The sequence below is a fragment of the Leptodactylus fuscus genome, chromosome 7 (genome assembly GCF_031893055.1).
Source record: "Leptodactylus fuscus isolate aLepFus1 chromosome 7, aLepFus1.hap2, whole genome shotgun sequence".
Lineage (NCBI taxonomy): Eukaryota > Metazoa > Chordata > Amphibia > Anura > Leptodactylidae > Leptodactylus > Leptodactylus fuscus.
In genome coordinates, this window is record NC_134271.1 from 48494246 (window position 1) to 48638424 (window position 144179).

The window sequence follows — 144179 nt, forward strand, 5'->3', positions numbered from 1 at the left end:
GACATGATGAACTATGTACTACTGGATTTAGGCCTCTCATTATGTGGTGGGAAATTTACAAAACAAACTTTGTATGCCGATGGACTGGAGTTCAAATGTTAATGGGAAGGCAGCGTGCACACTTCATTACATCTAGTTAGAGAACACAGCGCAACGTGTTTTCATTATTCAACATCATGTATTCTACAACCTTAGGAATTTCTGGACCATTGATGTTCTGTTAATTACTTCTGACAATGACAATTTTGAGTTGTATAGCAAGAACATGAAAAGATGGCATTGTGCATATGACAAAGACTAGAAACTCTTCCCAAAATCATAATGTGCCCTTTGATTGACCCATTTACTGGTGCCATCATATATCTCAGTACAATTCTGTTGGCAGTTGGATGATTAGGGCTTGCCCCAATGACCTACATTCCATTATGAAATCATAAATCAGTAATGTAGCATTCCCAAATCTGCTTGTTGCAAGGATGAAAAATTTCTTAGGAAGTTTTTGTATTTTTGGGCCTCAGTTGCTTAAAGACTTTCTCAGCTGCCATTATTTAATAATTATTTTTCTATAAGAGTGGAATAAGGAAAATTACCTTAATAATTTTTGTAGATGTAAAAAAGCAATTTATTGCATCCAAAACCTCGTTATGCTTAGTTCTCAGCATTACAGATAATCACGGATCCCAATTTTGATATTTTATTCTGTTTGACTGAAATAATTGAAATTATAAGTTTCCCTTGTTATGGGTGGGTGTGTATAGTTTGTTTAGTTTTTGGAGATTTGTTGGAGGTAGTCAGACTTGACGGGGTTAATTCAATCTTCTAGAGCCATTTCTTAACATATTAGTTTAGAATCAATCCAAGCTCCTATTTTTAATCAAAACAGTATTCAGAATATGATTCCTAAAGATTATATTTTGCTAGATTTGCAATACATATCTGGTCTGTATGACAGATTGCATTCGCACTTGAGCTGCCTGGATAATCTAAAGTCAGTTGACCTTTAATAAAGGGGAGGAAAATGCCATCCTTAAAAGAGGCACAGCAGGTCACCTTAATATGCTTCTATCCTTAAAAATACACCAAGGAGTTTAAGCATTGCTTTAATCATTTCTGAAAAATAATCTGCAAGGAACAAACAGATATGTGTCTATATTAAATATGAATGTAATCTTTGTGTTTCACTCATGTTGTCTTGGGCAAACACAGATGGCAAAAGCCGGGGCTACAAATTACATTTTAGATAGATACAAATAAAAACACTGAAGTTCCATTTCATTACCTTATTAGCCTGGGTATAGGAACTTGTTATTCTCATTTAACATATGAAAGTCAGTGTTAAATTGTGTGTAAGTAATAAGACAAGTGGGGACAATTCACTTTAAGGAGGACTTGTCTGCTTTCCTGACATGTCTGTTCTAGTAAATACACACATCCCCCATAAAATGGCAATTCTGGTCTGCATTGTGTGGTCCTTCTGATCCCTGGAAATGGAGAAACAAATCAACAAATTGTGAATGCGGGAAGTCTAGGGTATACTCAGGGGTGTGACTAGCAAAGACTGGGCCCCCGTAGCAAACTGTTGACTTGCCCCCTCTTTCCTGGGCCCTACATACCCACACAGTATAAAGCCCCATCTACACACACTATAATGTCCCAAAGTGGCCTCAAGACAGTATAATGTCCCATAGTGGCCCTTACACACAGCATAGTGTCCAATAGTGGCCTCTCCACACAGTATTATGTCCCATAGTAGCCCCTCCTCACAGTATAATGTCCCAGAATATCACCTTCTCACAATGTAATGTCCCATAGCGGCCTCTTCTCACAGTATATTGTTCCATAGAAGCCTCAATACATTATAATGTCATACAGCTTCCCATTCACACAGTATTATGTCATATATTGGCCCCTCCACACAGTATTCTGTCATATAGTGGCCCCTCAACACAGTATTATGCCCCATAGTGGCCCCTCCACACAGTATTATGTCCCATAGTGGCCCCTGCACACAGTATTATCCCCAATAGTGGCCCCTGCACACAGTATTATGCCCCATAGTGGCCCCTCCACACAGTATTATGTCCCATAGTGGCCACTGCACACAGTATTATGCCCCATAGTGGCCCCTGCACACAGTATTATGTCCCATAGTGGCCCCTGCACACAGTATTATCCCCAATAGTGGCCCTTGCACACATTATTATGCCCAATAGTGGCCCCTCCACACAGTATTATGTCCCATAGTGGACCCTGCACACAGTATTATCCCCAATAGTGGCCCTTGCACACAGTGTTATGTCCCATAGTGGCCCCTGCACACAGTATTATCCCCCATAGTGGCCCCTCCACACAGTATTATCCCCCATAGTGGCCCCTCCACACAGTATTATCCCCCATAGTGGCCCCTGCACACAGTATTATGTCCCATAGTGGCCCCTCCACACAGTATTATCCCCAATAGTGGCCCCTCCACACAGTATTATGTCGTATAGTGGCCCTTCCACACAGCATTATAGTGGCCCCTCCAAACAGTATTTTGCAAATATTGCAAACATTTTGGTTGCTCTAGAATTTTTATTTTATGTGTTTTGGGAGACATTCTGTGAGTTGTGGAGTTGCGAATATATATGAAAACAGACAGTTCAGGAGTGCAGACCAGATAAAATATACGTTTCTGAGCAATAAGTGCTGTTACTGTTGGTGCCTGATATGCCACTTAGACTCTATACTGTCACGTGGGCAGTATCAGGCAGGAGCAGACACTACCCACCTGGCAGTACAGAGTCTAAATAGTATATCATGGACCAAAAGTAACAGCACTTATTGCTCAGGAATGGTGGGGAGTAACTGCATCAGAATCAGCAGAACAATGCTAACTTATAATGGAAAGAGCTTGTCTTGAGGTGGTTAATAGGAGTGGATTACGCAGAAGGCAGAAGTATGCTGTTTCCGTGGCATAAGACCTGGCATTAGCCTGAGGCTAAGCCTGGGCTACAGCTAAAAATCACAGTGGAAATGCATTGCTACATGGGGCCTTAGCCTAAAGGGGTTTTCTAGTCCCAAAAGGATTTTTCCTATTGATGACCTGTCCACGTGCAGCTGCACCTATTCCCTGTATAGTTGTGCTTCTGGAGATATTGCTTCAATAGGGGCCACTCCACACACTCCCTGTCCGCTATGACTCCAAGTAACTGCTGAAACAACCTATCTGTGTCTGGGTCTTGGATGCCCACAGTTCACTTAATGATGTACTATCTTGTGTATAGCATGAGTATAAAAAAAATCTCATTCACTGTACTGTTACTGTAAAATGCATCGGCTTTGACGGTTTCTTACAAGGGATTTTTCATTACTATTTTCAAAGTTGCCTAATTTTTTTATTTTTTATTTTACACGGCTTGGAGCTGTAAAAAATGTTTTCAAAAGTGTCCGTCCCCAGTCTTGAAAATTCAACCCAGTAAGACTCCCGATTGTTAGTATACGGTCTTGATATGTATTTATAGACTACAATATGGCATGGACAGGGTAACTAGTGTGTACTGTTTGCAGTCATACTGCTCAGTATTTTTGTGACTATTAATAATGCAGGTTTGGCTTAAAGCACATACATGATAATGTGATTGCTAAAAGGATAAAATATGCTGTAAACTATAGAAGTAAGTCAGATGTTACTGTAGTTGTCTTACAACAAAGGAGCACATAAAAGCTATTCATTAATGTTAATAATTAGAAGAGTGCACTGTGTGAAATACCCTGCGGTGCGGCAGCTGTGGATACACTCTACGTAACCGCGTGATAGATCAGTGTTGTCACTTATGTGATCAATGTGATTGAGGACATAGTGTAATCGTTCATGTCATACAGGATGTTGTAGCTCATCTGTAATGTTATGTTCCAAATGTTTACAATGTCAATTAATATCTCAAGCATTATGATATGATATTAAACATTACACGGTCCTCAAACCATTGCTAAACAATTTTGGCAATGTGGCAGATGAATAACCTACTAAAAGAGGCACTTCCATTAGGGAACACTGTTACAATAATGGGGAGTATGTGGACGGTAACAATGTTAGGTCAGTGCCAAAGTAACATCAGGCCTGAGTGATGCACAAATGCACAATATCCACATGATGTTAAGGAAAATGTGATTCGTCACACTAGACCATCTTTTTCCATTGCTCCATGGTTCAAGTTGTAACACATTCCTGTTGTAGGTACTTTTGGCACTCTGACCAGTTTGCTGCTTTGTAGCCCAACAGGCAACAAACTGCTCTAACACATTGCTATCATAACCATCAAAAATCCCTTTAGTGGGATTGGACTAGATGGGTAAGTCTTTGCTTCCCATGTTTATCTTTGAGCCTAGTGTGCCCATGACCCTGTTGCCGATTCTTCATTCTTTGTCTTGCCTTGAAGAACCTTTGGTTGATACAACTTATTTCATGTGATCACTTTTTTTTGGCTGCTAGGCATGTGCAGTCGGCTCTGCTCAAGGCCCAATAGCAGAACCAATTGCGCATGCCTAAAAGATTGAAACCCAGGACAGAAGAAGATGCAGAGAGAGACCATTCCTGAAGAAGATGGAGGCGGAGCTGGAGATTTCTCTCGCAACATTGGGGATTCCCCCAGTGCTGTTTGAGCACTGGGGACTGCCCCATGCTGCGCGAGAACTCATTTGCATACGGATGAAAACCAGGATTTCTACCAAACGACGGCGTGGAGAAGACATCTAAAGGTAGGAGAAGAATAGCCTTTCTTAAGGCTATTCTTACGTATGATTGAGAAAAAAAATGATTTTAATGATAGAATACCTTTAAGGGAAAATGGGATGCTGGTACAAGTGGGGAGTATGTAAAGTATACAGGGGCTGGACAGGCTGCCTGATCTAAAACTGTAAGAGGCTGTAAGCTAATATTGTGCACCTCACATTATCATGTGACTAGTACATTGTATAAACCTTATCTGTGTGCATCCACCCTCCTCCCCCATATATTGCATATATATGATTTGGGCCTGTCTGCATGAGTGAGTTGAGCAGTCAGTATTGTAATGGAACTGTAGTGTAGGAGAGTCAGGCCAAAAGAGGTTAGAAGAAGGTCTCAAGCATATGAGGAATGCCTCAAGGTTGCCAAAAAAGAGGAGAGGGAAGGTGAGTACAACTGTTATTATACTGTTATACCTCCACTTATTATAACTATTATTATTCAATTATTATACTCTGGGATTAGAAGATTTTTGGCCCGCACATCTCTATTTATGTGCTGTGATAATCTAAGGTCTTGGCGGGCAAGTCTTTAAGATTCAGGAATATTTTGGACTAGTTGAACTTTACAAGAGGCTGTTTCAGATCAATTGCACTCCGTCCCCGTTGATGCAACTTGAAGAACAATTTTGATACTACACAGTGGCGTAACAAGTGTCTTGTGGGCCCAGGTGTAAATTTTCATCCAAAGCACCGGAGAGATCACTGAGCCCAGGAGAGGCGGATATAAGTATTTATTATTTTAAGTCACCTCCCCTGGGCTAGTATGTATTGCGGTCAGGGAACAGGCTTTCCCCAACTGCTGTCATAGACGTATGGGGCCCCGGCCATCTTCAGGTGGCTCTGGGCCCAGTACCTTGCTATGCCTGGTTGCGGTCACACTCCCTGCGACCATGATTGTTATATCCCTGATACTACAAGCTAGCAAATATTTCATGCCCAGGAAAATACTCATTCATCTGCTGGGCTCTCATTCAGTTTATATGTGGCACTGCAGAATCCCAGAGTGCTCATGTTTTTATTGTTTGTTTTTTGATTCTCTGGGTTGTGTTTGTATGTCTTGTCTTCTATGTTGTATGTTCTATGTTATTGTTTGCAATTTATCACATGATGTGTTCCCTGTAAGTTCCCCTGTGATTCAAAAATCCACACTTGGTACAGCCCTGGCCTATTCCAGGCCACTGGGCGGGGTCTGGGAGACTTAGGTCTCCTAAGGGAACTGTTAGAGCTCAGTCTAGTCCAGCAGTTGGTAGTAGTAGAGACAGTGTGTGTCAGGGCTGAGGCCTAACAATTTCCTAAACAGCACTTAGGAGAGAGATTCAGCCCAAGACTCAACCATAGACAGCCCTGAGCTAAGGAGTTCAGCTGTCTAAAGATTGGCAGTGGAGTTCCGTGACAGGAGGAGATGGCCCAGTACCTTAAACAAGGTAACCAAAAACAAGTCAGGACTACCCTGCACTTCAGCCCCTAGTATCTACTGCAGGGGGAGGTGGAGGAGAGGAGTTATAGTTGGAGTGCAGTTTATCCTGAGAACTTTAACATCCCTGGGCACCCTCCTAAGACCAAAACTGGGGAGTTCAGCACTGGAGAACCTCAACCTCCATTTCTAAGCTTCTTGTTGTTTCACCTGTTCAGTTTCTGAGTAAAGTGACACCCTATTTCACCTGCACATCAGAACCCTTCTGACTTCCATCACACCGACTCAGAGTAGAAAGATCCTCTCTCTAACTTGAAGCACTCCAGGGGAACACTACTGCCATCAATATCAGGTGATGCTGCAGGACCCCCTTCAGCAGTTTCTGGCAGGTGACACCTGCATCTGGATTAGATGGAGGAACGAGGCTGTCTTCAAGGTTTACATCTTCTGGCTCTCTGTCAGGCGATCGTTCCCAGTCTACTGGGTTGGTCGGAGGCTGCCACCATTCTTTGTCTTCGTCTTCAAAGCTTCAAAGCACAAGACAAAACAATGAACTTCTATATGGAAATCCTTTATCTTCATGGACCATTAACATAGCCACATAGCCTATTCTTTATGGAATTATCTGGCTTCAAAGAGATGTGCCTATTCACCCCCTAATAACCAAACTAGTACTCACTGTAAAATCACATTTCTTTAAATATTTTTGGTGGCTCGGTAACACAATCTAAGAAAGGACTTCCCTCCTTTTTGCTTTCTTTCAAGTCTATTTCACTTTAAAAAATTTTAAAAAAAATCTTTTCCGGGAGGTGGGGGAAGAGGGGAATGTAATCAGATTGCCCATGGTCAATAGGACAAATAAAATCCCATACAGTATATAACAATGGTGTCTTATTAGTACATGTCAACACTATATTTCCCTTCTCTTGTTTTCTCTTTGGTTAACCAGTATGAGACATGATGAACTATGTACTACTGGATTTAGGCCTCTCATTATGTGGTGGGAAATTTACAAAACAAACTTTGTATGCCGATGGACTGGAGTTCAAATGTTAATGGGAAGGCAGCGTGCACACTTCATTACATCTAGTTAGAGAACACAGCGCAACGTGTTTTCATTATTCAACATCATGCTCAGTGGGGACACCTACAAAGGCAGGAATGCTCTCAGCTTTGCTTTCGGTCAGTCTTGCCTCAGAATAACAGGGCTTTAGCATATTTTGGTGGAGAATGCGAGTACGGTCCCCTTGCTAATTTTTCACTACAATGTAGGGTTCTATTTCCCAGCGCTCACTCAATTTATGTTGTGGACGCTTCTCAGCGACTAGAACCTTGTCCATTCCATTCCATTGCAATGGAACCTCTTGTGCAGGTTTTGTGGTGGGTGTGTCTTTTCTTGTAGTCGCTTGGTGACAATGCGGTGTACAGTCTCCAGTCGTCTGCCATGGCAGTCTACCCAGGAGCCCACACTCTGACTTTCACTATCCGCAGGGGGAGTCAGGTTCAATTCCTCGATGCCCCTCCTGGTTCTTCCAAACAACAAAACATATGGGGCATAGCCGGTGGTAGAGTGAACGTAATTATTGTAAATCCACACCAATTCTGCTACATAATTGGGCCAGTGGCTCTTATGATCGTCTTCTAATGTGAATAGCATCTGTAATAGAGTCCGGTTGAACCGCTCTCAGGCTCCGTTTCCTTGTGGATGGTAAGGAGTGGTTTTTGATCTTTGCATGCTGTAGATTCTCTGCAGCTCCCTCATCACACTGCCCTGAAAGCAGGCCCCTTGATCAGAGTGTATTCGTTTGGGACAGCCATATACTTGGATGAAGTTTTCACTGATGGCTTGCACAGCTGATTCATTTGATCTTTGGTGGGTGGGTTTCTACTGTCCGGAGAAGTTGGGGACAGTATACTATCCTTTGCAGCCATTGGTATGTCTTATCCAGTCCAAAGTGGGCCCCCTTCTCATGAGCTTCTTGAACCAGAGGTAATGCCATTTTCTGCAGTATCACCACCTGCCATCAGTCCTCTAGCTCAGCCACTAAGTACACTTTCCGATACAGCAGCCCCTCTTGCATAGACAACTTCTCCCACTGGCTCAGAATCTGGAGGGTCTTGTGCATTAATTCTTCCCGTAACTTCTTGCTTGGTTAAGTCACCTATTCCCTTACCCTGATTAACTCTGGGTTGGAAGACTGTACTTTGATCCATTCTTCTATGGATTGGCCCAGTAACCATGAAGATGTTCCTGTTGTTATTTCCAAAATCCGAGCCTCTACAACCTTTGAGGTGAACATGCGGAAATCTGGAATGTCATCTTCTTCCAGTTGTTCATCTATTTCCCCCACAGAAATTTCTGACGTGACTCGAGAGAGTACATCAGCATCTTGGTTTTCATGTTTTGAGCGGTACTGTACATCGTAGTAGTACTTAGATAAACGTGCTATCCACCTTTGCTCCATGGCCCCTAACTTAGCAGTGGCGATGTGCACCAGGGGGTAGTTGTCCGTGTATACTTCAATCTGGGCTCCTGTGAGGTACTCAGCAAATCTTTCAGTGATTGCTCACACTAATGCCAGCAGTTCCAAGCGAAAAGAGCTGTAATTCGCGGAATTACGCTCTGTTTCTCATAACGTACGGCTGCTGTAGGCAATTATACATTAACGCCCTCTTGTACTTGTGACAGTACTGCGCCTAGTTCATAAAGGCATGTGTCGGTGTATAACCGGAAGGGAAGATTGCATATGCAAAGATAGGGGCGCTGGTCAAGGCTTCTTTTATTTTGCCCATAGTTTCCGCTTGTCAAGGTCACCAGTTGATCCTTTGTGTTTTTGGCCCTCTCGCAGTCCCTCTGCGTAATTCGTGCAAGGGTTCTTCCAACTTCACAGTGCTTGATAAAGCGGCGGTAATGACCTGCTAGCCCAAGAAATGCACAAACTTCCATCAATGTGGTCAGCGTGGGCCATTGTTGCACTGCTCTCACTTTGTCATCTGAAGGTTGTATTCCGGCTTCAGACACTTTGTGCCCCAGATATTCGATTTCTCTCTGAAAGATTTGACACTTCTTGGGCTTGAGTTTAAGCCCATGTCCCCGCAGGCATCAGAACACTGGGCCTAACTGGTCTAGATGTTGTGTAAAGCTTGCAGAATACACCACAATGTCATCCAGGTAAATCAAGGTAGCTTCAAAGTTCATGTCTCCTAGACAGTTTCCATGAGGCACTTAAAGGTCCCCGGGGTATTACTCAGTCCAAACGGCATTCGGTTGAACTCAAAGAGCCCCATGGGCACAATGAATGCAGTCTTGGCTTTGTCTTTCTCTGCTACAGGGACCTGCCAATACCCACTGGCCAAGTGCAGAGCAGAGAAGTAACAGGCTTTTCCCAAGGCAGTCAATGACTCTTCTATACGGGGAGCGGGTAAGAAGATTGTGCAACTGTTCAGTTTGCGGTTAATTGACACAAAAACGAGTAGACCCATCCATTTTCTTAACCAGCATGATCGGGGCAGCCCAGGGGCTCTGACTTTCTCATATTACCCCGCTCTTCAGCATCTGCGCAAGCAATTCCTTTACTTCTTGATAGTACTTTGGGGATACCTGTCGATATCTCTCTCTGCTGGAGGAGCCCCCCGGTGGGTATCTCATATTGAATTTTATGGGTACAACCGAAGTCCTCCTCGTGTCAAAAGAATGTGGCCTGATTTTCCCAGATCAAATTTTCTATAGTTTTGGCCTCTACAGGAGTAAAGGGTGTGAGGTCTGCTCCCATCTTTTCTAGGATAATGCGCTGTTCCACTGCTTAGTAAAATTCTCTTTCTTCGAGGGATACGGACAAGGCCCAGGTTTCTCCCTCTATTGGTTTCAGCTCAATTGTTTCAGTACTTGCTACTTCTTCAGGTGCCAAGTAAACATGTCCCAAGACGACACCCAGTGTGAGCGTGAGGGCTTGATCACTTGTAGTCACACACCGCAAGGAGACTCTTCCATCTCTCACCGTGGCTAAAGTTCATGCCACCAATGGATCAACTCTATACTCTTCGGGGAATGTGGGCTCCACCAAGACTTCTATACCATCTAGCTTCTGGTGCACCCCATCTTTGTCACTTTTACTTTTTGGTCACATTATTCAGGCTATTTATTATTTATTTGCCATTGCCTGTCTTAATCAGATTAGCATCTGTCTTTGCTTTAACTAGTTTTTATTTCACCTTGGTCACATGCTAATTATGTAATGTATTATGATATCCATGGTTGCATGTAATATTTTATTCTGCCACTTGCTCTGTTTTGTTCACATGAATTGTCATGTGACTATGGTCACCATGGCATCCCATACTCAAGTGAGAGACGTGCGGCGCTCGTGCGCTGCCCTCGCGAGACCCGGTCATGTGCCTCTACGTCCACATGACTGGCAGTCATGTCCCCGTCAGTAGGAACAATGTGACGTGTGATGATTCATTGCATAAACCTTCAGCTTATATGTTTATCATTTATTATTCTCTTTTCAATATTCATGGCTGATTTCTGGTCTTATTCATTGAAAGACATATGTGTTCTTACTTAGCATCATTTTTGAGCCATTCTTGAGGGGTATTTTCTGTATTGTCATTTGGTTTTGTGTATTCATTTATATATTTTGAGCTATTTATTATACTATTTATTACACAAGACCTGTTACCTTTTTGGTCTCCTGGTGTCATTTGTGTTCTCAGCCACTCTGCTGGATTAAATTTTAATTTATAATTAATAAATATTATAATATTTTATTAAGATCTGTATATGTTTTTCTTGGGCCAATTTTTGTTGTAGGTTGTGGTGTTTGTTCTATTGTTTATTGGCCTTTGGTCATGCGAGGAAATTTTGGTGTTTGTTGTGTTATACAAGCTGACACAAGGCAGGAATAGTGAAGTCTCTCAGGGTCCTTGTTTATCAAAGGAAAGTCCTTAGTGGGCACAGCAACCTGCAGCAGGTCCTCTCAGCATGACGCGTCCCATTCTGATGCAGCTTCCTGTGTTCACATGCTTTTCCTCCCTGGAACATACTATTTTTCCCAGAGCTGTAGGGGGGTTCTTTTGTGTATAGCTTTGCCCTGCAATTTAGTCTTTCGGCAGTAGATGACAGCAGAAGATCAGACAATTGACACAGTTATTCCATAAGCCCCTTACATAAGTTTCGACATCTCAATGTTGAAATTACTGTCTGGGAGTTACACTGTGATAAGGAAAGCTTTTAGAACTTTTATCATTACATTTATCAATAAAATATAACTCTTTATAGTGATGATAGTCAAGTCAAAGAGACTTTCCATTCACATTGTGCTAGCAGAACTTACTTCCCTGCCAGCCTCTACCATCACCTATTTCCTGGATATGTGCTCTGTCTCAGCAGGGAGCCTAGCTAGAGATAACACAAGAAATTTACAGCTCTCTACTATACTAAACTACTGGGTAATTTACACATGGACCAGGAGTCCAGAAAATAAGCCATGCTGGTTATACAACCATATGAACCCTAATTTTTGTTGAAAAACTATATAAATGTGTAGCCCCTGTGAAATAGGAAAGCATTATTCATAAAAACAAAATTTACATTTAAAAAATTTTTTTTTATAATATTCTTCTACTTCTAGCAGAAAAAAATATTCAACTTATTTACCAAATAAGACTAGTTATTTAAAGCCTTATGTGCCCTTAAAAAAACAATGTAAAAATAGTTGAGATACTGTATGCAAAGACATTAAAAACATACTGCATTGTCAAGCAATGCATATAAAAGTGCCAAATTTGGCTTGGGCTGTGGGGCATCAATGATGCTTGGTCCTGAAAGGGTTAAAGTGGTTTTCTGGGCTTTCAATATAGGTGACCTATCATTGATTCATAGGTCATCGATATCAGATCAGCTGTATCCAGCACTGGCACTGGAGCTATACAGTGAACAAGCTGGAAGCAGATGACTCTTTATGCTGAGTACTGGCTGTTCTAGATTAGTGCCATTCAGTTTCCATTAACGAGGCTGACTCTCATCTATCCTAAGGATAGGGAACCAGAATTAGCTGAAGAACTAAGTTTCCTAAGAAAGTGACACTCAACTGAGGTGCCTGCTCTCTCTCCGAGCGGATTGATTGGCCAGACGTGCAGAGAAAGAACTGTGTACAGTGAGAGACATGCAACTGGGACCTCACGGGGAGGGGGGGTGAGCATGGATATATAGGGGTAGGTTGATCCATGGCAGATATGCACAGGACTGGGATTCAAAATATATCCTGAAGAGCCTTGGAGATTGCACTGGAGCCTGTGTGAGTTGAGCAGTGAGTACTTACATAGAGCACTGTTCACCTAATAACAGCAAAGTGAATTTGCATCCCTTGTTCAACAAGTATCTTAGTTCTAGTATACCTCGATCCTCTTATCTCCTGGCGGCCTTTACAGAGTTCCATTACTCATCAGGTCATTGACTACTGTGATACTGTTCTGTTGCAATTTTTTATCTTTTCAATCTATGCAAAGTGGTGACCATGAAAAGTTCCTTGCCATGATACTGTGCACTATTTGAGCAGGTTAGTGGTGCAGTGTAGTTGCATGAAAGGAACCAACAACAAGAATACTGGAACTAAAACTTTACTATGCTTGATACTGGAGCAAAGGACAAAACATTGCATATATTGTGTCAAAACACATCAAAACAAAAACTTCAAGCTACCAAAGTTTTCACAAGACGACAGAAAACATTAGTGTCTTCACAAGCAATGCTTGCACTCGCAGACTCAGGTATTTCAGGTGTTGCTTTCCAGAGTATCAAGGACCAGGAAAAGTATGTTAGTATGAACTGACAAACTCTTCAGAAAAGAGGCAAGAACTCTCTTTCTTACAGCAATCCTTACTTCGCCATACACTCAATGTCACATTGTTGTTAGCACAGGGTTATACCACAGGCCACGATAAGTAACTCCCCCGATGGTACAATACCTAGGATCAGCTTTTTCCACTTGTTTCTGCAAAACAAGACAGCAACCAAAGCATCACAATGGTTTAAAGTATTAGAAAATTGTTCATATATCAGTCAGTAAAATGAGCAGAAAACCTTGTTAAATAGGCGCTATCTTGTGTAGGGGCACAGTATATGGCCATCAATGATCACCTACCTAAGGCTGCTAACTTGAGACAATGGCCTTCATCTATCTACTCTGCTAGAAGTAACAGCGCTTATGAACACCCTCAGCCTAATACTTGGTAGCACAACCTTTAGACAAAATAACTGCGAACAACCGCTTCCGGTAACCATCAATGAGTTTCTTACAAGGCTCTGCTGGAATTTTAGACCATTCTTCTTTGGCAAACTGCTCCAGGTCCCTGAGATGTGATGGGGGCCTTCTCCAAACTGCAATTTTGAGATCTCTCCACAGGTGTTCTATGGGATTCAGGTCTGGACTCATTGCTGGCCACTTTAGAAGTCTCCAGTGCTTTCTCTCAAACCTTTTTCTAGTGCTTTTTGAAGTGTGTTTTGGGTCATTGTCCTGCTGGAAGACCCATGACCTCTGAGGGAGACCCAGCTTTCTCACAGTGGGCCCTACATTATGCTGCAAAATATGTTGGTAGTCTTCAGACTTCATAATGCCATTCACACGGTCAAGCAGTCCAGTGCCAGAGGCAGCAAAGCAACCTCAAAACATCAGAGACCCTCCGCCATGTCTGACTGTAGGGACCGTGTTCTTTTCTTTGAAGGCCTCTATTTTTTTCCCCCTGTAAACTCTATGTTGATGCCTTTTCCCAAAAAGCTCTACTTTTGTCTCATCTGACCAGAGAACATTCTTCCAAAACGTTTTTGGCTTTCTCAGGTAAGTTTTGGCAAACTGCAGCCTGGCTTTTTTATGTCTCTGGGTAAGAAGTGGGGTCTTCCTGGGTATCCTACCATACAGTCCCTTTTCATTCAGACGCCGACGGATAGTACGGGTTGACACAGTTGTACCCTCGGACTGCAGGGCAGCTTGAACTTGTTTGGATGTTAGTTGAGGTTCTTTATCCACCATCCGCACAATCTTGCGTTGAAATCTTTCATCAATTTTTCTTTTCCGTCCACATCTAGGGAGGTTAGCTACAGTGCCATGGGCTTTAAACTTCTTGATGACGCTGCGCACGGTAGACACAGGAACATTCAGGTCTTTGGAGATGGACTTGTAGCCTTGAGATTGCTCCTGCTTCCTCACAATTTTGCTTCTCAAGTCCTCAGACAGTTCTTTGGTCTTCTTTCTTTTCTTCATGCTCAATGTGGTACACACAAGGACACAGGACAGAGGTTGAGTCAACTTTAATCCATTTTAACTGGCTGCAAGTGTGATTTAGTTATTGCCACCACCTGTTAGGTTCCTCCGGTAAGTAACAGATGCTGTTAATTAAACAAATTAGAAAAGCATCACATGATTTTTCAAACAGTGCCAATACTTTTGTCCACCCCCTTTTTTATGTTTGGTGTGGAATTATATCCAATTTGGCTTTTTGACAATTCTTTTTGTGGTTTTCCATTGAAGACAAATTAAATGAAGATAATAATACCAAAGAATTTGTGATTGCAATCATTTTCTGGAAGAAACTGAGTATTATCTGACAGAATTGCTGGGGTGCCAATACTTTTGACGAACACTGTAAGACACATAATGTAAACACATATACGCATATTTTACCCAAGAATATATACTTACCTTTGGCTGAATTGCTGGGTGCACAGGACATGGAGGAAACTCCTGTGCAGCTCTGCCTGGCAGTGGAGTAAGCTGTGACATCGCAAGAGACTTTTCCCCTCACACTCCAATGCTGAGGGGGAGGGGCGGCACAGCAAGCTGATGTGTGCAGGAAAGCTTTTACAAACAGCGATCGGCAGCCCCTGCAAACGGCAGTGATTTATCTGCTGCCGATCTAGTCCTGATGGAAGAGAACGTATGGGGCCCCTGAGGATATTTGCCCCTCCCCCTCCTAACGCAGACCCTGGATAGATGCCGAATTTCAAAAAGACCTTTGATGACATCATCACTGACATCATCAAAGGTGCTTTAACTTTAATATTGTTTAGGTAAAAAATAAAAAAAAAAGTCCCGTGGCTGCCGCCTCTCCCAAACTGCCGCCCTGAGGCGGCTGCCTCACGTCGCATCATTAGAGGTGCAGCCCTGACCAGCATGCAAATATTCAGCTGTGCTAACTACTGAGCCACCATGCAGCCCATAACCTAAAATTTTATCCTGTGCAGAGGTATTCACAAAATTCACATAACGTAAAATAACATACAGCAGTGTGTCTATAGGTTGTAGAAGTACCAGTCATTGTCAGGGCTGTCTTCCGCATTGGTATTATAAGTAGCACACCATAAGTGGGGTGTTTTTTTGCATTAGACCCCAGGAATTTCAAGTTACTTTGTACTGTCAGTAAAAAATAATATTAATACATCATGTTCTGTATACACTTCACTAAGTACTGTATCATGAAGTGTCTCCATTCGTAAATACCGCCATCTAGTGAGGTTCATATATATGACATGCTCTGGTTGGCTAATTCTTGAACATATCTTGTATAAGATCACCACCTAGTGGTCAGTTTGTATAATACAACATGTACCTAAAACAGTGGTAGTCCAGTGGAAGTTATCTCAATCGCATCCACATGCTGCAAACTGACCAGCAATGCAGGTAACATCCTTGCAATGAATTTATTAATCTCCGATTTTATACTATAATTTATTATCATTTTTGATAAATGCATAAAGGATAACAAAAGAGAATTTACCACAGCCAAAAAAAGACCCTTAGAAATGGGAAGCCTGAGGGTGAGTTAACATGTAGAAATATTCCATTCATCTGAAGTTGCTTGTAATAAACCTATTTTCCTGTTGCAGAAACAACCCCGATATGTACAGTACAGATTTTTAGTAGCAGAATTTTCCAGGTGTACATTTCGCCTTATACTTTTCCTCTTTTATCCAGTGCATCAAAAGCTACATGTATGGATGATGGTAATATGGTTTTCAATATGGCTGTAACCACACTCCACCCAAGCCAACGTCCCACTACACTGGCTGGCCATCATGTTAACCACTATTCAGACACTGTCACCTGAAAGTTCCCTGGATTTCTCCTTAGGTGGAGAAAGGATACATCTGCCCCTGACTTTTCATTGTGGTCTCCTTTTTACTCAGGAGTGTAGCTAGGAAAGGGAAACTGAGACATTTTCCTCAGGTACTAGTTGTCAGGAAGGAGGCGGCAACAAGTCACCTTTATATATTTAGATACATAGTTAGGGCACTAAACTGAACCTTTGCTCCTGTTGAATCAATGTCTAGCTACAGCTCTGCTTTACCGCAACAGATGTTAGGAGTACAGCAGGTCTTCAATAGACTCAGCAGACACTGAAGTAGTGGGGTAACCATGCAATTCTCCAGGAAGCATGCTACTGATGTCACCCATCACCACAGAACACTTACTCCGCTCACCAAGTATACACTAGAGGTGTAGAGTTTTCTGAACCAACCTATGTCATCGCGACTGTGTCCCTATCTTCTCTGCAAGCTTTCCAGTCATCTTAGGCTAGGTTCACATCTGCACTCGATGTCCATTCGGGGATTCCATCCTTCATTCCGCTTGAAAAAATTTTCAGGTGGAAACCCATTATAATCTAAGGGGTCTATAGATAGCAGGCATGTCAAACGTGCGGCCCGTGGGCCACATGCGGCCCTTTACAGGCATATCTGCGGCCCGCACAAAAGTCTCAAACTTTGTCTCTAAACTGCGGGCCGCAGATGTATAAAACTCACGATCAGCACTTCCGGTCTCCCTGCCCCCTCCACTCCGCCCCCTTCTCCCCACACGCTGGGTGACGTGGCCACGTAATCAGGCCCACACCCGACGTGTGCCTGTGTCCTACGCGGTCTCACAAGACCGCTGCGCAGGCTGAAGAGTAGAAGCAGGTAAGCTTCTGCAGAAGAAATTGTGATTTTTCAAGTATTTAACCCCTATCCTACGGATATCCTAAGGCTCTCCTCCCATAGGAAGGAATGTCCACACGTTAGAGAATGTGCCAGGTGTATGGTCTGATTGTAAGGCTGGGTTCACATTAGCGTTGGCCTCTCCATTGTTTGGGTGAGCTATATATATTACATTTTTACCTTTCATCAGTATAATCCATATCCTAACCCATTACATAAATGTAAAGGGTTCATCACCCTCCCAACCCCATTGTACTTGCCATGGCTACCTCCTCTTCTTCTAAGTGCCAGGGCCCCACTAACGTGCAATAGTGCCTGGGATGTTGGCACACAATATTTACCCAACTTCTCTTGCTTCCGTTCTGGAGATGAGCCATGACATCACTTCTAGAAGTGAAGACCAGGCAGTGGGGGAGGCCTGCAGTGCAGAGTCAGCATTTCTTCCACTTAAGCCAGATTCAAGAAGAGGAGGAGACAGTAAAAACAGGTAAGCATGATGGGGTTTAGGGGTGGGTGCTAGTAGTGGGTGGGCGGGCTAGGGAGACCGGGAGAGGGTGTGAGAAGGAGGGGGGGGGATCAAAGCATTATGGTAGTTGTAGGCTAGAAGTAAAGAAAGCTACCCATAAATGCTGAAGATGTCAGGAGCTCCCAGAGAAAGCCAAAAGTCACTCAAAACACTGCTACAGGTACTTGGCTGCACTTATTAACCCACTAATAGCACTAACAGACCTTTTTTTTAAAAAAAAAAAAAAAAAAAAAAGATAATAATTTTTGCTCGAAAAACCCCTTTAAGGCTGAGACCCCAGGCTGCGGAAACACAGCTTTTTTGGTTGCAGATTTTGCTGCTTTTTTTTTTTTTTTTTTTTTTTTTTAGCCAAAGCCAGGAGTGGATTGAGCAGAATGTAGAAGTATAAGAACTTCCTATATATTTCCCATTACTTTTGTATCCATTCTTGACTTTGGCTCAAAAAAAGCTGCAAAATCTGCAACAAAAAAAGCTTTATTTCACAACATGGGGCCTCAGCCTCAGACTGGTGTCAGAATACACTGGTTTATTGCAGCTTATGGTCTGCAGAGCTACAGAATTGCCCATGATATAGATGCATATAGGAGGTCACTTTGTAATATAAAGTCAAGTGTGTGTTTTACTTGGACATCTTGGGTCCTGGCATTCAAGTGGATGTTATTTTCACATGATCCACACTATCTAAATTCATTGAGTGGCACATGCTGGATCGTCTGTATGTGCAGCATATGGTGAATGCAGCAATGGGGTAGTTAACAATGAGAGGGAGAACAATGACAACTTACATATCATGGTCACTTTTTGGAGATAGTCCAGCTTTTCCTGCTGGCAGGCTAGGTACACTGATGGTGTGCCACAAATTTTTATTGAAATTCTGTAAATTGTCACACTTTAGTGCCACATAGTTCTCCCCTACAGGGATCATTTTTGGTGGCTTTTATCTATACTCAATTTTTTATTACATTACAACTGGCAGGCATACTGATGGTCTCTCTACAACAATTTTTTCTTGAAATTCTGTATCTTGGCACTTCTTGGTGCCACATGGTTTACCATAAAGGGATCATTCCTATACTATATGTGTAGTTACTTTTGAGTTGGCAGACATACTGATGGTGTATCACACATTTTTGGTGTTTGTTTTTTTTTTACACTCAATTTTTTGTATTGTCTCACATTGTAAGCAGAGCTTACATGGGCCCCAATCTTTCCAATAGTTAAACCTAAATACTCATACTTATTCTATGTGTTTCTAATGAGCCACTAGATATTGTAAGCTATGTTAATTCAGTTCATTGTAAGCTAATACACAGTAGGAGGATGTTTTAATGGTGGTAGTGCTCCCCTTTACATACCAAGACCTGATGTAGTTCCACATTTGGTACATTTGCCCCTGCTGTGCAGGGAAGTGATAACAGGGGATGAGCAAACTGATTTGGATCAAACTGGATTTGACCCAAATTTTCCAAAGACTTTGGGTTCAACACAAAATCAAAAGATTTGGAGTTCATGACTCACAAAACACTATTATTCTTTGGGGCCTGAGACCCCAGAGTATAATAAGTGGAGGACAAAGGAAGGTGAATGAATATAACAAACAGTTCTACTCACCTCCCCTGGGCATCCTCACAGTGTCCAGCTTCCCCGACTTCCCATTTCAGACTCTGGTTAATGTCACACACCCAGGGTCACCACAGAGGCCCTATCACCTATTTCATGATGTCTGCACACCCCATGTGTCTGCATTTGATGTCAGCCAAGGACTGTAAGAGACTGGTAGAGGATGCTAGTTGCTGTGAGTATATGAAGAAGAGGTGAGGCAAGGTGAGTATAACTGCTTGCTATTTTTACTCACATTCTTTGGGACTCCATTTATTATTCTCTGGGATCTGAGAAGATACCAGGGTATCGGTAACTTCTGGTAACGAACCAGAAGTCTTAACCTCATAAATCACTTAAAGGGCTTTTAGGACAAGAATTTTTTTTTTAAAGGGTCTGATAGTGGGTTAATAAGTGCACCAAAATACCTTTAGCAGTGTTTAGAGTGATTTCTGGCTTTCTCTGGGAGCTCCTGGTATCCTCTGCATTTGTTTACAACTACCATACATTGCAGTTCACTCAGATACCCCCTCTCACTTCCTCCCTTGTAACCCCCCTCCCCTCAGTTCCTAGCTAGCCCAAGGATTACTAATCCTATCTACCTACCTGGCTACCTAATTCAGTTCCTCAACCCCCTCTCCACCCCATCATACTTTCCTGTCTTCTCATCCTGGAGATGAATTTTGTACCGCTCTTCTGCCGGAACCTGGGATTTGGAACTGGCGCCTGTGCAATAGGCAATAGAATACCAGTAGAAGCCACGCATGCACAATAGAATGCTGTTTCTTTTTACATGGAAACGCCGAAACGGAACGTCACCAGGAAATCAGTAAATATGCCTGGGGCAGTCACATGAGTGCCCTAGATATATGGTTAAAAATGAAATAAAGGGAGTAAATTAGGCAGGGGGGAGGGGCTTTAGTTTAGTGTTAAAGTTTTAATTTATCTTGGACAACCCCACAAAGGTTCAGCCATCTCTAGTAATAACACATCCTAATAGAGAAAACCAGGCAGCGCTCAGCTTCAGAAGTTTGACACTTGACCTTTAAAGTGCGCGGAGTAGGACGCACAAATAACAACTGAGTTACTGATTTAAAGGGGTTGTCCCGTTATGGACGCTTATCCCCTATCCACAGGACAGTGGATAAGTGTCTCTGATCACTGGGGTCCTGCTCACTGGGTGCGACCAAAAGGATGGGACACGGGACCAAAAGTTCCCATATGGCCACCCTGTGAATAGAGCAATAGTGCATTTTGCGTGATTGGCGCTCCATTCACTTCTATGAGGCAGCAGGGACTGTAACCTCCGTCAGGGCCTACAGGCCCATAAGAGTTAGTGGAGTTCCAGTCAAGCAGGCACACTGGTGTCCCATTCACTAGGAATCCTTAGGGGGACTTGTGCCCCCAGCAATCGGACACATATCCCCTGTGCACTTCAATGAAGATTATGTAGAGTAAGGTCTTCCTCCAACCTGTTCTCCCTGAACCCAGCACTATAGTGATCATCACCACCTGTGAGACCACCATCTAGTGGACCAGGGGTGAACCCTGTAAGGAACCTAAACCTTTGCTTCAGCTATCTATAATAATTGGGTTATGGCTGTGCTTGAACATTGCATGAAGTTTCAATGTTTGGATAATACTTGGGGAATCTTTAAGACAGAAATGTTCATACTCTGTTGTCATCTTACCCCTAGCGAAGGTCTGAATGCCGCTCAGTGGTAATCTTTCTATGATGTCACAGTGTGATGCCTAGAGAAGATCTAAGTGCTTGTGTGTGACCGATAGTCTTTCTATGGTATTCTTTAAATCCCTATATCATAGATCATCAATATGTAAGTCCTAGAAAATCCCTTTAATGTTATCTAATCATTACTTTTCCATTATTAGAGAACAGAAAGGCGACAGACAGTGGACATCCCATCATCCCATCATGATCACATAGAAGACATTCACTGAGGTCCAATGTTAACATATGTGAATCCATTAGATTTATTGGATGCAGGATTTATAAATTGACTACAGACAATGACAATCACTGTATGAAAAAGATATAAGACTAAAATATATCATAACATAAGATATTTGCTATAAACATGTTCCTGTTTTGGTAAGGAATCGCTTGTAAAGAGATAATATATGACATTTCCTGGCATCATTCCTACAAAAGATTTACTAATATCTGGCAGCAAACAATAATTTCAGTTATGTTGCATAGCAAATGTATATAGAAAATGATCTTATAAGGGAATTGTTGGGACGTTGGAATCATGGCAAAAATAAAATTCAGTGTTTAATACAGAAAAAGGCACAAATTTAGTGGATAAGTATATCAGAACATAAAAAGATATGGGCGAGCGGATGGAATCTACTTTCACATGTTAACACTTTAGGCTCTGTTCACTTTGCATTTTGCCTAAATGTTTGGAGCAGACACTGGGTCAATCCTCTGATGTGCTGTATGTGCTCAAGATAAAGAACCAAATGGTGTATGCCATTGCCATACAGGCTACTGTATGGCAATGGCATACACCATACGAGGTATACATCTATTATATGATAGACGTGTATCTGGTGCACACATCGAAAGTGCAAATGTACATATGGCATGAACATAGCCTAAGATGTTCTAAGATGTGAGATGTTCTTAATGTGGCACATATATTATGGTTCTACGCCTTTTTCGTAGCATAAAAAATATTTGGTTCAAGAGCCATTTTTATGCCGGTCCTTGCCTGAAAGGAGAAATGGTGGGGATGGGGCCATTGGCCCTGTTGGATTTATTCTCATTTATGCCAGTTTTTTGTTATGAATGATTCCTGAAATGTACGCCAGCAAGAAGTTGGTTTAGATTTCAGTACAGGAGCAGGCACACACCCGATTTATGACAAGGCTCATCATGAATCAAGCGCATTCGCTGCCAGAGCAGAATTTATCATGACCTGCGTACCAACCACCAGTCTTGATAAATCTCCCTATAAGTCACAAATCTCTCTAGAAAAACATACTGAGATATGAATTACAACTGGTACAAAGGAACTGTGTTGCAACCAATCACATTTCAGCTCTCATTTATCAAAGGGGCTTTAGAAAATGAAAGATGAAATCCAATTGGCTGCCATAGGCAACTGTTCCACTTTTAAACATACATCAGTTTTAGTCCATATCCCTAACTGCTTATAGTGTACAGGCAAAATTATCCTGAAAAATATTGTCCTTAAATTTACAAGCATCGCATATTACTCTTTATCGTTATTGCATGTCCAGTAGTGTCTACTGAATGCTCAGTTTTGCTTATTGAACGGTCATGCAAAATAGGCAGCTGCTATACAATTCCTAATAATAGTCCATTATATATGTATAGATAATTTAACATTTGATGTTTAGCAATATAAATTAATGGCTTGTACTATGTTAGCTCATAAAACATGACTCTATTGCATACAACATGAGGTACAAAACATATCACATAAAGAAAATATTTTGCAAAAAAAATATTTTATATAGCTACAATGGGCATGATTTATCAAAAGTAGTGTAAAAAAAAAAGGCACAGTAGTTGCCTAGAGCAACCAATGAAATCTCCACTGGAACTTTGGAACGGAATTCTAATTGGTTTCAATGCCATTGGCAACTACTCCGATTATTCTTTGCATTACTTTAAAAAATTCCTCCCCATTGAAGAGTTTGCCAAAATGTATGTAAAATTCGCTGACCCGGTTGCCTATTGCAACCAACCAGGTTACTGCTTAAACCAACTTTGACCCCTGAAACAATTTAGGTAGAATCTGATTGTTTGCTATGGGCAACTATTTTACCTTTGCCTTGCACTACTCTTGATAAATCTCACACAATTGGGACATTTATGAAACAGTCTAAAAGAAAAACCATTTTTGTCCATAACAACCCATTACATCGTAACTTTTACTTTCTATTCTTACTTAAAATCTGTAATCTCTGCTGTGATTGGTTGCTATTGGTTGAGTTTTTCTTCTAGACAGTTGTCATAGATCTCAATGTGTTTAGCTTTGTTTCGTTAAAGCATTTACTGGAGACTACAAATAGATGACCAGTCCATCAAAATCAGATTTGTAAAGATCAGACTCCCAGCACCTCTGCTGATCAGCTAATGGCAGCTCAGGTCCATTTACATTTGATGGGACTGAGCTGCCATACCATATACAGATACTGTACCAAAAGCAGAGCTGTGACAATATTAGCGGTCCCATTAATCTGATATTGGTGGTCTGTCCACTGGATAAGTCATTAATATTGTAGATCCAGAAACAAACTGTAATTCATTAAAAATTATCTGTCAATCCGTCAATAGAATGTGCCTATTTCAAGGGAACACATCACATGGAAATGTGCATTCATTATATTATACCGCAAAACGAGCTGCACAGACTGATATATAATTTGTGTTATTTATCTGTTGAAATGACTGATCTGTCTAGGTTGAAAAGTCAAGTCGGCAGTCCTATGTGGGACTGACACTTATCTCTGTATGCACAGGCATAGAGGGGCAGTTATCAGTCAATGATAGGTCTGTGTCCTGTGACTTCTCAACATGGGGCAGAGATTTCAATGGTCAGATCTCATGTTATCCTGAATCCTTTCCCACAAATCTATATATCAGTCTGCTCAGCTAATCCTGCTCTATAACATACTGCCCAAAGCTTGGATAGTGATATTCACATGGAAGGTTCCCTTAAAGGGCAAAATATCATAGGCATATGTCCACTCTATTATTAGCCCAAAAGGCACATCATTTATTGTCTTGATAAGATAACAGTACCTACCAGGTAATATAAAGGACTTACAGTCATGGTGTATTAATGAGGGAAATGACCCCCACCCACCATTGAAGCTATAAGAGATGGAGCAGTAGCAGCTGTTACTGGGCCCTGAACCTGGAGGGGGCCCAAAGATGCCTCATAAAATATGCCAACATTCTAAATGACAAATGGTAGGTAGGGGCCCCTTACAGATTACAGAGCTTCAAGTTAAACCTATGTCCCCACTTCCTATTGCCACTGTGTAACCCATACAGGTGGCAGCCATAACTCGCTGAGGCAGAGGGGGGGAGCCAGTCCTTTATATTTCTTCTTAGGTGCTATTAGCCAAAATGCACAATCATTTTTGGGCTGTTTGAGTAATAGTATAGCAGACCTATCCTTATTGTTTGGTTTTATTGGATTTGGGATGTCTACCTTGCATCAACCATTCCCATTCAGACAGCACACAGAGGTAGTTTTTTCTGTTTTTTAATGTGAATGTGAAACACCCGCACATTTACTTGTTAGAACACTTTTCCATCCATTCCAGCAAACACGTTACCGTACCAGTAACATCGAATTGTTGAGAACATTTGAATGAACATTTTGCAATAAAAAAAACTAAGTAAAGTTGGCATTGAAGTCTCATAGGAAGTGGTATGCTTCTCCTAGGCTGTATGGATTGAAATTTGGATAGCCAAACCAAGGTTGTCCCAGAGTCTCTTCATTCTTCAACATCAATTTCCTATCCTATAGTCAGCCAATGTCGAAGCTGCACGAAAGGACACGCAATTTATTAGTCTGGAAGAATAAATAGTTTATCCTTGATTTATATATAGTATGGAGGGTTGAGTGATCGGGATCGGAAAAGATCGGATCCCGATCAGCGATCGAGTAAATTTCACGATCGCGATCGTGTTCCGATCCTGCCTAGAAAAGATCAGAAATGGAATTCCGATAGCTGGTTGATTTTTTAATCACTACATAGCGTGAAGTCCAAAAATTGTAGCCTTCAATTTTTGGACTCCACACTGTGTAGTGAATAGAATCGTTTTTAAAATCCGATTTTTGAACAATAAAAAATCCCATTGACTTGCATTAGGATCGGGATTGGGTTTGGATGGAAAATGATCGGAAATCGGATTTTAAAAACGATCCTGAAATCTCAAGATCGGCTCAACCCTAATAGTATGACGTATGATGAATGGCATTATGGAATTCTGAGAGATGGTTCTACAATGATAAATTCTTACTGACACATATATACAGTGTATAGTTATCATACGCAGTGTATTAGTGTCTCTAGCATCATCTTTTGGCTTTTACAGGGTTCCGTACTGTCCATTTCCACATGGAACTATGACTCGAGAAAGGTTCTAGTTTTGGAACCAAAACTTCACACATGGAATAAATCAAGTCTGGTTGCATTTACTGAATGGAGTGCTGCCTTCTTTTTTGATACAAAAATAATACTAAGAAAAGTATGATAATAAATGACATAAATTAATGTTTTTTCATCACCTCACTTTCCCCCAAAAAAAGTAATAAAAAGCAATCAAAAAGTTGTACATAGTAGAAAATGGTGCCAATAAAAACTATAAATTGCTCCACAAAAAAAGAGCCTTGTCACGAAAAAAGTTGTGGGTAATAGAATATGATATCCCCAGGCAATTGGTTATTTTCTCACTTTATTTAGTGAAAGTGATAAAACATACCAGTATACCAAACCAATATAAATGCGATATTGCTGTAATTGTAATGGCCTTTTGAAATAAAAATAAAATGACATAATGATTTTTTTTTTCAGACAGACCCTCCAAAAATCTTAAAGGGGTTGTCCCATCACAAGGATCCTATCCATACTGCTTGTTAATGTGGATGTAAGACTTTTCCTAAATACACTGCTTCAGAAAAACTGCTTTGTTTGTCCACTATCTTACTTTATTCAATTCTTTGTGGCCAGAGCCCTGACTTAGCTGCTCATGAGTCAAGTGATGTATCTGCTGCTCTCAGGGGGGAGGGAGGAGGGGCTAAGTGCACGGGAGCCAGCCTGTGTTTCTAGCTATTCCTGTGTCTACACCACGTGACCTAGGTCCCTGATCTCAGATAGAGGAGAGGAGCTGCTTTCATTTCTTCTGTTCTCCCAGTTATCAGGTTAGCTAATTCAATTGTGTTCATTATGGCAGAGACAGGCCGTCTCTGTATGTAACACAGAATGGAGTTGCTGCTGCCTGTACTTCATAGTCCAATATGGGCGGGCGGAGCTACACGTAAATTTGGGGGCGGAGCTAAACGGCAGGTTGCATGTGAAACCCCGCCCACCAAATGATGTAAGAAACCAGGAAGAAAGAAGATTTTACAGGAGTGAAGACTGGTGAGTATGCGGCGTGGGATACCCCTTTAATGCAAGCTAATGAAAATATTATGTATAGGCAAAAATAGTGCAACTATAAAAAAAATTCTGAGCTTATATGCCCCAACTACCCTGCTTGCTTAAAGAGGACCTTTCATCACTTGGGGCACATGCAGTTTTATATACCGCTAGAAAGCTATATTTCTCCTTCCCTTAGACAATGAATGGCGCAGTGGTGTGTATGTGTGACAACTACTCCATTCCATCTCCTCCAAAATTGAGCTTTTGTGGGTGCCAGCAGCCAGACCCCTGATTATTAATCATTAAAATATCACCTATCACATGGCTAAAGGATTTCATGGGCCAACCCCTTTTACTATTTTACTTATTCATTGCAATCCATTTTAGCTTCTGTTCCAGTCTATCACTTCACTTAATGCCAAAAGATTGTAAGCTCTAAGTAAGTAAATGAACCTACCTTAAACTGCCTGATATCTCCTTGAGCAACAAGATGATATTCATTTTCTGGGGTGATACAGTATGCAAGTCTCTAAAATATTAAGAAACATATTCACATATAATATCATATATTGATATAATATATACAACATACAGATTGTAGCAGAGTTAACCCAAATTACTGCAATTGGTTAAGCTGCTGTGCCTGATTTTTAGTTTTATTTTGTTTGTTTTTTTCCAAATGAATCCATTTCCCATACATTGATAGTTATTGATTTCCTGCTTTCCTGTATTTTCCTTTAGGATATATTTGTCATTCTTTATAGAGGTTAAATGTGAGTTGAAACCCAATGCTGGTTGTTGATATTTTTACCCAACTGTTAAACAAACTTTGCATAAATCAATAATACAGTGTGTGTACATGGAGTATGACACTATTTCAAGCTATTATGTGGCTTCTATTTAGCATTATTCTGGATTTTTCCCCTCTTCAAGCCTTATCTGTAGTTTATATTTCGGTCTCAGATGAATAGTGACTACTGCCATTCTGTGCACACAATAAGTACAGTGGAACCTTCTACATTACTGTCTATTATGAATTTATGGCCATACTGTCTATTTCAGTAATCTAGTTTCTGTTACTTTATCCATTTAATAAGCTTGGTTCTCATGCTTGACTCTATGTGGTAAGGTTGGGCTGTATACTATAGCAAAAAGTTGAGAGACAGCTTCCGTTGGGATGTATCCCCGATTTTTGGTAACAATAACATATATTGAGGGACATTTTCCACAAATCAGCACTACAAGTGTTGCCTAAACCTGTGATAAACATACGTTCACATCTGGTTTCTCAATTCCCCCATAGTATAGCAGAATGGCCACCTTTGGTCTGGCTACCATTGGTCTGTTTTCTGTACGTGATGTTTGTGTGCACTATGCATGAAATAGTGGTCAGTGGGGATCCAACACCCATCACCCCCATTGATCAGTTATTCTCTGTTCAACTGATATTGATGACCTAGCCATAAAAACCCAAGACAGGATTGAAGCTCACAGGGATGTCATATTACGGATCATATCAGAAGTCTGCTGACAGGTTCAGTCAGCAGGAGCTCAGTTAGAGAGGAAAGACACGGACACAAACAGAGGCTGCTAGACTTGAATAGCAAGTTTCTATCTAACCTTAAGTGCTTTATTCACATCAGCACAGGCTAGTGCGTTTCTATATGTCCTATATGATCCTGCTGCTTCTTCTGTGTGAGAGAGTTATGGTAAACTTAAATAAGCATATTCTCTTCTACTTACTTTCTGTGTGTTGTCTGTGGCAGATATCATACCATCTAATCTCTGTTCAACAAATCAAGTAGAACTGAGAATTATGGATAGAGCATGCAAAGGGGAAAATGCTAAAAAAAATGTAAGGCATATAATGGCCAAAAGTAACATTATTTCTCATTGTACTGTTGATTTGATCAAAATCTGTTAAAAAGTTAGATATGCTTTAAATGAAACATAATATAAACTCTTTTATGTGCAGGGAAGTAACTTTAGACTTACCTTTTTAAAAGACCCCTTCACTGTTAGGAATTTGTAGATAAAATAGAGAGGCACTAATATCATGGACGACAGAGCAATGAGCCATCCAGTCTGATTAGCCCATGACGGAAACTTGTAATCATCATATTCCAAAGGGTTGTAGGTCACGATACTAGCAATCACAACAAACTTCCAGAAGAGAAAAAAAGAAAGAAAAAAAAGTGTTATTTTGACTCCAAATACTTGAAATATTTACACTGAATTAGTTAATATGGTAGCTCCCTTCAATTTCATATTCACTAAACTAGTATGTATGGCAATTCATGTATTATTGAGCTTTCATTGCAAGTGCATGTTTCAACTCTGATGGTAACACTCACTTCCACCAATCTTAGTAGTGGTCATATGTAGAGATGAGCGAGTAGTATTCAATCGAATACTACGGTATTCGAAATACTCATACTCGATCGAGTACCACTCGCTATTCGAATGGAAAAGTTTGATGCAGAACCAGCATTGATTGGCCGATTGCTATACAGTCGGCCGAACAACGCTGGTTCTTCTCCTACCTTTAGAAGTCTTCTTCGTGCAGCTTCCCCGCGGCGTCTTCTGGCTCTGAATTCACTCTGCCAGGCATCGGGCCTGGGCAGAGCCGACTGCGCATGTCCGCTTGTAGTGCTTTTTCACTGTTTCACCTCCCATAAAAATTTGGATAGGAAGTGATCAAAGCAAATGACATTCCCCAATCTGGTATAAAAATGTACATCTGGCACCATAAAAATATGCCTTAAACAACCCCATATACTTCATTTTTTTAAGTGTTAAAACAACTGTATAACGTTGGTATCCCTGGAATTGTACCGACTCATAGAATACAGGTGACATATCAGTTTGGCTGCATAGTGATCAATGTTAAAACAAAGCCTGTAAGAAAGTCCCACAAGTGCAGTTTTTCTCAATCACATTTGGAATTTTTTTCCATCTTCCCAGTAAATTGCACAAGATATTAAATGGTATAATTACAAAGTACAATTTGTCCCGTAAAAACTAAGCCTTAATTTGGCTCTGTGAATGGAAACACTTATGGAGATTGGAATGAGCCATTCATTTAACACTGTACAGGTTTACAGCCAGACCAGAATGTTTCCATTCAGTAACAGGATGCAGAGATTTTAAAAAATTAGGAGAATCTGAAACACAAATTGCCATTGCCAATATTGCCAACACACTCGATTTACTATATGTGAATCTCTTCACTTGTTATTAACAGACATAAATACAACATAATATAAAGCTTATACCTTAACATTAAAGAATAGAACTAGATGATAACATTTTATTCATAAACTGACCAATCAATTTCTGCAAAAACTTAAATAAAAAATCACAAGGAAAAAAAAACCCACTAGTGTGAACCTACATTGGGAACACAATTTTGCAGTGTATTGTCTTTAACCTATAACTATTATTTGTGGAAGGCCAGTGGGTTAAAAGTTACAATACTGAGTGAATGTTAGAATATTTAGCTTTAGGCTAACTCAGTCTTGCACTGCTATGGAGCAAAATATCTGAATTATTTTGAAAAAAAAAAAAGTCAAAGGTTAGCCTGCAGGAAGTGGTAAGAAATCCTTCCATATCACAAATGCTAAATCGATTCTGGCAGGTTGACCATTTGCTGCAGTATAAGAGGGCACTTGCTAGCTGAGGTTACAGACAGAACGGTAATGTGATTTTTTTTTCTTTAAACCTGTGAAAGATCTGGACAGTTAAATGTTAAAATTATTATTTTCCCATTGCAAAAGAACGTAAGCAGATTATCCCTGTGAATTTTGCAATGGAAAATCTCTGTCCCATCAAAAATGCTTTAAAAGAGAACTCTTACATAGAACTTAAAGAGGAGATCTCATGTCCTCTGACATCAATTTATGAATTCACACTGTCAGCATTTCTAGTATGCATCCCGGTGCCACAGATATCCGTGCGGTTAGATTGGGCACCCATATCCCTTCACTGTCAGAAGGGCGGGCCTCAGCGTCATCACTGGGCTGTGAGGAATGCTCCCCCCGATAGTACAAGCCTATGGAAGAGTACTATAGAATACCGCCAATTTTATTGGACATAAAAGGTTCTCTTTTACACAAAGAATCTACATTGCAGTGTTTTGGGAGTTTTTTTGGTTGCATTTTTTGTAGCGTTTTTTTTTGTGCCAAAATCAGAGATGACTTGAAAAGGAATGGAAAGGAAGCACTTAGATATTTCCCTGCTGGTAAAACCAATCCTAAATTTGGCTAAAAAAAATATGCAGAAAAATCTGCATCTAAAAATGCTGCGTTTCCACAACATGGGGTCTTAGCCTAAAGAGGATCCCCTCAGCCAAGCGGGGCAGTCCCACATTTTGGGTACTGTGACACTGTTTCAGGCGGCAAAAGGGTGATTTCAATTCTGTGTCAATAGGATAGAGGTTGAGTACAATAGTGGAGCATGTACGGTAGTTATCAACCTCATGCTCCATTATTCAGTCCTAGGTAGAGATGAGCGAGTAGTACTCGATTGAGTAGGTGTTCGATCGAATACTATGGTATTCGAAATACTCGTACTCGATCGAGTACTACTAGCTGTTCGAAGTCAAGATTCGATGCAGAACCAGCGTTGATTGGCAGAATGCTATACATTGCCAATCAACGCTGGTTCTTCTCTTACCTTTAGAAGTCTTCTCCCTGCGCAGCGTCCCGCGTCCTCTTCCGGCTCTGAATTCATCTTCCAGGCATCGGGCCTGGGCAGAGCCGACTGCGCATGTCCACTTGTAGTGCGGGTATGCGCAGTCGGCTCTGCCCAGGCCCAATGCCTAGCAGAGTGAATTCAAGGCCGGAAGAGGACGCGGGGACGCTGCGCAGGGAGAAGCATCCAGCCTGGGGGCCACACGGTGGTTCAGTGGTTAGCACTGCAGCCTTGCAGCGCTGGAGTCCTGGTGTTCAAATCCCGCCAAGGGCATAAAACCATCTGCAAGGAGTTTGTATGTTCTCCCCGTGTTTGCATGTATCTCCATCCCATATTCCAAAAAGACATAATGATAGGGAAAAATATACATTGTGAGCTCTATGTGGGGCTCACAATCTACATTTAAAAAAAAAAAAAAAGAATCCAGCCCGACCCTCACTCGTGGACTTGGTAAGTAGAATTTGATCGAATGTTGCGTACCCCTGAAATGAGCATTTCCCCCCATAGACTTTAATGGGGTTTGAAACCCATTCGAACAGTGTGCGGCTGTTCGAATCGGATTTCGAACCCCAAACATTTTAGTGTTCGCTCATCTCTAGTCCAAGGCTGATAATGTCTGTGGCAGGGAAGCACAATGAGCACCAAGCAGTACACTTTACAGCCAGAGCCGTGGGAGCGTGGTTCGGTGAGTATTCTTTATTTTTTATGTTACAATGGGGACTGAGGGGGTAGGGGAAATTAAATGATGGGGGTCAAAAAGTTTGCACAGGGACCCCCATTATCAGTAGATACAGATAAAAGTCACTACAAAAATGTCAAAACACTTTTATAACATTCTTCTTTATCTAAAATGTTTTCACCAAAAAAAAAAAAAGGAAGAAAGGGAGAAATAATCAGTATGAGACTAGTATGAGTTTACATATTGTACTAACCAGAAGAAAAGCAGGGCTGACAAATTTCCAGCATAGCCTCCAGTATAGACCAGGCTTAAAACCAAGCATTCTGTAAATGTCATCACTAAATCGGTCCACACCTAAATAGAAAACATGTCATGATCATAAAGTGAATTATGGAAGAAGACTAACATGGTACCATAAAACAGAAATGGATATATTTGGTTATGGCTCTGTTCACACTTGTGGGAACTAGTTGAAATTTCAACTATAATTTAACTATAGATTATAATAAATGAATCATGCCACAGCAGCCCTTCCCATCTTCACCCACACTCCTACCACTTTTCTTCAAGAAAGTGGCACCGTTTTTAGAGCAAAATGGCATATGCCAAGAATTGTATCCCTTCTATTACAGACTTCTGGTGCATGGTCAGTAGAAAATCTGCCCCAAAGGACGAATAATGACCCAAATGATCATATAGGGAAACTAGCTACTAAAGCTACAAGCAGAGGTTTATGTTGTAGACCTACTAACCAGACCTATTGGTTATTATTAATATGAACATTAATAATAATGTATACATGTTCTGCTGGAGCTGCTGGGACCTAGAGGGCTACAGCAAGTTATAATATATTATATTATAATATTCTATATTCATCCTCTAGCTGGGGCTAATGTATATCTATTATGACTTTAAGGGGTGCACAAAAAATTGTAAATTTATAAATAAATAAAAAGACAAAAAATAAAGGAAAATTAAAGAAAATAATGTCATTACCATGCCCACATTACAGGCTCTAGCCCCGTGGCCAGTGAGACAAAACTATGCATCACCTACATAAAAATGACTATAATAGAGAGGAAAAACAAAACTATTACTACTTTTAATATTTTTTTTTTATAGAACACATAAAAAAAGTGAAAACAGACATGCTTCCCCTTCGTATTATTTACATATTCCTGACATTGAAAAAAACAAGCAAAATAGACGAATGTATCACCGAAAAAGACATAATAAGAAATGATGTTATAGCTGTCACCCAACAATATGTCAACTCACGAAGGGGTTAAAGGAAGAAATTCTGGGATGTTTATTTTATTTGTGCATTTTCTAAGTTAAATTATTTTGGAAGCTGTACTGAAATATTCAGTTCAAGTATATTACAAAAAAAAAAAAAAAAATCCTATCTTCTCACAATCTTCTAGGTGGTATTCTATGCAAGAAAGTTAGTAACAAAATTGTATGAGGCTCAAAAAAGCTTACATTGATAGACCCTTGTTGTATTATAGGCCTATTTTGAGACCCATTTTTGACAAACACATTGAAGAGAATTCATCAATCCCTCTACATCTGGCCTCAAGGGATCAGGGTGGGCCAGGGAGGGAACACCTTGGCACGCCAGATTCATTGTAACTTTATAATGGAAATCTATGTTATTCCTAACTGTAATAGATTTCTATTCTGGCACCAGCCTCTTCATAAATCTCTCGTCCCTACACCAGTTCGGTGTACAATAATTTCATTGAAACCACCCAAAAATTGTAATGAATAGTCTTCTGGAAGGATGTTCCTCACAAAGAAGCGTATAAGGGAATGCAAATGTTGTCTAGTTTAGAGGTTGGCATCTCAAAAAGTTAACATTGTAAGCAATTTCACTGTATATTACATACATACAAGATGATATACTTGTAGATACATATATGGACATTTCCCACAAACACATAAAATATATGTCTGCTCTAGATTAATCAGTATGTGTTTGCCAATACAAGAGGTACCATGTTAAATCTTGAGAAAACATGACAAGGGCATGAATTCCCGCCTATAGCTCCAAGAAAGTTTGGCCATGTTTTTGGGTTTATATTAAGATAATATAATCCTTTGGGGGTAATGTGGGGGTAAAGTAGAATAAAGGAGTTCCTTATACTTTGCAGATTTGTTACATTTTTGTGCACAGAAGAGAAGAAACTAGGAATATACTGTACCATAAAACCAAGACACTCCAATGGCCTCAATTAGAACAGCAAACAAAATGGATGTCCCTGCAGCAAATGTATCCAGAAGAGTCAGTACATAGATCCCACCCTGAAATTATAGAAATTATATGTTATACAAATATACTTACTGTACAATATGGAGACATAATATATGTTGCAGATAGAGCATGCATGGCTAGCAATTTTTGTGAAAGTTTGAAATAAAGCAATTTCATCTTGACATTATATAATATTTATACTTACACAGTTAATATGTTAAAAAAGAGCATGTAGGGGAGCTAATATTGGGACACACTTTTGAACAGTACCCTGGATTTCAGTTTACTGTATACCACCATTCAGTACGTTGAATAATTTAATCCAATAGAATATCTTCAGAGCTTTATTACTTACATTAGTTATACACAGCAAAGCAAAGAGGAACGTAATAACTGCAACTAGGAAAGTAAAGAGTTTCCGGTGTCTTTTCAGGATAGCGATATCATCTGCTAAGCCAGTGATCACTGCCTCCATCCCGCCCATCTGCACACCAATAAAAAGGATATATCTAATAAGTAACACCTAATCACTTGTTGAATTATTAATATAAAAACAGATAAGACATAAAAAGGAACTTTTCACAATAATACTCACAGCACTATCAATGCCAAGTGTAATCAACATAATAAAAAATACTACAGCCCAAACTGTTGATCCGCGAAGGGTGGAAATAGCTTCTGGATATATAATAAACACAAGTCCAGGCCCTTAAAAAAATAGAAAAAATTAAAATACAATTTCACGACATGCTAGTAAAGTTGAGTTACATGAATCATTGTGTGTAGGAGGAGCAAAGCAGAGACTTTCTAATGTAAAAATATTGAATAGAGAAAATTACCTCTCAATTATACCTACGTCGGCTTCTCTATAGGTATAAAGGAAGCAAAATTTGGCAGAGGAAACCTCTGAGGACTTTCTGTGAAAAGTGTTGTCATGTTTTTTTTCGTTTTTGAATGTAGATTGTGAGCCCCACATAGAGCTCACAATGTACATTTCTTTCCCTATTAGTATGTCTTTGGAATATGGGATGGAAATCCATGCAAACACAGGGAGAACATACAAACTCCTTGCAGATGGGTTTTTTGCCCTTGGTGGGATTTAAACACCAGGACTCCAGCGCTGCAGTGCTAACCACTGAGCCACCGTGTGGGCCCTGTCATGTTTTTTTCTGTAGTGCATTTTGCAGTGGTCCACTTAGCCATAGCCTTTTAGATTCTCTTAGGCATTCATTGCCTTTAATTCCCTAATAATGCCTAATGTAAACAGGGGATGTAATGATGGAATGCATGATGGAAGGAGGGTATGAGTGATCATATACAGTATTTTATTAAAATTGAGAATGTTTTATATATATTTACAAACATTTCATTTCTTAGGTTTTTTTTAACTTTTTTACTTTTTAGTCTAGACCATGTGATCTTCTGAGATATGTATGTATATATATATATATATATATATATATATATATATACATATATATGAAATATAATCTTAATTTTAACACATCATGTGTTTCCCATTAAGTCATTTTCAGTTGAAACCACACGAGGGCAGTCAAGTTTAGGTTTTAGGACAGTTTTTCGACCTGTTTTCTATTATGAATGGGGATTAACAGATTATTACCAACTAGCTACGCATAACTACAAATTACAGGTTCCCATAGTAGAAATGTAGGTAGACCGCACTGTATGTGTTTACTGCTAGCTGTGAATCATACATCATACCATCTCAAGCATCCCAACGTAATAGAGGAACATAGCATGACTTGTTGTAACCTTGTTTGTCTATATCCGAACTACAGTTTATAAAGTGATACTATATGCAATATAGGATTATGGTTTTATTACATTCACAAGAATACTCACTTACCTATTATTTGTCCCATATCTATATTATACTAAGCAAAACCAGATACTAATACATGCTGTTTGTGTTTAATCTAATTTTATTGTTATTTTCTCATTGTTGATTTTTTATTTTATTTTTTGCACAATTAAGAGGGCATCCATCTTGTCTGAGCAGCTGTTCAGGACTATAGAGCTATGCTATACCGCTGCCATATAGATAGGAGCCCTGATATAAATATAGATAGGGGCCCGATATAAATTTGGCACTGTAGGAGGTTCACGCTAAGCCTCTGCCCTGAAATGCTCTGTAACCTGTGCTTTATTTAAAAAATATGTTTAAGATGAAAAACTTGATTTAAAGCCGCTTGCAGACGACCGTATGAATGGTAAATGTACTATCTGTTTTTTACCAGACAGCACACTAGAGATGAGCGTGTACTGTTCGGATCAGCCGATCCGAACAGCACGCTCGCATAGAAATGAATGGACGTAGCCGGCACGCGGTGGGTTAAGCGGCCGGCCGACGTCAAAGCGGAAGTACCAGGTGCATCCATTCATTTCTATGGAGTGTGCTGTTCAGATCGGCTGATCCGAACAGTACTCGCTCATCTCTACAGCACGCTAATCCATTGATTTCTATGGGCCCATAAACATGACTGTGAATTATACGGTTCCGTGTGAGGCCGACAGTCCAGGTCGCAAAATATGGAACTGGTCCTATTCCTGTCTGATTCTGCACTGCTTCTGAGGCTCTTATTCATTGAATGAAGGGGGTTGCAGCAGCATGGCCGGCCACCGTGGTGTGCCTGTGCCGTTCATTCACACCAGATTCGTGTGCAACCCAGCTTAGCAATAGGTTTGACAACACATTTCCTTTAACAGGGTATATTTGAGCTATAAACCAGATGAATTGAGTTCCAACCAATTATGACTCTCCTCTCGAAGCTTCGTACAACATAAATGGGGCTAAGTTGCTATACAAGACATGTTGTATTTTATCTGCCTTGACTTGATATTTAGCATTAAACCAGTTAGTAAATGGGATGTGACATTTGTAATGAAATCTTTTTGTTTTGTTACTATCATATTAGAACATTTATCACATGGTAGCAATCTAATACACTTACCTTCTGTGGCTACATCTTCAATTTTTACATTGTTTTTTTGAGCCATGTAACCCAATATTGAAAAGATAGCAAACCCAGAAATGAAACTTGTCACACAGTTCACAGTGCTTGTGAGTAGAGCATCCCTGTAATGAGATGTAAAGATTGATTATTGGAACGTTTCTATCACCTATCTTAGATTAGTAAATCGGGTGCTAGACAAAAAACACAAAAAAAAAGCTATGATAAATATGGTGGCTAGTTATATAACAGCATGATATTACTAGCACTGGACACTGGAGTATCCTACTTTGTTGCCCAGAATCTTCAGTGTCCGCTGGTTGGCTATAGACAGGTCACTTCACCTTGTTAGTCATTGTATAGTAGTATTGATCTGTTGGTGCATTGAGATATTATTCAGTCAATGTAAGGGAGTATTATTAACTATTTATTGGCACACTATGACACTATTATTTGGCAGTTTATAGCTGTAATATTTGGACACTGTATGCTTGAATTGCTATGACTGTAAAGCTCTCCATATAATTACCCCATACAGTACAATGTCCCCTTATGCCTCATATTGAGATCAGACATTGAGATAGTCAAGACCTATAAGTATTTGGGTGTGCTCCTTAATAATAAACTGGACTGGGCTGATCACCTGGATGAACTGTACAGAAATGGTCACAGCAGGTTCTATCTGCCCCGGAGGCAGAGGGCCTTTGGAGTCCAGGGGGTATTTCTTAGGGCGTTTTTCAACTCTCTAGTAGCATTAGCCATCTTGTTCCAAGTGGCCTACTAGGGGAGCAGCATACCGGCCAGGGACAGAAACAGACTTGACAGGCTGGATAGAAGGGACCCAGTACAGGTGGTGGGTGACCTTGCTCTGTGGTGAGCACCATGCTGGAAAACAACTCTCATCCCATGCATACATGGGACTGAGAGTCTGTTTCCAGCACTGCGACTGCTCACCACAGAGCAAGGTCACCCTACCACCTGTACTGGGTTCCCTTCTATTGGTTTGCAACACTGAGGCATCTGACTTTCTAATTACATCATGGGAGACAGATTTGCATATTCTTCCCATAGTCCCTTGCAAAGTGGAGTGCTAAAGGCTTAATAAGTCTCCACACACCTATATGGTGGTCTCTCCCCAAGGAGTGACGATACCCCCCTTACATTGCTGGTTTGTGAGACTATAGGCCAAATTTTTATTACCCTAACAAATCTTGTGTCGAGAACCCTGAAGATTTAAATTTATTGATGTACATTTATTACAAGTTATCCACATGACAAACACTTTATTTTCTATTGTATTTAAGCAGCAAAGCCGAGCTCCATTGATCAGTACTGTGCTATATATTTCACGCTAATATAAGCCACCCGTGCAAGATGTCCAAGGGTGCAGAGATTCGCCTAAATAACGGCAATGGTAAGAAGTTTCTGAAGTTACTTTTTAGCAATTCTGTTCATGTTAATATCCCATCTTTTTATATTTCATAAGAATTTTTTCAGCTTCATGGCTTTGGGTCTTGCAAAAGCAAGAGGGCTTTGATGTTTTTAGTGGATCGATACGATATGTGAGATTTTATTTCTTATCAGGTCATTTCGATACTCTTAGCAGAGGAAGCAGACTGAACTTACTATGTGACGTAGTAGACGTTAGTAATATAGAATAATGAGGAGTACAAATAAGGTCAGAAGAGGCAACTGCACAGACATCAATTTGTACTGTGAAAACTGTGGGAAAGTAGGCCATAAAATAGACCAAAAAGAATACTGATGTGCTTGTAGTACCTGCGGCAGTGCACTGAGAAAGCCGAGAAAGATTCCTCAAAGTACTGATGGTGCTATGTATGGATATAATGTTGTGGAAGATCAACAGTCATACAGGTTTATGGAACTCATAAAGAAGAAGCTGAAAAAGCTTAATGATCAAGTTCAGTCTGCAGGCAATAAAATACAGTCTAAAAACCAGAAATGATGCATAAAAACTAATCAGGTTCTTGGAATGCAATGTTATATTTCCAATACATCCCTCAAGCAACCAAAATAATTTCCATATACCTGAGTATCACCAGCTGGAGTTCACTCAAATCCTATTGACTACATTTTCTATGACATTCATTTTAATAAAAGACATGGCCTGAAGCAGAAAGGGAAACAGATCATGAACTTCTAATGTTCTTGCTCCAAATGAATTGCAGACTTCAAGATACTACAGTACATGGAGAATATACCCAGTGCTTTCAAAGGAAACAATAGAACCAGATTCAGAAGCTAGGCCTCTTGGATAAAATTAGATAAAATGGAGATGGCAGATCTCAACTTTTTAAAATACCTATCTAGTTTTGTTCTGAAAGTGCATGTTGTGTGTTCTCATGTGTATTGGTGTGCTGAGAAACAATAAAGTTGTTGGCGTGTTTATCTATTGCTTGTTTTGCTTTGTCTGACATGTAGACTTATGTGTCTCCCAGTTCAGAGCTTAGTACATGTGACCCAAGGCTCAGTAGTTAGGGGTAGGCACAAGATGGTGGCCTGGCTCGCCAACGTAACTTTTGTCTCCAAATGCTCCATGGATAACTACATGTAGCAGTGGAGGTGTCCAGCAGTTATTAGGTTTATGTCTTGGTTCTGCGAGCCTATGATCTGGTGACATGGGACAGCCTGTTAACCATATCTGCCACTAACTTGCATGCAGACGTGAAGGTGCTCTGGCACAGTCCAACTCCTTAATATAAAGCTTTTAGAGACCGAGTGCCCAAATTGCAACCCAAAACCCACTAATTTATCACAAAGTGCCAATACCGGCATTTAACCTAAATAATGTGCGGATCCACAATTGCAGACAATTACAGACTTGCAAAATACGGTCATGTGAATGGGGCTTTATAGAGCTTTCTGCTCCACTGTGACCCCCACACAGTCCAAACTGCATAACAGTGACCCCCACACAGTACAATTTGCTCCACAGTGGCCCCCACACAGTATAATCTGCTGCACAGTGGTCCCCACACATTACAATTTGTTCCACAGTGACCCCCACACAGTATAATCTGCTGCACAGTGGTCCCCACACATTACAATTTGCTCCACAGTGGCCCCCCCACAATATAATCTGTTCCACGGATGAGGGCCCAAAGAGAGGGCTCTGAGTGCCACCTCTGACACCCGTGCCATAGGTTTGCCATCACAGCTCTAGAGAATCCATGATGACATAGGTCTAAGGTATAGGGATGTTCCTAGGTTGTATTTCTGTCAAAGACCCCCTACAACCATTGTTCCTTGGTTATGTGTCAGTATATGCTCATACTAAAAACATCAATTATAGTAGAATTAGCATTTTGTAATGAAATAAGCACAGCAGTAATAGTTTCACCATATTTTTTAAAATTATTCTCACTTTGCACATTTTTTAATACCCTGTGCCTAAAACTTGTACAGTGCTGTATAGTTTTATAATACTTAAAAAAAAAACAAGTATTTTTGCATTTTTGCCACAACTTAATATAATTGTGCTAGATTGAGCATCCATGTGCCACCAGAGATAATGATTCTAAGGTCTTTCCCTCCATCTATGCAAAGCATGTGCTTAAAACTTTTAACTGCATTGTTACATTTCTTGAGATCACTATACTTATGACATCATCAGTTAGGTCTAATAAATGATAGGTATTTAGGAATCAACTTTTGGGGCCCAGTATTGTGTCAGAACCTGAGTCCTACTCTAGTGGTCAAGAAAGACCATACATTCATATGGTCCTAATTTATTTATTTATTTATTTTTGGTGCCATTATAGTCATTTTTATTATGCAAAGAACAAGAAATATTCCTGATGTTTCTTTAATATCTCACAATTTATTGTTATTATTATTATTATTATTAGTATTATTATTATTATTATGTATTTATTTATTTATTAAGGTTACGTATATACAGTAGCTTCATCATATTCCGCATTACTTTACAGATATTGTCAATCACTGTCCCATATAGGGATCAAACTCTATATTCCCTATCAGACCATCTTTAGAGTGTGGGAGAAAATTGGAGTACCCAGAGGAAACCCACACAAACACAGGGGGAACATCCAAACTCCTTGCAGATGTTGTCTTTGGTTCTCTTTGAACCCAGGACTCCAGCGCTGCAAGGCTAACCACTAAGCCACCATCTTTTACTATAACATACTGATCAATAGGTTAAATTGCCAAGAACTACGCCTGGAGCTAAAATACAATGTGCAAATTCATAAGCTTTACACAACAGATTCTACACAATAAAGCAAATAGTCTACATAAGCCGTTCATAAACCAAACAATTTCACAGCCACATGGGCACTATAGGTCTAGAGTTTTACAATAAAATCTATGTAATACGCAAATAATTAAGATCTTATTTTTCTGTCATTTATCTTGTATTTAGCCAAGCTTTTGGCTTGGAGCTTGAGAGGGGATACACATTGTATTCTGACTTTACGAGGACATTGTCCAGGGATTGTCCAGAACCTTTGAGCCTCCAGACTAATTAGAAGTTGTTCTTTGAACAACTGATTTAATGGTCTTCAATGTGTATTAAAACATTGAGTCCTTTCTTCTAATTCCTAGATGGAATGTCAAGTATCCAAACAGACCAAAGAATAAAAGGCAGCGCAATACCCCCAGGAGGCTCAAATACAAGGAAAGAATCATGGAAACAACTGTTAGATGAGAAATTAAGTGGACTCACTTGTTCATATTAGAATTTTACAGTCCAGCTGAACTTCAAATACATTGCAATCTACAGCTGTTTTTTGTGTAAGAGGTAAATCCTCTTAGCAACGTATTTACTTGCTTATGTAGTTTTCAGGACCTCTGCAGTCATACTGTCAGTAGATAAAAATCAGTCCTGGTCAAGTGATGATCACAACAGCTCAAGTGATGGACTCATGGGTGCAGGGCTGTAATATGGAAACATACGCAATGCTTGTATGAAGCCATGCATCTACTGTATGTACTCATTACTTAACAAGGACTATGTTTTATACTCTAGCAGTCAACCCTAAATGTTCTTTTGGATGACGACAAGCAGAAATCTTGAAAATCCTAATGGACTGATACAGAAAGTTTAATAGAAAATGACAACATTTGCTGAGACCAAATACTCCCTAAGGCTGAGGCCCTCGTTGCGGATATGCAGCTTTTTTCTTGCAGATTTTGCTGACCTGTTTTTGCCAAAACCAGGAGTGGATTGAGCAGAAAGGAGAAGTATAAGAACTTCATATTTACAGTTGTGCTCAAAAGTTTACATACCCTGGGAGATTTTTCAGTTTGTTGGCTTTTTTTCCAGAGAATATGAATGATAACACAAAAGCTTTATCTCCACTCATGGTTAGTGGTTGGTTGAAGCCATTTATTATAGCTGCCTCAAAGTGTAATATTTAGTTAAAACAACCCATTGTAAACATGTTTATGCCCATCAGAATTAAATCAAGATATTCAATCGCTTTATGTTCTATTTTGCCCCATTCATTGTTGTTTAGGTTGGATGTTAAAGCCTAGAAGGATTCCTGGGTTCCTTTCCAGACAAATAACAGATCGTCTATGAACCATCTGTAAAATATAATATTAGAGGACCGGGGTGGGAGTTTGATATGAACAGCTTCTCGTATCGACCCATAAAGAGATTGGCAAAGGAGGGGGCGAATTTTGTCCCCATAGTCATTCCTTTTACCTGTATGTAGATTTTTTTTTTTGAAAAGAGAATACGTTATGCGTTAATATGAATTCTATTCCGTCCAGGATGAAATCTTTTTGTTTGATGGGCATGGACTCATCTTTGTTCATAAAATGTACTACAGCTTCCAATTCCTTGGGATGGGCAATATTGCTTTATAAAGCTGTTACATCTAATGTATCCCAGTGGTTTTCCGATTCCCATTTTAGCGGTAGCACCTTCTCTATAAGGCTTACAGAATCTTTTAGATCTAATGGAAGCTTTACTACATATTTCTGAAGTTGAATGTCAATATATTCAGAGAGATTTCTTTTGATGGAAATAACCCGAGATAATGGGCTGTCCTGGTGGATCAATAGGATTTTTGTGGATCTTAGGGAGGTGGTAAAACAATGCCATAGATGGATTTTTGACTAGAATATAATCCTTCTCTTTTCTGGTGAGAATACCATTTTTGAATGCCTCTGTTATTATTTTAGCAAAGCTTGAATAGTGTTCCTCAGTGGGGTCCTTTTTAATTTCCAAATAATATGAATTATCTGATAAAATTCTGAGGGCTTCAGAAACATATGATCTTGGATAACTATACCCCCCTGTTATCCGCACTTCTAATTACTATCTCTTGGTTGTTTTTCTGAGCCAGGAGAGCTTTTCTTTCTTCATGTGTTATATTAGTTGGTGTATCTATTTCTTAATGTTAGTTTTCTGATGTTACTAATAAATAGAAGGTTTCAATGTGTGGTCCCTTATAGAGATGAGCGAACACTAAAATGTTCGAGGTTCGAAATTCGATTCGAACAGCCGCTCACTGTTCGAGTGTTCGAATGGGTTTCGAACCCCATTATAGTCTATGGGGAACATAAACTCGTTAAGGGGGAAACCCAAATTCGTGTCTGGAGGGTCACCAAGTCCACTATGACACCCCAGGAAATGATACCAACACCCTGGAATGACACTGGGACAGCAGGGGAAGCATGTCTGGGGGCATAAAAGTCACTTTATTTCATGGAAATCCCTGTCAGTTTGCGATTTTCGCAAGCTAACTTTTCCCCATAGAAATGCATTGGCCAGTGCTGATTGGCCAGAGTACGGAACTCGACCAATCAGCGCTGGCTCTGCTGGAGGAGGCGGAGTCTAAGATAGCTCCACACCAGTCTCCATTCAGGTCCGACCTTAGACTCCGCCTCCTCCGGCAGAGCCAGCGCTGATTGGCCGAAGGCTGGCCAATGCATTCCTATGCGAATGCAGACTTAGCAGTGCTGAGTCAGTTTTGCTCAACTACACATCTGATGCACACTCGGCACTGCTACATCAGATGTAGCAATCTGATGTAGCAGAGCCGAGGGTGCACTAGAACCCCTGTGCAAACTCAGTTCACGCTAATAGAATGCATTGGCCAGCGCTGATTGGCCAATGCATTCTATTAGCCCGATGAAGTAGAGCTGAATGTGTGTGCTAAGCACACACATTCAGCACTGCTTCATCAAGCCAATACAATGCATTAGCCAGTGCTGATTGGCCAGAGTACGGAATTCGGCCAATCAGCGCTGGCCAATGCATTCTATTAGCCCGATGAAGTAGAGCTGAATGTGTGTGCTAAGCACACACATTCAGCACTGCTTCATCAAGCCAATACAATGCATTAGCCAGTGCTGATTGGCCAGAGTACGGAATTCGGCCAATCAGCGCTGGCTCTGCTGGAGGAGGCGGAGTCTAAGGTCGCTCCACACCAGTCTCCATTCAGGTCCGACCTTAGACTCCGCCTCCTCCGGCAGAGCCAGCGCTGATTGGCCGAAGGCTGGCCAATGCATTCCTATGCGAATGCAGACTTAGCAGTGCTGAGTCAGTTTTGCTCAACTACACATCTGATGCACACTCGGCACTGCTACATCAGATGTAGCAATCTGATGTAGCAGAGCCGAGGGTGCACTAGAACCCCTGTGCAAACTCAGTTCACGCTAATAGAATGCATTGGCCAGCGCTGATTGGCCAATGCATTCTATTAGCCCGATGAAGTAGAGCTGAATGTGTGTGCTAAGCACACACATTCAGCACTGCTTCATCAAGCCAATACAATGCATTAGCCAGTGCTGATTGGCCAGAGTACGGAATTCGGCCAATCAGCGCTGGCCAATGCATTCTATTAGCCCGATGAAGTAGAGCTGAATGTGTGTGCTAAGCACACACATTCAGCACTGCTTCATCAAGCCAATACAATGCATTAGCCAGTGCTGATTGGCCAGAGTACGGAATTCGGCCAATCAGCGCTGGCTCTGCTGGAGGAGGCGGAGTCTAAGGTCGGACCTGAATGGAGACTGGTGTGGAGCGATCTTAGACTCCGCCTCCTCCAGCAGAGCCAGCGCTGATTGGCCGAATTCCGTACTCTGGCCAATCAGCACTGGCTAATGCATTGTATTGGCGTGATGAAGCAGTGCTGAATGTGTGTGCTTAGCACACACATTCAGCTCTACTTCATCGGGCTAATAGAATGCATTGGCCAGCGCTGATTGGCCGAATTCCGTACTCTGGCCAATCAGTGCTGGCCAATGCATTCTATTAGCTTGATGAAGCAGAGTGTGCACAAGGGTTCAAGCGCACCCTCGGCTCTGATGTAGCAGAGCCGAGGCTGCACAAGGGTTCAAGCGCACCCTCGGCTCTGATGTAGGAGAGCCGAGGGTGCACTTGAACCCTTGTGCAGCCTCGGCTCTGCTACATCAGAGCCGAGGGTGCGCTTGAACCCTTGTGCACACTCTGCTTCATCAAGCTAATAGAATGCATTGGCCAGCGCTGATTGGCCAATGTATTCTATTAGCCTGATGAAGTAGAGCTGAATGTGTGTGCTAAGCACACACATTCAGCTCTACTTCATCGGGCTAATAGAATGCATTGGCCAGCGCTGATTGGCCAGAGTACGGAACTCGACCAATCAGCGCTGGCTCTGCTGGAGGAGGCGGAGTCTAAGATCGCTCCACACCAGTCTCCATTCAGGTCCGACCTTAGACTCCGCCTCCTCCAGCAGAGCCAGCGCTGATTGGCCGAATTCCGTACTCTGGCCAATCAGCACTGGCTAATGCATTGTATTGGCGTGATGAAGCAGTGCTGAATGTGTGTGCTTAGCACACACATTCAGCTCTACTTCATCGGGCTAATAGAATGCATTGGCCAATCAGCGCTGGCCAATGCATTCTATTAGCGTGAACTGAGTTTGCACAGGGGTTCTAGTGCACCCTCGGCTCTGCTACATCAGATTGCTACATCTGATGTAGCAGTGCCGAGTGTGCATCAGATGTGTAGTTGAGCAAAACTGACTCAGCACTGCTAAGTCTCTGCATTCGCATAGGAATGCATTGGCCAGCCTTCGGCCAATCAGCGCTGGCTCTGCCGGAGGAGGCGGAGTCTAAGGTCGGACCTGAATGGAGACTGGTGTGGAGCGATCTTAGACTCCGCCTCCTCCAGCAGAGCCAGCGCTGATTGGTCGAGTTCCGTACTCTGGCCAATCAGCGCTGGCCAATGCATTCTATTAGCCCGATGAAGTAGAGCTGAATGTGTGTGCTTAGCACACACATTCAGCTCTACTTCATCAGGCTAATAGAATACATTGGCCAATCAGCGCTGGCCAATGCATTCTATTAGCTTGATGAAGCAGAGTGTGCACAAGGGTTCAAGCGCACCCTCGGCTCTGATGTAGCAGAGCTGAGGGTGCACAAGGGTTCAAGTGCACCCTCGGCTCTCCTACATCAGAGCCGAGGGTGCGCTTGAACCCTTGTACAGCCTCGGCTCTGCTACATCAGAGCCGAGGGTGCGCTTGAACCCTTGTGCACACTCTGCTTCATCAAGCTAATAGAATGCATTGGCCAGCACTGATTGGCCAGAGTACGGAATTCGGCCAATCAGCGCTGGCCAATGCATCCCTATGGGAAAAAGTTTATCTCACAAAAATCACAATTACACACCCGATAGAGCCCCAAAAAGTTATTTTTAATAACATTCCCCCCTAAATAAAGGTTATCCCTAGCTATCCCTGCCTGTACAGCTATCCCTGTCTCATAGTCACAAAGTTCACATTCTCATATGACCCGGATTTGAAATCCACTATTCGTCTAAAATGGAGGTCACCTGATTTCGGCAGCCAATGACTTTTTCCAATTTTTTTCAATGCCCCCAGTGTCGTAGTTCCTGTCCCACCTCCCCTGCGCTGTTATTGGTGCAAAAAAGGCGCCAGGGAAGGTGGGAGGGGAATCGAATTTTGGCGCACTTTACCACGTGGTGTTCGATTCGATTCGAACATGGCGAACACCCTGATATCCGATCGAACATGTGTTCGATAGAACACTGTTCGCTCATCTCTAGTCCCTTATGGTAAAAGGGGTAAAAATTGGATCTAGGCTTCAGGTCTGTGGTAATTGGTGGTACATCTCCTGTATTGGAAGTACTAGGGGGATTGTTGCAACCTTTCTCCATATTACTGTATATACTCAAGTATAAGCCTTTTTTGCAGCACAGTTTTTGTGCTGAAAAAGCCCCCCTTGACTTATACTCAAGTCAGCAAAAAAAATAATATATATTTTTTTTTGGGGGGGGGGAGATCTATGACCAGCCACAATATCAATATATAGAATCTCCCATAAAATAGTGGGGGAAAAAAAAAGCTTTAAAAAAAATAAAATTAAAAGTTCTAAATCCCTCCTTTCCCTAGAATAGACACAAAAGTAGAGAATGACTGTGAAACACAAACACATTAGGTATCCCTGTGTCTGACAGTGCCCGGTCTACTGAATATAGGGGATCTGCGGGGCTCCTGTTCCATCAGAAAGGGGTTAATAGGAGCACTGCAGATCCCCTATATTCAGCCAGGCTGAATTCCAAGTGGGGAAAAAAAAACAGTCCTCAAGCTCAGGGAAGGGGCAGACAGACAACCAAAACAGCCCCTCCCCTTTCCCATCACCCAGCAACTACTGCACCCAAAAACTCAGACTATTTTAATTTTGAAATTTTCCAGTAGCTGCTGCATTTCCCCCTAGGCTTATACTCGAGTCAATAACTGGTTTCCCAGTTTTTTGTGGTAAAATTAGGGGCCTCGGCTTATATTCAGGTCGGCTTATACTCAAGTATATACAGTATATTCCATCATTGTAAAGTGCCTAGTGAGGGTGAGTTTTCTGACAAATTTATTAAAACCAATTAACTATCCTGTCCCTATTATAAGAGAAGTGTGTGTTGGTATCCATTGAAATAAAGCTACGTATGTTATTCTAAACTCTTTGGAGTAAGCGCGGTGCCTCTTTGTTCCCGTCCTTCTTCTGTTGCCCACACAATATAATGGCAAATTTCTATATTTGGAGAAAAATAACTCATGCAAATGAGTCATTTGGTGCTCTGGGGAGGGGCCTTCAGCTATCTGAAGTGCTGCTCTTGCTCCTCAGACTTCTGCCATCTCTTTTCTGAACCACCCTGTACAGTGGGAGTTCATCCTCCTACTGCTGTGACATTATCCATCCTACCTGAGCCAAAGAGCGGTGCTTCCAGAAGCTGAAGGACCACCTCTAGTGCACCAACTGCGTCATTTGCAGACACCTAATAGAGGCATGCTGTTTATTAGTGTAATGTGTTCTGTAATGTAATGGTAGAAGTTGAATATCCTTGGGGAGGTGGTAAACTGCCTTTAAGCTCCCATTATATGTATAAACTCTATCTTGTTTCTGCATCTCTCGCTGGAGAGGGAAGAGGTGGCTGTTATAGCTATTATAGCCCTTATTCAAGCGCAAATCAATCTTTAAAATAAAACAACATGGAAGAACATATATATAAAATAATGTATGTACAACATGTTGCTGGACAGGTTATAGTGATAGGAGTTTGCATACGCTGTATGCATACATCCGAACATACACATAGGATAGGATAAAATTCACTTACAATACTATACAAAATATTGTGAGCAAATGGTAGGATAATAGTACGTCATAAAGTGAAGCAATACAGAAATCATACATCATAAATCTTAGTTTCAAAATCGTTAGTATTTTCGAAAAAAGAAATTACCCTTAGTATTAGAGTGTCACATAGCAATGAGGATATAGACAAACTCTTGCTAAGAATATATTACTAATACAGGTTACATATATCATATATATAAATAAATAAATATATATATATATATATATATATATATATATATCACAAAACACATATATGTATAGGGTGCTCACCAATGGGAAAAGGATTTGTCCCGTTCAATATAACTCCAAAGAAGCAGGCGGCACACCAAAATTGTGAAAAAAGTGAAGGAGGTTTATTGCCTCAGTATGAGGCAATAAACCTCCTTCACTTTTTCACAATTTTGGTGTGCCGCCTGCTTTTTTAGAGTTATATATACAAATATATACAAAACAAAATTGTATCAATATTGGCGTCAATAAGGAGTGCAACATGAAGGCTGAATGCCAGTTATTGTTTAAGTCAGCTGGCAGCTCATCAGAGTAACGGGTTTGTGGTATGCTGGCTGACCCATGCATGTACAATAGTGCGTGTGGGCAGCCTGTTGGAGCCTGACGCTGTTTCCTGCTCCTGAAACTATACACTGGTCCTTCAATAGACATCCCCTGCCCGGTGTAAGTCACACTATTGACCCACCATAGCAGGGTACGTTATTATTCTTGGTACATTTAAATGATTGTGCTTTGAATGGCTTTAAATGACTTAAACAATAACTGGCATTCAGCCTTCATGTCGCATTCCTTATTGACGCCAATATTGTTACAATTTTGTTTCGACACATTAGTAAACAGTAATGTTCCCTGCCTCATCTATTTATTGCATCCATTCATTGCACTAATGGGGCTGTTTGTGTGTATATATATGATATATGATATACAGTATGTGACCTATATTAGTAATAGAGTTTGCTATGTGACACTCTAATACTAAGGGTAATTTCTTTTTTCAAAAATACCAGTGAAAGATTTATGATTTATTATTTCTGTATTGTTTCACTTTGTGACGTACTATTATCCTACCATTTGAACCGTATAGTTGCTCACAATATTTTGTGAATTTTATCCATTTCCTATGTGTATGTTTGGATGTACGCAGACAACGTATGCAAACTCCTATCACTATAACTGTTTCAGCAACATGTTGTACATACATTCTTTTATATATATGTTCTTCCATGTTGTTTTATTGTAAAGATTGATTTGCACTTGAAAAAGGGCTATAATAGCCCGAAACACGTTGTGCTAATAAAGTTGTCCATAATATCCGTTTGGGTGAGTGCTATTCTTTGCCTGTCCTTCTTGGAGTCTGGTCCAATATTAAACATGGAGAAAGAGGAATTTTACAGAGTTTATAAATTATGTTTATACTATTAATATATGAAAAAGCAACAGTTTATTCACGTTTTAAGTATGAGGGCATGCAATTTACAATTTTACGGCATACCTGTAACAGTTGTTATCAAATTTGTTATAGCTGGCAAATGCAATAAGGACTCCAAATCCTGCTCCAAGTGAGTAAAATATTTGTGTTGCAGCGTCTATCCATACCTAAATGAAATACAAAGAAATATCTACTTATACGGTAGGGAGGAACTGGACACCCTTTGCGATAAATATATGCCCACCCAAAGAAAATGAACACCTCAGGGTATGTTCACACAGAGTTTTTTGCAGGTGGATTTTGACATGGAATCCGCCTCAAAAACGCCTACAAAAATGCCTCCCATTCATTTCAATGGGAGTCACTCAGTTTTTTCCACTAGAAAAAAAACATGACATGCTCTACTATCTTCACACGGCTTGAGACACCCTTCTGCCTAGGCCCATTCATTTGGGCCTAATGCTTTGCAACGACATCTCATCATGGCTAGCCACACAGAGAAGCTAATCAGCAGAAAAATTTTCCACTGTGTGAACATACCCTTAGACAAGGCTGTCAATAATGACCATGGCATCTAAGAGGTTTTGACTATTTGTTCCCCATCAACCCCCCCCACACACACACACCCGTCCCATGGTCGTCTAGTTTGATGTCCGTTTGACTACCACCAATAGTAGGAGATATTAAACGGTGGAATGGAGTGGTGATAACGTCCTAAATATGTAAGTCTCTCAGGAAAAGGCCTTAATATTTGACCTATACCTGACATAGACTCATTAGCCTTAGGCTGGGTTACTGGTCTTACTGGTTTTTGTTATTTGGTTCCATGAATCACCCACAACCCCCTCATGCTAGAGGACAGGCATGCATACAATCGGGCTGAGCTGATATTAGGACCTAATACACACTATCAGGGAATGCAGTTATCACTCCCTCCTATTGAAAACCCTCCACCCCACACACGCTCAATTGTCAGCACATTAGTAGATTATAAGCTCGGCCTGATGGTCCGTTTCACCAGACAAAAGCCGGTTCATCAGAGGCAATGCGAGCTATTTAAATAATGCCTGCAGTGTTGCATAGCATCAGTATGTGTTAGTAGCGTGTAGTCGCTCAGGTCGGCTGTAATGTATAGCCACAAAGCTAGAATTAAGGCATATCAGGAGACATTACAGGTCATCTTTAGAATAATAAATGGAGGCCAATGGGAGGTAAGTAAAAATAAAGTATTATATTAAGAGAAATTTTTTAAAAAATTTGATTCGGCAGCTTTGATCCGAATTAATTCGCGGTGAATCACGTAAAAAAAAACGCTATTTCCTGGCTGCTGAGAGCTTGTATAGTGGTTAGAACACTGTGCCTTGCAGTAACACGCATAGGGAGTCTGCTGTGGTTTTTAGTGATGTCCCGCTAGGGGACCTGATCCAACATTGCACTGATCGCTGGTTCAGCACTATAGACTGCAATACAGATGTATTGAATCTTTAGAGGAATAGGCTGACTTCCTCACTTCTGGACAGGATCAAATAGGTGCTGTTGCTACTTGCAGCCTGGGGTCACTGACCAGACTGGACTGTAGAAGATGCATATCTCACCGTGGGGGTTGCCAAGGGAGATATGTAGCATGGCGGAACCCCTTGGATGTCGCAGTCATGTTTGGCCATGGTATCCAAGGAGTGAAAACCCCCAATCAGAGCTGAGCTCCGACCAGGGATTATGAAGCAGGGTGTTGACTGTCAGTTCCAGTTAACATCTGCTCCTGATGCTGTGGGTGGTTGCGAAGAGGTTAAAGGTCTGTGACATCACAGGGCTGGCTGGCTGACTGGCTGCTTGTTGATTGGCTGTTCAAATGGCATTGTGGGTGATCCCATGTTCCCAGCGTTCCTTACCCTATGTCCTAACATGGGCCATTTTAGGCCACTTTAGGAAAAAATGTGATTTGTTTCCACGAAGTGAGGAAATCCGGATTTGATGCGAGTCAAATATTTCCTGAAATTCGAATCAAATTCCACTTCATCAGTTTCAATTTGCTCATCTCTAATTACATTCTCCTTGCCTTGCCTCTCCTGTGTGTCTGGTGGTCTCAAGGTATCCTCTTCAGGCCTCTTCCAGGCTCTGTCTGACCGCGGTCACTGCTAAGGCCGGTGATCGGGCCTCAGCAGTCACGTGGAAGCGCTTACATCATGATGCTCTGACCCAGTGTCATTACGCCAGCATGCCTCAGCTGACAACTGAGGCTTCAGCACAGTAACGTCACAACAAAAATCAACATGGGTGTTCCTGCTAAACGCAGCCCACTACTATAGGAAAACACATTTTGCTTCCATACCATGTGGGAGAGAAAAGCGGTGTCTTTTTTTTTTGTAATGTTTTTGAGTTACAAAATGTCTGGGTTTGCAATTAGAATATTTTAGTGTCAAAACATGTAAGAAATTCAACACAGCTTAGAATTAGAATATATTATCAATACAATAAAAATAATTTAGCAGATCACTTACCGTATATTCTCTCAGTCTGTTGAAATCTATATGAAGATATGAACTAATACCTTTGGAAGAGCCAGGTAGCGTTACTCCACGTATGAGGAGTACAAACAGCACCAGATATGGGAGTGTTGCCGTTATCCATACCACCTATATATAAAAGAGTTTTATCACCATTATTTTTTTGGCAACCGATGACAATTTGTAAAATACATTTAAAGGGATTCTACCATTAAAATCTTTTTTTTTTCTCGCTAACACATAGGAATAGCCTTAAGAAAGCTTTAGATGTCTTCTCCATGCCGCCATTCCGTAGAAATCCCGGTTTTTGCTGGTATGCAAATGAGCTCTCTCGCAGCACTGGGGGCGGTCCCCAGTGCTCAAACAGCACTGGAGGCATCCCCATTGCTGCGAGAGAACTCTCTGATGCCGCCTCCATCTTCTTCAGGAACGGGTGCTTAACGCGTCTTCTTCTGGGGGTTGGCTTCAGACTTCTAGGCCTAGGGCAAAGCCAACTGTGCATGCCCGCCGGGCACAAGAAAATGACCACTTACAATACTACTAGCCCCCATGACTAGTTACAATTCATTTGCATACGGAAAAAGACCTTTAGAACTTTGCTGTATCAGTCCAGTAATTCAGGGGCATGATAGTAAAATTTTAATTATACTTTGTCTCCTATGGCCTGTTTGGGATGCATAAAATATGTGACAGGTTCCCTTTAAGACTACATGTATCTTTACTAGAGATGAGCGAACACTGTTTGGATCAGCTGATCCGAACAGCACGCTCCCATAGAAATGAATGGAAGCACCTGGCACGCAGACTTTGCCGGCGGCCAGCCGCTTAACCCCCCGGTGCTATGGGAGCGTGCTGTGAGCGTGCTGTTCGGAACAGTGTTCGCTCATCTCTAATTTTTACTAGAATTAGGTGTATTTTTTTTTTTTTTTTTTTTTTGATAATTACACAGTTTTTGATTTTGGAACACATTTATTTTACACTAGCTGGTACCCGCGACTTCGTCTGCGGTGATTAAAGAAGTGGGTAAATACAGGCAGTAGTGTGTATAAGGTATGGGATATGAAATGTAACTTTGTATCTTGTTTTTGCTGTAATTCTGAGAATACATGAGACTTTTGTGTTGAATGTAATTTGTATTGCAGCTGCTGTACGGTGTTCTGAGAACATAGTGTGTTTGGGACAGAGGTATTACAAGTTAATATACTTTGATATACGACATTGTATGATTTGTTATTTTCCGCCAGTACATGTAAGTTGGGCACATGTAAGTTACATGTAAGTTACATGTAAGTGGGCACAGGATACTCTTGAGCAAGCTGCATAAAGTTGTCCATGTGAGAAGCATGCTGTGGCCAAATGCATTCCTGCTACTTTCAGCGTTTGTCCTTGGGATTTATTAATGGTCATTGTAAAAGCCAGCTTAAGGGGAAATTGTAGTCGTTTGAATTGAAATGGGAAATTATTTGGTATATTTGGAATGCGTGGGATTAACACACTGTCACCTTTAGCTGCTCCTGTAAAAATAGTGGCTTCAATGATATTTGTTTCTAGTTGTGTGACACGTAGCCTCGTGCCATTACACAATTGGGGTGCATTGAGATTACGCATGAGTAGAACAGGGACGCCAACCTTGAGTTCTAGTTTATGTGAAGGGATGCCGAGGAATTCTAAGGTGGGCAGTAAGGCAAATTGGTGACATTATTATCGACCGTTACGTGTTCGTGGTGTGTTGAAACGGTACATCGGTGACTTTGGCTCATAAAAAGCAAAATTTGCAACCAAAATGCTGTGTTAACGCAACGTGGTGCTTCAGCCTTAGGCCTCCTGCACACAAATGGCATGGATATGGTTTTCACTGACCTATAGATTAAAAATAAATTGACAGGGCTGCAAATACAGACAGGTGTAGGAAAGGTATAGGACATATATAGGACCTGCTCTATATTTTACAGCTCAATTTGTCCCGGACACACAGCCGCAAAAACAGGATCTATGTGTATGGGCCCATTGAAATGTACAGGACCATAGTTTTATCCACAATTGTAGATAAAAGTCTGGCCCTGTGCATGACAGTTTAGTAACTCCATGTGCCTCTTATTAATAACAATTAACCCCATCATGTCCCTCACATTAACCCTTGTATAAGAGTTACTGATATGTGAAAGACTTGGAGGCAATAATTAAGATCTTCATTATTGAGGTCTTTTCTTATTTCCCCCTATGGCTCACATATTAGTAACCTTTATATGAGGCACACAGGGGTTAATATGAGGGACATGATGGGGTTTATTCCTATTAATGTGAGGCACATTGAGTTACTAACACTAAACTAATAACCCCAAATGCCTGACATTAATGAGAATAGGAACTAAAGGAAGGGACCTCTGTGCTTTTTACTTGCACTTTGCTAGCAGCTTCCTCTCCTCCTCGGGGAACCTCTGCAGGATGCAGACGGCAAGAGCTATCACTATAGCAGGCAGAGACCTGAGTGATTAAGCTCCACCCCCTGGGATTCCTGCACCCCTCTCATTGGAGGGCAGTGAGAGAAGGGGAGTGTACTTATGCCTCAGCTCTAGCAGAGCACTGAAGGGACGCTCTGACTTCATTTAACTCTTGCAGGTCCTGTGCTGCTGGCGTGCCAGTGAAATATGGCAGGAGTACCACTCTTGGCACGTGTGCCAGGGGTTGCTGACCTCTGCTGTAGAGGGTAATATGAATTTTGTGGCTTGCTATGGTCCAAAGTGTGTGAGATTGCAGAGATAGTGATGTGAGTTTGGGTTTTGTGGGGGTCCTGGGAAAAATGTATGTGCACTATTGTGCCGAAAAGTAGCCTATTGCGCAATCCAGTATAGTAACTATGTTTGTGGAAAATTTCAGCCAAATCGGTGGAGCGGGTTTTGCGTGATTGAGGAACAAACATCCAAACATCCAAACACACAAACCCACAAACATCCAAACTCACAAACTTTCACCTTTTAATATTAATAGGATGTTTTCTCCAGCAGCCAATTGCAACCTAGCAGAATCATGGCAAACTGTCTAAGGTGGTGGAGTCCACCACCTTTCAAAATTATGGGCTTAGATGGGAGATTTAGAAATTGAATGTACCTCATATGCTGCATATGATCCAGCGGAGGTGGTATCATGAAATTATGTTCATAAAATCACCCCCTATTATTATTCAGAGAGCATATTTACCATTTATCCTATTAGGTGCTGCGGTCAATGCTTGACTGTAGCACCTAGGAGGTTTTACAGAAAAAAGTAAAAATAGGCAATTTTTCCCATCTTAAATAAAAATGAAAACAACAATTAGTATCATCACATCCAAAATGACCCATAAAATACAATTAGTACATTAATTATTCTATGTCATAGATGTTTAAATAAACTAAACTTCAATGCCTTATTTGATGTTTTCTGTTAATCTCACTTTTTGCTAAAGGGCCACAATTGACTTAAGGCACCGGGGGTATATTTTCTTGAGTCTTAAATTCAAAAGCTGCAATTTTGATGTTACCATTAGAGGGTTAAAAAGGTTTTGCAGGCTAAATATTTGATGACCCTATCTTAGGAAATATTATCAATTAAAAAGTCCTAGAACTCCTTTTATCACTGTGTTTACTATATATTCGTATTCATCTGCTGCTCTTTGTGTTTCATAGTACAGCCATTTACAACTTTCTCATTGTAGCATTTTCTGCAAAGAACAGTGTGATGGTTCTACACAGGAGAACCCAAGTAGCACCTACTGATGGACAGCTTGCAGTACAGCCTTGGCTCTATACAGCCTGAAGCTCTCTGGACATGCCAGGCAGGAGAATCTTATATAAAAGGAAGGTTTTCAAACACCTTTGCGTCTTACATCTGGAATCTTTGAAAATGACAATCCAGGGTGGTACCCTCTAAATATAGACTATCCCAGAACTCATAGTAGTTAAGTATAAATCCTGTGAAAGCTGAGCAGCCACTATGTTGGTGCAGGACCACTGGTGCGGGTTTGGGTCCTCTGGGAATACTATCCAGTTGGGATTTGATTTGTACTTCTCGTGAGACTAAGCAATTGCCTCCACCTTTTGATATCGACCACAAAGACTAACTATACAATAAGCCAGAATTCAACATTTTTCTTTTATGCCATACTCCCAAACAAACTCTTCAAGCGTCTCTTTACATTTACATACTTTGCCTGAAGTCTTCACTCCTTTCCAAAGGCTGAAAAAAAGTACTATAAGTACAGCAAAGAGGCAAATAGTTAGCTGCCATCGTGGTTGTCCAAGGTCATGAATTCCATTACTTTGATGTAGATGCAGCACTCCTCGTCTAAGGGAACAGATACACAGGATATAACTAGTTTGTTTCCTTTGAACTCATCATATATGACATATTGAAATCATCCCTGTGCCGGTTCATACCGAATACCCAATAAATGGATAGATTAATATATATCCCCATGATAATAATATTATTTATTACATAGATTGTAATATTTCATATTAATATTGATATTTCCACATTCTGTATAATATCTTACATGACATATTTTCTTATTCTGAGTAAAGTCTTCAAATTATAGTTTTATAAAGAGACATCAACATGACATTTAAAAATGTTATAAGATTTGGGTTGTTAAAAAATCTTGTAGAAATATAGACAGACCATTAGGGAGGAATCGAGATTTCCATGACTGATGGTTATAGTGTTATGGGAGTGGGAGTTCAGTGGGAGTCTAACATCATGGACCCCCTTAATCTTAAAAATAAAGGACAGTCTTGAATAGTTTAGTTCTGCAGTCACAGTTTATCCTGCACAGCAGCCCTGCTGGTGAATGAGTCTCTGCTACAGTTCCCTTCAAAGTGGGTGCAGTGCAAGAAAATAATGCTGAAGATCCATGGGCCTTGGGTTCCCAATAGTCAGGCCTTCTCCAATGAACAGATGTCAGTCATGTGCAATCACCTTCGCTTATATGCTTGTTGATCTGTAGGAAAGGGGCCCTTATCACGAATCACATATATGGGAACCCTGCGAAGAGGCTTCAGGATTATTATTTAACAGTACTAGCTAAGGTTCCCTTGCATTTTAACACAAAATTCAACCCTATTAAAACTGGGTCCCAAATGTCTAGTATAAGACAATCCCACTGGGAGATGGATTTTGGATCAGCAACTTGCTACTATCTTGAGACACAAATATTCTTGGTTTTCCAAGTGTATTGGTGCCCACTGAATGTTTCTCCCTGCATTATATTAATTTATGGGATGAAGCATCATATGCCTTATTACGTACTGTACATTGGTAAAATACTATAAATACATACAGAAATTGACAGATAAGACAGGAACATAGCAAAGATCAAACTGGGCACACCATTATGTTAATAGATTTGCCATACAGAACAGAAAAATCTGAATTTATGTCCACATTTTATGGGCCAGTTCCTTTAAACCTTGTTTCCTTTTTCTATATAGAGGGGAGGCCTTCATAAGTCCAAACCACTACACATTGGATGAGGCTGGACCTCCTATCTACAAGGTCTTGGTCTGCCTCTGTCTACAGTCTCAGCGTAATATGAGTCTGTAGGAAATCTATGTTTGAGTCTTAAAAGGAAGGCATGAAGGAACATCAAACATCATTTGTAACAGTAAAAAAATGGAATACAAGCAACACTTTGCACACAGAAGAGACTATTTAGTGGTGGATGCAAATGGAATGTACAATGACAGAATTATTAGGCTTCTATTTTGTACATCAACCTTTACTATCTTCTTATTTGATTTAAGAATCTTTGAGTTGCGAAATATTTTTTCCCTTTTTTTTTTAAAGAACAAAGCAGATGAATTAAAGAGATGAAACAAGGAACACTTTATGTTCAATAATACATCAATAGATCCAAAAATAAAGCACATCTCTATCTTAAAAGAGAAACTTACTCATAAAACTCTGCAGCTGGTGTTAGTTTATACTTCGCATATGTAGTATTACCCAGCTGAGAAAAGTTGAGTAGATTTGGGTCTGTACAGTTCACAGTATTCCATGCGTTCCCACATTTGGTCCAAGGAAGCTCAGAGGTGAAGGAAGATACAAGGTAATATAATGACCATGCAATGATGACATTGTAGTAGAATCCCACATAGAGAGCTATTAGTATGACAGTGTAGCCAACACCTAGACAGGGAAAAGAGAATAGCTGTAAGGAAGATCTGTTAGAAACTGACTACAGAGTTGTGGCTGCTTTATATCACGGCATGGTCACCCGAGACATTTATGTGAGTATATAAAATGTTGCACTAAGAACATACTTTTACTTACTATACTTTATTTGGACCACAAAGGGATTTTAAAGAATATTAAAACCCAGATGATAAAAATATTAGCTTTAACATTAACAGCTTTTGGGAAATACCAATATACTAAATCAATTGTCTGTCTTAAGCCAGTGTCAGATGGCCCCAGGGGCGTAACTAATGGGGTAACAGCAGTAGCGGCTGCCACAGGGTCCAGGACAGTGGGCCTGCCGGCAGCCACTACCACTTTGGATATATTTACTTTTTTAATAGGTTGTTACCTGCTGGAGTAATTCCAGCAGGTAATGGGCCCTATATACTTACCAATCCTGGCTCCTGCTCACAGTTGCTGGCGCCTCCCCTTCTGCAGAGGCTGCTGTAACCAGGAGCCAGGATCGGTAAGTAAGGCCGTGGGCTTGGGAATCCCACATATACTATCATTATACTTGAGAGTCTTTTCAGCCACATCAAAAGTTCACCACAGAGTCCCGCCATTCCTAATTACGCCACTGGACAGCACCCAATATGAGGACCTCCTAAAGTTCTACTGAATCTAACCTAAATCATCATAAGGATCCACTGTAAACTAAGTTTGCCACAGTTGAATCATGAGAAACATACATGCAATTTGACAGCAGTTTTTGATCCAAAAGTCAGGAGTGAATTAGACAGGAATGGTAAATGGCCCAAAAGTAGCATTTGTGTTTTTGCGACAACTGCAACAAATGTCTATGCTTAAGATCTCTTGAACATGACTGTATTACAGCTACATCCAGGTGTTGTATAGATCCATAATAGGATTAGGTTCCATAATAGGATCAATAATTTAGGTTTTTCTACATCTATAGACATTTGGTATGGATTATTTCCAGAAGAATTCGTTATACAATAGCAAAAAAAAAAAAAGTGAACACTTTACAACAACACACAAACCATAGTATTGCTCAGGACTTTTATTGAACTAGTGAAGTCCAAAGTGCTGGGTGGAAAAGTAAGAGGTAAATAACCTATAGATCCCTCTTAAGCAGAAATCACCTCACTACATTTCCTGTAGTGGTAAGTAAGATTTGCACAATGTTTAGGGAAATTGAATTTGCATTGATAATTTAATTATCACAAGGAATTTAGAATCTGAGACAGCAAAGCAACCCCAAATCATGATCCCCCATCAACCATCCTTCGTAATTTAGTTGAGGGTTTATTGTTGCTGTGCAGTGGTCTTTTCCCTTAAAATATGGCAGTGGTTTTCACTGCTGAAAAGTAGGGTTGAGCGATCGGGATCGGAAAAGATCGGATTCCGATTGACGATCAAGTGAATTTCACAATTGCGATCAGAATTCCAATCCCAATCTTTTCCAGCGGCATCGAGGTCTGAGGTTAAGCTAACATTAGGGTTGAGCGATCTGGATTGAGAAAGATCGTATCCTGATCGGCGATCAAGCAAATTTCACGGTCAGGATCGGCTGGAAAATGATCGAAAATCGGATTTTAAAAACGATCCTGAAATCTCAAGTTTGGCTCAACCCTACTGAAAAGTTATGTGTTATCTGTGTCTGTCCATGGAACAGTTTACCATAAACATTATGGAATATACATGTGATCTTTGGCCATCGTGAGACAGATTGCACTGGGTGTTATGGACGGCAGTGGCTTCCTTTTCTTCTATGAACACCATTGCTGTACTGTATTTTTCTAATAGTAGTTACATGAACAGAACATGTTGTAGTTTGTAGAGTTTTCACTAAATTGTTTGGAATAATCTTAACATGAAAAATTTTAATAGCCAATTTTTTTAACAACAGATTGATGCATACATCCATGTAATTTCTAGAAATTCGAATTTGACCTGAATATTCCAAATTGTTCAGCTTTTAACAAAACCAATTACCATATACACTCGAGTATAAACCGACCCGAATATAAGCTGAGGCCCCTAATTTTACCACAAAAAATCTGGGAAAACTTATTGATTCAAGTTTAAGCCATACGGGGGAAATGCAGCAGCTACTGGAAATTTTCAAAAATTAAAATAGATACCAATAAAATTACAGTAACTGATCACTGATCTTTACATTAAAAATGAATTGATAGGGCTGAAAATGCAGACACATATAAGGCAGGTATAGACACTTATAGGACCTGCTCCATAAGTTGCAGCTCTTCAATTTGGCCCAGACAAACGGCCGCTAAAGCGACGGCATCTATGTGTACGGGCCCATTGAAATGTAATAGGCCATAATTTTTCCACCATTGCAGATAAAAGGTCTGGTCATGTGTATTAAAGTTTAGTAACTCCATGTGCCTCAGGTTAATAGCAGTTAACCCCATTATGTCCCTCACATTAACCCCCTGTGTGCCTCACATAAGGGTTATTGATATGTGACATGGAGGTAATAATTAGAGATGAGCGAACAGTGTTCTATCGAACACATGTTCGATCGGATATCAGGGTGTTCGCCATGTTCGAATCGAATCGAACACCACGTGGTAAAGTGCGCCAAAATTCGATTCCCCTCCCACCTTCCCTGGCGCCTTTTTTGCACCAATAACAGCGCAGGGGAGGTGGGACAGGAACTACGACACCGGGGGCATTGAAAAAAATTGGAAAAAGTCATTGGCTGCCGAAATCAGGTGACCTCCATTTTAGACGAATAGTGGATTTCAAATCCGGGTCATATGAGAATGTGAACTTTGTGACTATGAGACAGGGATAGCTGTACAGGCAGGGATAGCTAGGGATAACCTTTATTTAGGGGGGAATGTTATTAAAAATAACTTTTTGGGGCTCTATCGGGTGTGTAATTGTGATTTTTGTGAGATAAACTTTTTCCCATAGGGATGCATTGGCCAGCGCTGATTGGCCGAATTCCGTACTCTGGCCAATCAGTGCTGGCCAATGCATTCTATTAGCTTGATGAAGCAGAGTGTGCACAAGGGTTCAAGCGCACCCTCGGCTCTGATGTAGCAGAGCCGAGGCTGCACAAGGGTTCAAGCGCACCCTCGGCTCTGATGTAGGAGAGCCGAGGGTGCACTTGAACCCTTGTGCACCCTCAGCTCTGCTACATCAGAGCCGAGGGTGCGCTTGAACCCTTGTGCACACTCTGCTTCATCAAGCTAATAGAATGCATTGGCCAGCGCTGATTGGCCAATGTATTCTATTAGCCTGATGAAGTAGAGCTGAATGTGTGTGCTAAGCACACACATTCAGCTCTACTTCATCGGGCTAATAGAATGCATTGGCCAGCGCTGATTGGCCAGAGTACGGAACTCGACCAATCAGCGCTGGCTCTGCTGGAGGAGGCGGAGTCTAAGATCGCTCCACACCAGTCTCCATTCAGGTCCGACCTTAGACTCCGCCTCCTCCGGCAGAGCCAGCGCTGATTGGCCGAAGGCTGGCCAATGCATTCCTATGCGAATGCAGAGACTTAGCAGTTCTGAGTCAGTTTTGCTCAACTACACATCTGATGCACACTCGGCACTGCTACATCAGATGTAGCAATCTGATGTAGCAGAGCCGAGGGTGCACTAGAACCCCTGTGCAAACTCAGTTCACGCTAATAGAATGCATTGGCCAGCGCTGATTGGCCAATGCATTCTATTAGCCCGATGAAGTAGAGCTGAATGTGTGTGCTAAGCACACACATTCAGCACTGCTTCATCATGCCAATACAATGCATTAGCCAGTGCTGATTGGCCAGAGTACGGAATTCGGCCAATCAGCGCTGGCCAATGCATTCTATTAGCCCGATGAAGTAGAGCTGAATGTGTGTGCTAAGCACACACATTCAGCACTGCTTCATCACGCCAATACAATGCATTAGCCAGTGCTGATTGGCCAGAGTACGGAATTCGGCCAATCAGCGCTGGCTCTGCTGGAGGAGGCGGAGTCTAAGGTCGGACCTGAATGGAGACTGGTGTGGAGCGATCTTAGACTCCGCCTCCTCCAGCAGAGCCAGCGCTGATTGGTCGAGTTCCGTACTCTGGCCAATCAGCGCTGGCCAATGCATTCTATTAGCCCGATGAAGTAGAGCTGAATGTGTGTGCTTAGCACACACATTCAGCTCTACTTCATCAGGCTAATAGAATACATTGGCCAATCAGCGCTGGCCAATGCATTCTATTAGCTTGATGAAGCAGAGTGTGCACAAGGGTTCAAGCGCACCCTCGGCTCTGATGTAGCAGAGCTGAGGGTGCACAAGGGTTCAAGTGCACCCTCGGCTCTCCTACATCAGAGTACGGAATTCGGCCAATCAGCGCTGGCTCTGCTGGAGGAGGCGGAGTCTAAGATCGCTCCACACCAGTCTCCATTCAGGTCCGACCTTAGACTCCGCCTCCTCCAGCAGAGCCAGCGCTGATTGGCCGAATTCCGTACTCTGGCCAATCAGCACTGGCTAATGCATTGTATTGGCGTGATGAAGCAGTGCTGAATGTGTGTGCTTAGCACACACATTCAGCTCTACTTCATCGGGCTAATAGAATGCATTGGCCAATCAGCGCTGGCCAATGCATTCTATTAGCGTGAACTGAGTTTGCACAGGGGTTCTAGTGCACCCTCGGCTCTGCTACATCAGATTGCTACATCTGATGTAGCAGTGCCGAGTGTGCATCAGATGTGTAGTTGAGCAAAACTGACTCAGCACTGCTAAGTCTGCATTCGCATAGGAATGCATTGGCCAGCCTTCGGCCAATCAGCGCTGGCTCTGCCGGAGGAGGCGGAGTCTAAGGTCGGACCTGAATGGAGACTGGTGTGGAGCGATCTTAGACTCCGCCTCCTCCAGCAGAGCCAGCGCTGATTGGTCGAGTTCCGTACTCTGGCCAATCAGCACTGGCCAATGCATTTCTATGGGGAAAAGTTAGCTTGCGAAAATCGCAAACTGACAGGGATTTCCATGAAATAAAGTGACTTTTATGCCCCCAGACATGCTTCCCCTGCTGTCCCAGTGTCATTCCAGGGTGTTGGTATCATTTCCTGGGGTGTCATAGTGGACTTGGTGACCCTCCAGACACGAATTTGGGTTTCCCCCTTAACGAGTTTATGTTCCCCATAGACTATAATGGGGTTCGAAACCCATTCGAACACTCGAACAGTGAGCGGCTGTTCGAATCGAATTTCGAACCTCGAACATTTTAGTGTTCGCTCATCTCTAGTAATAATGATTACATTAGACATTATTAAGGCACTTTATTATTACCTCCTTATGTCTCACATATTAGTAACACTTAAATGGGGAACGCAGGGGTTAATGTGAGGGACATGATAGGGTTAACTGCTATTAATGTGAGGTGCATGGAGTTACTAAAACTAAATTAATAACCCCAAATGCCTGACATTAATAGGAATTGTAACCCCGGTATGTACCTGTGTGTTTTACTGTCACTTTACTGTATGAGCTCTCCTTGATGCAGGCACAGGACCTGCCACCTGCCACCTTCACCTTGCTAGTGAAGAGAGATGATACTTAATTTATGCAGATCCTTGCAGTCCTGTGCTGAGTTGGACCTTGACTCGATTATGAGCTGAAGGGGGCTTTTCAGCATAAAAACTGTGCTGAAAAAGTCAGCTTATATTCGAGTTTATACAGTAATTTGGATTGCTTCTTCCAAACACAGGATGAAATGAATCTTCTGCATTTCAACTATATTCAGTAATTTCTTAGAGTTTACATTTTCCACCCGGAGGTCTTATTCACACAAACATCACAAAGCCATTGATTTTAACGTTTCCTTTCACATGACTGTTTTATGGAAGGTCCATTGTAACAGACCATTAAAAAATAGGAAATGTCCAATTTTTTGTCCATTTTTATGGATACTTCAATAGACTCAATAGATTCAAGTCCAAGCAGCCAAGAAAAAATTGAACATTTCATGGCCATTTTTTCCACAGTTGTGTGAATGCTGCCTACGTTGTTTTTGCCTCTGATACAAATAGCATGTATGCTGGTTTAGAAAGATATGGGAATATCAACATATTAACTAAAATTCCCTAATATTTTTTATGCAGTGTTAATCTATATATGCAATATCAGTAGATACAGTGGGGCAAAAAAGTATTTAGTCAGTCACCAATAGTGCAAGTTCCACCACTTAAAAAGATGAGAGGTGTCTGTAATTTACATCATAGGTAGTCCTCAACTATGAGAGACAAAATGAGAAAACAAATCCAGAAAATCACATTGTCTGATTTTGTAAGAATTTTTTTGCTAATTATGGTGGAAAATAAGTATTTGGTCACCTACAAGCAATCAAGATTTCTGGCTCTCACAGACCTGTAACTTCTTCTTTAAGAGTCTCCTCTTTCCTCCACTCATTACCTGTAGTAATGACACCTGTTTAAACATGTTATCAGTATAAACAGACACCTGTGCACACCCTCAAACAGTCAGACTCCAAACTCCACTATGGTGAAGACCAAAGAGCTGTCAAAGGACACCAGAAACAAAATTGTAGCCCTGCACCAGGCTGAGAAGACTGAATCTGCAATAGGCAACCAGCTTGGATTGAAGAAATCAACTGTGGGAGCAATAATTAGAAAATGGAAGACATACAAGACCACTGATAATCTCCCTCGATCTGGGGCTCCACGCAAAATCTCACCCCGTGGGGTCAAAATGATCACAAGAACGGTGAGCAAAAATCCCAGGACAACGCGGGGGGACCTAGTGAATGAACTGCAGAGAGCTGGGACCAATGTAACAAAGCCTACCATCAGTAACACACTACGCCACCAGGGACTCAGATCCTGCAGTGCCAGACGTGTCCCACTGCTTAAGCCAGTACATGTCCGGGCCCGTCTGAAGTTTGCTAGAGAGCAGTTGGATGATCCAGAAGAGTATTGGGAGAATGTCCTATGGTCTGATGAAACCAAACTGGAACTGTTTGGTAGAAACACAACTTATCGTGTTTGGAGGAAAAAGAATACTGAGTTGCATCCATCAAACACCATAGCTACTGTAAAGCATGGGGGTGGAAACATCATGCTTTGGGGCTGTTTCTCTGCAAAGGGGCCAGGACGACTGATCCGGGTACATGAAAGAATGAATGGGGCCATGTATCGTGATATTTTGAGTGCAAACCTCCTTCCATCAGCAAGGGCATTGAAGATGAAACGTGGCTGGGTCTTTCAACATGGCAATGATCCAAAGCACACCGCCAGGGCAACAAAGGAGTGGCTTTGTAAGAAGCATTTCAAGGTCCTGGAGTGGCCTAGCCAGTCTCCAGATCTCAACCCTATAGAAAACCTTTGGAGGGAGTCGAAAGTCCGTGTTGCCAAGCGACAGCCCCAAAACTTCACTGCTCTAGAGGAGATCTGCATGGAGGAATGGGCCAACATACCAACAACAGTGTGTGCCAACCTTGTGAAGACTTACAGAAAACGTTTGACCTCTGTCATTGCCAACAAAGGATATATAACAAAGTATTGAGATGAAATTTTGTTATTGACCAAATACTTATTTTCCACCATAATTTGCAAATAAATTCTTACAAAATCAGACAATGTGATTTTCTGGATTTGTTTTCTCATTTTGTCTCTCATAGTTGAGGTCTACCTATGATGTAAATTACAGACGCCTCTCATCTTTTTAAGTGGTGGAACTTGCACTATTGGTGACTGACTAAATACTTTTTTGCCCCACTGTACATACATAGAATTATAGAAGCAAACTGGTGAAGCTCCACCACCAGACCTCATGCACATATGGATATGAACGAGCATGAGCTGTATATTGCACAGCGAGAGCTCCGGACTGTGGCACGGAGTCAATATTAACAAGGCTTGAATAAAAAACAATTCTCCAGCAAAAAATATTAAATTTTACTTTTACTTGGAATGATTAAAAAGAGACATACAAAAAAGTGGATCCATATATAAAAACAGAAACAAGCTTACACGTTTCCGGACGTAGATTTAATTCCCTTAGTCATAGCTGTTTTCAGTGGTTGGGTCTATAAACTAGGAATTAGGACATTAAGACAATAGGACATTGGTTCTCTAACAGGCAGTGGCGTAACTAAAGTCTTGTGGGCCCCGGTGCAATCCTTTGTCTGGGGCCCCCTACCTCATTCCTACAGCAAATTCTTGATTATGATAGTTACGGGTGCTAAGGAGTTTAATCAACCTTAGTGTGGTTAGGGTAATCTGGGGGTTAGGATAATCTGTGGGTTAGGGTAGTCTGTGGGTTAGGGTAGTATGTGGCTTTGGGTAGTCTGTGTTTAGGGTAGTCTGTGGTTAGGGTAGTATGGTTAGCTACAATCTCAATACTGGTGCCAGTGCTTAAGGACCCCCTAAGCCTCCTGGGTTCCCGATGCGACTGCACCCTCTCAAGTTACGCCCCTGATTACAGATACCTTTGCTTGATGACTTTCAGCTCCAGTATTTCTGCATTTCAGAGAATCTCCAAGATAAAGTTGATGTGAGATTAGTCTTACCTCTAATTTTTGCAAATATGGGGAACCTAGTCCATAGTCCTCTACCCTTACAAAGCTATAGTATATCACAGTATATGGTTGACAAATTCTTTCATCTTGAAACATAAAATACCAGAATATAAGTATGACTAAAATTAAATATCTAAAATAATCCTGTTCAATGATTAATCTGATGAAAATGAATAAGGTAGAATACTTGCCTTTGAAACAGGGACAAATCTTCCATACTGTGGCAGCACCTTCTCTGTTGTATTGTCCAAGAGCTAATTCCATGTAGAATAGTGGCATTCCAGCAATGATTAGGAATAGTGTATACGGGATTAGAAAAGCACCTAGGAGAAATAAATTAAATGACTAATAAATTTAACAAATACCTCAAGTCAAGTTTTAAAACCATGTTCCCAACCTGCAGACACACCAAAACACAAAGCTTTCATTGTATTTTACTGGTTGTAGACATGGGACCCAACAACACACAAATAGGTGCATTCCTATTTATTCTAAACAATTAAAAAAGTCTAATGATACAAAGCTGGTGCAGATGATAAAACTGATATGGTCTATAATCCTATGTGAGATTTCATACACATAGCTTTATTACCACTTCCAAGTTGTACAGAACCCCCAAAAGAGCATCCATAGGCTTCTATAGGGTCCCTACTGTACCTTCATAAGAGAATCCTTACAGATGAGGCACTATTCAAACAACTGTGATGCAAATGGCCATTAAAAATTACCATTTTTCATTGCCATTTTGCATCTGTGGGACACCTGTTTTCACAGATCCTTTATGGACTTCAGTCTATTGAGGGATCTGCGAAAACAGGCTAAAATAGGGCAGGCTATATTTTCTGTTAGCTTGTTGAAATGGATCATCAAAAAAACTGGTCAAGTACAATAGAATAATATTGCATGACCATCTGTTGCGTGCAGGATGGAGAGCTCTGCAGGCAACAGCTTACAATCTATAAGAGAAGAGTGGTGGAGACAGTAAGTGGGGTCACTGGTTTAGATCTACTCCGCTCCAAAAACACATAAAATCTACATTCTTTCATTTTAGAACTTGTCTTCTTTTTAATCCATTCCCAGTCTGAGAAAAAGTACAAGATACTTAAAGTAAAATAACATTACAAGAAATGTTCAGCATGCCCGAAGGACAAAGCATGCAAACTGAACACTACAGTATAAAACATACATTACAATTTGTAAAGATGTGGCACATAAGACTCCAGCCTGGAACAGTCCAGATTTCCCATTCACATCACTATTGCAAATGAAGGTGACTATGGCTGGGTGTCAATGTCAGGACACGTAATTGGAATCGTAATACAAAATTTTCTTCTTATAAGCACCTGGAAATGCGTGAGTAAGAGACAGGAGGGTGTAATGAAGGTGCCACCTGTGTCTTCGTGTTGGACAAGGAAATTATGGAACCTGCTCATGGTTGTCAACAGATCAAACAATCCTCTGTATTTGTAGCTTGTTTAGGGTTTCCAGTATAAGGAAAAAGTATGTTTTTGTACCATGTTAGCCAGTGGGTATAAAATATAAAAAAAAACAAAAAAAAAAACTTGAGAGTCTTCAGTAGTTGATAACTTTTTAATGGCTAACTTAATTATGATGACAGATTAAAAGCTTTTGGGATAATTCTGATCCCTTCCTCAGGTAAACTACTTTCAAAGATTGTTTGAAAAAAAGTAATTCATTTAGAAGTATATGACCGCAACTCATATCTAAAAAGTTGGAACAGGGTTAACAAAATGCTTGAACAGTACCTGGTACTAACAAAGGACAGTTGAAGGGCCAAGTCACCTTACTGTGTATAAAAAGACCATCTTAGAGAGGCAGAGTCTCTCGGAAGATGGTCAGAGGTCCACCAATCTTTGAATAAGTACATCTAAAAATTCTGGAACAATGTCAGAAAAATGTTCCTTATTCCGTAAATACTTTAAATATTCTACCAACTACAGTACATAACATCATCATAGAACTCTGGAGAAATCCATGTGTATAAGGGAGAAGCCAACAGTCAATTATTAGATGCTCAATCTACAGGCAGCACTGTATTAATGAATACTTCCTGAAATCATTGTCTGTGAACACAGTTTGCCACACAATCCACAAACGCAAATTAAAGCTGTATAATGAAAATAAGAAATCAAATATCAATACAATCTAGAAACATTTTTTTTCGATGGTGTTAATTTTTTTAAAGGTATTAAAACGTAACAAATAATATAAATTTGATGATACTGTAATTCAAATGCCCAAAATGACCAAAAACAAATGACTAAAATAACACCAAAAGAGCAAAACCTATAAGTAAAGGTTCCCAACTGTGTTTTTTCCAATTCCACCCTATTCAGATTTTTTTCCAGCTTCCCATCAGACAGACCTATTAATCCCTTCCAAAGCAGGTATTTTTCGATTTTTATTTTTGATTCTCCACATTCCAAATGCCATATTTTTTTTATTTTCCTGTTCACAGCGCTGTATGAGAGCTTAATGTTTTCAGGACAAAAGTTACTTCCTAATGTTGCCATTCGTAGACACTCCCCCACCTCTGCAAAAAACTGTTTCTGCCTGTCATGCTACATGCTGTGACCTCCCTCCTCGTGTCCTCCAACCGCAGTCAGGCTGTATTATCAACATCACTTTGCACAGAGAACTAAATGATCCTGTAGTCTGTCTTTTGTTTCTTTCTTTTTAGTTGCTATGACTCCTAGTATCTCTCTATCTGCTATGAGCTTGTTTGTGTTTCTCTCTGGCTATATACTACTGTACTATCCATGATGCTGTATCACACTGAATTTCCAGATTGTGGGATTATTAAAGGATTATTTTATTTTATCTTAGACTTGGTAATTTATAAGGAGCCATTTGGGAACCAAAAGAGTTGTCTCTTTTTAGTAAGTTGATCCAAGTGATGCACTAAAAAGAGAATTGAAGTTCCCATTGCTACTAAGAGACGTTAAGAATACAGGGGGGGGGGCTGATCTGTCACTTCCTCTTTTATAACAGTGTGACAGAAACCTATCATTTGCGGGAACTGTGATTGCAGTATGTTTCCTTCTTCCCCAAAAGTGTTTTATTACACCTCTGGGGATAACAGAAAGACAAGTATTTCTCAGCTGCTCACCATGACATAACCAGACACAATAAAAGAGAAGGATCCAATGTATTTCTAAAAAAGGAAGCAATAACAAAACAGGGTAATTCCATATCATACCATAGCAAAAGAGGTCAAAGAGAAGGACAAAATATGTGGCTCTTTGTAAGACACAGTGATGAAACCTTTTGAGTGCCACACACAGTGCCCTATAGTGTTCCTATAGTGTCCCCAAACAATATATTGAACATTTAGTGCACACACATAATATTGTGCCTCTTTAGTGCACCCATACAGTATATTGACCCCACTAAGCATATTCCTCCCTTGTGAAAATCCAATATTATACTGTGCCATTGTTGTCTTGAGACAGTATAATATTCCCAAAGTGCACACACACAGTACAATGCTCCTGTGTAGTGTCCTACACAGAATATTGCCCCCAGTGGCCCCACATAGTATAATGTACCCTTGTAATCCCCATACAGTAAAATGCAAACAAAAAAGTATTATTATTATTATTTATTTATTTATTTATTTATATAGCACCATTAATTCCATGGTGCTTTATATTTGGGGGTTTACATACAGTACACAAAATATACAGGTATATATAATACTAACAATGACCGATTGGCACAGTGGGGTAGAGAGTCCTGCCCGCAAGGGCTTACAATCTATGAGGGAAGAGGGATAGAGACAGAAGGATAGAGGGAGACTGTTCAGATGGTGGTGTGGTGATAGTGTTATTGGAGGTTGTAGGCCTATCTGAATAGGTGAATCTTCAGGGCCTTCTTGAAGCCTGTGATTGTGGGGGTCAGTCTTATGTGTCTTGGTAAGGAGTTCCAGACTATGGGGGATGCACGGGAGAAATATTGGAGACGATTGTGTGAGGAGCGGATGAGAGTAGAGCAGAGTAGGAGGTCATTGGAGGATCTGAGGTAACGTGTGGGCAGGTAGCTGGGGATTAGTTCAAAGATATATGGAGGGGACAGGTTGTGCATCGCTTTTTATGTTAACATTAGTAGCTTCAACTCAATTCGCTGGGCTATGGGCTGGGCTATGTTGCTCAAGCAGTTTTGAGGCGTACAGGAGCATTGAGATGGGACGATAGTTGGCTGGAGAGGACGGATCGAGGGACGGTTTCTTAAGTATAGGAGTGATGGTGGCATGTTTGAAGGATGAGGGGAAGGATCCATTGGCTAGGGATAGGTTGAAGAGATTGATTATGGCCGGAGTAATAACTTCAGTGAGTTTGGGGATGAGATGTGACTGGATCGGGTCAAGTGCGCAGGAGGTGAGGTGGGTTTTAGAGATTAGGGAGGAGAGTTTTTCATCAGTGATGATGGAGACACAGGTCAAGGATGAGTAGCAGCAAGTAGTTGGGTAGAGGGGTTGCCGGGGGTGTAGGGTGAGACTATCTTTGATGGTGTCGATTTTAGTTTTGAAGTAAGAAGAGAAGTTGTCAGCTGAAATAAGTGACATAGTAACCTCAGCCCTGGAGCTGGCTGACATTAGATATTATTGTACACAAACAGAGTTGAACTCGAAACATAAAACCTGCTGCTTGACACAGCAAGACAACCCCTGAAAACCTGGGACTGCCCTTCTCTATATATATATGGGTTGCATACAATTGAAACCATCTTTATGCCGATAACACCCAAATATATACCTCCTGCTGCAACATCACCCATGCACTACTGCAGACCTCCAATAAATGCCTGCCATCTCTAACTTTTTGTTCTTCTCTCTATCTGAATATTAATCTTTCGAAAACTAAACTGCTGATTCCACCATCTACTAACCGACTTAACCCTGATATTTCCATTTCAGTTTGTGGATTTTAACATAACACATAAGTAGTACTATCACTGTTTTGGGGTTTTGTTAGACCTTTACTCCATATCTTCAATCACATGCATGCTCGTGACACCTGCACCTTGAGCTACACGGTTGTCTCCAGTTTGTGGCAGTCACTGCAGTGGTTACCTGTCCACTATATAATACAATTTAAACTTATTTCCCTTATCCTCAAAGCTCGCCAGAGTACTGAACCTCCCTACATCTCTTTCCTCATCTCTGTCTACCACCAACATCCTCTATAATCAGATCATCCCACTTCTGTCGACAAAAATTCTCACAAATTGCACCAATTCTCTGGAATACACTACCTGGACAAACAGATTCACACCCAACTTCAACAGTTGCCTTAATCTCTTTTAGGTATGCCTATTACAATTTCTAAACACCCTTCTCCATTCATCACTCCCCTCTATATTATTGCACAAGACAAGATGGCTTCATCTAGATATATAGCCCTGAATACCAAAACATTTTGGATTTGTGCATTCAATGATGCTGAATGGATATAGCTGGAATCAGCTTTTTCTTGGGTATCTTTTTCTCCACATTTTGCATGTCATTCGTGATGATTTTTTAATTAAATGAATTAATAAAGTTGGCTGTATTTATATTTAATTTGGCACCTTGTGTGCATTTTGGGGTGATTTATCACAATTTCTATACACAGTATAAATTACCGTCTTGTTGAATGTTGGTTATAGCTGCCAAACAGCAGCAGGTAAAATAATATTACTAGCCATATGATCACCTATCCTGTGTAAAATATAAAGCAAAGGACTTTAAGGCTGCCTTCCCACCACAGTTTTTCTGTTTACAAATACAAAGGATGGATCCATAGACCCTCATTCACCCAATGAAGGGTAATGCAGCAGCCCAGATGGAGGGAACTGGAGGATAAGGGTAGTAATAGCGGTAGCTATGACAATGGTTAGGCTGAGTGTTCTCAACCATTCTCCCCAGCTCAGTTCCTAGGCCAGACCCCAATGAGGGGTGCCTGCTGTGCTATCACATGTTGGTGGTAGTAGTTCACCCAAGGAGCTGCCAATTGGAGAGGCGTCCTCTCTAAACCTGAGTTGGTGTCATGGTGTTCAAAGGACCCTAATGTTAATGAAGGAATGACTCAGGAAATAGCCGTGCAGTTGAAACAGGTTTAACTTTACTCAACAGTTGTGAACTATAAACTGTGCAGCTTCCAAATGGGGGTAGCAGTCTCCCACTAAAAATTTCTCCCAGCCTTCGTCTGGAGGCGATGCCCAGTGATGATAAAGCTCTAGTGCCGTACTCCACTCCAAACAACTTTATCTCCACAACTCAGGAACCTCCAGCAGAGGATACTGGGGCCAGGGGCGTAACTACTGGGGAAGCAGCAGAGGCAGCTGTCACAGGGCCTGGGTAATTAGGGGCCAGCGACAGCCACTACCGCTGTGTTTTTTTTTGTTTTTTTTTTTAATAGGCCGTTACCGGCTGGAGTACCTCCAGCTAGTAACGGGCCCTATATACTTACCGATCCTGGCAGGGGCCGGGATCAGTAAGTGACGGTGCGGGCCCCACAAGCACTATTATACTCAGGGGTCTTTTCGGACCCCCGAGTATAACGATCGGAGGCCCGGGAGAGGTATGATAACATAAAAAACTGTGTTACTTACCTCTCTAGGCTCCGGGCAGGCTTCGGCCTACTTGCATGACGTCATATGACCCGCGACGCAAGGTCCCAGTCACATGATGTCCCGGAAGATGAAAAGAACCCAGAGTATAATAACTGTTCATGTGTGTCCACAATGGGACATAATACTGTGTACTGGGGCCAGTATGGGGACATAATACTGTGTACTGGGGCCACTATGGGGACATAATACTGTGTACTGGGGATAGTATTGGGACATAATACTGTGTACTGGGGCCACTATGGGGACATAATACTGTGTACTGGGGCCAGTATGGGGACATAATACTGTGTGCAGGGGCAACAATGGGACATAATACTGTGTACTGGGGCCAGTATGGGGACATAATACTGTGTACTGGGGCCACTATGGGGACATAATGCAGTGTGCAGGGGCTAATATGGGGTATTATAGTGTGCGCAGAAATGTGCAAGGGGTAGGGGCTGCGTTAGGGGTCAGTTGGTTGAGGTCTTCAACATTGGTCGGGGGGGGCTCATGTCAAAAGTTCGGCACGGGGCCCTGCCATTCCTAGTTACGCCACTGACTGGGGCTGTACTCATAGGCAGTTCTACCAGGACTCTGGTTACCTTGTGCGAACAGGTCCTGGACAACACCTCCTTGCAGAAGACTCCATCTCTCCTCCTGGCACAGTGGCCAAATGTTGGACAGCAGGATTTTCATCTCAGGGTTGTCTCCACTGCAAACTACACAACCACTACTCTGAGACTCCAACAGTTCTCCTGGAGACAAAAGTCTCCTCAGACCCCACCCAATGACCTGTAATAGTCCTGGGCTGTACCAAGTGTGGGGGACCAAACAGTAGAGAGGAAAACAAGGGTATACAATGGGAGAGCTGCAAAACAACACATAGAACAAATAACATATAGGCAGAACATACAAACATACCCAAAAGCACGAAGTCAATTAAAGCATTCCCATTTTATCTCCACATGCAAGAGAGCAGAAGTCCACACAGTGTGCACTTTTAACACCTATGAGGATGATGCGACTATCTGTCAGGAGCACAAAGATTAAACCGATAGAAATACCTAAGAAAGCATCCAATGCATATGTGAACACAATCTAATTCTGGTATTATAATGTTGCTTTAATAGCTCTGCCACCATTGTGATTATGGCATACCTATACTGGCCTCACCTTTTGTAGTGAGAAGCTGAAGTGGAGCAACCATTCAGACAATGTGCCTATACAGTAACTTAAACTCCAAAACTATGGGGAAGATTTAGTAATGTTTAGTTTAGGAGTAGTATTAAGTGAATATCCTTCAATTCGTTGCAGCTGTTTCTTTGCTTTCAGTGACTGAGAATAACCTGGACCCCATGACCTAAGGTTTGGAACATGTAGTTTAGGTTACTCTAAGTCATAAACCTACTTTCAAAAAGTAAAGAAACAACAGCCAATGACAGCTGGAAGCTGAGAATCTAAATATACAGCTGTCATTGAGTGAAGCAATTCAGATAGCTTCAGATTTTCCAAAAAATTTTGGGTTTGAAACTGTAACAGCCTATAATAGAACGCTATAGAATTTACAATATACTGCAATGCACTGAATTGGTGTTTGGACCCCCTGGGGTTCAAGATCCCTAGGTGGTCTAAATATAAAAGTTTTAAAAAAAGAAATATTAAAAGTTTAAATCGACCCCCTTTCCCTAGAACAAAAATAAAATATGTTGAATTATTTAGTTATTGCACCTTAAAAAAAAAAAAAATCACCATACCACAGGTGTTGTGCCAAACAATAAATGATAATGATAAATGATGTCATTTTTTTTAAAAGATCATCCTTTTTTAAAATTTTTTCAAATTCATTAAGCATTTGCAGCTATTTGATGAATTTGCCTCAATTTGCTTTTTTTTTTTAATGACGTGGCAAGTCTCATCGTTTTCAGGCACATTTATGGATATTTCTCCCCCTTTGTCTTTCATATGACAATGGTGGACATCAAAATGAATTTCTAAGCCTTAACATGGACATATCCGCTAAGCAGTGCAACACAGTACATAGTAAACGATGAATAAATGGATACATTCCCCCAGTCCATGAATGTCACAACATTACTCTATCTAATTGAATTAGATACAGTTAGGACTGGCAGATGCAGAATAAATTTCATTTTGGTTACGTTTGGCCACACTAAGTAATAGCGCTACATACTGATTATTTTATCTACTTAAGATGTTGCCTGCAAGGGCTTGCTTTGCAATATCCCACTTTAAGACCATAGTGCTCTTATTGACTGTTTCTGGAAATGTAATTTTTCCAGAAAACTAAACATCTATTTATTGTAGAATTAAGACAAAATTGGCAATAATGTTAAAGCTTAGCTAACCTTTCAATAAACCTTGCTTTAGGTCCCTTGCAGACGGCTATGGGCGAGTTCAGTGTGGTATCCGGGTTTTTCCCATTTTCCAAAAGTGGTTGGGAGAGTGGTTATCCTGTCCAGTTGTCTGTACTCCAGATTAATCAAGTGCAACTTTTTCTAAAAAATTGCTACAAACTCCATGATCCAATTTATCAGACATAGCGGTACATTCATTAAATTTGGTGCAAATTATGCCAATGCTTACGCCAGGCTGCAGTACACACTCAGTGGCTCATTAATTTAGCTTGTGGCCTTGATTATGGTGTTTTTTTTTTATTTTGATGTCTGCGGTATTTTTTAACAAGTCTTTATTGTTTCTTTGCCCAGTACTTGTGGTTGACAAAACTGTCAAATGTCCCACTAAAAAATGCATCAAAATCTGCAACAAAAAAATCTGCGTTTCAGCAGGAGATCCTTTTCACCTCTGACATTCAGCTTAACCTCAGCCAGGCTAAATCTGGATGTGACTGGTGGTGGACAGTGCTTCCATTCACTTCACTTACATCTAAGTACCCTGTCCTACAATCTAGGGCAGGGGAACTGTGATTGTTATCACAAATCCTGCGGACATTAATCCATTTGAAACTCCTCCTGATGAACATCTATTTGATGTGAGGTTGGGCAGAGACCTCTGGGAGGATTTAAAGTGGTGTATATTTAGACCACACACACTATTGAAAGGTCCAGCCACCCACATTTTGGTGTTTTTAGGACTTAATTTATCCTTGAAATAATTGTTTTAACGGATCCAATAAAACTTAAATTTTAGTTACTCCTTCAGTAAACTACAATCACTTCATTGGGAGCACCAGAGATAGATGAGTCCCATACTTCCATCATCTCTGGAGCTCTTATTGAAGGGAATGGGAGCCCCAGAAATAGCAAAGTGCTTATGTTAGGGTTGTGATGTTTGCTGTGGCCCGTTTAAGACTGACGGGTGCACAAAGACGAATACCCATTTAAGAAATGCTTTAATTTATGTGCTGGTCCGGGTATTTATAATCCCCTCCATTTCTCTTTTCCATGCCAGCTATTGATTTCACCCTGGTTTTTGGCTCCCATCCCTGTTGCTTCTTGTTTCTGGTTGCTGTTTTTGTTTCTATGGCTCTGACTATCGGACTGTGTACCTGGACTTCTCTTTGGATTGCAACTCTGCTGAACTTACTCTGCTGGCATTTGACTCTGGATACATACCTCGACCTCTCCTTCTGTCACTCACTCCTGTACTTCGCTGCTATCTCTGCTGCTGACTCTGCTCTGTCAGTTTCTCCTCGTCTGATGAGTTGTTTTCGATTCTGCTCCCTGGCTTCTGCTAGCAGTTAATCAGTTTGTGGCACATTCTTCTGTGTTGTCAACTCCGGTCTGGGATTGCCAAGTCCATCTCCACCACTAGGAGCTCTGGTGAAAACGTCCTGAGATTGGCTTTGGCTCATACTGGGTGTGTTGCACTTTGGTTCTGGTTTTTCCGCTAGCGGCTGTTAGGTTCGGTTCTGCTGCTTCTCTCTATATCAGATATTTATCCTTTATCCAATGGATAGAGGATAGATATTTTTCATGGCATAACCTCTTTAAGTTGATGGTGACATCTATGAATTTTTTATACACAGACAATACACAGCTCCATTGTTATACTCTGCTGTCTTACACGTAAAGCTTGCTCTCTGTGTGTGGCTTCTTGTGGGGCAAATATATATTAAAAGCAACATATAAATGCCAAGAAGCAGAGCATGCCTATAAGACAGTCTACTTTTCAGTACACAGATATAAATTCAGCAGAGCAGGTCTGCAAGACAGTCTGCTTTTCAGTACATGGTAGAGGGAAAGCCAGGGGCCAGGGTAAGCTGCTGACCACTGTTCTAGCTTACTGTGTATATGTGAATGTCTTTCCTCTTCCCTCTCCCACAATGACATGGCTGTGTAGTATAAGATTATAGTGTGAAATTAAAGTTCAAACATACATAAGATGGTAATAGTGAATGAAACGAATCTGCTCTGACCACAAATATTAGGAAGGTTTTAATCTTATGGCTATTTGGTGCAGAAGCTATAGCAGTACTAAATATGGTAAGAAACAGATAAAGCCTTTAAGGAGCAGTAAAGAGAAAAATGTCTGTTGCATTTAACAAGCAGTTTAACTGGAAATATATTTTCCCCTATTGCTGTGAAAATCAAGCTACTTATCCGGTTGCCAAGAAAAATGTTTTTCATTTGTATAAAAATCTGAAAAATATTGTAATAAGTAGTAACTACTAGTAGGTTTTTTTTTATTAATACTGATTCTTAATAAATTACTTTAGAAATATAAATAAATTACATCTAAGATATGACTAAAATGAAGAATCATTGCTTATATTTCGGAGTCCTCCAGCATAGCTCGGAGCAACTATGAAAATAAATTCAAACCGTCAGTGTCCAGTCCGGTCAATGTCATCAAACATGAGATGACTAGAGATGAGCGAACAGTGTTCTATCGAACTCATGTTCGATCGGATATTAGGCTGTTCGGCATGTTCGAATCAAATCGAACACCGCGTGGTAAAGTGCGCCATTACTCGATTCCCCTCCCACCTTCCCTGGCGCCTTTTTTGCTCCAATAACAGCGCAGGGTAGGTGGGACAGGAACTACGACACCGGTGACGTTGAGAAAAGTAGGCAAAACCCATTGGCTGCCGAAAACATGTGACCTCTAATTTAAAAGAACAGCGCCGCCCAGGTTCGCGTCATTCTGAGCTTGCAATTCACCGAGGACGGAGGTTTCCGTCCAGCTAGCTAGGGCTTAGATTCTGGGTAGGCAGGGACAGGCTAGGATAGGAAGGAGAAGACAACCACAACAGCTCTTGTAAGAGCTAAATTCCAGGGAGAAGCTTGTCAGTGTAACGTGGCACTGACGGGCTCAATCGCCGCAACCCAGCTTTCCCAGGATCCTGAATGGAATACACTGTCAGTGTATTCCCGTATACCCGATATATACCCCGATACCCGTTGCAACGGTGTGCCCCTCCACCTTCACCCCAGAAATACCCTGCAAGTCCCCTAGCAATAGAATTGGGGCTATATACACCCACAATTTTTACTACTGGTATACAGTGCCATTGTCTGACTGGGAATTCAAAGAATATATTGGGGTTATAAATACCCTCATTTCTTGCTACTGCCATATAGTGCCAGTTTCTGACTGGTAATTCAAAGAATATATTGTGGTTACGTGCACCCACAATTTTTACTACTGGTATACAGTGCCATTGTCTGACTGGGAATTCAAAGAATATATTGGGAATAAAAATACCCTCATTTCTTGCTACTGCCATATAGTGCCAGTGTCTGACTGGGAATTCAAAGAATATATTGGGGTTACGTGCACCCACAATTTTTACTACTGGTATACAGTGCCATTGTCTGACTGGGAATTCAAAGAATATATTGGGGTTATAAATACCCTCATTTCTTGCTACTGCCATATAGTGCCAGTGTCTGACTGGTAATTCAAAGAATATATTGGGGTTGCGTGCACCCACAATTTTTACTACTGGTATACAGTGCCATTGTCTGACTGGGAATTCAAAGAATATATTGGGAATACAAATACCCTCATTTCTTGCTACTGCCATATAGTGCCAGTGTCTGACTGGGAATTCAAAGAATATATTGGGGTTACGTGCACCCACAATTTTTACTACTGGTATACAGTGCCATTGTCTGACTGGGAATTCAAAGAATATATTGGGAATACAAATACCCTCATTTCTTGCTACTGCCATATAGTGCCAGTTTCTGACTGGTAATTCAAAGAATATATTGGGGTTACGTGCACCCACAATTTTTACTACTGGTATACAGTGCCATTGTCTGACTGGGAATTCAAAGAATATATTGGGAATACAAATACCCTCATTTCTTGCTACTGGTATATAGTGCCAGTGTCTGACTGGGAATTCAAAGAATATATTGGGGTTACGTGCACCCACAATTTTTACTACTGGTATACAGTGCCATTGTCTGACTGGGAATTCAAAGAATATATTGGGAATACAAATACCCTCATTTCTTGCTACTGCCATATAGTGCCAGTTTCTGACTGGTAATTCAAAGAATATATTGGGGTTACGTGCACCCACAATTTTTACTACTGGTATACAGTGCCATTGTCTGACTGGGAATTCAAAGAATATATTGGGAATACAAATACCCTCATTTCTTGCTACTGCCATATAGTGCCAGTTTCTGACTGGTAATTCAAAGAATATATTGGGGTTACGTGCACCCACAATTTTTACTACTGGTATACAGTGCCATTGTCTGACTGGGAATTCAAAGAATATATTGGGAATACAAATACCCTCATTTCTTGCTACTGCCATATAGTGCCAGTGTCTGACTGGGAATTCAAAGAATATATTGGGGTTACGTGCACCCACAATTTTTACTACTGGTATACAGTGCCATTGTCTGACTGGGAATTCAAAGAATATATTGGGAATACAAATACCCTCATTTCTTGCTACTGCCATATAGTGCCAGTTTCTGACTGGTAATCCAAAGAATATATTGGGGTTACGTGCACCCACAATTTTTACTACTGGTATACAGTGCCATTGTCTGACTGGGAATTCAAAGAATATATTGGGGTTATAAATACCCTCATTTCTTGCTACTGCCATATAGTGCCAGTGTCTGACTGGTAATTCAAAGAATATATTGGGGTTACGTGCACCCACAATTTTTACTACTGGTATACAGTGCCATTGTCTGACTGGGAATTCAAAGAATATATTGGGAATACAAATACCCTCATTTCTTGCTACTGCCATATAGTGCCAGTGTCTGACTGGGAATTCAAAGAATATATTGGGGTTACGTGCACCCACAATTTTTACTACTGGTATACAGTGCCATTGTCTGACTGGGAATTCAAAGAATATATTGGGAATACAAATACCCTCATTTCTTGCTACTGCCATATAGTGCCAGTTTCTGACTGGTAATTCAAAGAATATATTGGGGTTACGTGCACCCACAATTTTTACTACTGGTATACAGTGCCAATTTCTAACTAGGAATTCAAAATGCGCAAGGCTCCCGGAAAGGGACGTGGACGAGGCCGTGGGCGAGGTCGGGGGAATGGTTCTGGGGAGCAAGGTAGCAGTGAAGCCACAGGGCGTCCCGTGCCTACTCCTGTGGGGCAGCAAGCATTGCGCCACTCCACAGTGCCAGGGTTGCTTGCCACATTAACTAAACTGCAGGGTACAAACCTTAGTAGGCCCGAGAACCAGGAACAGGTCTTGCAATGGCTGTCAGAGAACGCTTACAGCACATTGTCCAGCAGCCAGTCAGACTCTGCCTCCTCTCCTCCTATTACCCAACAGTCTTGTCTTCCTTCCTCCCAAAATTCCGAAGCTTTACAGAACAATAACCCAAACTGTCCCTGCTCCCCAGAGCTGTTCTCCGCTCCTTTCATTGTCCCTCAACCTGCCTCTCCACGTCACGATTCCACGAACCTAACAGAGGAGCATCTGTGTCCAGATGCTCAAACACTAGAGTCTCCTCCATCTCCGTTCGATTTGGTGGTGGATGACCAGCAACCCACCCTCATCGACGATGATGTGACGCAGTTGCCGTCAGGGCATCCAGTTGACCGGCGCATTGTGCGGGAGGAGGAGATGAGACAGGAGTTGGAAGAGGAAGTGGTGGATGATGAGGACACTGACCCGACCTGGACAGGGGGGATGTCAAGCGGGAAAAGTAGTGTGGATGTTGAGGCAGGTGCAGCACCAAAAAGGGTAGCTAGAGGCAGAGGCAGAGGTCAGCAGCTTAGGCGAAGCCAGGCCACACCCGGAATCTCCCAAGATGTTCCAGTTCGTACCCAGCCCCGAAAAACTCCCACCTCGAGGGCACGTTTCTCGAAGGTGTGGAGTTTTTTCAAGGAATGCGCCGAGGACAGATATAGTGTTGTCTGCACAATTTGCCTCTCGAAATTGATTAGGGGCTCTGAGAAGAGCAACCTGTCCACCACTTCAATGCGCCGTCATTTGGAATCCAAGCACTGGAATCAGTGGCAGGCAGCAACGGCAGGACAAAGGCCGCCTGCCGTTCACGCCACTGCCACTGCCTCTGCCACTGCCTCTGCCTCTGCCACTGCCACTGCTGACTGTGCTGGCGATGCACTCCAGAGGACGAGCCAGGACACCACTTCATCTGCCTCCGCCACTTTGTTGACTTCTACCTCATCCTCCCCTGGTCCTGTCTTATCTCCTTCTCCTGCACCATCAAAGGCACCATCAGGCGTTTCTTTACAACAACCCACCATCTCTCAGACATTGGAGCGGCGGCAGAAATACACTGCTAACCACCCACACGCGCAAGCCTTGAACGCCAACATCGCTAAACTGCTGGCCCAGGAGATGTTGGCGTTCCGGCTTGTTGAAACTCCCGCCTTCCTGGACCTGATGGCAACTGCGGCACCTCGCTATGCCGTCCCTAGCCGTCACTACTTCTCCCGGTGTGCCGTCCCCGCCTTGCACCAGCACGTGTCACTCAACATCAGGCGGGCCCTTAGTTCCGCGCTTTGCACAAAGGTCCACTTGACCACCGACGCGTGGACAAGTGCATGCGGACAGGGACGCTACATTTCACTGACGGCACACTGGGTGAATGTAGTTGAGGCTGGGACTGCTTCCCAAACTGGCCCGGTGTACCTCGTCTCCCCGCCTAACATTCCTGGCAGGGACACGAGAAGAACACCCCCCTCCTCCTCCTCCTCTACCGCCTCCTCCTCCGCCACCGCCTCCTCCTCCACCACCGCCTCCTCCTCCGCTGTTAGATTGACCCCAGCTACGAGTTGGAAACGTTGCAGCACTGGCGTTGGTAGACGTCAGCAGGCTGTGCTGAAGCTGATCAGCTTGGGGGACAGACAGCACACTGCCTCCGAGGTGAGGGATGCCCTCCTCGATGAGACGGCAATATGGTTTGAGCCGCTGCACCTGGGCCCAGGCATGGTCGTTTGTGATAACGGCCGGAACCTGGTAGCAGCTCTGGAGCTTGCCGGACTCCAACATGTTCCATGCCTGGCCCACGTCTTCAACCTAGTGGTGCAACGTTTCCTAAAGAGCTACCCCAATGTTCCAGAGCTACTGGTGAAAGTGCGGCGCATGTGCGCCCACTTTCGCAAGTCGACAGTAGCCGCTGCTAGCTTAAAATCTCTCCAGCAACGCCTGCATGTGCCACAACACCGGCTTTTGTGCGACGTCCCCACACGCTGGAACTCAACGTTTCAGATGTTGAATAGAGTGGTTGAGCAGCAGAGACCTTTGATGGAATACCAGCTACAAAACCCTAGGGTGCCACAAAGTCAGCTGCCTCAGTTTCACATCCATGAGTGGCCATGGATGAGAGACCTTTGTGACATCCTACGGGTCTTTGAGGAGTCCACAAGGAGGGTGAGCTCTGAGGATGCGATGGTGAGCCTTACAATCCCGCTCTTGTGTGTTCTGAGAGAATCCCTGATTGACATCAGGGATAACTCAGATCACACAGAGGAGTTAGGGATAGCATCCGATCCGTCACAGCTGGAGAGTAGGTCCACACATCTGTCCGCTTCACTGCGTTTAATGGAGGAGGAGGAGGAGGAGGAAGAAGAGTTGTCCGATGATGTGATGGTGATACAGGAGGCTTCCGGGCAACTTCGAATCGTCCCATTGTTGCAGCGCGGATGGGTAGACATGGAGGATGAGGAGGAAATGGAGATTGAACTTTCCGGTGGGGCCAGAGGAGTCATGCCAACTAACACTGTGGCAGACATGGCTGAGTTCATGTTGGGGTGCTTTACAACCGACAAGCGTATTGTCAAAATCATGGAGGACAACCAGTACTGGATCTTTGCTATCCTTGACCCCCGGTATAAAAACAACATCTCGTCTTTTATTCCGGTAGAGGGGAGGGCCAATCGCATCAATGCTTGCCACAGGCAATTGGTGCAGAATATGATGGAGATGTTTCCAGCATGTGACGTTGGCGGCAGGGAGGGCAGTTCCTCCAGTAGGCAACCAAGTTCTCACCGGTCCACACAAACGAGGGGCACACTGTCTAAGGTCTGGGACACCTTGATGGCACCCCCTCGCCAAAGTGCCGCCACGGAGGGTCCTAGTGTCACCAGGCGTGAGAAGTATAGGCGCATGTTGCGGGAATACCTTTCCGACCACAGCCCTGTCCTCTCCGACCCCTCTGCGCCCTACACGTATTGGGTGTCGAAGTTGGACCTGTGGCTTGAACTTGCCCTATATGCCTTGGAGGTGCTGTCCTGTCCTGCCACCAGCGTCCTATCTGAGAGGGTGTTCAGTGCAGCCGGTGGCATCATCACTGACAAGCGCACCCGTCTGTCAGCTGAGAGTGCCGACCGGCTCACTTTGATAAAAATGAACCACCACTGGATAGAGCCTTCATTTTTGTGCCCACCTGTGTAAAGCACCCCAACATGAAACTCCATGTCTGTACTCAACCTCTTCAATTCCTCCGCATCCTCATACTCATCCACCATAAGCGTTGCACAATTCTGCTAATACTAGGCTCCCTCCAACATGATTTCCCCCAACTCTGCTGGTTAGAGGCTCCCTCCACCCTGATTTCCACCAACTCTGCTGGTTAGAGGCTCCCTCCACCCTGCTTTCCCACAACTCTGCTGGTTAGAGGCTCCCTCCACCATGAATTTGCCCAAACTGGGCTGGTTAGAGGCTCCCTCCACCATGAATTGGTCCAAACTGGGGTTTTTAGAGGCTCCCTCCACCATGAATTTGCCAAAACTGGGCTGTTTAGAGGCTCCCTCCACCATGAATTGGTCCAAATTGGGGTTTTTAGAGGCTCCCTCCACCATGAATTTGCCCAAACTGGGCTGGTTAGAGGCTCCCTCCACCATGAATTGGTCCAAACTGGGCTGGTTAGAGGCTCCCTCCACCATGAATTGGTCCAAATTGGGGTTTTTAGAGGCTCCCTCCACCATGAATTGGTCCAAACTGGGCTGGTTAGAGGCTCCCTCCACCATTAATTGGTCCAAACTGGGCTGGTTAGAGGCTCCCTCCACCATTAATTGGTCCAAACTGGGCTGGTTAGAGGCTCCCTCCACCATTAATTGGTCCAAACTGGGCTGGTTAGAGGCTCCCTCCACCATGAATTTGCCCAAACTGGGCTGTTTAGAGGCTCCCTCCACCATGAATTTGCCCAAACTGGGCTGGTTAGAGGCTCCCTCCACCATGAATTGGTCCAAACTGGGTTTTTTAGAGGCTCCCTCCACCATGAATTTGCCCAAACTGGGCTAGTTAGAGGCTCCCTCCACCATGAATTGGTCCAAACTGGGTTTTTTAGAGGCTCCCTCCACCATGAATTTGCCCAAACTGGGCTGGTTAGAGGCTCCCTCCACCATGAATTGGTCCAAACTGGGTTTTTTAGAGGCTCCCTCCACCATGAATTTGCCCAAACTGGGCTGGTTAGAGGCTCCCTCCACCATGAATTGGTCCAAACTGGGTTTTTTAGAGGCTCCCTCCACCATGAATTTGCCCACACTGGGCTGGTTAGAGGCTCCCTCCACCATGAATTGGTCCAAACTGGGTTTTTTAGAGGCTCCCTCCACCATGAATTGGTCCAAACTGGGGTTTTTAGAGGCTCCCTCCACCATGAATTTGCCCAAACTGGGGTGTTTAGAGGCTCCCTCCACCATGAATTTGCCCAAACTCTGCTGGTTAGAGGCTCAATCCACCCTGATTTTCAAAACAAATGTTGGTGCCAACCTCAACTTACTACAAGGGCCAAATTCACTGCTGGTGACAAGCTCTCCTCACTGCAAGTGCCAAATACACATGTTTCAAGGTGTTTTCCTACTGTCAGAGAGGTGGTATTGAGTGTGTAAAGTGTGTAGTTGTTAGGCTGTGATGTTGGGGTAATAGAGGGTCTTTGGTGTGTTAGATGCCCCCAGACATGCTTCCCCTGCTGTCCCAGTGTCATTCCAGAGGTGTTGGCATCATTTCCTGGGGTGTCATAGTGGACTTGGTGACCCTCCAGACACGGATTTGGGTTTCCCCCTTAACGAGTATCTGTTCCCCATAGACTATAATGGGGTTCGAAACCCATTCGAACACACGAACATTGAGCGGCTGTTCGAATCGAATTTCGAACCTCGAACATTTTAGTGTTCGCTCATCTCTAGAGATGACCAAAGAAACTTATGTTGTGAAATTTAATGGTAATAAAACATATTAAATGATCATTAGGTGATGTACAAACAAGCAAAACACTGAGGCAGCCCATGCTAACCTGAAAAATCTCAATTTCTTGTTGGCATTTCTGGCTACCCTATATACATACAACTACCAAAACACTGATGCATCCTGTACTAATCTGAAAAAAAATCAGTTTGCTAAGGGATGTCTTTTGGTTACCCAATATACAACAATCTGCTGTTATAAAGGCTAATCTGAGAAATCTCTGATTATTAGGGATTTTTTTTGTTATCCTGTATATAACAAACAAAAATTTAGCTGACTGATGCCTGGCTACTTTTAATGCTTTGCTAGTTCTGCTTTCCTTAAAATAGTTTTTTTTTCTAATTAAAACAAAAAGACATTGTTAGGACGGTGCAGCAAATGCGGCCAAGGGATCAGGTCGCAGCCTGTTCCTCTGCCGCAGCGTCTTGTGGTCTGTCACCACCTCCTTGTTGCTGGCACTTCAGTACAGCAGGGGTTAAGTCCTTGCAGCCAGGTGGGCGTGGTTGGTTGCCTGACTGACAAGGGTATCAACCAGTGAGCGCCTGGCTTGGGCAGCTGGGCTGGCTGCTTGGGACCGCCCTTCCCCTATTTAACGAGGCAGGTGAGTCAGCCCGCTGCCCTAGCCTCATGTCAGAATAATTTATGTGTTGTCATAGCTGCATGTGTGACTGGTCTGTTGTCCTTGCAGCCACTGTGTGTTTATGAGTCTCTATATGTTTTTGGAAGTTGGTCTCCCTTCCCCAATTTATCTCTCACACTGCTAATATACTTGATTGATAGCTACAGCAGGTAGCTGCTGTGAGGTGCTTCTCTGTGAAGTAACTGAGAATACTCTGTTTAGTTTGCTCAGTCGAAGCATAGGAGTTTTGGCTAGACTGTTATTCCTCTAGCGCTGATCTGTCCTGCAGAGATCCTATCTATTAAGTTATTGAGTGTACCCATATGATGTTGTAGCCCGACAGTGACATTAACAGTCGGGTATTGTTCACACCAAGGTAGCTCTGCGGCTCAGAGCCCAGTTGGGCTCTGCAGCATATTATTTAGGTTTTTTTCAAAGTATCCTTCTATTCATAGCAGACATACACTCAGTTTAATATTAGTTTGCAATCACTATTATAGTTAAGCAGTGTGCAGGAAAAATGACTCTAAAAATAAACAGGACAGGGGACAGGCAAAAGGAAAGGTAGGAGGAAACACTCATGCAAGTACTAACAATAAGAGTGTGACTGACAGCAGCAATGCTACTTCTGGTCTTGGTAGCCCTGCCTGTAGCCAAAGTTGTGGTACTTCCTGAGAATAAAAATTTTGAAAGCAGTGAAATACAAATGTTGAGTGTGTTCCGCCTCCTCCATCTCTGATGTAACACGTAATTTACCATATTGTAACAAAAACGTAGGGAGGATGATGAAATTACTGAATCCAATGATTTATTGCAGGGAAGCCCTGCCAGTCAGGTCAAAATGACTTGGTTACATCAGAAGAAGAAAGTAGTGGCAGCTGCAATAGTAAGAATTTCATCTGCAGCCCCAACATCCAAAAAACCTTCCTGGGGTAGATCTAAGGCAAACTCAGATTGTGGCGGCACTAGAAGGTATGTTTCTACTGCTGCTGATGTTGGTGGCAGCAGCTATGTGTGATAATCTTCCATATTTTTTTTTTTTATTTCCATGGCAAGGTGCAAGATTTGCAAGCAAAAAATTAGCCTTGGGTGTGCAGGCACATGTATAGAAACTCTTTTGGCAAAATATAATTGGCATAGGCACTGATGGACAAAATTAGCAAAAACCATTCTATTTCTTCTCTACATTACCTTCTTAGTCAGGAGGCCACATCCATACGTAGCACATGGTCATCGTCGTTATCATCATCACCAATTGTTTCTACTCCTCCACGCCTTAGTCTTCAACCATAAAGGAATGTGTGAACTATAAACAGCAATCTGACACCAGTAATCTGCGACTTTATCATGCATCTGGCTAACTTGTTACTGACTGGAAAGACGCTGCCATGCCACTTAGTGGATTTCGCAGCGTTTCATCAACTGATGGGATGTCCACAGTCTCATTGCAGATTAACTAGCCATCATTATTTTTCTAGGAAATCTGTCCCTGCTTGATATTGCCATGTGGGCCTCTTCTTGTGAATGTCCACATGGGGAAAGGTCCAAACTACAGTCAACACATGGAGCTGACATTATGGGCAGGGAGAATACATAGCTGAGTCCATGTTTTGAGTGTCAGCAGCCTCAGTCTACAAATACTTATGTGCTTTCTAGTACTGATAACACCCAGTGGGTGAAAGCCGAATTTCAACAAAACATGAAACATTTAACTAACTCAAAAACAAAAGTTATTAATATTTCTTCATGTAACCTCACCGGTGTTGAGGCCTTAGTATTAAATCTAGGCCTCTCCTTTGTCCCGTCAGTTATTTTTGACTCCTTTACTTGGATAAAGGATATTGCGTTATTTGTTAGAAAGTTATATTGGCAAAAGTTTCACTTAGCCATAGACAAAAGGACCTGTGTTGAGAATAATATTGAAATAGATGATCTTGAGTAGACTAGAACTTTTATCTCCCCTTGAAATGATAACGAAAGAGATCAATCATTATGTCCATTTGCTAACCTGACACTAAAGAATACTCACAGGTTTTTGGGAACTTGATTACACATGATATTCGAGGCACTCGCCACCAATGGCCCTGCCATGAAGGGTGATCTATCTCCAGATGAGAGGAGAGTTCTCTGGATTTTAGAATCTGATACATCCATAGTTATAAAGACTTCTGATAAAGATGGCAATGTGGTGGTTATGGATAAGATTCAGTACAAGAAACTATGCAATGATCTTCTATCAAATACATCCTTTTATGGGAAATTGGACCATAACCCCATGGCCACCTTTCAGCAAGAACTAAAATCTATATTGTCCCAGCTTTAAAAATTGGCATCATCAATTTGAGCAAATTAGATTTTTTTTATTTCCGTTACATCCAGTCATAGCCACTTTTTACTCCCTACCCAAGATAATCTCAGAGGTAAGGAGTTTGATACAGAATTTGGGTTCCGTATAGACAAGAGTTTGAAACCATTTGTTTAGAACTTGCCCTCATATGTAAGGGACAGTCCTGACCTGTTGAAACAACTTGACTGAAGATGGAAGATGGCATTCTTGCCTTGATTGATGTGGAGGCGCTATACACATCTATACATCATCATTTAGGTCTTCCTGCCATCCAATACTTTCTGGAAATGAGGAATATTAGGACTAAACTGCACAGTTTATTTGTTTTTGAACTATGTTACTTTTGTTTAACCAGAAATGACTTTGTCTTTGATGGCCAGTTTTTCCACCAGCTAAGGGGCACTGCTATGGAGAGTCCCTGTGCCCCTACCTATGCTAACTGGCTCCTGGGTTGGTGGGAGAACAATGTCATCACACCGGATGACCTCAGCCAGTGGTAGGATCACATCTGTCTCTGGCTGAGGTACATTGACAACATATTTGTTCTTTGGAGAGGTATGGGTAAGTCATTACTGGCTCAAAATAAATCCCAAAGAAAAATAATGTAGATAACCTACACCAATTATTAGACAAATAGGGATGTGTCACTATCCAAAAGGGTATATTAAAACCAAAAACTTTCTTAAGATCAAGTTAAAAAATTCACTAGAGAACTTATCACAAAAAATAGTCAAAAAATGGGTGGGTACTAGAGAGATTAAACCAAACAAGATACTAAGTCCACTAGAGCTAATGTCCCAGATGAAGGAATACATACAACCCTCTGCCAACTGCAGAAAAAAGTCCTCCAGAAAGATTTATATATGGAGTAATGCAAACAGATAGCTGTCCGTATCATAAATCTACAGTCTCTGTAGCAAGCATCCCAGAGTGGGGAAACTTAACAAGAGGGAGGCTCAGGCAGTGAATAAAGACACCTACACAAAACCGTATGAAACCCTACAGACATTAGTGTAAATGAGCATACTAGTGTACTAGTGCCGACGGGGAGCGGGCGGGGGGGGGGGGATTATGTTCTTCAGAAATTCACTTAATTATCAACAGCACAGCTAATTTGTCACCTCTGATGACAAGATAGGTTTATCTCTATCTTAGAAACGCCTTAGATGTTTACACTATTAGTCCCCTGGTGCTTTATGTCAGCTATGGTGGCTGTTTGCTTTTTAGCTTACGCTAGGTTCGCACTAGTGTTCAGCACTCCGTTCTGTGGTTTCCGTCTTCTGCATGCAGAAGACGGAAACCTGTCAGACTGGGTCCGGCCATGAGCGGTGGTGAGAGTTTTATGCTCTCCGCCGCGAAACCAGTTTTTTAAAATCGGACATGTCCGACTCTGTGTCCGATTTTTAAAAAACGGTTTCGCGGCGGAGAGCATAAAATGCTCACCGCCGCTCACGGCCGGACATCTTTCAAACCCATTCAGATGTGAACGAGCCCTTAGTGAATATATACGAGTTTAGTTGACGTGTTAATTTTTTTCTCCACCCATTAGTAACACAATTGCAGGCTGTTGCCTTCTCAGGTCTCCTTCACTGTGTGGACCAGTCAGACTTTGAGTTGGTTGCTCATTCACAAATTTGTATTGAAATTCTGTAAACTGTCATACCTTGGTTACCACATGTGTTCCCATGCAGGGATAACCGGCAGGATAATGCAGGTTCTTTTGACGCGGAATCTGCGTATTTGTTAGTAGCAGGAAGGACTTGCTCACAGTGGGTTAACTCACCAGCAGCTCATACATTGCAATGTACAGCAGTATAGTGGATGAGATTGCTCCAAATCTCAACCACATGCTATGGGGGGAAAAAATCTGCAGAGCAAAATGACCTGATCTACAGGTTTTCAACCTCCAGCATCTGAATTATTTCTGCACATCTTACCAGTGGCTTTCAACCTCTGCTATAAAAGCAGTGAGAGGCCAAGAGAAATTCCTGTAAACCTGGGTCGTTTTTGCAACTGCAGCTTACAGATAAACATGCTTCTAAATGTCCCTGATGGAAATTTAGAGGCATAACTTGAGTATTTTTATTGAGAGGCAGCACAGTGGGAGCATTACTAATGAGCGGGCTGCAATTGGCACATAATTACTAATTGGAGGTCTATGGGGTCCATGTGCTTTCAGAAGCTCACCACTTGTCAATGCGTTTGGTATTCTGTTCGGGGGTCCCTAAGCAGACTCCCTGAATGGAATACCGAATGCAGATGTGAACCAGGCCTAAGAGTGCAGTGCGGCATTATTACTAAGTTGACAACAAAGGGGTCCTCAGTAGTGATTAGAGAGATAGATGTTGGCATTAGTATGGATAGACAAAAAATGCAATACTACTGAGTAAGGTCAGAATGAAGACCTATGGAGCACTATTAGTGAATTGGAGCACTAGAAAGGGCACTTAGTGTGAGGAGTCTAAAGGGGGCACTATACTCTGTAGCAGTTTTTACAGAGGGAAAAAAACGGGGGTACTTTTACTGTGCGGGGCTTAAATGATGGCATCTAGGGCAATAAGAATAGGATGTTTGTGTACAAGTTAAGAAAAGGAGTGAGCTAGGGAAGCCAAATATGTCATTAATTAAATCCCACCATTACAATGCATGTCCTGCTAAGAATTCTGGGTAAGAAATATGCAAATTTCCAGAATGGAGTGGATAACCGTTTTCTCTACCTGTGGCAAATACACAAATAACATCCGTTTATGAGTAGTTTAATAAAAGGCTAACTCAATACAGATTGTCTACAATGATTTTATGAAGGAACATGACATATGATAAAAGCAATTATGGTTTGTTGCCTAGAACATTTTCCTAGAATTATCTATATCACTTTTACCGGTCAATTAGATCAAATAACATTTTTAATGAACATATCAGAAATTAGATTTATGAAACATGGCATCTTATATTATAATCACCCACAACACTATATTGCTTCCCATATTGTGTTTGTGTTGCTCCTTTTTAATCAATATGCAATGATTTACAGTATAACCAAACATGACATTTGCTTAACTAATTGCCAGCTGTCCATTGACTATACATGGCCGGGTAGACATCAATTAACTCTGCAAGAATCCACCTGCATGTCCTTGCAGAGTTAGCAGCTACCCAAGACCATGCAGCTGGAGGAGTAGGGGGCTGGCTGTCAGTGACAATGAGACTCCCCCCATAGAAGGCAAGGATGGTTTATTACTGTCTTTGTCTTTTCTATCATTGTATATACAGAACTCAATACAACGTTGAAAGCCTCCGTGGTACCAATTCCTTCCGGCCTTAGGATTCTTGTTTGTCTTGTTTGTAGAGAATTTTAAAGCCCACCACTAGAGGGCGCTCAGAAGCTTATTGCACACCATTAATTAAACTCAATTATAGCACAGTATGCGGTAAGCTCACCATCTCCATCTAGTGGTGGTTGCAGGCAGCTAGCATGTTATATATACACATTGAGGGGGTGTGGAATCTGGTACTAGAAAAACCATCTCTGACAAAACCATATTCCTAGGAGATAAGACTATCTAAGCAAAAGGCCATTGAAATTAGCATCTATAATCTGGAAATCAGTGGTGGTCCACGCCACACATTGTGCATGTAGGAATAACAGATCAGAACATCATTTTGACTAGATTATAAGAGGGATGTTTTGCTCTACGTCCCAGTCTTTTCTATTTTACACATATGACTGAATGATGTAAAACACAGACATTACACATTCGCCAACTGTTAAAATAGTTGCCAAGAGCACCAGCTGTTACTAGAAGATGATAAATCTCCACGGGCTCAAGAATATTATTGTCTCCTCACTAAAATTCACTGTCTGTAGAAATCTGGCTTCTAGATAGACCTGGGTTCATTGCATGTATCTCTGGGCCGTTCTTATCCAGCCAGACTGGATACTTTGCTTTCCATTTGCATCCATACAGTTCTGCATTTTAAAGAAAAAAAGCAACAAAAACTACATGAAAAATGTCGTCCAAAAACGGTATAAAAAATGTACGTACACAACCTCCTTCACACAGAATAGGGCAGACTTATAAAACTGTCTAAAAGAAAAAATTTTGTTGCCCCAATGATTTGCACCAATAAGCTGGCCTACTTGTCACCCCTAATGGGGGAATGGTTTCAAGAGGTGTCCCAGTAGTGACTACTGAAAGGGTTAATTAAAGGGATTTTCCTGCAAACCAACTGGCTTTAATTAATTTGCATATAAAAAGATAAACTTCATACTAAAAACAATAACCCTTGTACACTTGTAATAAACATATATGTACTGGATTCCCAATTATTTAATCCGCTTTTCATTCCACTTTTTATTCTGCATCAATGTCCTTTAGCAGGATGAGAATGTTCTGTTTGACTTCCTGCTGATAATCCTCCGGATGTGCTTTACTTACAGAGCAGGTTCAACAAGGTTCCTAGACCTATATGGGCTCCAATGAGCCCATAGAATGCTGTAGGATGAGCTGAGTATGCTGATGGAGCTTCAGTAAATAGTCATGAAAAAGCATTCCAGATGCCTATAGACCCTCTTATCAATCTATCTCCCCCACCCCCCATCATTACACAGGCTTTCTTACCCACCTGGCTACTGTAATCTGTGGGAAGCAGAGCCTCACCATAAGTGAAGTGGGTTATAGACATAGCACTGAGATTGGGAATTGATGGAAAGGGAATGGAAACACCCACAGCCCACCCACATATGTAGCTTTGTTACAGGAAGTAGAGATGATGATAGGTTCGCATCCATAGGTCTCTCCATCATTTGGGTCCGCATGGGTCCTGAATGACGGAGAGCCCATCTGCTAAAAAAGTGGTTATCCACAGACAGCATAGACTATAATGGGTATGTTGGGTGTCTATTGGGTTCCCATCGCTTTTCCGCAGGATATTTCTCTCTGCCGATTTTAGGTAGAATCTACAGACACATCAACACATGTGAACCTAGTCTGAGGCACTAAAATTTGTTTAAAGTATTTTTTACAAAAATAAGCACGTTCAATAGCACTTCCTGGGGCTAGAAGTCTTTTAGTTTGGATCACAGATAAAGTAACGACTCTTTAAGCCTGGTGATCATGCGGTTACTGGGTGCTGAGTAGCTGCATGAGTTGCAGGGTCTTCTCAGACCCAGATCAGCTCTACATGGTCTCAGGAGGGTGTATTCCCTGTGTAGCTGGGGTTAATATATGAAAAAATCTAAAAAAAAAAAACCAAATGATGCAGTATTGAAATGTCCTTTAATGACCTTATGAGGGTACAATGTGCGAAATAGAGAAAGAAGAAAGGAATGTAAGGAAGAAGGAAAATAAAAATTACATATAAATAATTTTTATGTATATCTGAAAAAAAAAAATGCAACAGAATTTAAAAAAAAAGCAATGTAGTCCTTACAAAAATGTGTCTGGAAATGAATCAGGGAAAATGGTCTAGTCTTGAACTGGTTAAACCTTTCCAATGTATGTGTATGACTATCAGTCTAGCATAGCAAACAGACCATTTTGTTTGCTCAAATGGCTATTGCTTCAGAGCACAGTGGGTTATACTGTTTAGATATGGTTTCAGGTTATCCTGACTTGTTTTTTTTTTAGATTTCATAAAATAGGCAGGCTTGACATAGTTGGAATAGTTTCATTTCATGTCCCCTATACTTCAGAAGCACTTTACGGTGGAATGTCATCTTGCAGCTCTGAGATTCTAGGTTAAATTCTCACCAAAGGCAAAATTTGCATGACATTTGTATGTGTCCACTTTTTTGTGGGGTTCCCACTGATTTATTAATAGCAGATAATTGGGGCTTATGGGATATGTACTAGGGGGGGCATCAACAAGTCACTCTACTATAAGCAATTTATTAAGATACAGGGATGGAGCAGCAAACTGAACCTCTACCCCAGATAAAGGAAACCTTGACCTTGAAGTCTAATTAATTGACTTCCTGATTCTACTGTGTGTATGTTTCTGAGATAGGGACCTCTTAGATTCTGAGTCTTACACTCCGGAGGTATGTTTAGGTAAAGGCAATGAATATTGAATATACAAATGTATCACCAAATGCTTGTAAAATGAGTAAAGAAGTTTCAATGAGGAAACACATTTAGGCCAAAAAGTTCAACTTTGGTCTCATCTGACGAGAGCACCTTCTTCCACATGTTTGCTGTGTCTCCTATATGGCTTGTGGCAAACTGCAAACAACACTTCTTATGTCTTTCTTTCAACAATGGTTTTCTTCTTCCACAAAGGCCAGATTTGCGAAGTGCACGACTTATAGTTGTCCTGTGGACAGATTCTCCCACCTGAGCTATGGATTTCTGCAGCTCCTCCAAAGTGACTATGGGCCTCTTGGTTGCTTCTATGACCAGTGCTCTCCTTGCTTGATCTGCCAGTTTAGATGGATGACCATGTCTTGGTAGATTTGCAGTTGTAGAATACGTTTTCCATTTTTGGATGCATTTTTTTTCACTCCTTGGGATGCTCAAAGCTTGGGATATGTTTTTATAACCTAACTCTGCTTTAAACATCCCCACAACTTTATATCTTACCTGTCTGGTGAGTTCCTTGGTCTTCATGTTGCTGTTTGTTCACTAGTGTTCTCTAACAAACCACTGAGGCCTTCACAGAGCAGGTGTGTTTATACTGAGACTAAATTACACAGAGCTGTACTCTATTAACTAATTAAATGACCTCTGGATTGATTGATTGATTGATTGATTGATTGTACTGGGTATCAGAGTAAATCGCTATTTAGGGGTATCAGTGTACAGGGGGGTGAATACTTTTGCACGTCACACTTTTCAGATTTTTAGTTGATTAAAATTTTGAAAACCATATATCATTCCATTCCACTTCACAATTATCTGCTATTTTGTGTTTGGTCTATCACTTAAAATCTCAATTAAGTGTGGTGACAAAATGTGTAAAAGTTCAAGGGGTATGAATACTTTTGCAAGACACTGTAGGACACAGTAGAGCGTTAAAATGCAACGTTATTGTTGTGTTCAAAGTGATTTGGACTGTGCCTTGACTCTCCATTTTTCCAGTGAATAAAAAAATCAAAGTATAGATTGCTTTACAATACAGTTTTTATTCCTGAGGGTTTAGTGCCTTAATTTGTCAACGCACTCCAAGAGTAAATTTATTTACTCTTTCTTAGACTTCTATCAAGACAGCTGCTTTATAAACTGAAGTTATCCCTGCGATCAGCTGATCTCAATGGGGTAAATTCAGTAAGATTGTGTCACTGGTGAACAGTAACTCCACATAGGGGCAACATGGTGGCTTAGTGGTTAGCACTGCAGCCTTGCAGTCCTGGAGTTCAAATCCCGCCAGGAGCAACATCTGCAAGGAGTTTGTATGTTCTCCACGTGTTTGTGTGGATTTCCTCCCATTCTACAAAGACACACTGATAGGAAGAAAAATGTACATTGTAATCCCTATATGGGGCTCACAATCTTCATTTAAAAGACAAAATCCAGTAAATCCACATATACTTTTCACTTACAGCAATTCAAACAGGCATCTGACCATGTAACAGGGAGAGAGGCTTTTTTTCAGTCGCTCTAAGCTCTACCTTTTAGAAGTAGAGGAAAAGCTTCTATGACGTCCATATACTCTAATAAAGAACATGGAAAAGTGTTGTGATCATAAAGCAACTCCTTCACTTTAGAAACCCCATTAATCTACAGGACAAAGCTAATCCCAAATAACATGTTTACGTGTCCGTGATAAAACAATTCTATGCTTTTCTCTATACAAATCTTCTTTTACTTTCCACATACACATTTCATATTATACATATGTTTTCCTATATTTGCAGCATTGCTACATTCTTCTCTGTTACGGAAAATGTCTGCTTCTCACTTACAATAGGAATTTGGCATACATATGGTATACTTCATATGGGATTTTTGTATTTGCTATGGTATTAAGGATTTTGCAGGCATGCAGAAATGTGACAAGTATGATTCAGTATTCATTGGGGATCTGATAGTTTTTACATTAGTCAAATCAAATGACACAAAATGTTAAATAATCTCATGTTGTTCCATATATTAAGATTAAAATGTAAGACAACCTTCCAACCCACAAAAAAGCAACAGTTCTCTTATAGTATTGCATTTGTGTTTTTCAAGTTACCATTGCTGACAGCCCCCTGCTTCACCATTCACCCCATGTCTCTGCTGCTGGGGGCTTTGATGCAGGCATGATGTAGTGATGTCATTGAATCTGTGGCTCCAAGCCACTAACAACAGAGAGCAAAGAAGACCCGCTCTGGGGGAAACGGGCGAGGTATTACAATTAGTTATATTGTGGGAGGCACGAAGGGAGCATTATACTGTGTGGAGGCCATTAAGGAAGCATTATAATGATTGAGGACGAATAGGGGACGAATTATATTATATTATGCTAAAGGGACATTATGCTGTGTGGGGACCACTAAATGACCATTATGTTGTGTTGAGACCACTAAAGGAGCAGCATACTGTGTGGAAAAATCCTCTGTAAAATGTGGTGCAGTATAGGAAACCTGGTATTTTACCAGACCAGGGTGCAGCATGCCACACTAATATTCTACATTTTTGACCTGTAAATAGAGGGGATTACCTGTAAACAAAGTGCAAGCCATGCAAGTAGATGGTGTGGCTTAGGGTATATTCACACAGTAGAAAATGAAGAGGAAATTCTTTTCAATTTCCACCACGGTCTAGTTACGACGGGATGCCAATGCAGTATATCAGCATCCCGTTGTGGCCTGCCGCTCCTGATTAGGCCTGGATGAGTGGGCCTAATCAGGAGGGAATCTCAAGCCACGGACGTGTTGGCTTAATCAGCCACGAAATCCGTTGCCAGATTGAGCAGGACGCTTCTTTCTTACACATCCTGCTATGATCTCTGCCTCCCACTGAAAACAATCCGCCCCCAAATCCGCATCAAATTCCTCCATGTGAACTCACCCTTAAAATGTTGATCCTACACTCTCCACTGGACCTTGTATTGTTACAAATTTAATTCTGTGGGGGGCAACATGGTGGCTCAGTGGTTAGTACTGCAGCGTTGCAGCACTGCAGTCCTGGGCTTGGATCCTGCCAGGAACAACATCTGCAAGGAGTTTGTATGTTCTCCCCGTGTTTGCATGGATTTCCTCCCATTCTACAAAGACATACTGATAGGAAAAATGTACATTGTGATCCCTATATGGGGCTCACAACATACATTTAGTAAAAAATAAAAATAAATAATTCTGTGAAACCCACTGAACAGCCCTGAAAACTCACTCACCATGGCAACTTTGTGCTTATGATGAGTATGGGCCCATTCACACGGGCACAGAGGGGGCGGATTATGGAGCCGTGGTGTCCGCCTGGTGGCAGCAACCTCCACTGTCGGCCCATTCATTTGAGCCAACTCCGGAGGGGGAAGCCGCGACCGCGACAGTCGTGGCAGGCTGGTTTTGACCCGCGAGTGATACGGCTCCCCGCGTCCCTCTCAGTGCCAAAATCCGTCCCACCGCCCCCCCCATGAACTAGCCTTAATACTTGATGTGTGACGGAATCCCCTGATTTTAGGGCCAGTGCCCTCCCAAGTGGACTCCCAGTCCTCTTCAACAAATAATGAATGACGTAAGCAGGATGTTGAATTTTATCATGCCCAATTCTTTGTTTCCCTGGGATATAATCTGTCAGCAGTGGTGCCTACCTGCAGTTTACTCTGCTCCCCTGGCTGAGCAAATATAGGGTATAGGGGAAATAGGAGGGATGGCTGTCAGCCCCACGCTCAGCTATAAAAGCTTTATGGCCATCTTTACGGTATGTCAGTATTTACTTGACCTCTTTAAATCTTTCAAGTTTGCTGTATACGACCTCTTCAGTCTTTGAAGAACAACTAAAGGACCTGCAGGTCGGCTTGTGCTTGCCCTGAGACTGTCTGTTGTCACAACAATGTATCCAAAGGTTTTCATTTTTGGTTTCCTCTATTCACTACCTTTCTACATGTTGCACATATTCGTTTCTTTCCAATTCAACCTTCTATTTCCTCCATTTAACATCAGTTTGAATTACAATCTTTCTACATTTTCAGTTCATTACCTTTTTATTGGTCAAAGGGCATCCATGACCCATCGTGAAACATTTCAGAGCAGCATAGTCGTCTTCTAATACAGTTTCAGATTTACACCGATAAGGTGTGCAGTTGTGTAGCCTTGGATACATTTCATTTTTCTCTATTAAGCCCTTAAAGGGGATGTGCCACATTTAAAGTATATTCACAGGATATGTAATAAATATCACATTTATCTCTACAACTGACCCCCCTCAAATCTCGTCCCAGCTCACCTCAGCCAAATTCAGATTTTCAGCAGTGGTTAAATTTACAGAAACAGCTCAGTGAATTGCGACTTGTATGGGAGTAACAGAAACAGCATAGATCAGTATAGACCAATGAGCACATCTGTTCCTGTCCCAACACTTGCAGCCTGCATTTGACTGGGGTGACTAGGGTGACTAGGGTGGCTAGGGTGAGCATGGAGGGGTTTTGGAGGGCAAAATCAAATAATACAAATGAATCCTCATACAAATTAGTTCCTTGGTACACCTGGGGTATGTCTGTATTTGCTGTGGGTTTTCTTTTGTCAATGCAGACCCTTCAATCGTTATGTTAGGTGGTGGCACCCACAGGCAAAATTGGGTGCTCTGGCAGACACAACCACATCCCGTGTCAGCCAAACATCTTGTGTAGGATGTAAACTTGATTTTCTAGGCAGCAAGATTACATTTTGTATATGTGGAGATGTGGATAAATGTGGATTAATCTAAAGTTAGGCATCTGAGTACTAATAATCCACAAGTTAAATAGAAAGCTTAGAGTAGAGAAGAACCTTGGTGTATTTGTAGATTGTGGACTAACAAATATTATGCAATGTTAGTCAGCTGCTTCTAAGGTCAGTAAGATGTTGTCATGTAATAAAAGTATGGACTTGCAGGACAGGGATGTAATATTACTACTTTACAAAGCATTGGTGCGGCCCAATCTGGAATATGCAGTATTAGAATTGGAAAAGATACAAAAACAGCCACAAAGCAGATAAGGTTCACAGAGGACCTACAATATGTGTAAAGATTAAAATGATCCAATTTATTTAGCCTTGATTAGAGGTGGGTAAGGGAGACATGATAAACCTACATAGATGGCTAAACATAGTGAAAAGATGTTCTATGTAAAATACCCTCAAGAGACAATGGGGCACTTCTTCTGTCTGGAGAAAGAGAGGCTTAATCTACAGAGGCTTCTTCAACATAAGGACTATGGATCTATAGAGTAGCCTACCCCAGAAGTTGCTCACAGTGGTCATAGCCGACAGCTTCAAAAAAGGCTTAGATGCTTTCTTTTAAAATTTTATGGTGGTTATCCAACTCTTTAAATTTAATGACCCATCCTTAAAGGGAGTCTATCAGTAGTAAATGTATTATAGATATAATCACAATATCTTGTAGAGGTTATTCTCAATGTAGTTCTTAGCCCCCAGATAATCTTTCTCTTTTTCCACAGAAGTTCTATGGTGCCTTCATGGACTTCCCCAATGCCCTTCTTGTACACTGTGCCATACATGTGCCGGAGAGGTTGTACCACAACTTATACTATTCACAGAATTGCAACCCTGGGTCAGGGGTGTAGCTATAGAGGCTGATTCTGAAGGGACCCCAGATGTACCTCATCCCACATAAAATATATAGTGGTTTTAAATGGCAGACATTAGGTAAAGGCCCTTTTACAAATTTAATATTTGGGCATATAAGCTTCAAGTGACACCTGTGCCCTGCCCCCCCCCTCCCCCCTTCCTATCAGGTGTCCTAAGTTCCCTTAGTTTGGTAGAGCAGTAAACATGCCTGTGTTCTGTCATAGCAGACATCTCTATTGGACTGCCAAAGTCAACTCATGCAAAGGGTTTATTGGCATGTCCCAGTGAGTTGAATGGAGTGGTAATGCACATGTTTGACAACCCCTCTATTCAAACATGGAGGCTTTAGTCCACCTCATATCAGACATATAACCTCCATCTTAGGGGATAAGTTTAATTTTTAGCAGTCACATGGGCACAATGATTGTGATCATTCACTTCATTCAGTTGCTGTGATTTATAGCCACCATCACATATATAATACATGCAATGTTTAGTAATGGGGAAAAATAAGAATTTAAGGTAAAAGTCTCCTTGTGGGGAAAAATGTTCAATAATCAGGTAAAAAAAAAGCAAGACAAAAAAAAAGAACGAACACAAATCTCAATTAAAAACCCAGTTTATTCAAAAAAATAAATTAAATATAAAATATATACATATTAGGTATCCCCTTAATCATTTTAACGCATACAATAAATTTAAGTAGAAAAAATACTAAAATATTGTTGTGCATTTTTCTAGCATATTTATATAAAGGTGATAAAAATGATACAAGATTTACAATCTAGAACATAAAAAATGCAATATACAGCCTCACCAGGGAAAAATTAAAAACGTTTATCTCTCAAAATTGTACAAAAATAGAAAAAAAAACTCTATATCGCCAAGGCTATAAATTCTTAAAGGGAACCTATCATAGCAAATTTGCAGTCCATTCTGCCAGCAAAAAAATAACTTGAGCAGACTGATATAGAACATCCCAAATCCATAACAGATTGCCATCTCTGTGTGTCTGCTCGTGCAAGGAAGGATGTATGCCATTGAGAGGGACCACCCACTGGACTCCTAACTATAGCCAACACAGGGACGGAAATACATACAATAAAGAGGTGATATTGAATCTTTTCCCAAAATACTATAGTTCTATAGCTCCTCCTGCTCTATAACACTTCATCTAGGTTGGATAGCACGTTCATGGTGAAAGAGACCCTCTAAAGAGTTAGGGGGCATTAACAAGGAGTAACGCGGCGCTGATTCTGCCACGTTGACTCACGGCAGAATCAGCGCTAATAAAAAGACTCCCATTGACTTCAATGGGTTCCATTTAACGCATTGAAAGCAATGGGTTAAAAAGCCGCCCATTGCTTTCAATGTGTTACGCGCGTTAAACGGAACCCTTTGAAGTCAATGGGAGTCTTTTTTATTAGCGCTGATTCTGCCGCGAGTTATCGTGTTACTCGCAGGGTGTTACTCCGTGTGAATGCCCCCTTACAGGACTTTGAACATCATCTATTTGCTGGAGCAGAGAGTTTGTGCTATAGGGGACCAAGCATTACATGGACATCTTATTAATATAATGGGGATAAAAGTCATGCTTCAGTGTTCCTGTAATGGTACAGCTGGGAAACAGTTATTGGAGGATGGATAAGCCCTTATACATAGACATAGCTCAGTGCTGGTCATCTTTTCCTGCTGAGACCGTTATTCACCTCAATGATGTGGAAAAGCGATGTTCAACCCTTGTTATTGTCTTACGTTTAATGGCTTTATGACTTGTAATACTACAAATTGTGATCTTTCTATTCTCAAGAAAATCTTAAAAATGAAGACCTTCAAATCTTGTAACTTTTCATTTCTCCTGGATAGCAAGAGCAGCAGAGCATGCTGAGCAAGAAGAATGGAACCCATAATGGGTCAATGGTATCTAAGAGGATCCATTGCTAAACAGATTATAACAAATTTGTGACATGCATTATGGCTACTTCAGAAACACCAGTATGAATCCTGGTACAAACTATGGTTGTCTACAAGCAGCCTGAAAAAGATATTGGTATCGAGTTTTCTTCTATGAACCCATTTAGGTATATAACTATCATCAGTTATCCCAAAATGGAGAATACACCCAATGCTAAATTCCTATAAGGTCACTATAAAAACTCCATCTAAAACTCAGTGTTGCTTTGTAGTATATTCTATTAACTCTGTTACATCATTGTTATCAAAAGTTTAAAGGACGTTTCCCATCATGTATTATATGTATAGGAATATATATTTATATATATATTATTTGTATAGGAATATCAGACAAGATAAGGCTCCACATCACACCACTTAGGTTAAGGTGCTCACCTCGCAGTAAATCTAACATAAGCTCAGCACTCAGGTGTAAATTGATATTCAACACAATATTTATTAGTAATCCAATGGTATAGAATGTGACGTTTCGGACTATCGTCTCAGACCTTCACCAAACATGGATTGCAGCAGAGATACATATACATATATAAGAAATGCCACAGAGATGCTAGCTAGTATTGATGTGAGAGCATCTGAGGCATAGCTTTAGCAGGTCAATGATATTCTTATAGGGTTGACAATCCTAGTTTTAGCCACACATTTATAAAACCATAGAAATGAAAAAATAAAATAATAAAAAAATTGTTGAATTTCAAAATGTTTACAAATGTTTCTGGAGCGTATAAGTCCTGGAAACATGAAGCTGCCAGCTCAGACTGGGAGTTGCAGTTCTGCAACAGATGGAGAACCACAGGTTGGGGAACACTGGGATACTGAGACCAATGAAAGGAAAGACATTAGTGTACATAAAGCCCTACAATGAATTCCTTTCCAGAAGCAAAATACAGTGTGACCACTGGATTAGAATACGTTATTCCAAGTATGTGAAATGGGAGTCAAATATTTCCTGAGTGTATTTTTATAAATGTAGAGTAGGTTGCTAGGAAAACATTATTTTATGGTTTCAGCTTTGTGGCTGGAGGCTTACAGTGACCAGGGGACAGAAATAGAACTAATAGTTGTATATAGGAGAATCAACCTCTAGTCATAGCACAACTTCTTAGCTTAAAGTAGAGATGCCTTGAAATACATATACTCATTGGTAGCTGCAATACATTACACCCTATTATATAATGCAAATACATAGTGTATAGTATAGGGAAGGCTTTCAGTAGATAGATAAAAATAAACATGTAGCATATGAGTTGCTTAGAGATACTACTCATTCGTCAGATATAGGGATCTATAGGGATTTATGATGCTACACATTCATCTTGTGTTCAATTTCACATACAATACAGGTCTCAGAATAAAGATTTTATTTCGTTTAAATTTAGCAGTAATAATTATTTAAAAAATGCAAAAAAAACAAACAAACAAGTAAATAATTCTTAGTATGTTTTTGAAATTTTTGATTTTTTTAAATATTTGGATTAGCAAAAAATCATTTCTATGCGGAAGAGCCTACTTTATAACTTTTTACCTTGCACCGATACATAGAATTTTCATTACTATATTGTACAATCAAATTGTGAAACATGATAAAAAAAAAAGTAGAATTCTTACCTCCTCCATTTTTATAGCAGAGGTAGGGAAATCTCCAGACATTTGCCAGATCCACAGAAAACCCAACGACAGATAGAAGAAAGTCTATTTTCTTGCCCCAGTGCTCTCGCTCTTGCTCTTCCTGGACAGGCGCCTCATATTTCAGAGAAGCTTCTGGGGCAATGATTGTGTTATTTGTATATTGGACTCCATTCTGCTCCTTAACAAGAATCAGTTCAACATCTTTCTTTTCTGGGACAGTCTCTTTGATGGGAACCACTGCTGACAGTTTGTAGTCAGACTGACCCTGCTTGAACATTTTGGCTTTTAACATCTGAAAATTGGATGTGGCCAAATACTACCTGCCTAGGATGAGATGCGGCACCTTTAAATCCCTGTGTTTCTTGAAGTGGAAATAATCTTCCTTTTCTAAAGGGAAAAGCAAAGAAACAAAGCAAAAACAATGAATAAAGTAAAGTTATTGGTACATAAAGAATCATGGAGTGGAGCATTGCACATATGAATATTGCCAGAAACAAGAGGACTATACACCACTATGCTATAAGTAATGTCAATTTCCAGGTCAGCTGTTATTATTTGGGTACTATATAACCTATGTAGCATGCGTTGTACTATATAGCAGAGAATATTCTCCTACAATGTGCTAAGACTTACCAACTTAAAGCAGATAGATGAATTTCGGAGCATCCACCAGCCTCTGCTTGGCTAGCATTTGTGTGTTGTCCACTCTACCCTTTCCATCACCTTCTGATTTTCAGGTGACCTTCTCCTCTGCCAAGTGGGACGTTAGTGATTCCTCAGAGAAAACTGGGAAGAAAAGAAAGATGCCAGCTTTTTAAACCATGCTCCTCTCAGTGCACGTGCTGCTTGTTAAATCAAGACACCCACTGAAGACACTGGAAACTGAGCAGTGCCACCTGCTGATAATACAGCAAATGATAAGACATTTCTTGTGTTTATACTGTGAATGAGAAATTTGGATTTCTTCATTATGAAAAGCAATCAGGAAGTGAATTAAGGAAATTGCTCTATATCTCCCAAGCATCGTGCATTACAGGGACATATAGGCAATCTGGCATATGTAAAATAGCATGCCCTAAGGGTGCTTTGGCCAATTGCTTTAAGAAGGAAGAGATAGATTATCTGGCTCATTTCAAGTGTAATGCATATTGACAGCCATAGAGCAAAGAAACAAAATCAAGTCTTATCCCGTCGACTATCCCAACAACGACACCTTTTTCGGATTCTATAAAGTATAAGGCGCCAATATATATGTACACAATGATAGTCCATTTTTTATGTCGAATCTTTATGGGAAAGACATATGATCGTATCCAGATAACTGTGCTAAGCCCATATGGTATAAACTCATAATAAATACATATGCTCGGTCATAATTTAAAGCAGATCCTCCCCTGGAGACTGCTAACATCTTGCAGTTTTGTTTAGAACATTTTGGTTTCCATCTCTTTTGTAAATTTCTCTGTATTTGATATCAGAATGAACGGGTATTACATATTGATATTTTGTCCAATATACGCAAGCTTGCCCCATGTCAAGCTTGTGTCCCCGTTGATTCCCTACACGAATGTCTAAAGCAAATCACCTGAAAAAATATTCAATTAGTTCTGCATAGCTATCATATATGTAGGGTGGCGTTAGAAGGTGCTGGTCACTTTGCCTAAGCTAACATCATAAGCATGATGACTAGGTTGTTAGTCAGTATGGTGCACTACGAGCAGGGGTGAACCAATTGTTTCTGCCGCCTGAGGCAGACGTCAGAAAGCCCCCCCCCCCTTCCCGAGGAGGGGGCGGGCCAAGCAGAAGGGGTGGGGCCGAGCGGAGTGAGCGTCTTTAGCAGGCAGAGAGCAGGCAGGGAGAGGACCTGCTCTCTGCCAGAGCGTGAGGGGCGGCTGCTGGAGCAGCGCTTCTCCAGCGGCCTCCCCAATCCACCGCTCAGTGACGGTGACCCTAAGCCAGTCCAGGACAGCTTGTCCTGGACTGGCTTAGGTCAGCAAAAATGCCGCCCACCCCGGGGCCCTGGCATAGCGCCGCCTGAAGCGGTCGCTTCAGGTCGCCTCATGGGAGGTGCAGCGCTGATTACAAGTAACCTAGTGACTGGCCTTGCAGGAACTGGCATTAACCTGTTCTTGTATCAATAAGAATGGCATTTAAGGGTATGTTCACAAGGAGGAATTTGGTACTGTATTTGCCAAGCAGAAAATTCCCGCTTCAGGATCTGATTCTGCTTCACAAAAACCAGCAAGGATTTTGATGCTAAATTTGAAGCTGATTTTGAATCTAAATTTGGAACGGAATTCGGAGCAGAATTTGGCGAAGAGTGCCACTGTATTTTGCCTTTATTGGGCAAAAGTCCAATAAGCAAAAAATAATTTTAATTGTTTATCCTCCTGGATCACTCAATCAAATAACGCTATAAGAACAGATCCTTATCATATAATAAAACGTAATATTTATTCAGTCTGTTTAATATGTTCTCGAGTTTAAATGTACCAAAAGGTTAGAAAATGGAAAAATCTCATCAAATTGGGTTGTCAGTGGGGACATGAAGTGGGAGTCTGGGTAATGGGTGCTGGATGGATATAACCCTAAATCATCCCTGATACCTCAAACATAAAACTCCCGCCCTTACAAGGGCAGTCCCATTACTGACCCTTATAGAAACCCTATAGCAGTCTAGTCCCAAGGGTGAGCTTTATTGGGAAGGCACAAATCCCAATAGTGGATTTTGACAAATTCCACATCCAATTCCATATCCAATTCTGCATCAAATTCCAAACTGAGAGAAAAAGTTTATTTTCTGCCTCCCATTCATTTCAATGGGCTTTTTTTAGGTGGGATACACCTGAAAAAATGAGAAGGATGCTTAGTTTTCCTCTAGCTGAAAAAAATCAGCTAGCAGAAGCTACTACCTCCCATTGAAATGAATGGGAGACGGATTCCAGGCTTCTTGCAATGACTTCACCTGACATGTCGAATTTCATCAGGCAATTTGTAGCCTATAGCATATTATTATAAGGGTAAGTTCGCACATAGGAATTTAAGGTAGAATTTGAAGCAGATTTCCACATGAAATCCACCTCAAATTCAGTGCCAAATTCCCACAAAGGCTTGAATCTCCCGCAGTAGTGTACATTTTCTGACTTTTAGCTACACCCCCAGTACACATAGAATACAAGTGTAAATAGACTCAATGACAAAAAATAAGGCACCCAGATAGAAATGCCCGATTGCTGTAAAACTTGACATGTAGTTAAGAGAAGCAGCATGTTCTCTTGCCCACATCTAGGCATTGTAACCTGTTAGGAGTGTTGGGAGCAGCGGTTATGTGACGCAATGCACACATGGCAACCAGACTATGGACCACACAGGCCACCAGTGTAGAGAATTGTTTGACTACTGAACACTTCCCAGACTTTCCTTGTCCAATATCCAGACACAGGTGTCACCTTTATTATATACCCCTGTCTCTCACCAGACCATTACCCAGGGCTTAGTAGAAGGAAGTTTCCTGTTACTGTGCCCCTTACATGTCCTTTCATTCACAGCCTAACACTGTCATCAATGTCAACAGTCAGGGTTGAGTTTGGAAACCTCGTTGGCTGCTGGGTTGATGATCTGAGGAGACATTTCATACAACAGCTGGTGACCTCTTGTAGTGATGCAAGGGACACTAACAGCTCAGCAATATGTGAAGGACAACCTGTTGCCTTTAATGACAGGGTTAACAACTGAAATTTTTCATCAGGATCAGGACGCTCCCTCACACACTGCAAGGGCTTCCCAGATATGTCTCTGCCAAATTGCAACATTGCATTGGTCTGTTCGGCCACCACATATATCACCAATCAAGCAGTTGGCGGACACAGCCAGTACAGGGCCCCTGTGCAAGAACAGTATATGTTAGGACAGGTTCACATGTGTGTTCAGTATTCCGTTCAGGATGTCCGCTTGGGGACTCCCCAAACATAATCCTATATGCATTAAAAAGTGGTTATCTAAGAAACCACACAGACCCCATACAATTTAATGGAGTCTGTGCAGTTTCCGTGCGGTGTCTGCACGAATCATGCAGAGAGAAAAGTGCTGCTTGCAGTACTTTTCTCTCCACATGATTCATGCGGACATCCCCAAGCGGACTCCCGGAACGGAATACCGAACGCAGATGTGAACCAGGTCTTATTCCACCACTTCTCAAAGAGCACAAACCTAGTGTATCTCCAACAAAAAATCTTAGCAATTTTTAGCCAAAAAATTCCAAATAGACAGCAGGAAGCTACTTTAGGGTGAGTGTGGGCCTGCTATCCGCCTGCTTTCACTCTAATATTGTTATCACTTACATAAGCCATCATTGCATTCCAACATAGAAATTTTTATGAATTCCAGCAACTTATTACTTTTTTTTTTTTGGTCAGTGAGTGTATATTAACAGAATAAGTGTAGATTATCAAGCTTATTACACAGAACCAGGCATGTAAGCATTTTCTTCAGAACGGTCAGACAAGTTCAGATGGAATAAGGTCAAAAAGGGAACCATTTATTGGGGTGTTTCAGAGCTTCTAATTTATTGAAACTATTAACCCACAAGCCCCCAAATGACAAAGTCTTGAGCCTCTTAATAATTCTTTTCCATCTAGGCTGTGGCCAGTTGGATTAAGACTGGTATAGGTAACACCAGTTTTAATAATTTCCCCCCATTGAGTTGTATCTAATCTTGCAGATAGCCGCTGTCACTAAATGGTTCAAATTATCAGTAGCGCTACAAAAGGTCTATATGTAGCCCTAACCTTACTCCTCTCGCTGGTTTGCTGATGGGAATTCATCAACATAGACCTTTGTTTGGTAGTTAAATGGGATAACAAATTGACTTGTCCCATTTATTATTATATCCCTTATATTATTTTATGAGATTTTTAGCTTCTTAAACTTTTGTGATACACTACATTTTTCGTAGGACCATTATATTTGAAACTAGTTAAGAGGGATAAGGTGTATAGTTCATGTTCACTACAAATGCCATTGCTGACAAAACCTGTGTAGTTTCTATTTGTCTACTACTTAGTTCCGAAGATACAAATACAGAACTTATATGAGGTTCTTGGACCCCATTTTACTGCATTTGCAAAAGGATTCCCATCAGAGGCATAACTTGAAGGTCCTTACAATGTGCTATTTAGATTTAGTTGTATCTTTTATATGCAAAAGGTACCTTTAGGGCCCCTCAGGTTCCAGGGCTGGCAGCAATTGCAGCCTCTGCACCCCCTATAGTTATATCCTAGCACCTATCTACTTTGCCATATTTATAATGCTAGTTTCTTCTCATGGGGTCTTGAAGGTCCCTCAAGTACTAGGGCTTGGTTGAATTTTACCTATGTACCCCTCATAGCTACATCTCTGGATACTATAACGCCATTAATTATATACATCATGCAGAAAAGGGGAGCAGTTTGGAAAATGTGATTTCAGAAATTACTTCAATTACATAAATAATAAAAGAATAAAAACTGACAATATGGGCCCTCTCAAAAATAATCTGGGTGTAATGGTGGAGGAGGATGAGGAAAAAGCACAACTACTAAATACCTTCTTCTCTACAGTGTTTACACAAGAAAATCCAATGGCCAGCAACATGATTAGGGGGAATGTTAACTCTCAATTAAATGTCACCTGTTTAACCCAGGAAGAAGTGAGGCGACACCTGCAAAACACTAAAATAGAGAAATCGCCCAGTCCAGATGGAATACACCCCCGAGTTCTGAGGGAATTAAGCATGGTCATAGATAGACCCTTCTATCTAATATTTAAGGATTCAGTAATGACTGGGTCGGTTCCACAAAATTGGCGCATAGTAAATGCTGTGACAATTTTCAAAAAAGGGTTTAAAAGTGAGCCTGGAAACTATAGGCCAGTAAGTTTGACTTCTGTGGTGGGTAAGATATTTGAGAGCTTTCTAAGAGATGCTATCCTGGAGTATCTCAATGTAATTAATCTTATAAAACCCAATCACCATGGGTTTATGAAGAGTCAATCCTGTCAGACTAATCTGATCAGCTTCTATGAGGAGGTCAGTTCAAGACTGGACATGGGTAATGCAGTGGACGTGGTGTACCTGGACATTAGTAATGCATTGGCCGTGGTGTATCTGGACTTTTCAAAGGCTTGTGATAGTGTATCACATAAAAGGTTGGTACGCAAAATGAGAATGTTGGGACTGGGGGAAAACATATGCATTTGGGTTAGCAACTGGCTCACTGATAGGAAACAGAGGGTACTTGTTAATGGTAAATACTCAGACTGGGTCATAGTCACCAGTGTGGTGCCACAGTGGTCAGAATTGGGCCCACTCTTGTTTAATATCTTTATTAATGACCTGGTAGAGGGTTTGCAAAGCAGGCCGTTCATATTTGCAGATGATACTAAACTTAGTAAGGTAGTCAAAAATGAGGATGATAGTAGAATATTACATGGGTATCTAAGGAAGCTGGAAGCATGGGCGAAGACTTGGCAAATGAAGTTTTATGTTGACAAATGTAAAGTTTGTCGATGAAATAAAATATCTGATTATGTACTTAATAGTAAATTACTGGGTAAGACTGCCAATTAAAAAGACTTGGGGATTTTGGTCGACAGCAAGCTTACCTTTAGTGACCAATGCCAGGCAGCTGCTGCCAAGGTAAATAAAATTATGGGATGCATCAAAAGAGGTATAGATTCTCATGACAAGAACATAGTTATTAGAGATGAGTGAGTAGTGAAATATTCGATATTCCATATTCGTTTCGAGTGGCCCCTCAATATTTGACTATTCGACCGAATATAGAATCCCATTATAATCTATGGGGAACAAATGCTCGTTTGAAGGGGAAACCCAAATTCAACAAAGGAGAGTCACCAAGTCCACAATGACACCCCAGGAGTCAGCCACTACCAGCCAGTCAGCCATTGCCTCCAGTCGTGTTCATACCCGAGTCTTCCCCTCCTTCCCCCCAACATGCCCAATCTTACCAGCAGAGTCATCCCACCCTTGCCCCCTCCCAGGATCTGTTTTTGGGTCCTTTTACTGTCTCTCCCTCTGTTGAACCACTTCCTGAATCCCAGGAGCTAGCAGAAGACTTTTTGTGTCTTGATGCCCATACACTGGAGCATCCGCCATTTCCTGCCAATTTTGTGGTTGTGGGCCCGCAACCAGCATTTCTCAGCCTCAGTGATGATGACGAGACACAGTTGCCATCAGGGCAGGCTGTGGTTATGTGCAGTTTGCAGAAAGAGGAGAGTGAGCAATTGGAAAAGGAGGTGGTGGATGATGAGGCCACCAACCCGACCTGGACAGAGGTGATGTCTAGCGGGGAAAGCAGTGCAGATGTGGAGGCAAGCACAGCAACAAAAAAGGTGGCTAGAGGCAGAGGCATGGACAGGGGTGATGTCTAGCAGGGAAAGCAGTGTAGATGTGGAGGCAAGCGCAGCAGCAAAAAAGATGGCTAGATGCAGAGGCATGGACAGGGGTGATGTCTAGTGGGAAAGCAGTGTAGATGTGGAGGCAAGTGCAGCAGCAAAAAAGGTGGCTAGAGGCAGAGGCATGTCCAGAGGCACAGGGCAGTCACTCATTCCTATATACTGTCATATGGTATATAGGAGCTAATATACGCTCAATATATCTAGCCTCTGTGTATACCCAAAAAAGCCTAAGTGGTATACAATCCATGAGTTAGTGAAGTCACTCATTCCTGTATACTGTCATACAGTATATAGGACCTAATATATGCTCAATATATCTAGCCTCTGTGTACACAAAAAAACCAAAACATTTGTATACATCACTAAATGCGCAAGGCTAGCACTAAGGGAGGTGGACGAGGACATGCCCGGGGGCGTGGAAATGCAGCTGGGGAGCAAGGTTGCAGTCAAGCTACAGCTAGAGGCAGAGGCATGTCCAGAGGCACAGGACAGCTGCTTCACAGAATCCAGGCCAGAGCCAGCAAGGCCCAAGATTTTCCCTGTACTAGCCACTCACCCAGAACTTGCCCATGTTGGCCACCTCTCTCGATGTTGTGTTAATTTTACAACGTATGCATGGAGGACAAAGAGTGCGTTTTGCACACTGTGCAACTCAAAACTAAATAGGGGCTCTGAGAAAAGCAACCTGAGCACCTCAGCCATGCGCCGTCATTTGTAAGGCAAGCACTGGGCTCAGTGGGAGAGAGCAAGCGCAGGACAATCGTCGGCCGGCGTTACCGACACTGCCTCTTCCAATGTTTCCAGTGCTGGTGCTGCAGTCCAGACCACCAGCCTGGACACCGTCACATCTGCCTCTGACACTTTGGGAAGTTCGTCCTCATCTGCCCCTTTTCCTGCCTCTGCTCCTTTAGCCTGCACCATCATGCGCCTCTTCCCAGCAACTCCCCATCTCCCAGGCGTTTCATTGCAGACAGAAGTACAGCGCAACCCACCCACATGCCCAAGCCTTCAACAGCATCATCTCAAAACTACTGGCCCTGGAGATGTTGGAGTTTATGCTAGTGGAGACTCAGGCCTTCCGTGACCTCATGGCAGCTGTGGCACCTCACTATGCTGCCACTAGCCATCACTACTTCTCTTGGTGTGCCGTCCCCGACTTGCACCAGCATGTATGCCATAACATCAGTCGGGCCCTGAGTTCCGCGCTTTGCTCTAAGGTCTACTTGACTACTGACATGTGGACAAGCGCATGCAGACAGGGATGCTACATCTAACTCACGGCAAGCTGGGTGAATGTAGTCAAGGCTGGGACCGTCTCACAAACCCTCCTCCTCCGCCGTAACATCGACCCCAGCTGCGAGCTGGAAACGCTGCAGCGCTGGTGTGGGGAGACGTCAGCAGGCCATGCTGAAGCTCATCAGCTTGGCTGATAGAAAACACACTGCCCCCGAGGTGAGCGATGCCATCCTAGAGGAGAGGGCAATGTGGATTTTGCTGCTGCACCTGGGCCCAGGCATGGTCGTGTGTGATAATGGCTGGAACCTGGTAGCGGCTCTGGAGCTTGCCAGACTCAAACAGTCCACACATGGCACATGTTTTCAACTTGTTGGTGGTAAGGTTTTTAAAAACCTACCCCATTGTGCCAGATATACTGGTGAAAGTACAGCCATTTTCGTAAGTCTAAAGTAGCCTCTGCTAGGCAGAAAACATTTAGAGCACACTCCTGTCATCTTCTCACTGTTGGATGACGGAGGAAGAGGAGGAGGATGAAGTGAAATTTGATGTCACTGTCCCACACGAGGCTAGCGGGGAAGTGACCCTTCCGGTGGGGGCAGCAAAGTCATTCCAAGTAACACTCTGGCACACATGGCTGACTTCATGTTGGGCTGCTTTTCCAGAGACAAAGGCATTGTTCACATCATGGAGAGCAACCAATACTAGATTTTTGCAATCCTCGACCCCCCGGTATAAAAATAACATCTCGTCTTTCTTTCTGGTAGGGGAGAGGAACAATCGCATAAATGATTGCCACAAGCACCTGGTGCAGAATATGATGGAAATGTTTCCGTCAACCCTGACTGGCGACAGAGAGGAGATTTCCTCAAAGAGGCTAACAACTGCCTTCTGGTCCACAACCACCAGGGGAACACTCTCCAAGGTGCGGGACACATTAATGCCCCCCCCCCCCCTCACCAAACTACCGTCACTAAGGGGCCTAGTGTCACCAGGAGGGAAAAGTATAGGCGCATGTTGCGTGAGTACCTGGCCAACCACAGCCCTGTCCTCTCCGATCTTTCTGTGCCTTACACGTATTGGGTGTAGAAGTCGGACCTGTGGCCCTTGGGGTGAGTGGAGGCTTCCCCCAGCTGAGGTTTGGGTGAGTTAGGCGAGGGGGTGCAATTATGCCCCCCAGTTAGCCTTTTTGGTGGCATAGAGCCACTCTTCTACTTGTAACTCCATAATAGAACCTGCGTGTTGATGCTTTCTTTTCAGTTCTAGATGGATTTGTGCACCTGCATTTCAAGTTTATGCCCCAATCTGTGACTGGAGCCTAACACCAGCATAGTGTTAGGCCCTTGGGGTCATTTGTTGGCCTTGTACATGCAGGGTTTTAGGCCCTTGGGGTGAGTGGAGGCTTCCCCCAGGTGAGGTTTGGGTGAGTTTGGCAAGGGGGAGCAAGTAGGCCCCCCAGTTAGTCTTTTTTGGTGGTATAGAGTGTACACAATGAACCCCAACTATCACTTGCTGAGCCACTCTTCTACTTGTAACTCCATGATAGAACCTGTGTGTTGATGCTTTCTTTTCAGTTCTAGTTAGATTTGTGCACCTGCATTTCAAGTTTATGCCCCATTCTTTTGCATCAGGCCAGAAGCAGAGCTTTCTTTCTTCTGCCCCTCTGTGCCAATTTAGCCCTACCACCTCCAGTAGGCATTCTTTCACCCCTTTTTTCAATTGTGACTTGCCACAGCAGCGTTTACAGTCTCAGTCCCATTCTTTTGCATTAGGCCACAAGCAGAGATTTTTTTCTTCTGCCCCTCTGTGCCAATTCAGCCCTTCCACCACAAGTAGTCATTCTGCCACCCCTCTTTTAACTTGTGACATGCCAAAGCAACGTTTCAGCCCCATTCTGTTGCTTCAGCCCAGGTATATAATGTATTCTAGCGCTACGGAATTTCAGTCCTAAAAAGTGGTTTTGAGAACTTTCTGCAGGATGAGCCTATAAGCTGATGGTTCTATCAAGTAGAAGAGTGACTCATCAAGCAGTGTTGCTCTTTTCAAACTCTTTCCTGCCTAGCAGAAGCTAAAATTTCGTTCTGACCCTCAGCATGATGTCTCTCCCTATCTATCCCAGCCACAAAAGACACAAACATGGCTGCCACTATTCTTATAGATCATAGGTCACCTGATTTCACCAGCCAATGACTATTACCTTATTTTTTTCGATGCCTATGTTTTCCTTTTTCCTGTCCCTGCACAGTTATTGGTGCAAAAAGAGCACCAGGGAAGGTGGGAGGGCATACGAATTTTTACTGCGTTTACTGCGTGGTATTCGATTGGAATCGAATATGTCGAATACCTTAAAATTCGATCGAATATCTACTCAATCGAACGGTATTTGTTCATCTCTAATAGTTATGCCTCTATACAAATCACAATTAGAATATTGTGCAAAATTTTCGGCCCCAATATACAAGACATAAGTGAACTTGAAAAAGTGCAAAGACGGGCAACCAAAATTATTAGGGGAATGGGTGGACTGGAGTACAACGATAGATTAACAAATTTGGGGTTATTCAGTTTAGAGAAAAGACGTCTACGGGGAGATCTAATAACAATGTACAAATACATGAAGGGACAATACAAAGAACTTTGTAATGATCTTTTTACTCCTAGGCCAGTGACAGTGACAAGGGGACATCCACTACGTCTGGAGAAGAGAAAGTTTCACTGGAAACATAGACGGGGATTCTTCACAGTAAGAACAGCGAGACTATGGAACTCTCTGCCCCAGGAAGTGGTGATGGTGGATTCATTGAGTAAGTTCAAAGAGGACTTGGATGCCTTTCTTGAAGAGAACAATATTGGTATATGGATTATTGATTCTAGATTTTAAGGACACGTTGATCCAGGGTTTTTATACTGACTGCCAGATTAGAGTCTGGAAGGAATTTTTTCCCTGAAATGGGGCAGTTGGCATGAGCCTCATGGGTTTTTTTTGCCTTCCTCTGAATCAACACTGTAGGGAACTCTAGGGTTATAGGTTGGATTTGATGGACTGATGTCTTCATCCAACGTCATCTACTATGTAACTATGTAACTTTACATTCGTAATAGAAAGAATTATTTATTGTTTCCAAAATTCCATGAAAAATTTATGCCTTACAGATGTGCTTTTTGAAACGACATTTCCTGGAAATATTACAAAGGAGCTCCAGACAAACCAAACAACATTCACAACCCAATCTGGATATGATCATAATGGTAGTAGCATCTTGTTAAGGCTGGAGACCTTATTCCAACCATATGATAAGAGATGCCTGTTCAAATAAAAAACAGCAGATCCAAGGGGACAACATAATACGATTTTTATGGTTATGGGTATGAGATCAAGAACAGGCGTTCTGATGAGTAGAAATTAGTTGTTATTATAAAGTGGTTTTCTAAGGCTTTCTAAATTACGACTTATCCTTAAATCAGGTCATCAATTGAAGATCCATTGGGATCCAACACTTGGTATCCTCACAAATTGGCTGTTTGAGCGACATTTCCGGGTAACAGGCCATATAATATCACATTTATTAATTACATGGCTAATCGATTTTTTCCAATTTCACACAATCACATAACAGAGTACTTATTAAAGCGTACATCAAGTTTTCAATTATTTGTGTACTGTAAATCAGTAATAACACTATTTCTGCTCTTTGAATTACTTGTATTTTGCATTTTCCACTAGTTTTCTCCCCTGCAGGCTCCATCTCTGTATCTCAGTTGTACCTGAGCTAGTGGGTGAAGAATAGCTGCTATGATGTCTCCCATTAACAGCACATGTGTTAAATGGCAGAGTCTGCTCCCTAACAGTCACTCAGGAGCAGCATATTGATCCATATGGCGAAATACTGAACAGCATTGATGTGAATAAATGTCAGGGGTGAGATAGAAAACTTACTATGAGCAGCAATATCATATCTGTGTCTGAATCTCTGGTTCTGTTTCACTTATATCTTTCTCCCCTCCTCTCTTCACAGACTTCTATGAGAAGGTGTATTTTTAGATTTCAGTTTTGTGAAAGTCCATCTTGGGATGTGAAGAGGGATTATGGAGAGATTTCAGAGTGAGGAAAGTTGGGGGGAGAGGAATAAGTGGAGAAAGATAAGATGTATATAAGATTGATTACATTTTTTTTTTTTTTTACACCAGGCACTGGGCAATAATCTGTTGCAAGAAAAAGTTGGCCAAATTGGGATCTTGTGAATGGCTTCTGGTAAATACCGTATATACTCGAGAATAAGCCGACCCGAATATAAGCCGAGGACCCTAATTTTACCACAAAAAACTGGGAAAACTTATTGACTCGAGTATAAGCCGAGGGCGGGGGGAATGCAGCAGCTACTGGGAAATTTCAAAAATTAAAATGGTCGGAGTTTTTGGGTGCAGTAGATGCTGGGTGCTGGGAAAGGGGAGGCGGTGTTTTGGTTGTCTGTCTGCCCCTTCCCTGAGCTTGAGGGCTGTTTTTTTTTTTTCCCCACTTGTAATTCAGCCTGGCTGAATATAGGGTATCTTCAGTGCTCCTCTTAACCCCTTTCCAACGGAAGAGGAGCACTGCAGATCCCCTATATTCAGTAGACTGGACACTTTCAGACACAGTAATACCTAATGTGTATGTGTTTCACAGTAATTTTCTATTTTTATATGTATTCTAGGGAAAGGAGGGACTTAGAACTTTTATTTATTTATTTTTTTTAAAGCTTCTTTTTTTTTTTGTTTCCACTATTTTATGGGAGATTCTATACATTGATATTGCAGCTGGTCATAGACCCCCCCCCCCCCCTTAATTTTTTTTTTTTTTCTGACTCGAGTATAAGCCGAGGGGGGCTTTTTCAGTAAAAAAAAACTGTGCTGAAAAATTCGGATTATACGCGAGTAAAAAGAGGAGAACCATAATAGCATTGTGGACCAATGCGCTGAAAAGGCAATGTGTTAGAATTTAGTGCCACTTTCACAAAATTTGTGCTAGGATGAATAGGATGGATAAAAATTTATATTCATAAAAATATAAGACTAAAAGAGAAATCCGATTCTTATTTTGGGACCCTATGATAGGCTTGAGGATATGGGTTTTTATACTTTAAGGGCTAATAATATGAGCTGCTATAGGGTAGCAGAAAAAAATTGAAGAGATAATAGTATGTGCACACGTCTACGTTATTCCTTTTATAAGCGCTTCAATAAGGATAAACCCATGGGCGCACACTATCATACACTCCTATACTGTAGAGCAGGAGTAATATGTTGAATAAACTGACCAGTCTACATGCAAAGGAACCAGTTCAGACACTGAACACCCTTAGTGTTGGGTGTGCACTAAAAAGTTCTATTCTGTGGTTCCTTTTCAACACAATAATATTAGACCTGATCTTTTAAAGCTGATTCCTGGCAGAGTAGAGGCATGTCTCTAGACAGTGCATACTCTAATGCTAAACCTAAAATAAGTCTCCTCTAGGGTCCAAGACATGGAGCACAGAGACTTCTAGTTACTAGCTAAAAAAATCTCTATGCGGTTCCCCAGAGAATTTCTGGTTCATCCACGAATATGTATGGCAGTCAAATGGCAGTGACACTGTGTCTTGGAGGTGCAGAGTATATAAAGATCAGGCTGTAACCCCTGCAAACTCCACACCCTTGTGTTAGCAAATCAATGACAGGCAGGCAAAAAAACTAATCCGAACTTCCCATCCTGATAACTTTATCAGCAACATGGAGGGAGGAACAAGGGGACCAACGTGCTCCCTGTCAAGCTGGCCATGGGGAAAACACAAACGTTGATCGGAGCCTGGAAAGGTTAGTATGCAGAGAAGCAAAGATTTCCCTAAAAAAATATGGATCTAGATCTATGCCATGCAAACATAAAGTTAAAGTTGCATAGGAGTCATATTAAGGACCAAAAGACTGCACAAATAAAAGAAAGCATTATGTCTACTGCTGGACGCAAGGCTGTGGTTAAATGCAAGCGAAATGACTGCTCATTGATTATGTGAGGCATGGAAATCAGAATCACTTTAATCTTAGGCCCTATTCACATCTGCGTTCAGGTTTCCGTTCAGGGATTCCGCTTAGAGACCCCCCGAATGGAAACCTATACACATAAAAAAGTGGTTACCTGGGAAACCTGCGGACCCCATAGACGACAATGGGGTCCATGAGGTTTCTGCTCAGTTTCCACACAGAGCCCATTATAGTCTATGGTGTATAACTTATGCATATAGGTTTCCCGGTCGGGGAGTTCCCAAGTGGACTTCCAGAACAGAAATTCGAATGCAGATGTGAAAAGGGGCTAAATCTTATATCAAGACTATGTAGTCTACTCCTAGGTGGCAATTAAGTAAAATATTAATGCCCACATCAGAGCGTGTTTGGATAGAATGACACAAAACACCCAATTGATCAGTGGATTGAGTGTCGGGATAAATGTATACTGTTCAATATTATAGCAGTTACCAACTGTCTCATTTGAATAATACTTCAAATTTGTTATACTCCAAATCTACAGAAGTGACATACAGAGGTGTGATGTTTGTCACTTTAATTTGTTCTGTAACAAAGTGGTGACCGTTGAATATACACAGGTAGATGGGGAACTCCCTTTAAGGCCTTGAATTATCAGGAGATAGCAGATTAAAATTCCACTTGCTAGTAATTTAGGACAATATTGACTATTGAGCTATTAATATGTTTCCCCCATATTACTCACATAGGTATAGTTCGGGACTGCTATTGGGAATGCCTCAGCTCAAATGTGAGAGCTCGGGCTTGTTACTGGCCTTTAAAAGGTTTCAGAACATGAACTTCAGGACAGATCCTGGGAGAGAGTGGAGGCGCCTGGATCTGTCTAGAGTACTAAAAGTCTGGTGAGACCTGATAGTGATAACCATTGGTATTTTGTTTTTTGTTTTTTCTCTGTGGCTGAAGCAAGACATATGTATAGTTAGTTGTGTTCTGTTTAGATAGTGCTCAGACAAGCAGGATTCTTATTTGACATTTTTTAACTGAAGTCAGGTTTTTGTTTAATTTAGCTGTTTTTCAAAAGTAAAACCTGTTTTGACCAGACATTGTGTCCCTGTCTCTGACTGTTTGGATCTGCACTGCTGTTACTGAGCAATTATATATATATATATATATATATATATATATAATCCCTACTCTAGCACAGTACAGTTCTCTTCTGTACAGTTCACTGCTTGCTATTGCCAGGTCCTTTGCAGCGTGTAGGAGAATCCCTAGCCTCAAACATATAGTGAAGCCAGGCTAAAGACTGGTTGCAGCTAAAGCTAGGTTCACTCCTGCACTTGCTTTACATTCGGGGTTTATGTCCCTGAATCCACTTAAAAAATGTGGAAAGAAAAGTCCTGCAGGACCTTTCTCTTCGCATTTTTCTGCCTTTTTCAGGTGGAAACCCAACAGACCCTATTATAGTCTATGGGGTCTGCGCGTTTCCATGGGTAACCGCTTTGTAAATAGATTAGGTTTTTGTTCTTCAAATCCCCTAGTGGATCTAAAGAACGGAAATCTGAATGCAGGCGATAACCTTGCGTAAACCAGTTTCTGATTGGTGCTTTAAACCTGGCAGACGCTTCCTACTGATAAAGAGAGAAAGTGCTGATGTGGAGCTGCTGCAGACTATTGTGAGCTCAGCCTGGGGCTAGTCGCTTACACGCATATAACATTGATTATTTTTACATTATATAGATCACTAAGCTGTCACATGAAACAAAAGATAAATTAGTATTTATGAAGACAAAGTACATAATTTGTATGGAATTTCATAGAACAACCTCCTTAAATGTACATATAGTTGTTCTATATACTGTCGCTTAGTACAATATATGCAAAACATGTACACCAGCAGCACATTTGCTGTTTTCTAGCATCAAGTGTCTGTTTTCTTGCACAGCTTGGAGGGTTCTGCACACAGCTCACCGTGATCATTTTCAAGTCACGGTAGACTAACCCGAAAATCACACCTCCTTTTGGAGCCTACTGTGACTGCTTTTACCCAGAATGTTCCCTGCCTGTCCTTCTATTATAAATGACCGTATGTTCCCATATATTAAATGGGTTATCCACCTTTCTAATACAGATGGCCTATCCTTAGGATAAGTCACCAGTAGTATAATATTGATGGCCTTCTCTAAGGATATGCCAGCGCAACCCATGTGGCAAATAAAAAAAACAAAGACTTACTCTCCTGTCTCCCACACAGTAATGCCCTTTTATTGGCCACCATACAGTAAGTGCCCCCTTTATTGACTCTATACAGTAGCACATTCCCTTTATTGACCTCTAAGAATATTGGCCTCCATCACAATATTATTATTATTACTGTTTATTTATATAGCACCATTAATTCCATGGTGCTTTACATTTTGGGGTTTACATACAGTACACAAAATATACAGGTAGATATAATACTAACAGTGACCAACTGGCACAGTGGGGTAGAGGGCCCTGCCCGCGAGTGCTTACAATCTATGGGGGAAGGGGGAAGAGACAGAAGGAGAGGGGGAGACAGTTCAGATGGTGGTGTGGTGATAGTGTTATTGGAGGTTGTAGGCCTTTCTGAATAGGTGAGTCTTCAGGGCCTTCTTGAAGCCTGTGATTGTGGGGGTCAGTCTTATGTGTCTTGGTAAGGAGTTCTAGAGTATGGGAGATGCACGGGAGAAATCTTGGAGGCAGTTGTGTGAGGAGCGGATGAGAGATGAGCGGAGTAGGAGGTCATTGGAGGATCTGAGGTTACGTGTGGGCAGGTAGCGGGAGATTAGGTCAGAGATATATGGAGGGGCCAGGTTGTGGATGGCTTTGTATGTTAGCGTTAGTAGCTTTAACTCAATTTGCTGGGCTATAGGTAGCCAGTGGAGGGACTGGCAGAGGGGAGCAGCCGATGAATATCGGGGGAGAGGTGAATTAAACGAGCAGCACAGTTTAAGGTGAACTGGAGGGGGGCGAGGGTGTTTGCTGGGAGTCCATGGAGAAGGGTTTTGCAGTAATCTAAGCGGGAGATTATGAGGGCCTGGACAAGCATTTTGGTAGTTTCAGGGGTGAGAAAGGAGAGGATTCGATGGATGTTCTTGAGCTGGAGGCGGCAGGAGGTGTTGAGGGTTTGAACGTGTGACTTGAAGAATAGGTCAGAGTCCAGGGTTACCCCAAGACATCAGGCCTGTGAGAATATTGGCTCCAATACAATATAATGGCCCTGTTACTGGTCTTTATACAGTATGAGGGATGAGCCATACAGTGGCCCCTTCACTCCGTCGAACACCATGGAATTAAACACTTCGAATAATCGATGCATTTAACCCCTTGGTGTTCGGCCGATTACACGCATTCCTATGCCGGCGAGGTATTCGATCGAATACTACTCGCTCAACACTACTTATCACCCATACAGCAAAATGAGTTCATTACTTATCTGTCTGCTCCCCAATCATGCTCTGTCTCTCTGCACGGTGGAGAGAGCTATACTATTTTTGACACTACCTTGGCCCATTCAATCAGTTGATAAGTGGGCTGGTCCTCCACCAATCTGATACTGATGACCTATTCTAGGTAATAGAGTAATTACTACCTAAACTATGAAGTACATTGTGAATAGGACAAAAAAAATTATTGTACAGGGGCCTCTGAATGGTGACATATGTCCAGGACATATTTGTATAGAAAGTATTGACCCCTGTGAACATGGGTCTGTATTTAGTGGGTCTGGTCTGAGTTCTGTTTTCAGGATTTATATTTTTCAGGGGGGCTAGTAAGACATCTGAAATTTTTTTTTTTTTTTTTTTTATGGGGCTTGTTGACAGTCTGTATGTGCAATAAGAGGTATGATCTTGGGACTGTAATAAATTAGGGGAGTTTGGATTTCATTTAAATTGTTGGGTTTAGCTTAAATCGTTGGTCTGGGGTCTGTATATCACTTTGGGTTTGGTCAGTGGACCACAGGTCCTCATGGATCAGATGTTTAGTGTCCCAAATTGTCCTGTTACAAAGCCATCAGTGCCCGCAATAAAAAATAAATAGAACTTTATACTCACCTACCACTGTACTCCTCACACTGTCCAAGTTCTTCACTGAGGCCAGAGGTTTGTACATCCTCAGTTTAAATGATGAGCTACAGAGGCGCTGGGAGCACCAGAGATAAGTCCAATGAGACTCAACCGACTCATCTTTAGGTAAGTATAAAGGTTTATTTATTAAAAATGGGTCCAAAATTGGCCTGACAGGTTCTCTTTGTCATACTAAATTAATACAGTGTGAATCTGGAAAATCTGACTGCGGAGTCACAGTATAGAGCTCCTATGTCACTATCTCTTTGTAGGAGACCATTTAGATTCAGGGACTTGCAGATCTATAACCAGAACTCTGCCTAAAGGGTTATTTTTTCTACATATTATTCAGAGGATGTATTGTAAATGTCTGGCAAGGTCTCATCAAGTTGGGAAATTACACTATGTGTATTTATACAATATAAAGAGAGTAAAAGACAATGCAAAGAAATGGCTCCACGCGTGTCCCTTATTACGTGTCCCTTAAACTCTCATAGAAAAAAATGTAAAGAGCAGTGAATGCGGGGCCACCTCTCCATTCATAGTGTATATGGGACAAAGCTCTCCTGGGAACAGCATCTATAAGTTGAGATATGCCTAAGTGTCTTAGATAGGATGTACATCTATATGAGCAGGCACAGCTGTAATTTACATAGACTAGAACGGAAAGAGCTGCACAGCTACTTATATTCTTTTTCTACAGGCGACCAATTTGAAAAGTGAGCATGTCGCATATGTAGGTATTCAGAAAACACTCATATAACATTATTCATGACTCTCCTTAGGATAACAACAGGATACAAGCCTTGTAACTCCCATTAAAAATTTTGGAGTACCACACCTACATTGTGAAGAGCTACATGTTAAGCCAAGTCCACAAAACAATAGCACCCCACCTTTATTTTTACCCTGCATGATATTTTTAGGTGCATTATTACTAAAGGGCTACTGTTAATAATGGACAGGTTGAGGGAACAGTATTACTATGAGCAGAGTTATTTCAGATTACTGTAGAGGTTACGATCTGTGTGGCATTAGTATTTTCAGTGAGGCGATGTGTATGGCACTATTACAATATTTGGAGGCACAGTATTAGGGGCAGCAGCAGGATAACACTGTCATGGTCCCAGAATGTAGAAGATAATGTAAATGCAAGAAACCTGTGACGCAAACTCTACAGAAACAACTTGTAGCTGAAGGAAGAGTTCATGGTGGTTTGCGACAAATGAAGAAGATGAAGATTCCAAGAAAACATCACCTCTGAGTCACTGGATGTAATAGGTATCGATTTTTCCTGTGTTACATGTGAATGTATCTGACTTGTTCTCTAGTCTGAGTGAGGAGGTGATATTTGCTATTACGAATGTGATACAAAACGCGTTGGGGTTTGACCTCCACATCATTTATAACCTTAGCAATGCCTCTGATCCAAGCACAGCTGTGTCTATACTATTGTGGCCATGTCCGGTACTGCAGCGCAAATCTTTCATTTCATCACAATTTATTACCCCTTTTAAACAGCTTAAACCAACATACTAAATTACAAGTAGTATAAAGACAGATGATAATATATAAAGATAGGGCCAGGCCCAAGGCAAATGTAAAGAAAGCATAAAATGTACTTTTTAATCCATAGATGGTATTTGCCATGGTATTTGCCATTTCAATGAACATCAATGTCAGTGACCATATGCTTTAGGGTAAAAAAGGAAATCAATGCTTCGGGGTCAAAATATAAAAACAAGAGAGGTTACTTTCCCTGCTTGCGCTGACTCCTTAGCTATAGTGATTGATAGCTGCCTGCTTCCTGATATCACATGTACGTGCCATAATAAATATGATACTTTTTTTTCTTCTCTAGTTCTTAATGGTAACACAAAGTCACTGGTATATATATATATATATATATATATATATTTAAAGCTTTTATTTATTTTCATGTCTCTGCCTAATACATTTAACACAGTTAGTATTGTCCATAAAGAGAATGGATTGAAGATTTCCCTGCATGTGCTATAAGCACAGAATAACTAAAAGTGTTGTGAAAGTTATGACTATATAAGTATTTGTCAGAAATCAATCTGACTTATATTTTAATATGGACTATTGGATTATTGTCCTTAACATAAAGGAATTATATTCATTTAACTGGGTTGTGACAAGGAGAAATTGAATTAAGTTTTGCAATTACTTAGGAAGCATCAAGACAAGCTGTCCCTCCGGCAACGCTGTAACTGGCATATTGTGGTTTGGAAAAAACACAGAGAAGGTATAATTGATCTAAGGTGACCACACTGGCCAAAATTCAATAAAGACATGCTGATAAGCTGGAAGCTTACAAATAAGGAGCAGCAGAGAGAAGGATGGGAGGCTGAAATGAAGCAGAATGCTTTTAAGGTGACTTAAAGTCTGACAGCAACTGATAGTGTCATTGTAGACTGGACAGGAGAGATGGAACAGGCCAATGTGCTACAATATAATTGTAGAAGTTCTAGCAAAACTTTTCTGGAATTATACAATATAGATGGTTATGCCTGGTTCACATCTGCATTTGGTAATCCGTTCGGGGAGACCCCTGAACAGAATACCGAGTGCATTGACAAGCAGTAAGCTTATGAAAGCACCAGGACCCCATTATAGTCTTTGGGGTCCGTGTGCTCTCATAAGTTCTCCGCTTGCCGATGGGTTCGGTATTACGTTCCCCATGCCGACTGCCCGAATGGATTACTATATGCAGATGTGAACCAGGCATAAGAGCTATATCAGGTTAAGTAAAGTAAAAAGTTGAATGACTATATCAAGTCAGCTGGGTGGCTGCTGTAACAAGGATCTTAGTGCATTATATTAACTATATGAATCCATTACACAGCTTGTATTGTTCTATACTACATTTTGGAAATATTTTATGCTTTAAATTATTTTTTTATGCACATTAAATTTTCAATTTAATGTGAATAAATGAGTTCACAAAAGGAGCCCGACCAAGGATTCACCTTGCATTTACTGGACAGACTTTTCATTTGGCCAACATTTCTGCGTTAAATAATTTTTTTTACAGTTGGTCTTATATAATATTCTAATATTCTGAGATAATGACTTTTGGGTTTTCCTTGGTTGTAAGCCATAATCATCAACATTAACAGAAAGAAACACTTGGAAAAATTCACTCTGTTTGTAATGACTCAATATAATATATGAGGGTTCACTTTTTCAATTGAATTACTAAAAAAAAAAAAAAAAAACTTTTTGATGATATTCTAATTTATTGAGAAGCACTTGTATATCAAAAAGAGGAAAGAAGATGAAACCATTGGGAGCTCGAAGCACTTAGAGGTGTATTTGGATTAAAGACTGGATTAGTGGGTTAATATTAAGAAAGTTATGAGCTAGCTGTATGTTTTGCAGAAATTAAGATTGTTTAAAGTTTGCAACAAAATATTACAGTTGTCTTAGTTGATTGTTTCAAATATAAAATTTTATGGTGGTCTGCTGGGATTTTGGGAATCAAAGTACTGATACAAAGAAGCTGAACAGCTTACTGGGAAGGCCATTCAGGGAGTAAGCCTTAGGGTCCATTGATTCTGCGTCAGAAAGCAGGACTTTTCTGTCCACATTTTAAGGGTGAAAACAGGGCAGACACCCGGAGGACCCCATTATAGTCTATAACCACTTTTTAGACAGATTGGATTTCTGCTTAAAACAGAAATCCAAATGCAGGAGTGAACCTAGCACAAATCCAAGACCCCATGTTTCCGAAACTCAGCTTTTTTTTGCAGATTTTGTTGCATTCTTTGGTGACAAAACAAAAAATGGCTACAAAACTAAATCAAAATATATAAGAACTTCTTCTACTTCTGACTTTGTCTCAAAAAAACGCAACAAATCTTCAACAAAAAAAGCTGTGTTTCTGTAATGTGGGACATTATCCATGGAAAGAAAAGTGGAATAAACGGTGATAAATCTGATGGAGTCAATGGCTCGTCCACAACACTCCCTTTCCCTTGCCTTTTCCAATAGTCCTTGGCATATGAAACGGGGTGTAGTTGCTTCCATTTAGCAACAGAAGAGTTAAATTATTCTGTATAATTAAGAGACGGTGTATGTGCATTTTAAGGGACAGAATCAATACAAAATAAATAAAGAGTCCCAAATGTATTTAACCAAGACCAAGTTATGCTGTAGGCCATATATTGATCTATACAACAAGTATCCATCCTGCATTCTACTAAACATCTCGAAGAAGAGACAGAGGCATGTAGGGCTTGGCTAAATACAAGTTTGGTTAAAGGTGAGCATGGTTTCTTAAAAACAACAAAAATGTGATTGACAGTTGCGTTTAGTTTACTATTTGAACAGTTTGAGGCTGAAACCAAGCTTTGCCGAAAAGGTTTTAAGCATCTTATGGTTGCACAGGCAAAAATAAATCACTAGATGTTTTTTCAAGAAATGTGGTTGTTACATCAACCCTTTAATATTTTCAGAATCATTTAGATTTTGTTTAAGGTAGCATATACCTCTTTCCAATTATGTATCTTTTCTTCAGCCCTGGAACCCATTTTCATGTTTATTTACATGCAAATCAAGGAAAATATGCTTTCTCCAGGAATCTAGAGCTACGACTGAAGCCCAGGTAAGTTAAGACATGCCTCCAAAGCAAGTTTGTCCTCATTAGCATATACATAAAACGGTGTACGTGAATAACAGAGGCATATTTGGAAACTGGAGAATCATCTCTACAAGTTACTGTGAATAAGTTTATGACCTATTTACTACTGACAGACTCCCTTTAATAATTCAGACTCAGTTAACACCAAAGGAGGAATGGGTTAACATTGGCGTACAGATTGACATTCTTAATAAATATCTCCAGCATATGGTAAGTACATATACTCACTCTTTGTAGTGACAGCAGGCAGCCAAATATGGCTTTTATACTCTTACCATCATTAGATGAAAAATTATTATTAGAATCAAATTTGCCCAAGTCTGAAAGAAAATATTTTTCATCTCAATTTGACAAATTTTTAAAATATTTATCCAAGAAGGTACCAGCAAGGTCAGATAGTTGACACATAGTATTAGGGCACTATTATGGAATTGTATTTGTATCAAACAAACCAGTGGAGGCTGAAAATATGGGATGAACTTTCACAGATTTGCCCATCTTTCCTCAACAGTTGTAATAGCCAAAGTATCTTTGAACATGGTCATTGTGTGTATTACTCAAGTATTGCACAAGGGTTACATGGTGAAACTTCCCCAAAAGACCATCTCTTTGAGAAGATTCTCCCTCAATTGGTACAAAAAACAATTTTCCTCCTATTATACTTAAAGCGGCTTTCCAGGCAAATTTTTGGGGTACACCACCCACAACCTATTATTATACTCTGGGTCTCTTCAGAGTATTATGACCAGAGTCGCAGGAGAGGTAATCAAACATAAGCAGTGTTACTCAGCTCTCCTGGGCTCTGGCACCAATTTTCAGGCTTCTTCAATGACATCACAGAATGCTGGGGCCTATAATTGTTCCTCAATAGTCACATGGGTTATGCCGGCATCATTGTGCATGGGTGTTACCCACCTGATTAAGGCCTCTGTGATGTCACTGATGTCAGGACCTGAGTTGTTTTTTTTATAAAATTGTTGTGTATTTTGTGGTGGTTTTTGTCTGGGGATTTAATCCGGTATCCTGTGACTATCTGGTTATTCCCTTTGCCACTGAGCTGTTGAGTTGGTGACTGAGTACCTGCCTCAGTGTATAATCGAGCTGGTTTGGTGTCTCTGTAGATGTGAGCTCCAGGTGTTTGACATTGTTATCAACCTATGAAGTCGTTCCGGGGTCTGTAAAAGGCTGACTGCTGGCTTCAGTCCTTGCTGGTTTTTGTTGTTACCAACTAGGATTCTTCGCCCAATTTGTTAGGAGTGGTTTGTGGAGTTGCACGGTCTCAGGAGCTGGTTTGGAAGTGGTGTGAGTTTTGTCTTATGTGAGTGTCTATTTTACCCTCAACATTTCTACTCAACCCCTGTCCTGCATTTCTGGTTGTGTGACACTGTCTTGGTAATAGTGAGTTTTTGTTTAGGGCTTCAGGTTTATTTTTGCCCCTGTCCTGTGATACCCTTTCCTCACTACTCCACTTTTCCTATCCTCAAATTCCTGTTGTGTGTTTATAGTTGTGCTGCGCCTGTTAGTTCTCCAGCACTTCCCATCCTAGTTGTTACCATTTGCAGCTGCGCCTATTCTTTCATTAGGAGTGACCGCCTCTAGTATCCCAGTCCCTAGCCTCTTTCAGCTCTCACCCCATCTGTCTGTTAGGTCTCCGCGATTAGAGAGCTAGTTCTCGGGGCCAAGCTTAGCTTGGGTACAGCTGACCAACACCCTCAGGCAGGGCCTAGTCAGCCATCGTAGTGCCAGGGACAGCGTTCCTACCCCATTTCCATAGAGGTGGTAGCAGCATTTGGGATCACAGTTGCTCGGGCATTGACACAACCGTGATAACTGAAGAGGCCCAAAGACCTCACCTCCCTAGGACCTCCAACCATTGTATTATTACTAGGAAATGTGAAGGTCATCAAAGGAATAGATGGGGACGCCTATGGTTATGTGTGTGGGTTGGATCTATCATCATTGACTAGGCCTCATTCTGTGTAGTATACTGGTGTGATATCAAGCATAAATTTCATAATTAATAGCTTTTTCATCATTGTGGAGGACTGTACATGTTTGCTTAATCCATTTGACACTTTAGCCTGCATTCTGTAGACATTACTTGAGAAGCGGCTCAAAGAACTTTCACTGTATTAATATCTGAGTATACAATGTCTGTGACGCAATATCACATTGATCAAAAGGTCATTATTCAAAGTATCAAGTTAGAACCTTGAGCAAAGTACTAAGTAGAGGAGATGCGTATATGGAGTACAGGATGTTCCATGACAGCAACTTTATATCTGGCTTTTGCTTTGTAGTTTTTAAGAAAATGTATTTTCTTGTGATAAGAACATGCCTCATGGGCATTCCTTGTTATAAATAAGGTTTTTATAAAATAAGCCGCCTCATAGAGTTCAGAGACATTTTCAAGCCTAGATTGTTTTTGTCTGATTGTACCAAAGAAAATAGACACATTTGGCTGCTTATGCAGAAGAAATGTCCAAATTATTCACCAATTTGGCCATAGAGTTCAATAATGCTATGCACACCAGAAAACTTTGTTTGGGCATTTGTTGAGTTGGGATATGTCAGGATATTCTTATGTAAGATGATGGAACCACACCTTTAATATTGCAGCTACATACAGAAACAGAAGTTACATTCACATCTGGCACAAAGTCTGCCTGAAATCGAATACTTCTTCATCCGATGATGTCAGGGAAAGAAAAACAAATACTCAGCTAACCCATTGTAGGCAATTGTGTGTCCATCGGAGCAAGTTGGTATCCATTGGTTAGTTCTATTGTTTAATCCGGTCCTAAGAATGGATTAAATGATACAGCTGTGAACTCACCCTTAGTCTCTACTCATGGCGGGCTACCTACATGTTATATTCGTTGTATTTAAATTCAATGTAAGTTCTAAGTCATTCTATAAATAATTATATTAGTGTTTTTCTGCCATCCAGTGCCCAGGTTATGGGTGTACCCATAGTGAGTAACACAAGGGTTAATGTTTGGTATGACTGGCTTATGTTTTGTTACGACCAGAAAATGTACTGGTTGGACTATTTTACTATCTGCTTCTGGGAAAGGAGGCCTGGCAGCAGTAAGCAAAGTTACTTGGTGTGTGATTATGCTTGTAAGTACAAGGCAGGTTAGGCCCCTGTCCTGGATAGCCCTGCAGGACCAGACCCCATGCAAGTGACCAACCTGGAAACAGATTCCTTCCAGCAAGACCGATACTTGAGTAGCTGATGATGTATGAGTGCTCAGCTGGTGGATGGTGTTGTGCTTGAAAGAATGGTGGTGGGACTGGAGTTGTGTAGCAGGTGTGCATACCTCCCAACTGTTGAAGAACTGAAAGAAGGACAAATTGTGCGGTGCGCGCAGCAAATTTAGCTGTACCCACTTTTATGTTGACTCCGCCCATTTATTTTTCATGTTCCCCCACACAGAATAATCCTCCTACAGTCACCCGTAAATTAGATGTTCCCGCTCTATCTCTCCCCCAGTTTCATATACACCCTTCATCTGCCCCCAGATTGGTGTCCCCCCTCCATCTCTGCCCCCAGTTTCATGTCCACTCCATCTCTGCCCCCAGATTAATGCCCCCCCATCTCTGCCCCCAGATTAATGTCCCCCCCATATCTGCCCCCAGATTCATGTCCCCCCATCTCTGCCCCCAGATTCATGTCCCCCCATCTCTGCCCCCAGATTCATGTCCCCTCCATCTATGCCCCCAGAATTCATGTCCCCCCCATCTCTGCCCCCAGATTAAGGTCCCCCCATCTCTGCCCCCAGATTAAAATCCCCCATCTCTGCCCCCAGATTAATGCCCCCCCATCTCTGCCCCAGATTAATGCCCCCCATCTCTGCCCCAGATTAATGCTCCCCCATCTCTGCCCCCAAATTCATGTCCCCCCATCTCTGCCTCCAGATACATGTCGCCCCATCTCTGCCCCCAGATTCATGTCACCCCATCTCTGCCCCAGATTAATGCCACCCATCTCTGCCCCAGTTTCATGTCCCCCCATCTTTGCCCCCAGATTCCTTCCAGCAAGACCGATACTTGAGTAGCTGATGATGTATGAGTGCTCAGCTGGTGGATGGTGTTGTGCTTGAAAGAATGTTGGTGGGACTGGAGTTGTGTAGCAGGTGTGCATACCTCCCAACTGTTGAAGAACTGAAAGAGGGACAAATTGTGCGGTGCGCACAGCAAATTTAGCTGTACCCACTTTTATGTTGACTCCGCCCATTTATTTTTCATGTGCCCCCACACAGAATAATCCTCCTACAGTCACCCGTAAATTAGATGTTCCCGCTCTATTTCTCCCCCAGTTTCATATACACCCTTCATCTGCCCCCAGATTGGTGTCCCCCCTCCATCTCTGCCCCCAGTTTCATGTCCACTCCATCTCTGCCCCCAGATTAATGTCCCCCCCACATCTGCCCCCAGATTAATGTCCCCCCCACATCTGCCCCCAGATTCATGTCCCCCCATCTCTGCCCCCAGATTCATGTCCCCCCATCTCTGCCCCCAGATTCATGTCCCCCCATCTCTGCCCCCAGATTCATGTCCCCCCATCTCTTCCCCAGAATCATGTCCCCCCATCTCTGCTGCCATATTCATGTCCCTCCATCTCTTCCCCAGAATCATGTCCCCCCATCTCTGCTGCCATATTCAGGTCCCCCATCTCTGCCCCAGATTAATGCCCCCCATCTCTGCCCCCAGATTCATGTCCCCGCATCTCTGCCCCCAGATTCATGTCCCCGCATCTCTGCCCCCAGATTCATGTCCCCCCATCTCTGCCCCCAGATTCATGTCCCCCCATCTCTACCGTCATATTCAGGTCCCCCATCTCTGCCCCCAGATTCATGTCCCCTCCAACTCTGCCCCCAGATTCATGTCCCCCAATCTCTGCCCCCAGATTCATGTCCCCCCATATCTGCCCCCAGATTAAAGCCCCCATCTTTGCCCCAGATTAATGCCCCCCCATCTCTGCCCCAGATTAATGACCCCATCTCTTCCCCCAGATTCATGTCCCCCCCATCTCTACCCCCAGATTCATGTCCCCTCCATCTCTGCCCCAGATTAATGCCCCCCCATCTCTGCCCCCAAATTCATGTCCCCCCATCTCTGCCTCCAGATACATGTCACCCCATCTCTGCCCCCAGATTCATGTCGCCCCATCTCTGCCCCAGATTAATGCCCCCCCATCTCTGCCCCAGATTAATGCCCCCCATCTCTGCCCCCAGATTCATGTCCCCCCATCTCTGCCCCAGTTTCATGTCCCCCATCTCTGCCTCCAGATTAATGCCCCCCATTCTCTTCCCCCAGATTCATGTCCCCCATCTCTTCCCCCAGATTCATGTCCCCCATCTCTTCCCCCAGATGCATGTCCCCCATCTCTTCCCCCAGATCCATGTCCCCCATCTCTTCCCCCAGATCCATGTCCCCCATCTCTTCCCCAGATTCATGTCCCCCAATCTCTGCCCCCAGATTCATGTCCCCCCATCTCTGCCCCCAGATTCATGTCCCCCCATCTCTGCCGCCAGATTTATGTCCCCCATCTCTGCCGCCAGATTCATGTCCCCCATCTCTACCCCCAGATTCATGCCACCCATCTCTGCCCCCAGATTCATGCCACCCATCTCTGCCCCAGCATCATGTCCCCCCATCTCTGCCCCCAGATTAATGTCCCCCCCATCTCTGCCCCAGATTAAGGTCCCCCATCTCTGCCCCCAGATTAAAGCCCCCCATCTCTGCCCCAGATTAATTCCCCCCCATCTCTGCCCCAGATTAATGCCCCCCCCATCTTTTCACCCAGATTCATGTCCCCACATCTCTGCCCCAGATTCATGTCCCCCCATCTCTTCCCCCAGATTCATGCCACCCATTTCTGCCCCAGTTTCATGTCCCCACAATCTCTGCCCCAGTTTCATGTCCCCACAATCTCTGCCCCAGTTTCATGCCCCCCAATCTCTGCTCCCAGATTAATGCCCCCCCATCATTTCCCCAGATTAATGCCCCCCCATCTCTGCCCCCTGATTCATATCACCCCATCTCTGCCCCCAGATTCATGTCCCCCCATCTCTGCCAACCAGATTCATGTCCCCCCATCTCTGCCAACCAGATTCATGTCACCCCATCTCTGCCCCCGAATTCATGTGACCCCATCTCTGCCCCCGGATTCATGTCACCCCCATCTCTGCCCCCAGATTCATTCCACCCATCTCTGCCCCAGATTCATGTAACCCATCTCTGCCCCCAGATTTATGTCCCCCCATCTCTGCCCCCAGATTCATGTCCCCCCCATCTCTGCCCCCAGATTTATTCCACCCATCTCTAACCCAGATTCATATCCCCCATCTCTTCCCCCAGATTCATATCCCCCCATCTCTGCCCCCAGATTCATGTCCCCCCCATCTCTGCCCCCAGATTCATGTCCCCCCCATCTCTACGCCCAGATTCATGCCACCCATCTCTGCCCCCAGATTCATGCCACCCATCTCTGCCCCAGCATCATGTCCCCCATTTCTGCCCCCAGATTCATGAGAGTAAAAAAATCCCAGTAGAGTAGACTCTGGTATAAAAAGTGTTTTTATTATAATTTAAATTGCACTGTGCCACACGTGGCTTTGCAGAGTACAAATGAGCTCACTTGTACTCTGCAAAGCCGCGTGTGGCACAGTGCAATTTAAATTATAATAAAAACACTTTTGATACCAGAATCTACTCTACTGGGATTTTTTTACTCTCATGTATAATCCGGGTTGGGACCCTATCCCGTAGATTCACCTGAGTGCCAGTCACACCCTTATTTAAATATCTTCCCCCAGATTCATGTTCCCCCATCTCTTCCCCCAGACTCATGTCCCCCCATCTCTGCCGCCAGATTCATTTCCCCCATCTCTACCCCCAGATTCATGCCACCCATCTCTGCCCCCAGATTCATGCCACCCATCTCTGCCCCAGCATCATGTCCCCCCATCTCTTCCCCCAGATTCATGTCCCCCATCTCTATCTCCAGATTCATGTCCCCACATCTCTGCCCCAGATTAATGCCCCCCATCTCTGCCCCCAGATGCATGCACCCCATCTCTGCCCCCAGATTCATGTCCACCCATCTCTGCCCCAGATTCATGTCCACCCATCTCTGCCCCAGATTCATGCCACCCATCTCTGCCCCAGATTCAAGTCCCTTCATGTCCCCCCATCTCTGCCCCCAGATTCATGTCACCCCATTTCTGCCCCCAGATTCATGTCACCCCCATCTCTGCCCCCAGATTCATGTCCCCCATCTCTGCCCCCAGATTCATGCCACCCATCTCTGCCCCAGATTCAAGTCCCTTCATGTCCCCCCATCTCTGCCCCCAGATTCATGTCCCCCCATCTCTGCCCCAAGATTCATGTCCCTCCATCTCTGCCGCCAGATTCATGTCCTCCAGATTCATATCCCCCATCTCCACCCCCAGATTCATGCCACCCATCTCTGCCCCAGTTTCATGTCCCCCCATCTCTGCCCAAGGTTAATGCCCCCCATCTCTGCCCCAGATTAATGCCCCCCATCTCTGCCCCAGATTAATGCCCCCCATCTCTGCCCCCAGATTCATGTCCCCCCATCTCTGCCCCCAGATTCATGTCCCCTCTTCTCTTCCTCCAGATTCATGTCCACCCATCTCTATCCCCAGATTCATGCCACCCATCTCTGCTGCAGTTTCATGTCCCCCCATCTCTGCCCCCAGATTCATGTCCCCCCATCTCTGCCCCGAGATTCATGTCCCCCCATCTCTTCCCCCAGATTCATGTCCCCTCCATCTCTGCGCCCAGATACATGTTCCCCCATCTCTTCCCCCAGATTCATGAGAGTAAAAAAAATCCCAGTAGAGTAGATTCTGGTATCAAAAGTGTTTTTATTATAATTTAAATTGCACTGTGCCACACGTGGCTTTGCAGAGTACAAATGAGCTCATTTGTACTCTTCAAAGGCACGTGTGGCACAGTGCAATTTAAATTATAATAAAAACACTTTTGATACCAGAATCTACTCTACTGGGATTTTTTTACTCTCATGTATAATCCGGGTTGGGACCCTACCCGTAGATTCACCTGGGTGCCAGTCACACCCTTATTTAAATATCTTCCCCCAGATTCATGTTCCCCCATCTCTTCCCCCAGACTCATGTGCCCCCCATCTCTGCCGCCAGATTCATGGCCCCCCATCTCTGCCGCCAGTTTCATGTCCCCCCATCTCTGCCGCCAGATTCATGTCCCCCCATCTCTGCCGCCAGATTAATGTCCCCCATCTCTGCCGCCAGATTCATGTCCCCCATCTCTACCCCCAGATTCATGCCACCCATCTCTGCCCCCAGATTCATGCCACCCATCTCTGCCCCAGCATCATGTCCCCCATCTCTGCCCCCAGATTCATGCCACCCATCTCTGCCCCCAGATTCATGCCACCCATCTCTGCCCCCAGATTAATGCCCCCCCATCTCTGCCCCAGATTAATGGCCCCCATCTCTTCCCCCAGATTCATGTCCCCCCATCTCTACCTAGAGATTCATGTCCCCACATCTCTGCCCCCAGATTAATGCCCTCCCATCTCTGCCCCCAGATTCATGTACCTTATCTCTGCCCCCAGATTCATGTACCCCCATCTCTGCCCCCAGATTCATGTCCCCCATCTCTGCCCCCAGATTCATGTCCCCCATCTCTGAACCCAGATTCATGTCCCCCCATCTCTGCCCCCAGATTCATGTCCCCCATCTCTGCCCCCAGATTCATGTCCCCCATCTCTGCCCCCAGATTCATGTCCCCCCATCTCTGCCCCCAGATTCATGTCCCCCCATCTCTGCCCCCAGATTCATGTACCCCCATCTCTGCCCCCAGATTCATGCCACCCATCTCTGCCCAAGATTCATGTCCCTTCATGTCCCCCCATCTCTGCCCCCAGATTCATGTCACCCCATCTCTGCCCCCAGATTCATGTCCCCCCCATCTCTGCCCCTAGATTCATGCCCCCTCATCTCTGCCCCAGTTTCATGCCCCCCCATCTCTGCCTCCAGATTCATGTCCCCCTATTTCTGCCCCCAGATTCACGTTCCCCCCATTCTTCCCCCAGGATTCATGTTCCCCCATCTCTGCCCCAGATTCATGTTCCCCCATCTCTGCCCCAGATTCATGTTCCCCCATATCTTCCCCAAATTCATGTCCCCCACCTCTGCCCCTAGATTCATGTCCCCCCATCTCTTCCCCCAGATTCACGTCCTCCCATCTCAGCCCCGGATTCATGTCTCCCCATCTCTGCCCCGAGATTCTTGTTCCCCGATCTCTGCCCCAGAGTCATGTCCCCCAGCTCTTCGCCCAGATTCATGCCCCCCCCATCTCTGCCCCAAGATTCATGCCCCTCCATCTCTGCCCCCAGATTCATGTTCCCTCCATCTCTGCCCCAAGATTCATATCCCCCATCTCTGCCCCCAAATTCATGTCCCTTCATCTCTGCCCCCAGATTCATGTCCACCCATCTCTGCCCCTGATTCATGCCACCCATCTCTGCCCCAGTTTCATGTCCCCTCATCTCTGTACCAGATTAATGCCCCTCACATCTCAGCCCCCAGATTCATGTCCCCCCATCTCAGCCCCCAGATTCATGTCCCCCCATCTCGGCCCCCAGATTCATGTCCCCCTATCTCTGCCCCCAGATTCATGTCCCCCATCTCTGCCCCCAGATTCATGTTCCCCCATCTCTGCCCCCAGATTTATGTCCCCCCATCTCTGTTCCCAGATTCATGCCCCCATCTCTGCCCCAGATTCATATCCCCCCATCTCTTCCCCCAGATTCATGTCCCCACCATCTCTTCCCCCAGTTTCATGTCCCCCATCTCTGCCCCTAGATTCATGCCCCCCTATCTTTGCTCCCAGATTCATGCCCCCCATTTCTGCCTCCAGATTCATGTCCCCCCATCTCTGCCCCCAGATTCACTTTCCCCCCATCTCTTCCCCCAGGATTCATGTTCCCCCATCTCTGCCCCCAGATTCATGTCCCCCCATCTCTGCCCCCAGATTCATGTCCCCCATCTCTGCCCCCAGATTCATGTCCCCCCATCTCTGCCCCTAGATTCTTGTTCCCCGATCTCTGCCCCAGATTCATATCCCACAATCTCTGCTACCCAGATTCATATCCCTTCATGTCCCCCATCTCTGCCCCCAGATTCATGTCCTCCCATCTCAGCCCCCAGATTCATGTCTCCCCATCTCTGCCCCGAGATTCTTGTTCCCCGATCTCTGCCCCAGAGTCATGTCCCCCAGCTCTTCGCCCAGATTCATATCCCCCCATCTCTGCCCCCAGATTAAGGCCCTTCCATCTCTGCCCCCAGATTCATGTTCCCCCCATCTCTGCCCCCATATACATGTCTCCCCATCTCTTCCCCCAGATTCATATCCCCCATCTCTGCCTCCAGATTCATGTCCCTTTATCTCTGCCCCCAGATTCATGTCCCCCCATCTCTGCCCCCAGATTCATGTCCACCCATCTCTGCCCCCAGATTCATGTCCCCCCATCTCTGCCCCCAGATTCATGTTCCCCCCATCTCTGCCCCCATATACATGTCTCCCCATCTCTTCCCCCAGATTCATATCCCCCATCTCTGCCTCCAGATTCATGTCCCTTTATCTCTGCCCCCAGATTCATGTCCACCCATCTGTGCCCCCAGATTCATGTCCCCCCAGATTCATGTCCCCCCATCTCTAGCCACAGATTCAAGTCCCTCCATCTCTGCCCCCAGATTCATGTCCCCCCATCTCTGCCCCCAGATTCATGTTCCTCCATCTCTTCCTCCAGATTCATGTCCCCCATCTCTACACCCAGATTCATGCCACCCATCTCTGCCCCAGATTAATGCCCCCCATCTCTACCCCCAGATTAATGCCCCCCCAATCTCTCCTCCCAGATTCATGTCCCCCCATCTCTTCCCCCAGGTTCATGTCCCTCCATCTCTGCCCCCAGATTCATGTTACCCCATCTCTGCCCGCAGATTCATGTTCCTCCATCTCTGCCCCCAGATTCATGTTCCCCCATATCTTCCCCCAGATTCATGTTCCCCCATATCTTCCCCCAGATTAATGTCCCCCATCTCTTCCCCCAGATTCATGTCCCCACCATCTCTTCCCCCAGATTCATGCCCCCCATCTCTGCCCCCAGTTTCATGTCCCTTCATCTCTGCCCCTAGATTCATGCCCCCCCATCTCTGCCCCCGGATTCATGTCCCCCCATCTCTGCCTCCAGATTCATGTTCCCCCATATCATCCCCAAATTCATGTCCCCCATCTCTGCCCCTAGATTCATGTCCCCCCATCTTTTTCCCCAGATTCATATCCCGCAATCTCTTCTCCCCAGATTCATGTCCCTTCATGTCCCCCATCTCTGCCCCTAGATTCATGTCCTCCCATCTCAGCCCCCAGATTCATGTCTCGCCATCTCTGCCAAGAGATTCTTCTTCCCCGATCTCTGCCCCAGATTCATGTCCCCTCATCTCTGCCCCCAGATTCATGCCCCTCCATCTCTGCCCCCAGATTCATGCCCCCCTATCTCTGCCTCCAGATTCATGTCCTCCCATCTCAGCCCCCAGATTCATGTCTCGCCATCTCTGCCCCGAGATTCTTCTTCCCCGATCTCTGCCCCAGATTCATGTCCCCCCATCTCTGCCCCCAGATTCATGTCCACCCATCTCTGCCCCAGAATCATGTCCCCATCTCTGCCCCAAATTAATGCCCCTCATCTCTGCCCTCAGATTTAATGCCCCTCATCTCTGCCCTCAGATTTATGTCCCCATCTCTGCCCCAGATTCATGTTCCCCCATCTCTGCTACAGATTCATGTCCCCCATCTCTGCCCCAGATTCATGTCCCCCATCATTTCCCTCAGATTCATGTCCCCCCATCTCTTCCTCCAGATTCATGTTCCCCCACCTCTTCCCCAGATTCATGTCCCCCATCTCTGCCCCAGATTCATGTCCCCCCATCTCTGCCCCCAGATTCATGTCACCCCATTTCTGCCCCCAGATTCATGTCCACCCATCTCTGCCCCAGATTCATGTCACCCCCATCTCAGCCCCCAGATTCATGTCCCTCCATCTCTGCCCCCAGATTCATGTCCCCCCATCTCTGCTCCCAGATTCATGTCCCTCCATCTCTGCCGCCAGATTCATGTCCTCCAGATTCATATCCCCCCATCTCCACCCCCAGATTCATGCCACCCATCTCTGCCCAAGGTTAATGCCCTCCATCTCTGCCCCAGATTAATGCCCCCCATGTCTTCCCCCAGATTAATGCCCCCCATCTCTGCCCCCAGATTCATGTCCCCCCATCTCTGCCCCGATTCATGCCCCCCCATTTCTGTCCCAAATTCATGTCCTTCCATCTCTGCCCCCAGATTCATGTTCCTCCATCTCTGCCCCAGATTCATGTTCCTCCATCTCTGCCCCCAGATACATGTTCCCCCATCTCTTCCCGCAGATTCATGTTCCCCCATCTCATCCCCCAGATTCATGTTCCCCCATCTCTTCCCCTAGATTCATGTTCCCCCATCTCTTCCATCAGATTCATGTTCCCCCATCTCTTCCCCCAGATTCATGTCCCCCATCTCTAGCCCAAGATTCATGTCCTCCCCATCCCTGCCCCAGATTCATGTTCCTCCATCTCTGCCCCCAGATACATGTTCCCCCATCTCTTCCCGCAGATTCATGTTCCCCCATCTCATCCCCCAGATTCATGTTCCCCCATCTCTTCCCCTAGATTCATGTTCCCCCATCTCTTCCATCAGATTCATGTTCCCCCATCTCTTCCCCCAGATTCATGTCCCCCATCTCTAGCCCAAGATTCATGTCCTCCCCATCCCTGCCCCAGATTCATGTTCCTCCATCTCTGCCCCCAGAATTATGTTCCCACATCTATGCCCCAGATCCATGTTCCCCATCTCTTCCCCCAGATTAATGCCTCCCCCATCTCTGCCCCCAGATTCATGTCCCCCCATCTCTGCCCCCAGATTCATGTCCCCCCATCTCTTCCTCCAGATTCATGTCCACCCATCTCTGCCCCCAGATTCATGTCCCCCCATCTCTTCCTCCAGATTCATGTCCACCCATCTCTATCCCCAGATTCATGCCATCCATCTCTGCCGCAGTTTCATGACCCCCCATCACTGGCCCAGAATAATGCCCCCCATCTCTGCCCCCAAATTAATGGCCCCCCATCTCTGCCCCCAAATTAATGTCCCCCCATCTCTTCCCCGTTTTGTCCCCTTATCTCTGCCCCCAGATTCATGTCACCCCCATCTCTGCCCCAGATTCATGTCACCCCATCTCTGCCACCAGATTCATATCCCCACATCTCTGCCCCAGATTCATTGCACCCATCTCTGCCCCAGCATCATGTCCCTCCATCTCTGCCTGCAGATTCATGTTCCCCCATCTCTGCCCCAGATTCATGTCCACCATCTCTGACCCAGATTTATTCCCCCCATCTCTGACCCAGATTCATGTCCCCCCCATCTCTTCTTCCAGATTCATGTCCCCCATCTCTACCCCCAGATTCATGTCCCCCATCTCCGCCCCAGATTAATGCCCCACATCTCTTCCCCCAGATTAATGCCCCCCATCTCTGCCCCCAGATTCATGCCACCCATCTCTGCCCCAGTTTCATGTCCCCCCATCTCTGCCCCAGATTAATGCCCCCATCTCTTCCCCCATATTAATGCCCCCCTATCTCTGCCCCAGATTCATATCCCCCCATCGCAGCCCCCAGATTCATGTTCCCCCATCTCTGCCCCCAGATTCATGTCCCCCCCATCTCTGCCCCAAATTCATGTTCCCCCATCTCTTCCCCCAGATTCATGTTCCCCCATCTCTTCGCCCAGATTCATGTTCCCCCATATCTTCCCCCAGATTCATGTTCCCCCATCTCTTCCCCCAGATACATGTTATCCCATCTCTTCCCCCAGATTCATGTTCCCCATCTCTGATCCCAGATTCATGTCCCCCATCTCTGCTCCCAGATTAATGCCCCCCCATCTCTGCAGACCAGATTCATGTTCCTCCATCTCTACCCCCAGATTAATACCCCCCCATATCTGCCCCCAGATTCATGTCCCCCCTTTCTCTTCCTCCAGATTCATGTCCCCCCATCTCTACCCCAAGATTCATGCCACCCATCTCTGCCCCAGTATCATGTTCCCCCATCTCTGCCCCAGGTTAATTCCCCCCCATCTCTGCCCCAGATTAATACCCCCTATCTCTGCCCCCAAATGAATATCCCCCATCTCTACCCCCAGATTCATGTCCCCCATCTCTGCCCCCAGTTTTGTCACCTTATCTCTGCCCCAAGATTCATGTCACCCCATCTCTGCCCCCAGAATCATGTCACCCCATCTCTGCCCCAGATTCATGTCCCCACATCTCTGCCCCAGATTCATTGCACCCATCTCTGCCCCAGCATCATGTCCCCCCATCTCTGACCCCAGATTCATGTCCCCCATCTCTGCCAACAGATTCATTTCCCCCCATCTCTGCCCCCAGATTCATGTCCCCCATCTCTGCCAACAGATTCATGTCCCCGCATTTCTACCCCCAGATTCATGTCCCCCCATCTCTGCCCCAGGTTAATGCCCCCCATCTCTGCCCCAGATTAATGCCCCCCCATCTCTTCCCCCAGATTAATTCCTCCCCATCTCTGCCCCCAGATTCATGTCCACTCCATCTCTGCCCCCAGATTCATGTCCACTCCATTTCTGTCCTAGATTCATGTCCCCCATCTTACCCCCAGATGCATTCCACATATCTCTGCCCCAGCATCATGTCCCCCCATCTCTGTGCCAGATTCATGTCCCCCATCTCTGCCCCCAGATTAATGTCACCCTATATCTGCCCCCAGATACATGTCCCCCCATCTTTGCCCCCAGATTCATTTCCCCCCATCTCTGCCCCCAGATTCATGTCCCCCATCTCTGCCCCAGATTCATGTCCCCCATCTCTGCCCCCAGATTCATATCCCCCATCTCTGCCCCCAGATTCATATCCCCCATCTCTGCCCCAGTTTCATGTCACCCCAATCTCTACCCCAGTTTCATGCCCCCCCCAATCTCTGCTCCCAGATTCATGTCCCCCCATCTCTGCCCCCAGATTAATGCCCCCCATCTCTGCCCCCAGATTAATGCACCCTTCTCTCTGCCCCAGATTAATGCCCTCCTCATCTCTGCCCTAGATTAATGCCCCCCATCTCTGCCCGCAGTTTCATGCACCCCCATCTCTGCACCAGATTAATGCCTCCATCTCTGCCCAAAATTAATGCCCCTCATCTCTGCCCTCAGATATAATGCCCCTCATCTCCGCCCTCAGATTTATGTCCCCATCTCTGCCCCAGATTCATGTTCCCCCATCTCTGCTGCAGATTCATGTCCCCCATCTCTGCCCCAGATTCATGTCCCCCATCATTTCCCTCAGATTCATGTCCCCCCATCTCTTCCCCCAGATTCATGTTCCCCCACCTCTTCCCCAGATTCATGTCCCCCATCTCTGCCCCAGATTCATGTCCCCCATCTCTGCCCCCAGATTAATGCCCCCATCTCTGCCCCCAGATTCATATCCCCCTATCTCAGCCCCCAGATTAATGCCACCCATCTCTGCCCCAGATGAATGGCCCCCATCTATTCCCCCAGATTCATGTCCCCCCCATCTCTGCCCCCAGATTCATGTCCCTCCATCTCTTCCCCAGGATCATGTCCCCTTCATCTCTACCCCCAATTTCATGCCACCCATCTCTGCCCCAGTATCATGTCCCCTATCTCTGCCCCCAGATTAATGCCCCCCATCTCTGCCCGCAGTTTCATG

At 42.6% G+C, this 144179-nt stretch overlaps 1 protein-coding gene across 1 annotated transcript; it reads right to left on the bottom strand.

The window, feature by feature from the left end:
* Positions 1–24728: 24728 nt before the first annotated feature.
* SLC6A2 (solute carrier family 6 member 2) lies at positions 24729–105635 on the bottom strand. The gene is made up of 15 exons (XM_075281908.1): positions 105502–105635; positions 104852–105259; positions 67521–67652; positions 58537–58771; positions 56791–56929; positions 52601–52735; positions 50166–50269; positions 37031–37155; positions 34651–34763; positions 34411–34539; positions 34006–34105; positions 32055–32155; positions 28426–28593; positions 26888–26959; positions 24729–24828 (listed from the first exon to the last, which is right to left on the bottom strand). The coding sequence occupies exons 2-15, from the start codon at positions 105162–105164 to the stop codon at positions 24802–24804; spliced, it is 1893 nt and encodes a 630-aa protein (XP_075138009.1). The 5' UTR covers positions 105165–105259; positions 105502–105635; the 3' UTR covers positions 24729–24801.
* Between the last annotated feature and the right edge of the window lie 38544 nt (positions 105636–144179).

Coding starts and splice junctions, on each gene's coding strand:
- SLC6A2 (XM_075281908.1), bottom strand. CDS start 105,164: ATGTTAAAAGCCAAAATGTTCAAGCAGGGTCAGTCTGACTACAAACTG. Junction 34,106..34,410: donor CTTTGCTGTGTATAACTAAT/GTAAGTAATAAA, acceptor CTATAATTTCAG/GGTGGGATCTATGTACTGAC. Junction 26,960..28,425: donor TGAAGGGGTCTTTTAAAAAG/GTAAGTCTAAAG, acceptor TTAATATTTTAG/AGACTTGCATACTGTATCAC.